Below are 144179 nucleotides of genomic sequence, written 5' to 3'. Positions count from 1 at the left end.
ACCCGGCGTTGCCCGGGTTTTAAAAATATTTCAAAACTACTCTTAATAATGTAACTGCAGTGCGTACTGACTGTGGTGGTACCTGCTTTCACTGCAGCAGTGCATACTGTGGTGGTACCTGCTATGATTACAGCAGTACATGCTGACTCTATAGCAGTATTTATGGACTGTATAGCACAAAGTACTCACCTGTCAGAGTGGCGTGGTGAGGCCTAGTCCCGTGCAGAGCCTCCGGCCTCACCTAGATTGCCCACCCGGCTGAGGCTGGGTACTGGGGCCGTTACCCCCCCCCCCCCCGCGCTACAATAATACTGTCTAATCGCTATAATGTTATTATCTACAGACCCTATAATAGTAAGTGCACACATTGGGGTGGGGGGGGAGTGAAGAGGACGTGAAACTTTGATGAATTTACCTCAGAGTCGCGTGTTAATGCGTGCGCATATTTTTAACGGGAATTAAAAATGGCGTCCATCCGGCAGCGAATACGTCGCTACCCGTTGCCAGGGGCAACCGCCGTGGTCCGCGATGAACGGGCCAATCGCAGCGCTAGGAAAACCAAACGGACCAATCGTGTCTCGCAAATCCCTCACATTTCGTCCAATGAAACTGCGTATGGTCCGGCGACACACAGACAGACAGACACACACACAGACAGACAGACAGATTTGCGATTTTATATATATAGACTAGCAGAAGTACCCGGCATTGCCCGGGTGAAAAATACATTTCTTAATAACCTTACATATATACACAGATGGGCTGCTACCCCTGCCCCCCCCCCCCCCCAGCCACGATCTCCTCGGCCGCTGTGCAGTAATATGTACGGCCTATAGTGTGGTGGGGTGTCGAGGCCTAGTACCGTGCAGAGCCTCCGGCCTCGCCTAAATTGCCCACCCGGCTGAGGCTGGGTACTGGGGCCATTACCCCCCCCTCCCCGCGCTACAATAATACTGTCTAATCGCTATAATTGTATTATCTACCGACCCTATAATAGTAATTGCACACATTGGGGTGGGGGGGGAGTGAAGAGGACGTGAAACTTTGATGAATTTACCTCAGAGTCGCGTGTTAATGCGTGCGCATATTTTTAACGGGAATTAAAAATGGCGTCCACCCCGCAGCGAATGCGTCGCTACCCGTTGCCAGGGGCAACCGCCGTGGAAAACCAAACGGACCAATCGTGTCTCGCAAATCCCTCACATTTCGTCCAATGAAACTGCGTATGGTCCGGCGACACACAGACAGACAGACACACACACAGACAGACAGACAGATTTGCGATTTTATATATATAGATATAGATACCGCCTTCAAATTTTTTAACGACTGGGTGTTTAAGGATAGCGTTTTGTCGTATTATCCGGATGTATAGCAAATAAAAAAAATACAATTACATTACTGTGCAAGTAATAAATGTGTGTTTTAATATGTATGTGTTTTTGTTTATTTTATTCAGGGCCCCTTTATAACATATGCTACAGGTCCCGCACGAGCTTAAACCGGCACTGGTGACGATCATCTCAAAATCGGTACCGTGCCACCCCTGGGTCGACTCAGCCTCAACCGAGTACCTGCTGCGGGCGATGTGTAAAAACAAAACAAAAAACAGCACGGGGGGGGGGTATGGGGAGACAAAGGCGGCCGGGCGTGGTGTGGTCCCCCCACCACATCGTGTGCCGTGCCGGCCTTCATAGCTGCTCGCTCACAGCACTTGCCTCAACAGTCTGTGAAGGCTACACACGGGGGGGGGGGGATCTTTGTCTTTGGGAGGGGGGTGCCAGGGTTCGCCAGGTCGCTTTTGCCACGGAAGCACCACCACCACCACCCCGCCTCCTCCCACAAAGGGCTGCCCACGACAGGGCCAGGTTAGCGGCAGCAGCGGGGGCAGCGAGCGGGGGGTGGTGGCTTTAGTGCCCGTCTGTAAACACGACGAAGGATAGACGTGTTGTTGTTGTTATTGTTTCAACATTGCTGGAGCAACATAGCATTGTAATAGGTTTTTACCCTTTCAACTGGTACAAAAAAAACTGACACCTTTATACAAGGCATCATGTTTGCAATAACCACAACACAAGCAGTCAAAATGCAAACAAAAAGAAACAACTCTGATGATGATAATGATATGCACTGTCCTTGAAGTTGATTGGTCCACACCCGAGACAGCTTTTCTTAGAGCCTAGTCTCCATTGGTGTTGGACCAGATGACGCCAAAAGGCGTACCAACGTAGCATCATTAATTTTTTTTGTCGTACGCTCGAGCAATGGGCACAGTTGCGTGGCAAAAGGAATAAGAAAGACGAACGGCCAAATGCAACGCAATTCAGAGAAGAGAGACTTCTCGTTGTGAGAGTCTCTTCTGAGCGAGGCCTCGGTCGGAACCTTGGCTCAAACTCGGTGAATGACAGGGTGGACGGGAACTTCATTAAAACAAAATTCGAGCGTGATAACGCGGCCACAGAGGACACGTGCAGAACAACAAAAAAAGGACTCATTTTAAGAACATTTCAGCTCCATAGAGCCATGGGCTGCCTCAAACACCTTTGTGTCATGCCTGATGACCTCATCACTGTGGAACAGGGGTCAGGGGTCAAGCTCCGCATCAAGACTGACGGCTTTATTGCTGCAAACCTCTTGAGCCCTGCCATTGGCGCTGAATGACAGTTTAGCTTTCCATGGGTAGATGCCCGTGCTTTGTCAGCGTTACGACCATGATGGCTCTTGTCAAATCGGCTAATTGTGGTTACAGCGTTGTCGTTCACTCCCAATTTGCTGGCATAAAGCCGATGGGGCATAAGCCGGGTAGCATTAACGCGACACCCTTAACTTACACGAAACTAAAATCACAACCCCCATTAAAAAATGGGTCGCTACATCGCATTAGACTAGTTATTTGCATTTAGTTAAGAGTGAAAAAAAAACAAATTCCACTGGTGAAATGTTTCAGCTCGGTGTCGTCCGCGGTCCACATATTCAGCGCTCAGATGGGAATAAGGGAGAGGAGAAAGGTTCAAGTGTGGAGAGTTTCGAGTTGACAACCTCCATTGGCGGTTTGCAGCCAAGTGGTTTGAACCCTGGGAGCAGGGGTCAGTGACAGCACGAACAGACGTGCAGAATTAGATGTGAAATGTGATACATTTGGACGTGCAATTTATTCAAATGCAAAGCGGTGTGAACCGTTCGCTTTAGCAGACCTTTGCTTTAAATTTATACTCAGCTGTATGCGCAGAGGTATTGGGCTGTTAACATGCATCACACTGCTATGGCATTTCACAAATTTTAAGCATATTTTTTCAATCAACAATAATGTTTAACGTTTCCTAAATTCTACATCCTTGTGGGCTTTTAAAAAAAGAGTTTCCCCATAAATATTTTGTCTTTGCCTTAACCCATATCATTTGTTCTGATAAATCAACACCACCCCTTAAAAAGGAAAGGCATCAACAAAAACTAGAGGAAAAATGTAGCGTGTTTATTTAACTGCGTTAACGTTCGTGATTGTATTAGTACGCTAAGGAAGAACGAAGGGACGTGTCATTTATCCATAATATAGGTTTTTGGGGTTAGATCGTGTAAATATATAAATGTGTCGTTAAACCCACCACCACCTGACACAGGCAATTAGTAAGTGTTGTCACGTAAACAAAACATGCCATGGTGTGTTGGAGAGCCAAGCCACACACCGGCATGCTGTGCTAGTGACTGATTGGCACGTTCTGTTTACGTGACAAACCTTACTAAGTGGCTGTGCCGGGTGGTGGCGGGTTTAACAACACATTTATATTTACGCGATCTAACCCAAAAAAACTGTATTGTGGATGATAGTGGTCGCAAAAGCCTACTAAGTGCTAAACTGACGTGTCATTTATTCCGTAAGTGAACGTGTTAGGGAGACAAGTTAGCATACCAATGAGGTGGTTAGTAGTTTATGATGGCTCCAGTCGTGAGTTGATGCATGAGTTACTAATGAACGTACGTGCATGTTCACTTTTCTGTGACTCAAGGTGCACATTTGTTTGTGTAGGTAGCTATCGAGTTACTGATTGCTTGAAATAAACAACGTACGCTGGAGACGGAATAAGTGCATTGTTGAGTGTCTGGGTGAGTGAGCGAATGAGTAAGTGATTTGAGTGCGTGCACAAGCGAGGGATATCGTGAGACGGTGAGCGAGTGTACGAAAGAGTAACATGGTGAGTGAGAGAGTGAGCGAGGGATTTTGTTTGTGAGTGAGCGCACGAGCGAGTGAGTTATTTGATGATTGAGTGCATGAGTAAGTGATTTGGTAAGTGAAAGAGTGAGCGAGTGAGGGATTTGGTGGGTGGGTGAGTGAGTGCAAGCATGGGTGAGGTCAGAGTGCCAGACAGGGAGGCTGGCTGATGGTTGATTTTGGAGCCAGCCAGGCGAACAGACTATCCTCCTTCGCGAGGGGAGGGGCTTGTGGGCACAATAAAGGAACAGAGTGGACAGGCAAAGGGATTTGTAGATAGTGCTTTTATTAATGATGTGTGATTGGCCAAACGGAGGGAGTGAGAATTACAGCGATTGAACGTTGTATTAAATGCGTATCCCATTGATGGCGCACATTCTCACAAACAGTCAAGGCTTCTAAGGGGATGTCCATACGACAGAAACAAGTTTCATTGACTATAACAGGAAGCCAGCATTATCGTTAGCACTATAACATTCAACATCGTAGCAAAATTGTTTGAGATATACAGAGACCTTCACCTCGCAATGGATTGACAACAGGCTGTACATTAATATTATTGTTAAAATATTTAAACATAGATGCTGTATCAAATTGTTGCACTGACCTCATGGTAACATTTAAAAGTTTCATTTTACATCTTAAAATTGTATTATTTTACAGCGTACACTATTGAGATACGGCATTTGAGGCTTGCAAAATAAATGATCCCATTATAAAAATATGTTTTACCACCTAAAATGTTTCTGTTTATACCATATAAATGTAATTTAGGCCTTATTTACAACTTCATTATCCAGTTTGAAAATGCATTTAAGTGTACTGCAAATAAAAGAGGGGGCAGTATTTAAGGCATAAATGCAAATCATATTTATGTTACAACGGTGGTGCAAAAGAAAAATGTTCTGGTTTAGCACATAGCAGCAACTCAAGAAGTTACAAATCATCGATTTGAGAAAGTCGCACAATGGCTTCATTGTTTAATCTGAAGAAGGAACCCCCACCCCCCCAGAGGTCACCTCTCCGTGAATACAAATTATAAATTTCGTGCTCAGTCTCTCTCGTCAACTCACCATGGACCGAGCGGCTTTTTTTGTTTACATTAGTCCCAGACAAATTGCTCTTCTGTGGGCAGCACGTGCTGCAGCGTTTCGAGATGAGATGCTGTGCACTGCTGGTCCATGTGCAGGCTCAGCTATTCCCTCGAGGCAAATGGCACCGCTAGTTCTCCGATGGCGTTTTCGCGTTGGACCACGTGTTGTTAGGCTTTGGAACAAAAAAAACGTCAGTTCCTGAGGAAGCTCCCAGCATATGGGCTTGAAACGTCAGACAACATGTTGCAAAAGCGGTGGCGAAATGTTAACTCCCTCACCTGGTATGCAAGAGGTCATGGAATCAATCTCAATCCTGGCGCCTGTATTTTTGGAGTTTGCATGCTCTCCCTGTGGTCGCTTAGATTTGTCTCCGGGTCCTCCGGGTTTTCCCTCCACGTTTAGAGTATTTGGCTGCTATAAATTTTCACACGATAAGCCACTTCGTTGAGCTATCATTTGTGGCCATGTCGCTTCTGCAAAAAGAGCTACATAGCTGTGGGTCTTACCTGGTAAATTAAAATATAAAGATAGTCAACAGTTAGTCAAAACACACGCAGCGCGACCCGAAAACTCCTTGGGAGAACTATGCAGCACAACTGCCAAACCCTACGCAGCAGATGGCACATCTTCCAAACTCGCCTCTCTCTTAACACCCCGCACCCCACTTGGCCATCACCATATCTCAAGTTGCCTTCGTGTTTAAAATAAAAAATTTGCGGCCCCTAAATCTCGCCGCCCACCCCTCGCTGCCGCAGACCAAGCTGTCCAGGAGCCAAGTTGGCGGGGAGAAATTAAATGCGTTTCTGGGAATGTCGCCATTCTGATATTATCGGAACCCCCTCCAGACCGCCCCCCTGATGTGTCTGCGTATTGTTCCGAGGAAAGCGAATTCCCACGGTGAAGGTGGGTCGCGGTGCAATAACATTTCAAGCTATGGCAAAAAAAAAATAACATTGTAGGTAGCGTAATGTGGTTAATGCACTGTACCCCATTGTGAGGTGGGAGGTTACAAACAAAAACGGCACGATCTCTCCTCCGTGAATGACCAGGTCACATTACACATTAACACATTACACATTAACACATTACACATTAACACATTAACACATTAACACATTAAAACATTACACATTAACACGTTAACACATTAACACATTGACGCATTACACATTAACACATTAACACATTACACATTAACACATTAACACATTAACACATTAACACATTAACACATTAACACATTAACACATTAACACATTAACACAAAATATTTAAAGGTTCAGCTCTGCAATTAATTGATCGCGCCACTGACTGGTGAAAGGGCCTCCGGAGACCCCTCCACAGGGAATTTTGACCTTTTCTTCCACACTGGACAGATGTCTTGGAAGGGGTGGAAGTACGCATGTTTGTTGAACTTCTTTCACACCGTACGTAGCTACCTGCTAATCGATGAACTTGCGGTGTACGCATTGACGCTGCTGGTTGGACAGAGGCGGGTGAATTTCATCGGCTTCACCATTGTTTCAATTGCCACACCAGGGGATGGAGTCGGACTGGCGACTTTTCGATAGCAAGTCCATTGTGCCAACTATTAAACCACGGCAGCTTCCCTAATACAGATACACACGTGAAATATGAGCACACAAGGTTAATAATAATGACGTACAGCCCATTGTCAATCCAACTGGATAAAGGCCTCCCCATGCCGAATCAGTCATGGGGTTTGTTTGACCATACTTCACTAGACTGATGTGTGCGGGTTGGCGAATAGTAGGCCAAAGACTGCTTCAGACATCACGAGTCACTGACGTTCACCATGACTCGGATTCGAATTCAATTTGCCAGCTTTATGGTGCAGTGCCCTGACTACTGCACCGCCAATTTCAGCACTGCCCATTCGGTATTCTTCTACTTTTATGTCAATAGTTATACATATACAACATTTTAAACAGATCTTCCTTTTTAGGCGAATTTTGGCATAAACAAGTTCCCTGGCCGTATGCCCAGTCGACAAGGCTTGTTAGTACAGTCCCGCCAACAACCACTCCAGCTGAAAAGAAAGCGCTCAAACTCTCCCGAGACACTGGTCAACCGGCGATAGGCCTTTTTTTTACGCATTAACACGGATCAGAGGTCAGCAGTAACTCCCCAAGCCAGGTTCATTGTTACACGGCACACCAGATAACCTTTGCCCACCGGCTTTGTCCCCCTCCAAGATCTGCCGTCAAGGGACGCTGTTCCCAGAATCTCAAGCCTGCTCGTTTCCCAAGCTATTAAAACACACACACACACCAAGCACCTTCTTGCAAGAACCCACATGTAAAACGCGGCACGAACACGAGCACAAATGAGTACACACACACACAGAAACTCAAGCACCTATTAATGCCGGCACACCGATCAAGGAGATGCTGTGGCCAGTATCAATCCTGGCCACCTTTGTCTCCACAATTATGACGTTTACAGATTGCACCAGGTAATCGATTAAGGCTGAGTCGATGTAGGGGAGGCCCATGACCGGTTCAGATAATCGTCACTGTTGATGACCACGAGCAGGGAATCTAACTCGTGACACCGTGCTCAATAGCGCAGCGCGTTAACCGCTACACCACCGCTCCCCCAGACACACACGCGTGCGCACGCACACGCGGACACTGCACGCATGCAAATGTCGCTCTCGCGAGTAGGCGTGCAGGCAAATGCACGCAAAATGTGCAAATGTGTGTGCATGCAGCCAATTACTGTGTGCAGGAAACGCGACAGGGAAGAACGACTCCTATGGGAAATCTTCGCCATTGGCCAGATGGTGCAAAAAAATCTTTTGTGTGGCTGGGACAAGAGGAAGCGGATAAGTGGGGAGGAGGAGGGGGGGAGATGGAGTTGTGTTAGCTGAAGAACATTCACAAGGTTTTGTGGAAACTAAGCAAGACCCCTGAATTCTAGATTTGAAGCTTTCGTGACTGCAAGGAATCATATTCTTAGGTTTTTTCGGTAAAGTCACGTAGGTAAAACATCAAAATTAATAAAAATAAAATAAAAAATCACGACGTTTCGGAGGCAACACAAGTCTCCGTCATCAGGTGACTTTACCGAAAAAACCTAAGAATAAGACCCCTGAACATTAAGACATATTCCTATAGGGGAAATAATGAAAATGCATTTGTGTCTTGTGAAAAAAAATATGAAGCCGTATATGTTAGAGAGCCTTCCCAAAGGCAAATGTACGTATAAAATTGGATAATTGCTTTTTGAATGTCTGTAAAGGTGTCGTAGCTGGTGCAATTTCTTCCACATCTCACTTCTGGATGGGCCTCCACGAGCAGGAGCTTCAGACAGCTCCTCTACAGCATATTTCAGCCTCCCCTTGCACACTGACCAGACGTCTGGGAATGTGTCGGAGCACCCACACTTGACTCCACCACACACAAATCTGGCTGTCGCCTGATGAAGCTAGTTGTAATTACTGACGAAACGTCGTGCTCATATTGTAAATGTTGTGGCTTTGCTCTCCAACACACCGGCGTGCTGTACTAGTAACGAATTGGCATGTTCTGTTTACGTGACAAACCTGACTAATTGGCTGTGTCGTAGGGTGGCGTGATTAAGGGCACATTGATATATTTACGCGATCTCACCCAAACAAAGCCTGTATTATGAACATTCGTACTGCTGGGATGGACAAGAGACGGAGTGGGGGATTTAGAAAATGTTTCTAACATGACACAACTGCCGTGCAAGGAGATCGAATCCAAATACCTTTCGGATTGCAAGTCCCTTGTGATCAATATTATTCCGTGGCAGCATCTTCGGTGTGTAGTGTGGCTTAATGAGGCTGAACACAGCTTGTTTACGAAGATCCCCACATTTGTTTTTATTATAGACATCACATGATCTACACAGCTTGTGATTTAATTTGGCCGCAGTGCACGACGGTGTCATTCTCTTTCATGGGGAATGCTGTGGAATATTTAATATCCACAAACAAACAGCACAGCAGTCATTAGGCACAACACAGTGATTGAAACTGTTTCATGGTAAGTGAACTTTGGACGACTAAGAAAGCAAACATTGTATCTGACATTTATGAATGCTTTATCAGTTTCTGGAGATAATGAAATAATTTATATTTGTCTTACAATTTAAAAGAGGCATTTAATGTCTATACACAATAATTCTCAGCTATATATTTCACATTTCCTTATAAGCATGTCTACAATAATGCAGCATGTCCAGTGGTGTCTTGCATAAGAATTGTTTTTACAATTAACAGTTTCCTGGAATAAGAATGCGCAATACTCTGGGTACTTTGGGTCATACTGCGAACTTGCAACATGAGACTTTCGAAACTTGCAGAGCAGTGGCAAATATTGTACTGTCCTGTGTTCACAGGTTTTATTTTAAAATTACTCAACATTAATAGTGAGCTTAATTTTTTGGTAGTGTTTTTTTTTCATCTAATCTGTTATATTTGGCATTCTAATGAATATAACCCGGGCAGAACAATATTTATTTTTATACCGAGTGTAAAAGGGCACAGTGGTATAACATGTGACACTCTCAATTAGTTAAATCTGTTATCTATGCTTGTGCACCACTGCCAATGCAGTGTCACCACGTAATTTGTTAAATCTAGAGACTATTTAGAATGTTAGAGTAGTTTAACACGTAGGCTTTCGCGACCAATATTATTCATAATCAACGTTTTTAGGTTAGATCGCGTTATTTATAAACGTGTCGTAACCCTCCACAACCCGACACGGCCAATCAGTAAAAAAGTGTCACATTGACAAAAGACAAATAGTTCACTACTTTAGCCCACCAATTGCCCCATGATGCTGGATGTAATTACCAGCGGAACGCCGAACTACTCAAAAATTGTAAATGTTGTGGTTTCACGCTTCAACACACCGGTGGGCTAAAGCAGTGAACTATTTGTCTTTTGTCAACGTGACACTTTTTTACTGATTGGCCGTGTCGGGTGGTGGAGGGTTACGACACATTTATAAATAACGCGATCTAACCCAAAAACCTTTATTATGAATGGTAGAGTAGGCCAAAATACAGTGTAGAGGGGCTCTCTAGAGCTCACTGTTGTGGAGGCTCTTCCACCAGCAGTGGCCTCAGCAGGCTGCACATTTATCGCATTTTCCACAAACGTTTGGTCATCTTTACACATTAAATATCAATGGTGTTTTTTTTGTTCAATAAAAATGATCACCAGTAATTTTCCACACGTCCTACCAAACAAAGTAGCGATCACCCATGTGGCACAACTCTGCGGTAGAGAAGACGCAACTTCCAATGTAACATCGATAATAATTATTTTTAGAGAAGTGAATATCAGAAAAGGGGTGAGAGGGGGATGGGGATATTTGCAGATGGGCTGGATATCCCGTGCATGGGAATCGGGGCCGCATGTCCAGAGGGTGTGTGGGTGGGTTCCCACGGCAGGCGGCAGATTGGAGACAGCCTCGCTGGCCACCTGTCTCGTAACCTTTAAATCACGTGCCCATTACCAGGGCCCTTAGAAACGCTCGGCGGCACACTCCTCGTTAACCAACGGTTGTATGAACGAAGTAATTGTGGAGCAAATCACTTCTAGATTTGAAGCTTTCGTGGCTGCAAGGATTCATATTCTTAGGTTTTTTTGGTAAAGTCACGTAGGTAAAAAATAATAATTAATAAGTCTATTATCTTGTAAAGGTACTGTTTTCTTGGAATTTCTCTCACTTGATACAGCTATCTTGCTGTGACGGTTCCACCTGAAGACGGAAGCTTGTGTTGCCTCCGAAACGTCGTGATTTTTATTTTATTTTTATTTTACCTCTATTAATTTAAATTTGAAGTTTTTTTACCTACGTGACTTTACCGAGCAAATCACTCTTGGGACGTGGTGAAATGTACATTGTTGAATTAAAAACTGACACCGATTTTCACGTTGATATATACTTCTGTATATACACACACATATATATACCGTATTAATAATTGTATTCACACTGCACCATTGAAACCGGCCACGGTTAAAATAGGTGTAGGGTGATTTCTCAACTCATTCCAGGCTCCCCCTCTTCACCAACCCACACTGACCAGCAGTATGATGGTGAAGTATGGTTATGGCGAGGGGAGGCCTTCTTCTAGCAGTGGATTTAGGTGTTGCAAATAATTATATACTACTTCGATTATTTAGCTTCAGGTTGTACTTGTAACTTTTAAACATGTATTCAATAACTCGCATTAAAGTGGCCAGGAAAGCCTCCGTGAATGTCAAATCTCTTTTTTCGGGAGGGTACTTCCTTAGATGTTTTGTCATTAATAAAGTTTAATTGAAAAAAAACAACTCTTCTGCAAAAATATAATCACACATCTTAAAAACATATACATTTGCTGCCCATATCATAAAAAATTGAATAATTACAAGAGTAATGTTTTGCACCAAACAAATGTGCTAAATGCTTAATAACATGCGACTTTGCGGAAGTGATAAATAATGTGGGCAGCTACTTTAACATTGTGCAGCAAGCTGCTTGTAAATAAAAAATAAAACATATTTTAGTCCCAATTAGATGTCTTTTTAAATCCTTTATATTTTGTTCACTTGCTTGCTTGCTTGCGCGCTTACGACCGTGCAAATCATTAGGTCGTTTTTTAACCCACTTCCCGTGATCCAATCGAGCTGGTGGCAGGCAATCATCTGACCCATAGGTGGCAGCCATCTCAAGCCAGAGGACGAGAGGACTGTAGCCGCCACGCATATAAAGGATTTATAGTGAAAAACTTTGTTTTTACGGGTTAATTTTTTTACAGACTATTCAAATGGGCTGTTAACTCTGCCCTTTGTTTTTAAATCATTAAATAGCTCTTTACATGCAGATCTGTTAGGAGGCATGCAGAGATCGTTTACAAGGAGGGGCTCTGCTTTGTTTCAGGAAGCATACATTACAACGGGTAGTTAATTTCGGCTCGTATGCATACCAGAACACAATGAACTGAACTTGGTGGAGCCAATCTGGATCATTAATCGGACAAAAAAAAATGCCACCGGCTAATGTCACGAGCACAGGACATTTTGTACATCTATGCCCATCGCATTGTTCCAGGGTCATGCTATTGCTAATTTTTTTCTTAAACAAAAAATAAACAAGTTGGAAATTCTGACACAGCAAGTGCACGTTAGTACTCTGAACTAGTAACACGGGTTCTAGTGTTATAAGGCGCTCTTCAGTACGTCTCTCTTTGGCACTCTTCACACTGGTAACGTGACACTCTTTGATTTGCCAATACACTCCACAAGATTTATTTCTATACATTTTCAATTTTTCATGTTAGTGACACTCCATAAATCTGAGGGAGACTTAGTTTCACATATTGCTTTTGCATGCCAAAAAACAGCCACATAGGAGGCATTTGTATAATCATTTAATGGCTGGCTTGCATGATACAAACGAGTCGGGCCAAACATAATATTTTACAAAACATTTGTTGGACTTGCTAATAGCATGTGTTCAAGGTATATTAAAAGTCATCCATTGTGAGCAAGACAGCTTTCTTTAAGTAAATGCATCTGGCCCCAGGAATTAAGTTGATGTCTTTTTTTAGATTTGTTGAACTGAGTAGTATTTAAATCACGTTGTGAATTTCAAAGGGTGAACCAGCTTAGTTACCAAGATCACAAAACAATACTTAAACGAGGAGTGTGCAAGTTTGAAATGAGGTTGTAAAATCTGCAACAATAGCAAAAATATTCAATTATTCAATGCCACTTTCCAAAAATTAAAGTATGATCTGATATTATGTTTCCTTTACATTGCTAGAATAAGATTACTATTATTAGAGTCAATATTTAATTTTTATTATGTGCAGGGCAAACAGCATGCTAATCATTGTGACACAAAATATACCAGAAATGGGAGATGTTTTTATTTACTTATCTACATAATTTTTGGGAATGTAAATGTAATTATATCCATTAGTTATAACTGATTTACCTTCAGCTTCATAAAGAAAAAGAGTCATATGAACATTTAACTAGTGCAATCTTAGGAAACCATTTTCTCACTTTCACGCATCTGGGAGAGATCATTCCTTCACCAGAGATTTGTTAAACCACTTTGCTACCTTCACAAATGATTTATGAGCTAGCACATGCACTGGACTTGAACAAAAAAAGGTCCAGTAAAACATTTAGTGGCGCAGAATATTATTACATTCATGGTAATTCATGTGAAGTAGGATTTATTGAAAGCACGAAGCAAATTCTTCATTATAAACACAACAGCCAGACACCATTATTGCCACCGCAGCCCGCGGGGCCGCCTGAAACGCGACCCCCGCGTGAGAATGAACGCATCTGCGGCAGGGGGAACAGTGGCGCTTTTTGGGTTATCGGCCGTCGCGGGGAAATGGACACCTCGCTGGTCGAGGGCCCAGCTGACTCGGCTCATTGTGCCGGGGAACTGTGGCCGAGTGTGCCGCATGTGAAAGTTCATTGCCGCCCGCTCCCTTTTGTCCCGCCCACAAAGAACTACCGCCCTCGCCGGCCCCACCCGGCGCACCCAACGCCGTCTCCCCCCCCCCCTCCTTCACGCAGCCACCACCACCGCCACCAACCCCGGCGGCGGTTGTGTTTGCGGTCGTGGCGATGGTGGCTGTGGTAGGGAAGGATCCCCCCCACGTCCCATCTGTCGAGCAAGGAGCTGGCTCTCCAGCTCTCGGCCGCGCACAAAGGCTCACGCTCAGTTTTAGCCGTGTAAACTAAATCCAGTTTAAGCCGTGTAAACTTGATCCAGTTTTATCCACGTTCACTAGATCCAGTTTTAGTTGGGTAAACTAAATTCAGTTTTAGCCGCGTAAACTAGATCCAGTTTTATCCACGTTCGCTAGATCCAGTTTTAGTTGGGTAAAGTAAATCCAGTTTAGGCCGTGTAAACTAGATCCAGTTTTATCCACGTTCACTCGATCCAGTTTTAGTTGCGTAAACTGAATCCAGTTTTAGTTGGGTAAACTAAATTAAGTTTTAGCTGCGTAAACTAGATCCGGTTTTAGTCGCATAAACTAGATCCAGTTTTATCTGTGTAAACTATGTCCAGTTTTATCTTGCGTAAACTACATCAAATTCTAGTCACGCAATCTAGATGCAGTTTTATCTGCGAAAGCTAGATCCAGTTTTAGCCGTGTAAACTAGATCTAGGGTATGGTCACGTGAGGTCACTAAGCAATTGGTTAGTTAAATTGTAAATGCTTTGTTCATTATTACGAGGTGGTAATTACATCTCCGGACATGTTAATTATGTGTACATATTTTATTTCTACCTACATGACTTTACTGAAAGAACCAAAGAGTATGTAATCAAAATGCAAATAGTCAATCGTTTAAGTATTTGATGTAAAATCTGGTCAGGGTATGCAGACAAGTTGATAGATCTGGTAGCAGGTATACAACAAGCACAAGATTTAGAAGCACTAAACTGGACCCTCTGATGTGTTTTTCGTCGTACTGTGCATTGTTCCGCACCATCAAACATCCAAAATGCATGACCAGAAAATATCAGAGTGCTATACAGAATTGCCAAAACATACATAGGAGTACACAAAAGCTGGTTTGTAAAATGTCACGGTTCAGTCCTCCACGATACTCAACTTGCCCCTCTCATTTGCCTGATCAGCCCCTAACAAAACGAACAAGCCATCGTTATCATCAGTGTCATAAATTAATATATATCTTGCTCTTTAGTTTGACAAAATCCCACACCCTCTCAACTGCTTAAAACTAAATCCATTCACATATAAACGTCATCAATAATTATTCAGCCAGCAATGGAGCTGACTGATGGGCATATTGGCAGAGAGATAGATGAACAACGTACAATTCTACACACTGTATCGAGAGTAGATACAAATCTCCAATCATGTGCAACATGCAAAGCTCCAGTTCTGTGCCATCTTGCAAGAAGATACAATGGTAAAACATAATGAGACTCATTATTTACACAAGACTGTTTTAGTACGGTCCTTGCATTGGGATGTTTGGCCAATTCCATGGATGAATGTTTGACTCGTGGGAGGAAACAAGTATTCGAAGAAGCCCACACATACGGGGATGAGGATAATACTCAGCACTGCCATCTCTTGGCCACACACCAACAACACCTGGCAAGCCCTGGTGGTCACCCATCCATGAAATAACCAGGCACAACTCTGATTATCTTCTAAGATTGGACAAGATTAGAAGAAACGTTTATGGTGATTGGCTCTGGTAAGTTTACATGGAGGGAATAAAGGCCACAATGCACCATTAAACATTTCTTGACATACCATATCCTAAAGCTCTTGCATTATTTAATTAATAAGCTACGTAAACTATGTATAATGTTAGTATGTTTATTCTCATACATATAACATGGGAAAACCAGAGTGAATTACATCATTCTAGTAAAAACGTAAAACATTGCACTGCATGTCTGTGCACATTAAAAAAAAAGTGTGGTGGCGTGGGGGAGTTTTATGAACAAAAAGAATACGTTTGAGAAGACCTGGGAGTAGAAATATAAATATCACCTGGTGAGCTCTGTGGGAATAGGATAGGAAACTGGAGAGACGTTATGGGGAGAGGTGGCTGTTGTATTGGGGTGCTGTCAAGTGGGGTGAAAACACTGAGAAAATGTGGTCGGATAGAACTAGATGGGGGCAGTGATGGCAGTCTGGCCAACAGTGCTCTCACGTCAAAACGTTTAACAACATTGTCAGTCGTTAATATGATACGTGTAGCGTCTCAAGTGGTGTGGGCATTGTTTGAAGGGATCCGCTGAGACGAGCAATCCCACTTAAAAAGCACGCTTCCAATATTTTCCCCTTGCGCCTCCGTCGTCCGTGTCATTTGCCTCCTCCTTTGGCTTGAGTGGAGCGCGTCGGAATGGAGATTTAACACGTTTGGCTTTCGCGACCAATATTACCCATAAAAAAGGTTTTTTGGTCTCCAACACACCGGTGTGCTGAACTAGCAACGAATTGGCACGTTTTGTTTACGTAACAAACCTCACCAATTGGCTGTGGCGGGTGTTGGCGGGTTTAACGACACGTTTATATTTACACGAATCTAATCCAAAAACCTCTATTATGGAATGGAGATTCTCAGGTAAAAAAATATAAAACACGTGCAGATGTGGGAACACAAGTGCTCTTTAAATAAAAAAAAACCCCCATCTTAATAGAGAACAGTTTAATTTCCCTTTACCTGTTCGGCTCCACAATCGCAGTTAAGCAGTTGTCACACACGCAAAAAAATGACACCTTTTGTCAGCATGACATAGTTAAGCCGAGCACAATGCAATTGCGTAACATTTAAACAGCGAGCAGCGCGGCTAGAATCATTGGAGCCCCCCACCCACATCACTCCCGAGTCCCTTCCAAGTTCATGGTGGAGAATGTGGAGCCAGCAACATCTGGTTCTTGACACGACCTGGCGTTTCGGTTGAACTCTCACAGAACGCTGGCCGACCAGATGCTGTCCTGTCAAAGTGCATGTGTTCACAGCAACAGCTGAAGCAAGATACTAGCTAAATAGATAAACAGACAATTTGGCTCCATCATATATCCGTCTCTCCACATTAAATGCAAAGTATTTTTCACACAACCCGCTCGGCCGAAATGCCTTCTGAGAGTGCATAATTTCACCGGCATTGATTAAATACAAGCAAACTCTGAACCGTTTTCGGCATAGTATTCATGTTAGGTGTTATCTGTAGGCACGTACCCTCCCTTTGATGAACTGCAATGATTCAGGAGTCACAATTCAAGGCCGTGATTCAGGATCACGGTTCGAATTGAAAATCTGTTTTGCCTTGTCTCTACTGTTTCGTTAATATAATTTATATATTTTTTCTGTTTCATTTGACGTCTTTTTATTTATTTTAGCTCCAATAGCCGAACATAATTATTGTATAATTTCATACTTACATAAATTGAAAAACGATATATTCTCACGAGCATGATTAGATGTACGCATCGTAAAAGTGATAAGGGATATTAATCCATGGATCGTTGCACGTATAACTAATTTTCTTACAGCAGACCTGTACCATGCGCTCATATCAGTTTAAAGCAAATTCACATGGATATTAAAAAGGAAAGGCAGGTCAACATAATGACTCTGCCACGTTCGTTGAAACACACTTAGCAGAGCCTATAATGCAACGTTGTTTACTTTTGGAGTCTCGTTTAAGTTATTGAATTAAATGATCATATTTTAGCTAACATGAACGGTGTTATCAGAACCAGTTCTGGGCCGCCCTTTCTCCCAACCACAACTGACCAACTATCGTGATGTAAGGTTCAACAACCCCCATGATGTGAGAAGACCTTCAAACAGCAGTAGATCGACAAAAGGGCTGTGGTGTAAATGTTTTCTTGTAATTTTCCAGGGTGGCCCAGTGGTCAAGGCTAACTAGCGGAGTGACAAACAAATGAGGGGACATGCCCGAGAGGATGTCTACTGCAGGGATGAAGTGACTGTGCAGGTTCTAGCTGCGATAATGTATCACAAAACGATGGCGATGATGGCTTGGGGAGGATTTGATCCAGCAGTTGATTGACCATGGCTGATGACGATCATCAGTATATTCCATAATAGAGGTTTTTGGGTTAGAGCGCGTGGATATAAATGCGTCGTTAAAGCCACCACCACCCGACACAGCCAATTAGTAAGGTTGGTCATGTAAACAAAACATTCCAATTACTAGTACAGCACACCAGTGTGTAGGAGAGTAAGCCCACAAGATTTACAATTCGAGTATGACGTTTCACCCGTAATTACAACCAGCATCATCAGGCGACAGCCAGAATTATGGAGAGATCTGCATGTTTCGGTCTTAAATAGAGGCAAGTTCTGTTTACAAAGCTTACTAACTGGCTGTGTTGGGTGGTGTCGGGTTCAACGACACATTTATATTTAGCGATCTAACCCCTAAAACCATCTCTTGTGGAAAACATTGGTCGCGAAAGCCTCCATGTTAAACTGACGATAATCAGCCATGAACCCCTTTAAAATATGTATCTTCTAGTCTTGATGGCTTCATACCTGTCTGAATGATAAACTACGTTCAATCAATCAGTTATGACAAGTTTTGTTTGAAGATCAAATTATATTAGAAATTGTACGAGACACTGAATGCGGAAGGACTTGCGACTACTGGACACGCGTTGTGCACATCAGCAGCACGTGAACACACATGCAGTCGCGTAAGAAAGCACTATTATTCAGGAATTTCTCACGGGGCACTGAACAAACAAGTAGGGTCAAAAATTAGGACACGGTTCTACTGCACCAGGAAAAAAATAATGGTTTGATTAGACTGCATAGAGAAAATGAAACGTTAAGCACACATTTCAGGTAAAACAAAAATAACGTTTTACATACCATGCACGCGTAATTGTGCACAGCAATACTCCAGGAGCTTAGTTTATGAATAAAACTCTCCACTAATTCCCATGGGCACACATTACCATGGAATGAAAGTTCATGGAAAGTGCACGTCAACCAAGCATTGTTTAATCCTTCCCACTTTATGAAACAACAAAATCTAATTTATACGGCCTTTGCAATAATATATACGTTTGCTATAAAATATCTAATACACAGTTCTAAAAAAACCTAATAATGATTATGAACATACTTGCTTATAAAATACAAAGCAAGTGCTATTACCGTGTGTTGTATAGGCTGATTGCTGAGTTTTTTTTCCAATCGCAAACGGTCTCATTAGCGAGCTTTATTTAACCCTGCACACCCAGGTGCGATTTAACCGAATACTGAGAAGTCAGAACCCAAAGAATCCTGGGAATAGTGTTCACATTTGAAAATATTTGTCTTCCCCTACCTCTATTTCAATTCTAAATGGATCTATTGTGTTCCTTGTTACTATTCAAGCCAACGACGGTGCCATTAAGCACACAACTGCCACTAACATACAATCAGTGGCCAATTTTCAGATGCATTGACAAACAGCGCATTTAACCAGCACAATGAGGCCACCTGCCAGGAGCGAATGGCCTGACCTTTGCATTGTCCGCTAGCCATGTTGCAATGAATCATGTTTTCCTCTGCCAACGTGTTTGCGCATTCCTAGAATTACTTTAGGGATATACCAATGTAGGCAGTTCATTTGACTTGTCACTTTGGACTAAAGGCTATTGTCAACACGTTTCTGAGACAGACAGGATATCCTGTTTTTAAAAAAAGCAATACCGAAACGAATAGAACATGTTTTTGATGCACTAAACATGTCAACACACTGCTTATTACAACCATTATATATATGTACATACGCACATATGTAGATGTTTAATTTCAGTGCCAAGCTCTGACGAGTTTCCCTCTGAGTGCTGTCGCAAGCATTAAAACCACGGGTCCCTGTGGTTCTCACAAGACCTAAGCGTTCCAAGAAAGAGCTTCCCATTTCCCACTCTTGCAGCCAGCTCTATCGTGTTACCGGAAACCGAGGAGGGGCTTCAACTTCTGCCGTTTTACGGTAATCATCACACCCCCTCCCCCCTCCCGAACCCCGCCCCTCCCTCCTGCAATCCGTTGCCCCCTACCCTCCACCCACACCACGTGCCAACCTTACCGCCCCGTCTGTGCCACACCTAAGACGACGTCAGTGACACCTGCACGTCACACTCAACAATTCACCCGTGGTGTGCTCTTTCGATTTTTTCCTTTCTGCCCCACGTTTGTCATCACAACACCAGGGCTAAGCAAATAGAACATCGGTGCAGTTGAAGAGACCGAACCCAAAAAAAACCGCATTAATGGAAACTAAAGGTGCATAGCCAAGGAAGTGAGAATCCATCCCGTGGAGTATTTCAGTGCTCCACTTCAGCATGAGCCAACCCACTTCTCTAACGTAAACTTGAACGTGAATAATTATATTAATAATGATAATAATACATCGAGGGAATGTGACAGGCTCATGGAGGCCAACGCTGGAAACACAACAACATTTGTTTCGTTCATTGCCATTATTGTTTTTTGACGCAGTCTTTGGAAGATTTGATAATGAACGGCCTGTTGTTTTAGTGTTTTATTTGTATGCTAATGTCTCCAGAGGGACCCCTCACTCTACAGTGTTTTGGACAAGACTCGATGTTGTCATTCTAATATTTCTGATGAATGACCCCATCATTCTGCTGCTGTGTTGTATTGGTTGGTACACTGGACATACTAACCAGAGGTCGATCTCCCCGGTATGGCAGTGGGCACGCTTCTTAAATGTCCCCCGCCTCTGTCTACGAAGTTAGTAACATAATAAATGGGGTGACAGGTTTCCTGTGGCGGGGTAAAATGTGGGTACATCCACCTTTTCCAAGAAATCTGGCGAGCGTGGAACAGCAAGGCAAAAATAACTTCCAGAGCTCCCTCTCACGGAGGGCCTTCTGCCAGCGGTGGCATGGGTAATACATTGCAGGGCTCCACCTTTACCTGAAACCTTTTTTTCTGCGATGATGATAATAATAACAACCGTGTGATATTAACAATAACCGAATTAGGGTTAATTGAGATTGCTTTATCAATGGACTGATTTGTATAGATGTTCAAGAATTTAATGTAAACCTCTTTATAATCATTCCCCCTATCCAGAGGAACCCCACTGAGTCACACAACTCTTTCAGGAGTGTCCTGTTTTGGGATGTTTGAGCATTCCCCTTAATTAGTGTTTGGCATGAGGGAGTAAAAATTAGCACCCGGAGAAAACCCAGGCATGTGACGGGTAGCTCCACACATATAGATTCGACAATCCATTTTAGTACTGCAATCTCCTGGGGTCAGGATACCAATAAAGGGATTTAAATCATACACATAAGGTCAAAGAAAATTAGAAGCGAATAAATGCATCTGTAAATGAGTCTGTGTTCGTACATCACTCTTGAGCAACATCCATTGCAAAGGTCATGGGTAGTTTAACACTTCTGCAGCTGTGTATTATTTTAGTGTCACACTTCAATACTGCGTCAGGGCAAAGTTCTTATCAGCAGGAGCAGACGTGGTAAACAAACAAAACTTCTACTTGGCAAGCACAGAGAAGCACCATGTCAGCCACTATCAAGTAGGAAACAGAAGCCACAACCTTGCTGCACAATAGAGGGCATAGCTCTGGGTATCAGGTGAGAGATGGAGTCAGACACTGGGACAAATTCACAAATATTCTTGAGGGCACTACAAAGGCATCACTATATCCCACAGGAAAAATACATTTTACTACTCTAGTTTCCTGAGTTGATATACACGTCCAGTACAGGTCTTCTACGCAATACGAATCTTCTGAATACATATTCAATGGCAATCATTACCTTTATATTGACCCACAGCGACACATCACCAGTCTGGAATTGAGACATTACGGTTATTGCACACAAAACAAGTATGAATACTGCATCGGGACAGATATATCATCAATGTACAATTTCATTAATGCTTTCATTCTTTATTTATAATGGGGGAAGTAACAGCGGCGAGTGCACTGAGATTGGGGATTTAATCCCGACTACAGCTAACATCAGTGATGAGAGATATCTGAAACGGTCCTTCACCAACCCGCACTGACCAGCATGGTGAAGTATGGTTAAACAGCCCCCCAAGACCGAAAGAAAGGAGTGTGGAGGGAGACCCTCATCCATAAGTAAAATGACAAAGTGCTTGTAGAGTTTTTTTTGTTATCATTCTTACCCAGGAGCAACAGTAGGCGAGTGGATACAAGTGTAGCCGTTGTTTGGAGCAGCTCACAGTGCTCCAATTATATTTTATCCGGCCGCTGACGGTGCAGTGGGGCCGATAGCATGTACCTCTGGAAGCACTGCTGCAGCTCACTTTGTTTCAAATGCTGCAAAGAGGCGACGCACGTGTTGCAGCAGGCGCTCGATGCTGGACATATCTGCTCAGGTTCAGTTTGGCTCATCCAGTAGAAAAAAAGCACGAAAAAATACATAAAAATGTAAACTTCAGCTCGCTTTCGCTTTGCATCACAAGACGCAGCCTTCAATTCGATCTCCTGTCATGGCAGATGAAACAACGGGCCCATTACCTTAAATCTCCCCCTTCTTCCACCCAGCGTTATAAATGGATATACTAGAGTTAGTTCATTGGCAGGTCACGTAGAGTTGAGCGTGGAAGAATAGGCCAAAAATTATCCAGTGGAGGCACCTTCTACCAGCAGTGGCATCAGCAAGCAATTGCAGAGCTGTACCTTTATATTAAAAACATTTTATACAGCGTCGGCTCGTGATATTTCACGGCAATCTTACTGCAGCTCTAAGCCGTCACCCGCCTTCCTCTACTTTGCTCTCCATTGCGACGGACGAGGTTGTGCTCTGGCAGGCGATGTCATCGGCAATGGAGATGATTACGGAAAAAAAATAAACAAATCGACGTGCAATATTTTGTTGTTGTTGTTGTTGGAAACGCCTCTCCCTGCCGCCCCCCCCACCACCAACACCGCCACGCAGATGTCTTGAAATTGGTCTCACCACGCAGTGCTCGTGTTGCCAAACTTGGAAATTCTTCGCCGGCAGCGCACGCCAACAAAACGGAACAGCGCCAAGAGCTGTGGGGATTAATTAACGATAAACCAAGTTCGAGACGTCAGCAAAAAAGCGTGTGTTGCTTTCACCCACAGAATTGGTTGCACGCCACTTGGGAACAATTAGCCCATGCTGCTGGCGTTTTAATGATCTGTAAGTTACAGTAATTATTATCCATGTTGGCAGTTTTGGGATTTGTTAGTGATATTTTTTTTTGGTTTTGCCCTGCAACTGGGCACAATGAGCATAAATGTCTATTTATATGAGATATCAAATGTAAGAAATACACAGACTATAAAAATAACCCGGTAAAGTGTATATTTTAAAAGGGAGTGCCATTTCAGATGATTTATTTTACAATAACAGCACAACATACTAAGCGCGATAAAATTTTGTGTTTTTTTTATTTTGTTAAAAGTGGATTTTTGTTCAATTTTTTTTGGGACTTTAACAACCAGAACAGAAAAGTGTCAGTTTGTGTATTATTTTTTAAGGTGCTTTACCATATCTACCATCTTACAGTAGAGCACACTGACACCTTTTTCATCCATAAAAGTTGCTTATGTTCAGGAAATAATCTAGCCATGACTCAGAGTTGGCTACAATCTATGAGCTTGCCAAGAAACGTATTTTTCAACGATGACCACCAGCTCAGGGAAAAATGTATAAAATTAAAGAGATGCCACATCCTGCCAACCATCAGCAATGCCGTTTTACAGATGCGTGAACACGTATACATTGTCTGCATAAAAAAAACAATACGTTCACCTGGCATTTAAAACATTTCTCGAATAGAATCTGACCTGTTGAACACGACTTTGTTGTTTATTTTAATTTACACGTAGATGCAGCTTCTCAAGATTGCCTCAACATTGAGTTAAGGCAAAGGTGCAGCCCTGAACTGTTTTGCTCAACCCACTGCTGCTGGCAGAAGGGCCTCCGCTCGAAGGAGCGCAAATGCCCCTCTAGAGGGTATTTTAGCCTACTCTTCCACATTAGCCAGACATCTTAGACAAATGAGGGAGTACCCGCACTTTACCCAAGCACACGGAACTTGTGGATCGGCTGTGATGTACCTGTTCCTATTGCTGGGTGGACAGGGCTGAGGGGGATTTAAGAATCGTGTCCATTATTTCAACCCTAGATTTGAAGCTTTCGTGACTGCAAGGATTCATACTCTTAGGTTGTTTCGGTAAAGTCACGTAGGTAAAAAATGAAATTAAAATTAATAAAAGTAATAATAGTAATTAGTAATTATTACTTTTATTAATTATAATTTCATGTTTTACCTACGTGACTTTACCGAAAAAACCTAAGAGTACATTATTTCAACGTCCGCGCCGGGAGATCGAGTCAATTCGGCGACCTCTGAATCCCCAGTGCGTGAACTGACCATTACACCGCGGCTCTTCTTGTTTGTATCGCCGCCGCCGCTGCTGCTGCTAAAAGATGATGATGCCATCCACGTCTTGGGCAGTAAAATGTGCCCGAGATTGTGTACGGCGCAAACATCAGCAGCGTGCCACCCACGCGGGCACTGCCATCAACAACGATGCCACTTGCCGCCGCCCTTTGACAGACCGCGACAATGTTGGGCGTGAATCGCTTCGTCCTACCACTTACTTGCCAAACCCATCGAGGGCACAACCGTGCACGAATTCACGAAAACTGCAGTTGTGCCATGGGAAGGCGGTGGACTCATCGCTGTCCAGCTCAACGGAGTGGCCGTCACGCGTGAGATAGGTTGCTGTGGACGTGCGTGCTTTTATGTTTTGTTTTGCCAAGGCAGCTTGAGCGCCGCTACAACGTTGCTGGCAGCACAAGAACTCCGCTCGGTCAAAACCACCCCCCTCCCCACCACACACACACACCCCGCCATCACAGAGTGGGTGTCTTGGCGGACTGCTCTCTGTCTCGTCTGCACATTGGTACCGTGACAGCCCTCCCACGTGCCTCGTTTAAAAGCCACTGCGCGCGACGGGGACGGTTTGACAAAGAGAGCACTGATTTGCCCACGACGCCGCGTGTGCCACCGCCCAACGAATGCTGTTGCCCGGTTCTGTGGGCACAGGGGTACGAGGAAATTGACTTTGCAGCGTTCACTCGAAGGCGCACGTCCGAACGTGAAATGGAGCGCTTTTGCGGAGTGATCTTTAAACGGTGGCTCACAGCCAAGGTGCTCGCATATGTAGCGTACCATGAAATGTTTTATTTCTCAGCACTGCTTTGCTTCCTCCGAGTTTGTCACGCGTACAAATAACGTGTTATACACTTGAGCAGCGCCAATGGAATTATTGGTGAATAATCAGTACAACAACATTGGCCCGGTGCCTCAAGGTTAAAGTGGTGGTGCAGCAGCCAAATGCTGATGTATATCCTTTCGCTGACGATGGCTTGGTGCGCTTTCGGGGTGACGACCCGCGTGATGACTTTGCACGTTCTAGCACGTGTCGCTCAATTGACCGTCCTGTGACCACGTCCCAACAGTCTCGCAGGCGCCGTTTCCGTCTGCGCTCCGTTTTTAAAATCGCCTTTGTGAAGCGAAGCGGTCCCCCAGATGTGCAGCCGCCACCGTGTGCCGACCGCGTGTTGACCGTCGAAATGGACGCCACCGTGACAGTCACCACGAGATCATTGGTGAGCTGCCTCGATGTAACCCGCGCGCCTGGCCACCGAGGCGCGTGTGCTAATTATCGCGGTTGGCTACGCACAGTGCGAACGAATTTCAACATACATACACACGGACTGATAACTGCATGCTCTGACTACACGTCTGCAGCAAAAAAAAGGGGATGCTCTCACATTTAAGTTACCTCACTTGTTCAAATCACACACGAAAGCAGAAAATGTGCCACAATAATTTTTTTGAGAACCGCAAACTCCAAATTATAGGATGCTGCTGAAAGTCAGACGCACCCCAGACTTTGCCTGGTGCCAATAAATGTTTACAAGTTTGGCCAGAGACAAACACACCTACCGGATGACAGGATGCGCCCCCAACATATTTCTTAAAATACAGGGGATAAAGGTGCACCTTATAATCTGGAGAATATCGAATTGTAAAACGTTATTTAATTATTATTTTCGTAACGCATAAGCATCTTGCCAGTAGTCACAATCTTTGCTGAGGTGATGTTGAGTTCACATGGAATTACAGTATGCAGTAGCATCATTGTCCTGGGTGGTGAAATAAAGTATCAGTAAAACAACTATTTGTATTTACAATGGTACCATTCTATACATACCGTAATACACGAGTGTCAAAAAGTACACTGACAACAGGAAGATTTTAATCCGTAGTTGGAATGACACAAAGGTCAAAATTACAGTTCAGTACAATAATATAGTACTGTATAATGGTACATTGTGCAATATTAGTTTGAGACTTGTTTCACAAACGAAGTTGACAAGACACAACAAGTTTTCAGTTGACTAGAAAACAATGATGTACTTATTTGAAGTTGAATTAAACAATAATATCTGGGATATATGTTTTTCATAGCAAACAGGCAAAGGACTTCATTGCCAATTAAGTGTGGATACCCTAAACTGCTATCCATCCCCGTTCTGTAGACACAAAAAACACAGCAAACCCAAGGGTCTTTTTTCCATTATGAAAATGTATAACCTCACTCCAGAAAGAATCCACCAGTGAATTTAATCAAGATCCATTTACCCTGCACGCTGAAAAATTAATGGGGTGTTTTGAAATGCCATTTAGCCACAATTGCTCATGTGCCAGTGTTAATGCCCTCTGTGCTCTGAAACGAGGGTGCAATCCACTCCTTGCAACCTGACAGGCCGAGGTCGCATACATCACCTCGGCTCACTCACTCACGCAGCCCGCTTTCTTAAGCTTTTCACTGATTAAGGCATATTCCAATGACAACTTTTTGGAATGTAGTGCCTCATAAACAAATTTTTACTTAAAAGTTGGTACGCGAAAAGTGTGCACAACTTTTTAAAATTTTGACCCAATTATGGGTCCCAATGTTCCGCCCTTCTGAGCTCGATGTTCTGAATGATTCCAATTGCCATAAATGTGAGTTTATATACTGGTTGTATTCGACTACAGAGCAGCACTCGTAAACGCAAAACACTAAACTACGATTTGCCTCATCGCAATTGAACATTTTAGCGGTTGCCAGTGCTCGAGCTAAAACACGCACTCAAAAAACTCTTCATAACACTGGCACAGCAACACATGCAAATGTGAAGTACAAATTCTCATACACAAATCATGAACAGGAACTTTAGCAATAAACAAAAAAAGGAAACTCGCATCTGCTTGCAAGCCTCATTACAAAACTTCACAAACATGGAAATAAACCTTGCACGCCACGTAAGGAAAGCACGAGAACGTTTCGAACTTGAGCGTTAAAAACCGGGAGGGAAACGGTGTGTAGAAATGGTATGAAATAGACGCAACCGAAGTGAAGAGAATAGTAGAGAGTACAATGCATGCATTTCCAAAAGCACTCACTAAACCTCACCAAGAGATGTTTTCTAAAGTCAAACATGCTTTAATGCCAAAATGAAACACACACCGGTCCTCGTATTAGCTTCTGCATTAAAATATGCCTCGTTCTTGGCAACTTACACAGCCAGCAACATGTTAAATGTTGTGGTCAAGTATTGCATTTCGTTCTGAATAAAAAGAAGGAATGAAATACTCTCGGGATAAAAAAAAACTCGGCACATTACAGTATGTTAGAGTGAAAAACACAGTCCTTGGTCAATCCACTGCTGGCTGAAGGCTTCCCCACATCGTGTTGTTTGATCACAATTCGCCATGTTCATCAGTGCTGGTTGATTAAAGGTGGTGGGTTTGGGAACGATACAGGAATTACTCGCCACTGATGTTGACCATGGCCGGAAATCGAACTGAAGCCAGTGGATTCAAAGCGCAGTGCGCTAGCGACTGCAGTCAAATCAAATTACAGGAGGCGAATCGTTGCACTCATCATATGCCTTTGGTATTGCCTGAAACTTAAATTAAAACTCGGGTTGCTGCGATATCATGTATTCACAATAAAATATGATTATTTCACGACACGACTATTATCATAATGTGAGTTTCCTATTACTTTGCTTTTGTACTTCACTATTTTATTGTATTATTTTTGCTCTTTTCCGTACTCCCACTACAAATAAAGATCGCTTATTAGTTATTCGACCGCAGTTCACTCACGCTAAGCCTGCCGTAAATATGTATGACCATTGCAATCTGCAATGCTTAGATCGCACATGCTGTGTTATTACTGACCACAACGCATGCCGTGAAGTCACGGTGCACATTTTAAGTTGTGACGTTACATACCACAAAGTACTCTGTGACGTTACAAGGCAGTCTTTGATCTCACAAAGTACAGGGCATGCTGTGATGTCACCGAGCACCGAGCACATATGTGTGATGTCATATAACCCAGAATTGGCTGTGATGTCACATAACCTGACGGTTGCCGCAATATATTTTTACCGACACAATTCATGACATAAAGTTAAACCATTCTTTATATGACGATTATCGTGATATGAGTTTCCCAAAAGTTTTTAGTTATACATCAAACTTCAATGTATTGGTTCCACGCGATGCTGTAGTTCCTGTTTCTAATCATTGCAATATATGACACTTATGGCGCAGTTATCCTAAAATAATTAAACAATACAGCTGACTTCTAAAAAATGATGACATATCATCGTCATTCCAACAAATTTTTACGGGTACATTTTACAAAACATTCACACAGTAGCTATCTTTTTTTTAGACTTCGTAAATATTTTTTCCGGAATTTTAAATGTTAAAAATAACACATAATCATGGACACAGCGATTCTTTGCAAAACGGACGATAAGATTATCGTAGATCTGATGTTATACAACACATCAGGGTGTTGTCAAGTCACGGCAACCCTGTTCAAAACGCAACTAGCACACAACACAAATGGTCACGTGTAGCCACTTCAAATAATTGTCTTCAGACAACGGTTTCGAGTTACAGCCATTGGACAATAACAATCATAACATTCTCAATCCACTGCTGGGTAACAGTGTCTCCATGGTGATAGCATAGGGCAGGGGCCGGCAACCAAAACAACAATAAGTCATTTTTTCGAATTCTGAAAAAAAAACCCAATGTGAGTACGAAACGGTGGGTCCGAAAAAAATAACGTTAAGAAGCAGTCCTTTCCGGAGATTGCAGGGACTGCAGAGTGTTGAGCAGTCAATGATCTCACAGACACCTGTGCACCATCCACGATCAGAATCAGAATCTGTATTTATGCCGGAGAAATCCGATGAGCTATGAAGCTCTTTTTCACAAGAAGACCCTTCACACATCCATTGTTCTCCGCGAGCCACCACCACACGTGACTGCATAAAGCAAATCACACTAAAGTGTATATTTGTTGTAGGCGAACAGTGGTTAGTGGACTGCGCATTAAACCTGGCGATCTGCGTTCAAAACCCGGTCACGGCTCAAGTCCGTGTTGAGTGATATCTGAATCTGGCCTCGGCATCCCATTTACCAATCTGCACTGACACAATGGGGGAGGGCTTCATCCAGCAGTAGGTTGATCAGGGACTGTAAATTATTATTAATTATTATTATTTGTAGCGAGTACACAAGCCTTCCAGACTCAGAATCTGTAATTATCCTGAAGGAGGAATCCGATGGGATAAGATGTCCAATAGGGGCGGGCCAGGAAATTACATCAAACAAACAATACAGAAAGACATCGGAGTGCTCAATAATGCATTGATGCACGGACTTTAAAAACATTTATGAAGGTGATGCAAAACTGGATGCCTCTGAATTACCAATTGTCAACGACTTTGCCGAATTCATCAAGGTCAACAGGTCATCCATCACAGTCACCACACCTCGCCATTACTTCCTGATGCCTCCAATGTCTGCTCTTACAGTTTCATCACTACAACCATCGAGGTTTCGGGTTTTCTCTCGGTCACCAACCTGAGTGACACTCCAATGCATGTATTGGCAACTGACCCTCCTCCATGGCGCACACATAAGCCATCCATTGCAATCTCTCTCTTTTTTTTATCCTGATTATACCCGAAGCGCTTTTTTTTGGTCATATTCTCACCGGCTTTTTATCGGCCCTCGTGTCACACTCCAAAAATATACGTTCCCCACGTATATTGAGGGCTTCATACGTTTAAGTGTTAGCACGAGACGTCAAACAACTTGGAACTTTATCATGGCTCTACCCTTCGAATTAAACCAATACAATTCTAAAATGTTTTTTTTTTGGATTTTCAAATATATAACAAAATTTAAGCTTTCTTGCCCCTCAAGGAAATCATTAGAAATTAGATGAGTCATCTACACGTCCATTCTAGGGTTACATATGCAATACATACCTTCAATGGAAATGTGCGCGTATGATACACACATCAGACGTGTTTATAAATAATTAAATAGAGAATGAATAGTGTCTCGCTGTGATATCTCGGCAACTTCGTTTGCCGGGTCATTCTCATTTCTTACACGAATGTACTTGTGTTACTAAGAAACAGTTTCTGGCTGAGAGAAACCTATTCACTTCATCAAAGACAACATCAAGTTTGTTAGAAAGAATCACGTGTTATCTACAGCAAGTACGCCCCGGTTCCTTGTCTGGTTATCCTGTTGTTGGAATCAAAATACGAAATGTCGCGCCAATCAACAAGCGCATCCAACCAGCATTTCCAGTTAGGGCAATTGAAAAAAAGTATTTTGAAAAACCGACCCCAACAGGTTTTAGCAACCGAGATGAAAGCCACCCAAAGGGGATACGCGTTCCCGAGTGAACACAACGTAAAGGAAACGTGTTCACGAGCACTGTGCACATACAAAGACAAAGCCCCAACCCCGTATAACCTTAACAGACTGTAGGGGCAAGTGCTGTTAGCGAGCACCTATAAAGGCCGGCACGGCACACGAGGGGGTGGGTGGCCAACACCACGCCCGGCTGCCTTTGTCTCCCCAGTGGCGATGTTTACACATCCGCACCAGGTACTCATTTGAGGCTGAGTCGACCTAGGGGAGGCCCATAATCGTCACTGTTGGTGGCCTTGAACGAGAATCGAACTCGGGTGACCGGGTTCGTTGCGCAGCGCGCTAACCCCGACGCCACCGCTCCCCACCGGTGCGTGTGCATACAAAAAGGCAAAGATCCCCCGTGTAGCCTGTAACAGACTGTCGGGGCAAGTGCTGTTAGCGAGCACCTATAAAGGCCGGCACGGCACACCAGGGGGCGGGTGGATAACCCCATTGCATGGCCGCCTTTGTCTCCCCAGTGGCGACGTTTACACATCCGAACCAGGTACTCATTTGAGGCCGAGTCGACCTAGGGGAGGCCATTGACCGGTTCAGATTATGGTCACCGGTGTTGGCCGTGAGTGGGAATCGAACCCAGGTGGCCAGGTTCATCGCACACTACACGCGCGCTCACACTTGCTCTATCATTTCGGGAAGACTGCGCGCAGTGAAAAGAAGCGAACGGGGAGGGTCCTCATGGAAATGCCAAGTTCTGCTCGAATAAATCGCGTCAGCTTGTTTTTGGTCTGCCGTGAACGCGCGCACCTTTTAAAGAACCCCAGAGCGCTTTATTCACACACATACACACGTCCCCGCACGTTCACATCCAGCTTTGTGAAGAAGAACAAGGAGAGAGAGAGAAACAAAAGCACCATGTTGTGGTTGCATGCAGGTTGTTGTTTGCTCGTTTCAATGCTGAAGAGGAGAGGCAGATAAGACACACGTCCTCGTGTTCCCAAACAGACGGGAATGCGGCGGAAACTGCCGAGTATAACAATTGATAAGTAAATATTGCAGCCAAGCGATAGGACGCAGACCAGCAGCTTACTGAAAACGCCACTGCTAGCGGAAATACCTCCTCCTCCACGCAAGGGAGCTCCAAAGAGCTCCTCTAGATGACACTGGCCTACTCTTCCACGCTGGCCAGGTATTTTGCAAGTGGGAGTTACCCACACACTTTACCCCACGATACACTCCGACTGTGCTGGTTACCTATTTGTACTATTGGAGAGGCGTGGTGGGGTAGGCGGGGTGCACAGGAGGTGTATGTGGCATGCACGCACCATCGCCCCAGCTGGTGCACTGGGAGATGAAACCGGTGACCTCTGTATTGCAAGTCCAGTGTGCCAAGTGTTACAACACGGGAGCATCCGTACTATTACCACAGAATTATTATGGTATTTCTACACCGGGGAATTACGCTTCCTCGCGTAGCCGGGATCTTGCGCAAAGATGACTCTTGTTATGGGAATTGCAGTCCTGTATGGCCAGGCCTCTTACAACCCTTTAATGAACCCTGATTAGCAAGCACGGTTGGCTACGTACGGAAAGAAATAAGTCCAACAACATACAAAACCCCTACCCGCCACCTCCACCTGCCACCCCTCAAGTCATACTCCTATCTCAGTACCGCGTAGAATAAATACATGACTGCAACATAATTATCTTACTACAACAAAACATCTCTTTGGTTTTATACTGGTATTTTGTACAGATTTGCATTCTCCATAATCATGTAGCTGTATACTTCTTTGCAGCCTCGAACAGCCTACATCGTGCTCATCCATCTCAGCTTCGTTTCTGAGATCAGTTGCATTCCAAGTGATTTGGTTTAGACACAAAATAAACTACAGTGATTTCGTTCAATTTAAACGCAACGATTCCGTGTTTTGTGTGATTCAATTTTGCAGTTTCTGAATCGATTTGGCCTGGTGGCTCATTTTTTGGTTGGTTCGGGGTTGACAGAGCCCATCATCCTTCAGTGGTCGATAAAGGTAGGTCACCACTTTGCGGGGAAACGCGAGACTCTCGATGGAGAGACTCGCCTGCGCCATAAGAGCGTGACATGTTCACAACTGGCTCAGGCCTGTAAACGAGAGATAAGCACTGCCATTAACGCTCGTTTGAGCAGGAAGTCACTTTGACTTTAAATTTCTGAACTTACTCCATAAAATCAATCATGTTATTGCTTTATGGAGTAGAGTCTACGTTCGTACAATTGAAAGCTAGGCATCGGGGCATTTCCGCAGATTTCTAGCGTCTGTGCAGATAGCCTGAGATAAAGCCTTCCCTGTTAAATCCTGGCTGACTGGATGAATGCTGCCTATTGTGTACGAGACCAGCTCCCCTGTTAGGCTGAAAAGACACACTTGCGATTGTGTTCCCTTTTGCACTGTCCTTTGTCATCCAAAGGGGCTACTCAACCATTATTCTTTGTTGAAACATGATATTTTTTTAAATTTGCTGCTATAAAAAGGGCATTTAAATGATGCTGAAAAAGAAAAAAAACAAGTTAAGTAATATGTTGGCTGATGGAGCCGTGTTAAGAAACAAACTGTTCGGCATTTTTTTTGGAAGCAACAATTTAATTCCAACTACATTCTGTATTGTAAATGCTTATTTCTCAAATCGGCAATTATGGTCCATTTAATAAATACATTAAATAATAGACAGATCATATTCTTGGGTCTTTCGGTAAAGTCACGTAGATAGGTTCAAAGAAAATAACAAAAAATAAAAAAAAACTACGTTTCGATCGCGACACAAGCAATCGTCATCAAGAGCTATTTTTTTTTCTCCTGATGACGATTGCTTGTGTTGCGATCGAAACATCGTAGTTTTTTGTTATTTTATTTGAACTTATCTACGTGACTTTACCGAAAGACCCAAGACTATGAAGTCCTGCAGTCACGAAAGCTTTAAGTCCAGGAATTAACAGATCAATTATCTTGAAAATACACGTTAGCCATCTGTAAAGCCGGCAGGTTGGATGTGGCCTATTAAACCCTGGTGCAGCATAATTATCAATGGGCATTAGACCATTGAATGTGTCCAGACAACAATGTGAAATTCGTACAGCTTATTCCCCATACGTTTTTATGATGAATGCACTTTCTTTTCTCAGGAAAATGTCACTGATTCTCAATACTTTTTCAGGAAAATCCTCCCTGCATTGAGATATTTAACTCATCATTGCGCTGCAATTTAAACGATATATGTGATAATTACATCAACTCCAAAAATACAACAATAACAAACATTACAATGGTGCAATACGTTTCAATAACTTTAATAATTTAACAGCAGTCAAGATGATGGATCAGAGGCAAAGGTACTGTATTTAAAAATGTATCGGTCTGTTATTCCATTAGTCATGTATTGTGAAGAACGTCAGCATGCAATACTAGAATGGTTCAAATATAAACACATTTTCTCAAAAACTACCCTATACTTACAAACGTCTGCTCCAAACTACCCTATACTTACAAACACAAAACATTAGGACACTTGTTAACGTTAGCATTGGTGCGTACGTTTTCAGTTGTGCTGCACAGATATACGATGTGTTTTCGAGTTGTACCACACTATTGGCATGCTTCCTGACGTTTCACTCCACCACGTGCTGGCAGCTTTTTCAAGAACTGAATATTCAGTGTCGCTCCACATCGGACAAACATGCTGAACAACATGCCGTACAACCGGGAAACACATCTTTGGAGTTAAGCGATAACATCGGGTGATTTTTTTGGTTGTTGATTTGATTCTGCGTTGAGGACACTGATTGTGGACACAATGATCCAAAACAATATGTATATTTGAATGCATATATCTCCAACTGTGAAATGATGTGATCCATATAATAACCCAACAATCATATTGCAAGTTTTTGCTGACAGATAATGCCACAACGCTGCTTAGGTGCACATGACATAACAAAACAACTTCGTTTTTTACCGATCATATAAGGCACTTTTAACACTTAATCGTAAATGACATTAAACAAAAACTAAAATAAGCCCTTTAAACCACTGACATTTAAAATCAACTTTTGCATTTGTTATATCGTTGGATAATTAATTACGAGTAAAATTATATATTTCTATCAACAATGCAATGGGCAATCACCATATTCTCCAACTTATAAGATGCTCCGGAAAGTAAGACACAAAACAAATTTGTAGAAAATTTTAAATTAAGTAAAAAAAATCGTCACACAAACTCCTACCAGATAATAAAACGCACGACCCCCGCCACCTTATAATCCAGAGAATACAATAACAGTTATAATATCTTGCATTCAGGGTCGATAGAATTCAGTTTGTTCTTTAAATGAACACTATCATTACTATATAGTGTCTACGTGCTGTATAAGTATGATGGTAATATTTTAATGTTGGTTGTTAAACCTTGTATCCAACAAATGCCCCGCCTTCGCTTTATGTCACTGCCATTCAGTACCTTAACTTACGCGAATAGTAAATAGTGTTTTGCATTGAACTTCGTATTAACCGTCAAGAAATACAAGCTCATTCCAAAGCAGAATTCACTGATTACACTGGTCAACACTTTTTCGGGCATAAGGTATTCCAACGGGTTTTAGGTAATTTTCGGGTGCTGATTCCAAATCTGGCATCAGTTTTTGTCTACCACATCAGATTTTTGAGATATCAAATATTGCATTTTCAATAAAAACTGCAGAAGAAAAATATTAAATAAATGTGGATATCTATATAAAACGATATTATAAACACACTATCCTAAAAATACAGCACAATATTTTAGCACTAAAGCAGTCACTGACTCGCAACAACTTGCAATCATAAGTGACAGAGTTAATTTCGGGTAAAATCAATGAAAATGGGGTATGCCGATAGCATAAAAATGATGTGATTGAGTAAATCTGAGATCAGATTTGGAATCAGCACCCTGAAATTAGTCTAAAACAGCTGCAAAAGTCCAGGCCAGAAAAAAATGTTTTTTTTGTTGACCAGTGTTATTTACAAGGCACTCATTTTTACAAGGCAGTTCAGAGTTACATAAAGCTCTTAAAAATAAGTCAATTAAGCCAGTGCACTCTTTAAAAATGTAGCATTGATTTGTACAAATCCTAGCCACCTGCTCATAACAAGTAATTCATCATCTCGCCATTCAGTCTTTATGACCAGAAACATTTAGAAAAAGTGTTAGCGTTCCTGTTAACAGTCATTGACAAATAAATAGTGGTGAGGATGCAAAATACTGTAGTGCATTTAGTCAACAGCATGGAATCATTTCTGCATGCAAATTGGGGGCCATGCACTGTACTCTGGCAAAAAAAACCAAGAATTATTATGTCTGCCAGGATATTTTATTTTACATCATATTTAAGGCACAGTGCTAATCGCTATATCAATGACTACGTTTGGCAGGTGGGCAAGGTCATATAGAAGCACGCATTTTGGCCTAGGGTAATAATAATCATGCAAATTGTATTTTAATGACTGTGACTATGAAGTACAATTTACTGCGTAACCAAGACAACCAGATTTCAACGCTATTCATAGTTGCATACCTACTTGTGACATTCATTCATGAAATAGCAAAACGTGTTTTTTTTTCCCCACGCAGAATGCTTTGTACAATATTGCTCACGCTCGTCTATGCAGAGTCACGCTCGTAGAACATTCACACACATGAACAGACTCGTAGACATTCATACATATGAACAGACTCGTAGACATTCATACATGTGAACATTCACACACATGAACAGACTCGTAGACATTCATACATATGAACATTCACACACACATGTGCATACTCGGAGCTACTCTTACCACGCGTAACACGACAAGGATGGGGGGACAATCACGAGTGGAATCATTGATGTTTTCGTCACTGTCTAATGTCATGACCTTGCGCCGCGACTCGAACTCCTCCTACGTTGCTGCGCCACAACACAGCGTGTAAATTCGTTTAGGAAACAAAGACGAAGAGAGGATCAATTCTAGATTTGAAGCTTTCGTGACTGCAAGGATTCATACTCTTAGGTTTTTTCGGTAAAGTCACGTAGGTAAAAAATACAAATATTAATTAAAATTTATAAAAGTAAAATAAAAATAACGACGTTTCGGAGGCAACACAAGCTTCCATGCTGTGACGGTTCCACCTGAAGACGGAAGCTTGTGTTGCCTCTGAAACGTCATGATTTTCATTTTACTTTTATTAATTTTAATTAAATTTTTTTTTTACCTACGTGACTTTACCGAAAAAACCTTAGAGTATGAAGAGAGGATCACACAACAGGAGGAAAAAATGTGGCCCAGTTGGTCCCTGTGGTAGGAAAGGAACTTTGAGGGTGGTGGGGTGGGGTGGCTTCTTAACAGCTGTGCTGTTGGCTGAATGGTATGTGGGTGCTTGAGGGGGACGGCGCAAGTGCCAGTGGCTCGGGCGACACTTGCACGTGGACCGGCCGCAGCTGTGGGCCTCCCTCGTCGCTCAGCCCTCTCAGCAATGCCAGGATGGTGTCCAGCTTCTGATCCATGCGTACGACCTGCAGCGAGAGGGGGGGGCGGCAACCGCGGACAAAGTAAGCTCAAGCGGGTAAAGCCACCGGCGGAGCTCGCGAGCCGGGCCACTCTTTTTTCATCTCCTCTCCATCCCGTAAAACTGAAGCTTTTATCAGTTGGCTGGGAGCTGGAGCAGATGCCAGCGATGAAAGGGAGCACTCCCTTTGCATTAAGCCTTTTCTTGCTTTGCTAGCCCATTTCTAGGAGACCCCTGCTCAATGCTTCGTTGAAAGTCAAGATTAAAATGTGTATTTCTTTTTTTTTTTAAACTCCATATAAATATTTTGAGATCACTTTGAATTTACATGAATATGCAACATTGTTATTTGCTCGCTGGTCGTTTCATCGCTACATGTGTACATTTAAAAAACACGCTTTAATAAAATGTACCCTACTGGTAATGGAAGAACTCCACGACTCCAAGAAGTGGCCCTGAAGCTTACCATAACGTAAGGGACCGTGGTCATTTACAGCCAACGTGAGCTTACTGTGGACAATTAGACCCAAGCCGAAACATAACATATAAAAAAGATTGTTTAAAAATATTTTTTATGATAGAATATAGTATTGTCATCAGTATGACATAAGTATACCAAGTTTGCAGTCGATATCACATTGGGAAGTGGGTTAAAATTGAGTTACAAGATTTGAGGATACAACGACAACAATAACAGACAGATCGAGTTAATAGAAAGCGTGTAATAAAAAGGAGCAAATGCCACAACATGAATAACACTGAGGTGTGCACATATACTCATATATTTCATACGAAAACAATTATGCATAGAGGCAATACTGTATTTAACATGACGTGCATGTTTTCCAACTTCTGTGAAAATAACGGAATGAGTAGACCTTGGCAGGAATTGAACTCAAATCTCTATTACCAAGTTTTCCTGCTTTAGAAATTGAGGCTGCATCACAGTTTGTATTGTTACAGTCCGAGTACATTTGTATTATTAATTACCCAATACAAAACAATACTCTCTAAAAAAAGAAGATAGGGTATTTTTGGTTTTTAACCTCATGTCTTTTATCACGTTCTTTAATTAAATATTTAATCACATGCAAGGAATTCTCAGATGTCCTGGCATGAAGGGCACTCTACCAAAAACGAATCATTATTAATCGTAAAAAGAAATGGAATGGTAAATATTTCACTATATGTTATACTTAAAGTCATGTATAAACAGCCAGCAAACTAAATATAGTTATCTCAATTTGGTTAACAGAGTATGATTAAACTAACATAATTCAAATGTGTTTTTGTTACATATCAAAAAGAGCTTTGAGGGAATTGATTTTGTTTGCATCCCACGTGTATTTGTGGAAATGTATGTACTCCACTGTGCAAAGTGTGAAATCTGATGAAGTATTAATCCAACTCGGGAACATTTCCATCATAAGGAGAAGTGGTGCACGCGATTTTCCTTTTCAATCTTCGGCAGAGTGATGATGGCATAGACTCAAAACAAAGAAACTGTTTTTTTTTAGGTTACTTACTCAACATCCACTTTAGCGGGAATTCAGTGCCATGGTCCACATTAACGAATCGGAGTTTGAACGATTACGTGAGCACTGTTTCAACGGCAGGATTTGGTTTTCATGCTATTGTGCCAAAGTAAAACTTTGGCTCAAAATTCATGCCTCTTCAATCAAAATTATACATTTATTTATTTTCCATCCATCCACACGTGCCCGCCCCCCCCCCCCCATTCAACGCTAACAGCCAACTCCTTGACACGAAAACCGCCAACTCCGCTAACCACCGAAACAAATGCATGGTGAAATGGGATAACAGAAACAGTATACGTGATATGTGAATGACCAATATTGTTATGCAAATGTGATCATATTTTGTGCATTGGTACAATAGGACCGAATTCACGGATTTAAAAATCGCAGTGCCGAAATCACAAAGTTTGAGGTAAGGCTGCAGAGGAGCGATGTCTGTAGCCAAGGAGCGTATTTCTACAGAGCCTGGTGTGGAATTTCACTCCTGTAGGAGCCGGTGCCAGCAAACCCATCCGTCATCCATCCACATGGCCAGGCAAGGCGGCCTTCCAAAAAAAAATAAGTAAAGATTTGCCTTTGCCAATTCTTTATTCATTCTTTTTTTTTACTTTTTCCAGTTTAATCCCAAATGTGCCATCGTTGACATATCATGAGGCGAAGTATCTGTTTGGAAACCTCACAGGAAAGTGCATCATCCCGTGTGTTAAATAATGGCATGCCGCAAGAGCTGTCACGAAAAAAATATTACTGAGATCCCTTCAAGTGACTTTTTACATTCACAAAGTAGTGGATTCACTTTCACATACCTTACCACAGAGAAATGTTTGTCACATGATAGGAAAGTGATATTTATTTAATTATCAGAACTGGAATTTCTCCAGTTTTAGCAGGAAATTATTTAATTTATTGTTTTTTTTTACACGGTCATTTCTGACCATCCTGAGACCATCAACTCACGAAACTGTAAACGTCGTTTAATCAAGGGAGACTATTCAGATTCCAACCCAGCATCTCATTGCCTTGACGCCCGAGGCACCTAGCCACATTTGTATCAACAATTCTAGTGGGCGATAGTGATTGCGGAGTGAGAAAGAAAATTTGACGTTCTGAGCCTGGCTGCCAGTTTGATGGAGAAGACACACCCTGCCCATAATAATCATCACCATCATCATGCCCACCAAAATAATTTGCCCTTTTCAGTTTACCTCTGCATGTGCCAACACAACTGCGCGTGGTTCCATACAAGCGCAATGCAGCCAAGGCCTACATTTATAATCTGATCAAATAAACTATATCATGATAAGATAGTGTCATTGACTATCTCATCATGATGTTCCCTAAATTACGTATTAAAATGGTGCAATGTTCGCCAAATTTAACCAGTGTTCAAATATGTTGAGGTGGTTATGCCATTTAAAAATATATATTTTTCATGCCATTTTTATATTGTTGATCTTTCAAGCACAACACATTGCATCATGAAGACTTTGTCATTAAATATATGAACATTATAATCTTCACAGCCATGTCAGTTTCATTAAAATGCGGCAATTGCTAAAGATAAACATTGGTAAGACCTGGTTCAACAGTGACTGCCTACATTAGCTTCACTGAGATTGGACTCATCTCGTTACAAGAATTTAGAGCTTGCTATGCATGAAGCAGCGACACATGGACAGCTGCTTGTTTCAATTACACGTGCCACGACCAACACACCCAAATAACAGCTGCAAATTCCGAAAATGCCCACAACTGGTGAAAGTATGCCACCTGCAAGGCCTTCAAAAACAACCCATAAGGCTGACAAAGACGTGCATGGAAGAACACAAAAACCTAGGGAGGTGCAGCGTACAATCTCAATCGTGTCTCTGTCCGTTTTTATTCTTAGGTTTTTTCCGACAACCCCACCTAAAGACGGAAGCTTGTGTTGCCTCCGAAACGTCGTGATTTTTTTTATTTTACTTTTATTAATTTTAATTTTTTACCTACGTGACTTTACCGAAAAAACATAAGAATATGAATCCTTGCAGTCACGAAAGCTTCAAGTCTCTGTCCTTTGTCACAGGACAAGGTCCGCTAGTGGCTGCTGTCGTCTCTTTAAGGGAGGCCCCGTTTGCTTTGCAGCTTCTCACTCCCGTGCCGGTTTATCCCTCAACACACGAACGGTTGTACTATGACACAAGCCAACGCATGGCACGTGGCCGTGGTGGGCTTGTTCAAGTGGTTCTACTGCAGAGCACGCTGCATGCCCTCTTCACTCGTGATACGATGTGCTGCCAAGAATAAAAACTAATTTACAAAAAACACAGTAGTGTGTAAAAACTGAATGGGGGTTTCAGAAGAGTGAATATTTAGACTTTTTTTTATCAACCTCCCTGTGTAAAATGAAATATAAAGAGAATGTATGTGAACATTATAATTTTTAAGTTGCTTTGTCAATCCACTGCTGGATGAAGGCGTCCCCACTTTGTTAGACGTAAGGGTTGTTTGACCATGCTCCATCACATTAATCATTGTGGGTTGGTGAAGGGGGGGGGGGTGCTTAGGACTCCTTCAGATATCACTTGCCATTGATGTAAGCCATGGCTGGGAATCGAACTTAAGTCACTGGGTTCATAGCTTGCAGTTGCACATAACCACTGCTCCGCTGCTCCCTGCCAAACAAATACAGCCAATCTGCAAAGTTGGTGTGAGCAGTGTTTCCACATATTTAAGTGTTTGACCGTCATTTTTTTTTATTTTATTTGCCCTAAAAATAAAACAAGGGAAATTTGGCAAGGAACATATGTTTTCAGAAGAAAAAAATGTAAAGGTCTGCCTGTACAGCACTGATTGGATTAGAATAGTTAAATGTGGGAAGGGAAAGACATGTTGACGGAGCTGTGCGAGAAGGCCTCTACAGATGACTTTTATTTTGAATGTCCCTTGATTTGGCACGAAATAAAAACATTATTAAGCATTACTGTTTTTTAACTGGCAACATTGGCCAATTTCTCACGACCTACTCCCATTATATTATCACGAACGTGAAGCAAAATATTCCTCAGAACAAAGCGGGTTGGATGATATACACTAAAAAAAAGAAGCAAAATGTATCGTCAGCTGCTTACCGCAAGGTGAATATGAATTTGAATTATGATCGTGCAATTATTACAGGCATACGTGTTGTGGCAGCACCGCTTGTGTTTGGATGTGGTCAGCTGCTGTAGCACACGCTGCCTTGTGGCGGCGGTGGCCCTTAAGGGGGCAACCGGGGGAATTAAAGGGCGCGTGCACTCGCAAGGAGACTCGCATGCAGAACCACGGTGTCTGATTTCAACTCTTCAGCACTCGCCTTTTGAGACTCCACATTTGTCACGACCGGCTGTTTGCCTGCCGCACAATGCCAACTGAGGCCGGCCTGACTGACAGATACTGCACCCCCAGTCCCTCACCCCCTCGCTCCCGCCACCCCTTCACACTATCAGCACGTTCGTTCTACTTGTTCAATCTTGCTTACAAATAAAATAAATAACACCTCTCCAGGGCTGGCAGAGTTAATGGCGCAAGCCGACCTCTCCACAGAGACCACGTTTTCCTGGCCGCGAACACTTTTTCACAAAATGCTGAAAAGGCAAATCATCTCCACTGGCGACTTTTTTCATTTCACACTTTTAATAGGAAAGCGTTTGCTGATATTTCGAAGCAAAATATACAAGGGGAAGCTCTTTCCAAATGTCATGTTCGACCGTGTAAGAGGATACACGAGGTTTTATATAAAACATACATTTCCATGTTTTGTTTTTAATTAATCTCTTGTCGTTATTCTGCAAGCATAAAGATTTGTCTTTAAACATGTCTATCAGACTGTTTTGCACAATTTTATCCTCACTGTGTCATAAGCGTCATGCCGTGAGATAAAGGTCCATTGGAAACTCTTGCAGAGCAGTGCATCCGCCGCCTTGGTAGAGAACGGCCTTTGGAAGGAGATATCAGAGAACTTCTTCTGAGAGCCGTTAAAGCAGGCCTCTTTAACCCACACTTTTTCATAAAACCTGCTATAGCGAAATGTTTGTTGCATAGTGATGAAATATATATTTTCTTTAATTCTCAGAGCTGGAATTTAGCCAAATCGATTTAAAAACCAAGTTTAACAAGATGTTTTTTGTATGCTGTCAATCATGATTGAGACGATAACATCAACTCACTACGCTTGAGATTGTACCGTGTGTTTACCCAGGAAAAGTTCACCGAGTCTCAAGACTGTTTCAGAAGCATCCTTCCAAGTTTTCAGACAAAGCGGTGATGGTGGCTGTGTGCAATTCCAATTGAGTAATTTTCAAGCACTATTTTAGTATTCAGATGTTTAGGCCAATACCAGTTCCACTGTATTTTTTTAACTATGGGAAGAAACCAGAGAACCTGAAAGAAAATCACGCAGAACAAGGGAAGAGCATATAAACTCCACACAGTACTCATGTTGGGAACCTGACCCAGGCTATTCTTTCGGTCTAACTTCTGCACCACACAGCCGTCCCCAGAGATACTTGCTCAATCACAGATAGTTGCCTGGATTAGAACCCAGGTCTTAGCATTACCGGCTGACTGCTTTGACCTCTGGGCCATATCACAAACGCTTCAAAGTCACGTGTTAATTAATTTAACACCTCAGCAGGTGCCCTGGTGATATTAGATATCAAGTGATGCTTACTGGTTGGTATTATAGGTTAAACTTACCCGCTTATTTAAATACACATCTGTTTGCCACACGTACCCTTTAATACATTAAATATGAGGTGTAAATATCGCGATAACACATCAGACCATTAGTTTCATTTGTGTGCAAAACACACATTCCACAGGTGCATCGTTGTATGTATGCTAAACTTCTTTCACACCGTACATAGGCAACCGTGCTAATCGTTGATGAAAGTTCACTTTCAATGTCTACATGGAAGCCGTCACTTTTACAGTATGTGGGCAAGTCTGTGACCATTTTGTACCTGCATATGTAGGTATATACTTCCATGTATGTGTCCTTGTGTATTATTGCGACTGGGCACGCTATGGCCACACCACCCTTATATTCGCTGCGCTGGTCTTTATATAAATTATGTAGTGATACTGCGTTTGAAGTGGCGCACAAACACTAATAACAAAAATAACAAACACTAATAACAAAAAACTCAACACAGCCATCGATAACCGTGCCGTCTGTGCGTTATGGTTCGTGACCAAATTGGTCAAAACGTCACCTATTATTTACTTTTAATTTGAAGGCCATACACAGGGTTGTTGACAAATGTGTTGAGTATTTTACGGTTACTCACTAAGAACATACATACTGTACTGTTGTCCATGAGGTCAAACAGGTCACTTTTTTCATACGTAGTACTCACAGCAGTGTATTTAACCACGTACGTTTCTAAGTACGTTTTCAAAACATTTCAACATCCATCTCAATTAAATTTTTTTCTCTCTCGAAAAGTCCACTGCACAACACGCAGCATTTCTAAATAGGCGCATGCATTTTAAAAACATCTTTTTGAAAAACATGTGTGCGCGTCTTCTTAAATGTCAACGATTTTTGAAGAGATCATTCCATGAAGGAACAATTGTAAAAAAATATACCTTCTCTTCCACTCTGTCCAGCCTTGCTCCAATGGTGTATTTGCTTCGATCTTTCCCCTTCTCTGTTTATAAACATATAAAACAAAAAAATCCCGTCACTTGGCCAAGAGGCCTTTTTAAGCATGCATCGTTAACCAAGTCCTTTTTGGCATTGGAATTATGCAGTTGTAAAAAAACATTTTTCTTTAAAAAAAAGCAACGTTATACCAAAACTGTCTGTATATTCACACGTCTGTTTTGTTAATAGCCTTTGTCGGTAATAAAATATTGACTTGCCTGACAGAAACATGTTGGGTTTACCCAGTGAGTGATCCAGCCTGTGGGGGAAGGCCGGAAGGGTGGTTTAGCAAAAAATAAAAAAAACATTTACATTATACATATTATCACATACTAACACAGACAAAGTGGAAGATTTAATTGAAAATATACAACACGTTTGTTGAATTTTAGTTAACAATGCTGTTTTCCTTTTAGCATTCACCTCAGTTTGGTTAGGACTTTTTAGTGTGATACCACAAAGGCACGAATATGTCACTGCATGGACGAAAAGCAGCGATGGAATAGAATGCAATTAAATTAGACAAAAAACATGGCCATTTGTTTGTGCAAGGCCCCATGCAACATAATTACTCGGCCTGAATCGATTCACCTCACCTGCACCCTCGTGATGCAATGCGTTTTCACAATTCGGGATTGGGAATCTATTAATAAATGACTTTTTTATGTTTTATTTGTTACAATTTGTGGTTATTGTAATGCCTCTAGTGGCTGCAGGGGTCACATAACCTGATTACATACGAAATACACCAATCTAAAATAACAAATTTGCACACGCACAGTTAGATCCGTGTATTAATTTAAATCCATTAATTGATTGGTTATTAAAGGCCGAATAATAATGAATTAATGTTGGCTACTTGTGCAAGCAGTTCAATGTTAACTCAAACCAAAACCTTTTAGGTTACGATAAATAATTATTTGCCGTAAACTTTTTTATTGCCAATTTATTTCATACACAGGAATGGACGTGTAAAATAGTACGAGTTAAAAGCAAAAAAAAAAGTTAAATAGGATTATTTTATGCCGAATGTGACTGCTCAGATGAAGGATTTGATTAAAGGGCTGGCACCCAACATAAGTCATCGCTGTGACAAGCGAGAGGCACAAGGAAGTCACACGAGAAGTATCACTGGGAAAAAACCATGGAAAACGAAAAGCTTGTTACAATTGTAAATGGTGCGTACAAATAATTGAACTGAAATTGTGTATAAGTAGCTTAAACAAAATAAAGAAGAAAACAAGGCCTTTAATCAAAGCTCAAATGGCAATAAAAGAGAAAAAAAACTGAGACATTGAAAAAAAATACTATTTGGAGGCTGGGTCATCGAAAAGTTAATGGGAACTGAAACTCAGCGATCCAAATCAAAGCTTAGTTAAACCTGAAAGTGAACAGGTACTTGAACGTTTAATAAACAGGGGGGGCGGGGAGGGGAGTGAGGAGTGTGTGTGTGGGGGGAGTTGAGCTTGACCTGCGCTGCAGCTCTTTGATTCGCACCATCATATTGACATGTCCTTGCGAGTACTGTTCTATCACGTCCCTCACGTCGTAGGGCTTCTTGGCTTGCTGCAATATCAGAATCGGTATCTCTGTTTAACACTGGAGGAGGAATCTGATGAGCTATGAAGCTCTGTGTCACAGATGTCCAGTGGGGGTGGGTCAGCAAGTTACAACAACAAACAACGATAGGAGTGCATAATAGAGAAAAGGTAGGCAAGTCACGAAAAATAAGTAAATGAATAAACATAAAATATACAAGGCCAAATTGCAAAAGTACATAAATGCATGCCGATTTTTCGACACTAACTGCAAGCTGGGGAAAGGCAGAAAAACAAAACGGTCCCAGACCACACCAAGTGAACACAGTCCCTCAATAAAATTGCACATTCGATACACGGGTATAGCCACAGGCACAATCGAAAGAACAGTATCAACAGCCCCAACACACAACACTCCCCCCCAATCACCACGACAAAACACACAAGCCCTGCTCAACGAGAAACACTGGTAAAGGTGCAACCCTGAAAGTGCTTGTCCATGCCGCTGATAGTACATTTCCCCACTGGAGGGATCTCTAAGAGACAGAGCGAGAGAGAGTGAACCTTGGCCTACTGTTCCACGTTGGCCAAACGTCTTGGAAGGTGCGAGTACCCTCACTTTACCCCACCACACGTGATCCGTCTATCGACTAATGGTAATGCACTTATTTATACTGCTGCCATAAGCAGAGTGAGATAGGTGGGTTCAATAAAACCATACTCTTTGGTTCTTTCGGTAAAGTCACGTAGGTAAAAAATATAATAAAATAAAAATAAGAGATAAAAATAGAAATAAAATTTGCAACACAAGCAATCATCAGATGATTGCTTGTGTTGCAATCGAAACGTCGTGATTTAATAGGCTTTTATTTATTTATTTTCTTTTTCTTTTCTTTTTTACCTATGTGACTTTACTGAAAGCAACAAAGAGTATGGATCCTTGCAGTTACGAAAACTTAAAATCTAGAATTCAAGAAACCCGCCCATTGTTTTAACTGCCGTGCCGGGAGATCAGACCTGTGAACCTCTGGTATGCGAGTCAAGTGTGCAAACCTTTACACGGTGGCAGCATTCCAATGATAAACACATTAGCCAGTCATGTTTTAGTACTCCATACTGAGATATTCTGCATTATAGTCGCTTGGTTGCTGGAGGGTATAGCCCATATGCAAAGTGAAGGTGAATTTAAAGGCCTGAAACCAGAATTTGTCACTAGTTTATTGGCTTGATTCACTTTTCTATGAGCATTACAGATTTTGCTCATTGGGTACCATTGAGAATATCACCAATACATGTTCCTGATCACAGCACATCTCAGAACCTAAGCAGATTTGAGTCTGTATAGTACTTGGATGTGTGACCATTATGCACAACAACTTTAAATAGGCTGCAAAGACTATATGGTGGGCAGCAGAGGAGTGCACAAACATATTGTTTTTTCTGTACTTAAAGCTTTCGTGACTGCAGGAATTAATATTTTTGGGTCTTTCGGTAAAGTCACGTAGATAGGTTCAAAGAAAATAATAAAAAAATAACAGAAAATTACGACGTTTCGATCGCAACGCAAGTGGTCGTCTTCAGGAAAATAAAACGTCGTCGTTTTCTGTTATTTTCTATTATTTTCTTTGAACCTATCTACGTGACTTTACCGAAAGACCCAATAATATGTTGTACTGTACTTCTGTGCTTCTAGTATTCAACAACCCACACCGATCAGCGCGGTGAAGCATGGAAAAATGTCTCCCAAGAGGTACGTGGTGTGCAGGCCGTCATCCAGCAGTGGATTTACAAAAATGCAAACGTTTATAATACGTAACACATGCACTCCGAGCAGTGAGACAATGCATTTCCTATGCATTACATGGATGCATTTTAATATGCCCAGCACAGTGGGAATACAAGCACTTGTGTACGTTCCCAGAATTGACCCCACAGAGTTATTTCCATTACATGCTCTTACAGAATTCATGTTTTATCTTATTTATACAGCCACAATGCTCATGACCCTGATGTGTGTGCACACGCTAACACACACGTGCGCAAACAGTTTTTTTTCAGTTTTAAATAAAAAAAAGAATGCTTTCCTATCAAATTTTTAATAAAAATGTGAGCGTTATGCACATTAATCATACGTTGTTTTAAGTATGTAAATATTATTAATACAAGCTATACATTTTTCGTGGAAGAATTCACCCCTTTCTTGATAACTGTCATAATTTGGGATCTCGATTTGATTTGAGATATAAAAAAATATTTTATTGGGCGAATATTAGCACCTCTAGTGGCTGCAGAGATGATGTGAAACCATAAAAAACATGTACAAATACAATCTTATAACTCATCATTCAATGCACGTAATCTATATTCGGTGTATATGCGAGCATAGCGACTCTTTAGTGAGATGCTGGCGATGAGTAGAGCGGTGATGGTGTGGATGATATGTGTAGGTTTGTAGCGAGACGCAGGGGTGGAGACTCTTTACACAACAAGGGAGAAATCGCAATCGGACCATCTGGATTTTTGTGGGATCATATGTGTGTTTGTTTGTTTAAGGTTTACATGGTTAAAACCCATCCAAGTCCGTATACAAAGCCAGAAGTTTTACACTATCTAATTATTTAATGTTCTAAATGTGTAGTCCTATTCTCCAGATTACGACACCCCGCCCCCCTGTATTTGATTGCAAAAGTTGGGAGAAGAGTCTTATAATCCGGTAGCTGTGTTTGTGTGTGACCAGATTTGTACGAATGTTGGGTTGCATCTTACTTTCCAGAGCATCTTATAATCCAGAGAATGCAGCATAACGTTTATTTCATCATTGGCAATTGGGAATCACAGATACACATTGGATTTGTTTTAAAATGTGTATGTGTTTTTGTGCTTAACTCACCTGAAATTTACTCCTTGCTACAAAATACTGCATTCTTCGAATAACCCTTATGGCAATCTTGTGGGATTCTGTCAACCTACAAAAAAACAATGCGTATTGTTAGAAAACAATAACCCAAAGAAAAATAAACGGAGTTTTAAACGCTCACGAATAAACAAAGGACTGCCACCTGAAGTCCTTCACGTAAACCTGGAAACCAATAAGACAATGTGGAATATAAATAGAAAGCATAAGGTTTCTATTCCTTACATTGTCTACAGACACCATCAGCTGTACGAATGTTAAAACTCACTCAACGAAAGGGAAACGTAATCAGGGTAGACAAAAGTTGTACTGTGTATACCAACTTACCGCACAGCAGACGGCTACAGCAGTGGGACCCAGGGAGTACCCATTTGCACCTATCAAACGATACCAAGAGTCTTCTTGGTTCTTTCGGTAAAGTCACGTAGAAGGGAAATAATAAAATAATAAAAATAAAACATGATAAAAATAATTCTCACGACGTTTCGGCCACAACGCAAGCAGCCGTCCTCAGGTGAAGAACAGGTCTGTCGGGAAGACAGCGTCTGAATGAAAAACCATTCAGACGCTGTCTTCCCGACAGACCTGTTCTTTTCATTCAGACGCTGTCTTCCCGACAGACCTGTTCTTCACCTGAGGACGGCTGCTTGCGTTGTGGCCAAAACGTCGTGAGAATTATTTTAATGTTTTATTTTTATTATTTTATTATTTCCCTTCTACGTGACTTTACCAAAAGAACCAAGAAGATGAATCCCTGCAGTCACGAAAGCTTTAAATCGAAAGATACCAAGAGTGTTTGACTAACCAGAAAACATCCAAACACACTCAACTCTAAATGCACTAATGTTCCCTCTCACCAAAACGCATCGAATGTGCCCACTCTCATCAAATTTCAGGTGACTATGCCCGGTTAGTGCTTGGATGGGCGACCGCCATGCATAACAGGTATTATAGGCTAAGTTATGTGGTGCGCATCAGAAGGCAGTGCTGCAGCAAAATCTTTTGTTGTGCTGTACTTTTATGCAACCAAGTCTATGCTTCCCGCCGTCGCTGACTGCCACTGACCAGGGCGTTCAAATAATCTCCACGACCGCACAGCGTGGGGAGGCCATCACCCAGCAGTGTATTGAAAACTGCTATACATGTACACGTGCCAGCAAACTAATGGTGCAAAACAAAAACACACTGCATTTTATAAAAAAAAAATTTTGTTCTATGCCGTATAGTAAAAAAAACAATCCAAATAATTACAGTTCTTTGTCAATCCCAGGTTGGATCAACGCCTCCCCAAGCTTTAACGGTTATGGCGGCTATTTCGACCACACTTCAACTATGCTGGTCTCCACAGGCTTGTGTAGGATATCACTCGCTACTGATGTTAGTCATGGACGGGAATCACATTCAGGATTCCTGGGTTTGTAACAGTGTGTTATCTTCTTAGGTTTTTTTCGGTAAAGTCACGTAGGTAAAAAATTCAATATAGGTGAAATTCCTCCCCGTAGAGGGTAGTAATTCTAGATTTGAAGCTTTCGTGACTGCAAGGCATATTCTTAGGTTTTTTCGGTAAAGTCACGTAGGTGTTATCTACTGCACCACCGCTTCATCCAATGGTGTTGTCGTCAGGCTGTAACCAAAAAAAGCAATGACCTTTATCTTCAATGTTTTATGCAGGGATTTGTTGTTACTATACACCTCTGGTCCGCATACTGTATAGTAATTGCACGTCTCAAGATGCAGCAATAAAAGAGCTTCAGTGCATAGAAAGGTTATTTTTGCTGTCCAAAATCGGACGGCAACAAAGGAGAGCAATACGTTTTGCCCAACCTCTGTCGACATTTCCAATTACTTTGTCGCCACCAGGTCTATTCACTCAGCAATTTCACTTACAGCTTATCAGTCTGCCGCCTGATACCCATCTCTGGCTATGTATCTCTTCGTAACTCATACCCAGCCACAGCTTAAACCCTGAGGGGGTGGGGGCGGGGGTGCATTGGAGGCTGATGTTGGGAGTGGAATGGTTTGCTCTGCAACTTTGGAGGATTTATTATACTTTTTTTATCGCGACCACTCTACCCTCAAAGAGTTGAAAAGTTTTTAAAAAGCTAAAAGATGACAGTAAATAACAATAATATGTCTACGATGCATATTGCCTTTCATAAAGCGAACGGTGTTCTTTATTTAAAACATATTTGAATGCATTCCTGTGTCTTACAGTGAATGTGGTAATGGATAAAAATGAAGTTATAGATTAAAACCGCGCAATGAATCACAAGCATCGCTGAATCTCGTCCCAGACGAGCGCAGGATGCTCGCGAGCACGAGAAGAGTCCGCGTCAACGCGACGAGATGAGCTCACGGAGAGAGAGAGAAAGGGAGAGATTCCCAGCGGTCGTTGTCTTTCAAGCGAAACACCTCTGCTCGCAACCCGTCGCAAAACCAGACGCACGCTGCGGCACAAGCAGCCCGAGCAGCACACACGGCTCTGTCTCGTGTCCCGCGCTATGGCACGGGAAGGATCAGACGCAAAACGGTGGGTTCTGGCGGCTGAGAGCAACGGCTTGGATTCCAGACAAAGCACATCAGGGTCCCCCCCCTTTGAAAAGAGCTCCTGTCTTAAGCGATGCTGTAATCAAAGGCAAAAGCGGCTCGCTGACATATACCCAACGTTTTTAGCTTTCTTTCTTCTGACATAGGGTCTAATCTTAATCTGCATCAGGCGTCCCTTTAACACGGGGTGACTCGCTTGCTATGAGACGCTCAGGCGGAAAGAGTACATGTTTACTGCATTGCTTTCCTGTTTCAACACGAAGACACACTTTTAAGGAATATGTTATTCGCTTATCATATAAAATATTTGTTAAATATCCAAATTACGCAACTGTACGAATTACACATAAACTGGGTAGAATGGTGGTACAGGAGTTTGCACACTGCGCTATGAACCTAGCAATGCGAGTTTGATCCCTGGCCAAAGTCAACATCAGTTATTGATATCTGAACTGGTTCTGTCTCCATCTTCACACCGATTTGCACTGATCACTGTGGACTGACACAGAGCTGTACAATAATTATAATTATTGTGATACAAACATACAATAAATGTAAACTGAGACCCGGGCCTTCAGAAATATCCATTGGGCCAAATGGGATGTGGTGCTCATTGCTGGTTGCTGATATGAAACGGAGGAGGTTAACACATCTTATGTGATAAGGGATTATCTGGACAACTTAGTTACACCACAGTGCAGTTCATATCGCTAATACAAAGACACCGATTGTATATTTGCTCACCACCGAAATATAAAGATGTAGTCATTTATTTTACTTCAGTAACGCAAGTGTATAAACGATGAAGACGACTTAATAAAGTGTTAAATTACATAATTCTATGTAGGTGTTAATTACACCTTCAGTGTGTGCAGTGCACATTACAACAAACGTAGAGCAGCTGTCATTCTGTGCAATGAAAGTTCTTCATAAAAGTATTAACACTTACTACGCAATGCAACTCAGGTTTTTCGTGGGCATTTTCTCAGAAAGCTTATCACAAGTCAAAATCACGTGCAGAAATTTCCTTATTTTCTCAGAAAATAAAATGTATATGAAGAGATCGACATCGAATAAAAAGTAATCTCGCATAAACCCACATACAGTTGTATGTTGTAAACACCACATTCCTGTGGTACAGCCCTGCTATGGAATAAAGTAAAAAAGTATATTCACAAACAATGTATTGAAGGTCACATTGTAGACGGGTTTGCACGGAGTGCAGCAGCCTCTCCTGTCCACCGAATCCATGTCTGATATAAGAATTTCCTTTTGTCTTGAGGCACGTCAAAGCATAACCAGCCAAATCGTCCCGAGTGAATGGCTTTCTCTGCCAAGTTACCCACAGTAGGACAAAATCTCCTCAATGCCAAGTCACCCACACAGTCAGCTGTTCCACTTCACTTACCCTTTTCTTGCCCACAGTGGTCTGACAATTGCAAAATGTAGCAGGGATAATTAGTTTATTTTAACATGGGTACAATAAATGCAGCGCTATATTTCGTCAACGGACTACTACAATGTCACAAAAAGGTGTAGCGTATTAGCAAAGACAAAAAAAACAAGTTTAACACATAGGCTTTCGCGAACAATATCCATAATAGCGTTTTTTAGGTTAGATCGCGTAAATATAAATGTCACTTTTGCCTGATAATGCTAATTGTAATTACTGGCGAAACGTCGTACTTGAATTGTAAATTCTGTGGGTATACTCTCTAAACCACCAGTGTGCTGTACTAGTCACGAATTGGCATATTTTGTTAACGTGACAAACCGTACGAATTGGCTGTGTCGTGTAGTGGTGGGTTTAACGACGCTTTTATATTTACGCGATCTAACCCAAAAAACCTCATATTGTGGACACAAAAAAATACTTTTCCAAGTCTTCCTAGAAGGGCATCTATTATATAGACCAGCACAAGCACACAGGGAGGTGGTATGGTCATAACCACCATGCCCCAGCTCAGCCAACTTTGTCTCCCCAGTGTTGGTGTCCACACACCATAAAAGTTATGTATTTTATGCTGATTTGACCTGGCGGAGGCCCAGGCCAGTTTTAGATTCCAAATACCATTGGCAGGAAATTAACTTGCGCAATCACGACAGCAGCGCATTATCTGATCACTGTGGCACCGCTCCACGACAAAACCCCGAATGCACACGTCCCGTATAGTCACTGTAAATGTCTGATGTCAACAAAACATTTCTTTGTGTATTAACTTTTAAAATGAACAATAAAGTTGAAAATTGGAAAATTCAAGCAAATTTTTAAATGCCACAAGGCTCCCCCCCCCACCTGCCCCCCGTCGGTTGAACTCTTTACCAAATAACGGTTGTTTTGTAAGTGAAAAATGCTACCAAACAAGCGTGTTATTCTGCTTTTCTTTCCAGCACACACCTGGGTAACTTAAGGCCACCCCACACACCCGCCCAAGCTACACAAACAAACCATCGTCTGATACACCCAAACAGCAGTTTATAAAAGGCAACTGATCCAGACTGACCACACCTAAGGGTATTTTTTTTAATGACCCATGCCCGACTTGCTCTCTCCAGTTCAGCCTCGATTGGTCACGACGACGTCGTAAACCCCAAAAAACACTCACTAAATGCCATTGTGTGGCACCACAGAGGCAGCGTTTAACCCTAAAGGAGACTGTTTTCATTGTATGGTCTTTAGCAGTAGGAGTACAAGCTTAACTTAAGGCAGTTAAAAAAAAAATTTACTTGGAAATAAATTCCAAAACAAAGGCATTTTTTTTGCTTGGACTGCTTCTGCAGAAAATTACAACACAAATATAAAAATGTAGACATCGGCCAATAAAGAGAGATTAGGCTTGAGATACATTTTCAGATTTTTTTGTATTCTTTATTTTCATTTTGCTCATAATTGTTTATGATTGCACTGAACTATACAAGGGCCATTTTCTTCACCTAATTGCCTGCAGTGTTGTTTGTCTTTAGAGATATCAGATTGTGGGATGCTGACATTGAATTTGGCCAATGGCCTGGGATGGTCTTATCTGTCTGCATTCATCACGATAAGCCTGATGTTTTTTACGTCCAAAAGAAAAAAAACAAGTCAGGTTCACTGCTGGGACACTAACTTAAAAAGTACACCCTATAAATTCAGTTCCACATAACATAAACATGCATCGATTTTACCAAGAAGCCACTGTTATATCGTAGCAATTACAAATCTAAGTAACAATAGATCTCATATGAAACAATAAACATCATCTCGGTGAAACATGGGATTTTTAAAGAAAAAAAACACGTAAAATAGATCTGCTGCAAATATGTAATAATCACCGTCATTGCTGGATGGTGGCCTTCCAAATCCACCACGTATGTAATGAGAATATTATAAATCTAGTTACAGTACACGATTAGGTTTTTCTGGTTTATATTTGTTGTGTTACTACCAAAAATGTTTGACAAACAAGTACAACAAACGTTTATGTAAACTAATAATTATAAACCAGAATTTTTGAAAAGTCCAAACATTTTAATGAGGGATTTTTTTAAAAAGTGGAATTGTAACTTTCAACACGAATTGTCTGATTAATTGTATGAATAATAATGCACAAATTTTTTGTGCATAATAAATCCAAGAAAAGTCCATTAAAGATAGACATGAACATGTTGACTAGACTGTAAAAAAAAACAATGTGAGCATCGGAGCACTTCATTTGTGGCGTTCTCACAAAATTTTAATAAACCCTTCCATCATTACCATGCAATTAATCCTGGTCGATGGGCCAAAGTAATGTTTAAGCCTTCAACTACTTTAATCATCAGCTTAATAAATAATGCTTACATGTTGCCTCAGCAAGGCATAATTTCGTTTACAAGCCTAACCCAACAAGTGCACGTGGTTATATGTCCCGAACAAATCATTAAATAGATCTCACAACTCCTACTCATAATTTGTACAGAATTTTTTTTTAATAAGGGGCTACTTGCTGAATATTACGGTACTTTGAACAGTCCGGAGAAGCCAGAGTTTACAAACACAATAAACAATGCTGTAATTAGGATATGGCACACAGTACTATGAGTTTAATTGTCATGATTTTTTTTGTTAAAGAAAACAATAGAAACAAGATTTACGAGCAATTATAATACCTATCAACATTTATCAGAGATTGTAATTGTTCAGCTAGCAATCACTTTGCTGAAAATGAAAAGCTTTGTTTGTAATGTTACACGTGTCATCACGTGCAGAATAACAAGGAATCATACAGGTATCATTTTCCATTTCCATTTAAATGGGGTATGGGGTTTCAATATTGCGTGTTCAGTTTCAATATACAATACACGGTGTGAATACATTTTTACATTTCAGCTTTTTTAGTCCACCAAATATCTTACGTACGTACAGACATATTCCAAGAAATTACTGCTGATGTTTATCGTAAACAATTTCTGGTTACGAAAACCCCCAAAAAAACTATTCAATGAGTTACAGGAATTAGTATTTCACAAAAGTCAGGGGGTTATATTTTTAAGAATAATGAATTCCACCATCACAGTGACAATGCAAGTCTATATGTTTGTGTAACTTGTGATTTTCACACTGGTTAATTCATTACTTCATAGATCAGATCTATTAAAAACGTAGCTAGTATAAAAAAAGAAGTCATTAGGAGGGTGAAATGGTGCATGTAGGTGTAAATTTCATAATTACCATACAATTAGTGAGATTAAAACCACCCACCTAAACAAATGTTTATTGCCTATAAAACAGGTTTTTAAATGTCAGTATTATAATGTTAATACAAAGTATAGTATTTTAGTATTACAGTTAGCTAAGTTAATGGGAATACATTTTCAATCATGTGCAAACACCTACCGAAAGTGGAAATTAAATATACGTATAAAGCTCCCGACAGTGTTTGTCGAACGAAAGCAATAAGAGTAGTGTAAGACTGTGGTTGAGTACTGAAATGACTGGATCCAAAAAAATCATCATAATAAACGTATTTGCCATACAGCCAAAGACTCATCCAGAGGCAACCTTCACCGTGTCTCCGTCTCACACTGATATCTCTGGGTGAGCCTGCCAAAAAAATATTAACTTTTTTTTTCGTTTCCCCTCATGCTACGGTTTTGTTATTCATGCGCTACACTTTAGGAAAAAAAAGCGTAATCTGCCTCTCGAGTTTTGTTTTCGAGCTCCTAAGCGCAAAAGTACAAGGTGAGGAGGGTGACTTATTTCAGAGTGGCGTGCAGCTACAATTAGCCCATTCATTCTCCCGACTAGTTGTAGCCTATTCCTTGGAAGCAATTACAGGCGCCCCAAACCATGCCCTGCCAACGAATGCCACACCGTGCACGCTGAGCTTTCAGCACCCAAGAAGGATGTGTAGCCCCGCAGAACACGCAAAAAAACCTGGATCGGGCATATTTATGGTGCAGCATTTTTTGTATGGTGTTTGAGCACAATGTATGGCATTACTTTGCTTATGCGTATTCTTGGGTCTTTCGGTAAAGTCACGTAGATAGGTTCAAAGAAAATAATTTAACAAAAATAACTGCGACATTTCGATCGCAACGCAAGCGATCGTCTTCAGGAAGAAAAAAAAAGACGACAGCTTGCGTTGCGGTCGAAACGTCGTAGTTTTTTGTTATTTTCTTTGAACCTATCGACGTGACTTTACCGAAAGACCCAAGAATATGAATTTCTGCAGTCACGAAAGCTTTAAGTCAAGATTTGCTTATGCACTCAAGTCGATGGCGTGTTTATAAGTTCGCGTCTTCAGAAACACAGTTACGTGGTGGCATTAAAACGGTGATGTACTTCGCGTCAATAAATCAGAGTATATGGTGTACATTGTATTTGTTCATATTTTCTTTAGAGGAGGTGCATTTTGTAATCTGTTGTATGGGTGCCATTGTTTAGTTGTGTTTTTCTTTTACACAAGAACGGGTGCCACACGTGCGCTGAATGAGGTCGATGAAACGGTGAAACGCAGCTCCATTCTGACACCTTCTGATGTAACGAAGGCACTGCACTTCGAGCGGTGCGTATCGCCGTTGCGTTTGCACCATGGGGTCGGCAAGCCTTGCGGCTCCGGAGCCTTACGCTGCTCTTTAAGGACTGCTTTGGGACGTTATCTATTGAGGACCCGTCTCGTATTCACCGCATGCATTGTGGCTCTTGAAATATTGAGTTGTTTTTCATACCGAATTCGAAAAAAAAAGGATTTTCTTATTATTTTCGTTGGCGACTCCTGCCGTAGATCTAGCCAGGCACGACTACGGCATGGAGCACCCACACCTGTGGATCCAGTACTTTGGAGACAAAGGATTGGTGGCTTGCACCCTAAAGAGGCAGGAGATGGCAGTATAATAAGTGGTTTTGTGAACCCATCTGTACAGACCTTTGAGGGTAAATAATACTTTATATAGCGTCATTCATGCCAACAGCATCCCACAACGCTGTACGTAAATGTTATATATGAGGACCAAATCCAATATACGCAGTTGACTACGTACGGCATGAACGAAGCCCAAGACACACACGCATACATACCAAGAAAATGAAAACCCTACTACCAATCTAAATTAAAAATGAATCAGCAAGTTAAGAAATGGCGTGGGTTTGTTCGAGGCACAAATTTGTATTTAAACGGATTGGCTGAAAAAAACAACACTATCCATGGCCTTCCTGAAAAAGTCTTCAAACTCGGTGAGGTTTTCCTGAATAAATAAATGAAATGTCATTATTACCATTATTCTTCTCAAGGTAAAGGTGCAGCCCTGCAATTGCTTGCTTATGCCAATGCTGGCTGAAGGGCCTCCAGTCGAAGGAGCTCTAGAGAACCCCTCTGGAGAGCACTTCAACACTGACCAGATGTCTTGGAAGAGGTGGGAATACCCACGTTTAACCCCGCCACCAGCGACCGTCGATCAACTGTGGTGCACCTAGTTATCCTGTTGGGTGGACAGAGGCAGGGAAATATAAGAAACTTGCCCATTGCTTCAACTGCAGCACTGGGCAAAAGAACCAATCAATGACCATTGTAGTGCAGATGGGGTACCAAGGTAGATAAATGTTATCCCCCTCGCCTGGTATGCAGGAGTTCGTGGGCTCGATCCTGACCCTGACGCCTGTATATTGAGTATGCATGTTATTTCCGTGCTTGCCTGGATTTTTCTCCGGGTTCTCCAGTTTTCCCTCCCACATTGAGAATCAACATGCGCTTAGAATATTTGGCTGCTATAAATCTACACGTGATAAGTCACTTCCTTGGGCTGTAATTTTTGGGCAGGTTGCTTCTGAAAAACAGCGGAATAGTTCAGTCGGCCTTACCTGGTAAAATAAAAATATTAAAGTTTTCATAGTAATTTTTTTTAATCAATAAAACAATGCGGTAAAAGGAAAGTATATAATAGATCACGTTTAAGGCAATGGCTCTTCTTCACCAGCTGTAAGGAAAGGCCATCAGCCAAACCATCGCTTATGATATATTTTTTTGCCTTTTAAGGCAGTTTTATTCGAATGTGGCAGTTTAATATTTATACATGTTAAATGGTATTAAGGATAGGATTACATTTTTTGAGGATTACTTGTTCTCAGATGTATTCTTTATATTAAAGTGGCGTGTATGGCATTTCAAGGGAGAGACAACTTTACAACCATTTCATCTTGTACGTGAATATCTATTTACAATTGTCTTGACATTTTACATTGTTATAAAAATATAGAATCGCTAATTTTTGAATTCATCTGATTCTCGGAAAATGCGTTTGGTAGCGGTACAATGAATGTTCCAAATTGCACAAACTATAAGAGTGAACACGAACTGTGAATAAGTAAACAAGAACATTATACACTTTTTTACATAGTTTTTAAATGAAAACATATGTAAAATTAAAAGGCAGACTACTTGTGGTTTGGCAAAGTAATGCGTCACATGTTGTCATTGTCCCATCAATCGAGCATGGTCAATGTGTGTGTGTGGTCGTGGCTGCGACTTGGAACAACAAACTTTAGGATTCATCATCTCAAGGAATGCAACAACCATCTTTAGGAATGCAAAAAAAAGAGCGTAGGTTTTAAAGACAGTTTCTCTGAAGAAAAAAAATAAATGGATTGTCATTGGGATTATTTTCTAAGATAATGCTCTTGTTGAAAATAGCCATTTATACAAAGAGGCATGGGCTTGTGCTTCCATGCAGGACCCACATATTTTCCGAATTTTTCCTCCTAGCCTGCTACTCAATTACCCATCTCCCGCGCACTGAATGAACGCGTGAGCTGTAGTGTTGCAATACTCAGTCAGGTTAATTGCATCGACCATCGCAATTTTAATAATCGTACAAACCCCTACGCAGGGCTTCATTTCAGCAGGATCTGTCAAGGCCTGAGCTCCGGAAAATAATTTCCGCTTGCCCCCTACCTCTCATCGTTAAGGGGGGTTGTTTCTCAGAGAGGGAAGGGATACAATGGAAAATATCCCATGACAAAAACTATGAGGCCCTGCACTGACATATCCTCCCCAAATCACATTTTGTATGTATGTAGTATGTATGCATGGTGAACTTATTTCACACCGTACATAGCCAACCGTGCTAATCGGAGGTGTGGGGAACGACAAGAAACCAAACACAAAAAGCAGCTTTAAAATAAATTTTCAATCTAGATTTAAAAGTGCATAGCTCTAGTGGCTTCCTAATATCGGAAGGAGAAGAGCGTTCCAGACGGCCGCAGAAGCGCACCTAAAAGCGCGCGATGCGATAACTGTCGTTCAATCGGTAGCCATGCTAGAATCACGGAATCGAGAAAACGACCGAGTGACTCTTATTTCTTGTCGACAGCTGCCGCCCTCTGCTCCCCACTGCACGAGCGAGAGAGGGAGAGAGCCGTTGCTCACACCGCGTCCAGCACCATCGAGCGGAGGGCCTTACTGTGAGATGTGCATCACGGCCGGCAGAGAGATGTCCTCCGAGGCCTCGCCGTCGTCAAAGCTCGCCGTGCTATTGAGGGTGGGGCGTCCACTCAGAGCTTCCACGCCTCGATCTGTCCCTGCATCACAGTGCGGGGCACGCCATGGTCAGGACCACATTTACCTTCCATGGGAGCCTGGAGCTGTCATAATTTTGGGGCCCCTCCCTTGATTCAGTTAATCACCAGCCATGTCAAATGCCAAACACATAATTGTAGCTCACTTTAATTGTATATATATTGAATTTCTTTCGCACTGTACGTTGCCAACCGTGCTAATCAGAGCTATTTCAGTCATATATTTTAATTGTGATTCGCAAATTGTATTACTAGAAAAATGTTAGAACAAACTCAATTTCGCTCATTCTTGTTAGTAATACATAGCGTTTTTATGGCTTTAATTGCCAAGCTACCTATGGGGTTTATCACATTGCTACAGTTTTGCGATTTAACCATTATGAAGCAGTATCTATTTTTGGGGTCCGCAAAATCCGAGGTATGGGGCTTCAGCTTCTAAAGCCCCTGTGTTAATCCGTCCTTGGTCATGGTAAGTGAAGAAGAGAGGAGGCCAATGTTTGTTCCACTTTGATGCACGTGACGTGGGCAGGGACTCCCATCACTCAAAAGAAGCTGCCAAGGACATAATAACCATAGCAATACAGTGTTCCCTCGTTAGTCATGAACTTGCTGTACACGATTTTGGCTATCCGCGAATCTCATCTGAAACTCTACACGACTGCATCGAGAAAAAGTGAGAACGAACGGAAGTGATGAGAGACAGAATGTGATGCGAAACAGTGATGAGATAATGTAATGAGATACATTTATAAACGATTATTTAATACTTGAAAATGTTTTTACTTTATAATAACGAATTACATTTTGTTGTGTTATGATACATTGTCATGTATTTAATGGCTTATTTGTGTATTTATTTAAGATGATTCATTAAAAAGATAGGTTTCCGTAGGTCAATAACATTATCCACGAAATTGCTATTCACAAGCTTATCTGGAACGTATCCCTCACGGATAACGAGGGAATCCTGTACTTGGTGCCGCCTGCTACACAGTGGACGTTAAAGATCCCCCCTGACGTCATCCACAAGAGTAGGCCAGTGTGTTTCCGTGTCAGGGTCCACATTTTTTTTCCTTATTCGAAAATGACCCACTAATTACTCAATTGGGATTATACAAAGAAATCATTGCCCCCCCCTACTGGCAGACTAATGCCCCAGGTCACTTGTACAAGTGGTCTCTTGAGTTCTCACCTGGTTAAACAAAATAAACAAAAAAGGATGAAAATAAGTGGGGCGGACATTCATCTGCGTTAAACGTTTTGCCAAGGCGTCACTTTTATTGAGACAATAAGCAGAGTCATAAAACTCGAGCAATATTTGCTATAATTTTACCTCAGTTACAGTAGCCATTGGCGAAATGCAAAGTTGTATTTATTTTCACGTATTTAATAACTAACATATTATTAAGACTGATCGAGATTTGACCCCATGTGAACCACATTACATACACAATGTCAATTTTGGCAATTTTTTTATTTGTTCTCAAATATTCATAAATACACGTATAGTCAGGCACAACAACAGTTGCAGAGCATAAGTGGAAATATTGTTAGAGCGTGCACATGAAGACAATCGACTGTACACAACTTTGGAACACAGAGTTGCGTTGTAAAACAAAAGCTCAGCTGGGCAATTCATCTCGATGGTAATCAAGAAAATGATAAATGGCTTTTTCAAGCGAGGGCCTGGCCACGTCGTGAAGGGGGGGGGGTCACGAGCAGTTGGGTCTAATGAAGCTCTCCGAGAGGGAAACCCGTAACATAATCTGGCAGTGAGATTATTTAAAGAGAGCCCGACACGGGACCACCCAGGCAGAGGGCTTGCGACCCCCCCCTGCCACAAACACGATTCAGTGGACAAAGGAGCAGGAGGACGAGGAGGAGGGCAGGCGGCTAGCGTAACATAACGGAAATGGTTTTCCAGTCTGAGCGAGATACCGCAAAATACCGAGGTGACCGTTACAAATGCTCGAGCCAAGTTCATTCTTGAACGTTTGAATTTAGTGAAAATAAATGAGCCCCTATTTAAAGCACAGTTTTGTATACACTGTATTTTGTTTTAATAAATTAATGAGGAACAATATAATAGCTTTATAAAATATTTAAAAAAACATAAAATAAGAAATTTTGCTGTGCTATTTAGAGGAATAATACCACATTCCTCTGCCTAGTATGGATCCAATAAGGTTAGGAATGTTTTGCAAGGACAAATGAAGAGGAGTGGCAGTAGACCCACATGTGGGAGGTTTGATTTTATACAAACGACCTGCATGAAACAGGAATTAGCTTTGAGAAAGCGCTCTGGACTTTAGCTCTGAATGGGAAAATATGTAAGAATTCGGTGGTCAGTAAAATAATGAAGTCCTGCTCAACTAAAGGCGAACAATGAGACTGGAGTGGTGCAAGAGGCTCTCCGCTGGTTTACCATAAATTCCACCCTGCCTTTGAATGGTTTTAGTCAACTGAAGAAAATCATCCAGTCAGGTGAAGCAGTGGCAAGTCCCAGCTGAACGTTGAATCAACTCATCATCCTTACAGGGTCAATATAATGAGTACCACTTTGTTTACATCTCTAATGGAAAGGCTGACCCCATCATAAGAATGTGGAGTGTCTACCAATGGTAGAAGGCCAACAATGATGACGATGTGTTCTGCCCTCTGTAAACACTGAATGTGTAAACAATACTGAATGAACGTATAAAACGTAAATATATACCAAAACAAATAAAACTTATTTTGCCTTTGTGTTTCACCCACACTAAAGGGGGTCTCTGGTAGTAACAATGAAGGTGGAGATCGGGAGGGGTCGGCGGCGTCGGCGGCGTCGGCCGGTCGCACAATAGCGGTGGGCTGTGTGGTGTCGAGGTATGGATAGAGGGAGCGTGGTGTCTGGCTGCCAACCTGTGGCCGAGTTGGTGCCGTTGTCAGGAGTGTTGGCGTGGTTGCCTTCGGACGTGCTGGACCTCTGCCGTGCCCCCGGGCTCACGAGCCCATCGCCCTTCGCCTGCTTGATCAGCTGCTTTTTCCTCTTCTTGTCCTCTTTTTCCTTCGCCAGTGGAAAGGGGGACATCGACACGTCAGGCTGTGCTCAACACGGGGCTTAGAGAGGCCCCCCATCCCACCCTGGTCTACGGTGGTGTGAGCACCGTTGTACGGGAGGATGTCGGCTCGTTTATACTGCGGTGTTACCGTCACGGAAAAGCGAGGTGGATAGATGCAGTGGGTCTAAAATAGATCGGGCTGGGATTGAACGGAGTGGTAATACCATGCAAAGAGAACAGTGGCGGAGATTTGTTCAGCACCATCATCGTTCATAAGCTGGCACAGCAGGGACAGACGATCGGATTTTCATGGTGCCAAATCTTCCCGTTCTTTCCCATTTTGGCAGAAATGTGCCAATGTCTCAATTACAAACAGTGAGTCAAATCACCATGATAATGTGATTTGACCGTTTCATCAATATGTCACTTCTTAGCACGATAAATCAAACCTCACCATACTAATCTAAACTCACATGCATGTTTACTGTACCCTGGCGACCATTGTTATGTGTACACAAATGGACCCCGAGAATGATCGATTATCATGCGATACTACAGTAGTATGATTGAACAGACTCATGCTCATTGTGTTATTCTCTTAATGTCACCGAAACTCACGTACTTATTTTATTCTATGACTTGAACATAAATATGGTGGTTTCTAAGTCACTCTGACATTCGTCCGTACAATACTACTTTGTTTCACACATTTTTCCAAAATAATTACAATGGCCCCTTTTTTTTGGACAGTACAGTAAGAACATTTTATTGTTTTATTTATTCGTTTCGTACAAGCAATGAAATCCCAACAATAAACAAACAGCTTCGAGGCAAATTTTGACTTAAAACTTTCGTGACTGCAGGAATTCATATTCACGTAGATACATGACTTTACCGAAAGAACCAAGAATATAAAAGCTGCGAGGCACAAAGACTTTTGAGAAAATGCCTCGAGAGTGCCCAGAGGCACAAGGCCGCCATGACGCTGCAACAGCGCGTGGGCTTCAAGCAGTTGCCTTATTTTTGCGTTCGAGGCCACACAAACTACAACGAACAACAAAGCCACGCGCTCTCCTCAAACACGCGCTGCAGTTATACACCGATAAGATTGTTTATGTACGTGTAACAAAAAGATACGAACAATACCTTTGAAAATGGAATGATCTATTGAAGCAACCGCAACAGGTATACCTTCCCCTCTTGTTCTTTAGAGAAGTAGAATAGCACGGGCTATGATATTCATTTGTTACTGTTTAAACTCACGTGCCCACATACAAAGATGCATGCATTGTGTAATTTTAGATGACTATTTAATTTAGAATCATAGAACTGGTGACGTCAGCATGGGCAGCCTTTCGTCAAGCTTGGACGATGCCCTCCGGTGTGTGTCGCCTTGTCCTGCGTGTTGTCTCGCAGGATGTCTCATGTTTTCCATCCACGTGCTTCCGTAAAGCTTCTTCGGGAGTTAAATTGCGTTAAAAATGCCATTTTAAATGGCATATGTGAGGTCCTCCCCCCAGTGTCATGCATACTGTAATGTTGGACTGCCTACTAGATTTGCGTTGAACTTAGTTCAGGTTGTTAATTATTATTGATTAGACATGTTGACAACAATTCCCTGTTCTTTGGGTCCTTCGGTAAAGTCACGTAAGACCCAAAGAGTATGAATTCCTGCAGTCATGAAAGCTTTAAGTCAAGATTCAACAATTCCATGCTTTTGTTCTATGTATCACCTGTGAATCCCATGTAACATGCTCAGCCGTTTTGGCCGAGATGCCATTAAAAAAGTGTTTCTTAGCTCAATGGGCCTTACCCAAAATAACAGGACCAACTGAGTAGCTCACTTTCTCCCTGGATTCTTCCGAGATGCTGGTGTGACTGGTTCTCAGTGTCGCTATATAATCGACTAGCTTTACTACCTGGCTTCGCCCGGGACTTGGATTCACGACGCCCGGCCGCCTTTGTCTCCCCAGTGGCGATGTTCACACACCACACCACTTACTCGTTTGAGGCTGAGTCGACCTAGGGGAGGCCCAGGACCAGTTAAAATAATCGTCACTGGTGGTGGCCGTGAGCGGGAATCGAACTGGGGTTGCCGGGTTCGTAGTGTGCTAACCACTACACTACAATGCGTTACGCTTCCACGTCCGCGGGTCACGTGACAGATTTGACGTCACAGCTCACTTGTATTTTTATAATTTTTGCATGGTGTACAGTCTGGAACGTACCCACATGGCAAATTTCCAGTTTGTTGCATGTCGGGAAGTACACTAAACATTTTGAACAGACACACATATTCAAAACTTTGCCTTTTATATATGTGGAGATTGACAAAATGAGCATCTCAATTCAGTACCTGAAGAAGCTCCCTGCATGTGGGGTGAAATGTCAGACATTGTGACGAAAAACACATGGTACAACCTAAAAACCCATCTGAGAGCTACACAGCACAAACGGACAGGCCTACAACAGCGATGATAATGGCGATGACAACATTCATATTGTTGATGATGATGAAGTTGTGGATTAGCACGCTCTTGCCTGCGAGTCTTACCCATACCTGCTTTCTAATCCATGTGCTGTCTCGGAAAGGGCCGCCCGGCTGTGCATGCGCGTTCACGTACATCATCCACGTGGCTGTGGAGTGGTGGTCACTCTCGGCCAAGTGACATCTCCACAGGCTCTATGGGAATGTTCACATGTGCAGAACACTTGCGTGGAATGCCAACACACGCATATCATATGATATTGCTCATGACACTGCTGGTGGAAGGGCCTCCACTAGAGGGAGTTCTAGAGAGCTCACGTATCCAGTCGCCAGACATCTTGGAAGAGGTGACAGTGCCCACACTTTACCCCACCACACCCCGACTGCCGAACAACTAACTGTGGTGAATTAATTTATACTTCTGGGTGGACGGCAACACCAGGAGGCCAGACTGTAACCTCTGGATTGCAAGTTTAGTGTGTATGGTATGAATCCAATGCAATGGTTCAAGTCATAAATACCGTGTTCGGTTCTGCTGGGGTCTGACCTGCCTTGCACAACTCAAGTTGGAATGGACCAGAGGTATTTTGCAGTGCTATATTTTCATCATGAATAGACTTGGAAGCAGGGCTGTCAGCAGTTATGAATAGGATGTAAAAAAACACAGGTGTGGCAAACCAACCACTAGATTTTGGTGGTGGGGGGGGGGAGAATTGCCTTGTATGTAGCACTCTGAAAATATTCTGGTACAGTTATAAGTTGTATCTGTAGTCAAGACAGATGAGTTTAAATGAAATTTAAATTAAGACAACTAGATTAAAATCCTCCAAGGCGTCAACAAACCACAATTCAATGCATATTATTTGGCGATGCGGCATTGGCAGTGGCGCAAATAGGTCCAGAAAAACTTCACAGATTCGTCAATAGCCACTGCCTTAAAAAACAAAACACATAATCGTCAACATTTTGAGCAATGGCCCTTGTTCATAGCACAAACTCAATGAAGACTTCTCTTGCGTGCGATCACACAGTTAAAGCGGGCACCTGGATCAGGGTTGCTGCTGCTGGGATTTGCCGGTTGAAGTGCTTCTGCCTCTGCTTTTGTTGTACTTTTAGGGCAAATCCCGAGCCAAGTATACCCTGCGAGAGGAGACAACCGCGATGGAACGGTCGGAAAATGTGAACATGTTGGAAGTAGCTTAATTGGCGGCGCAGGGGACCTGTCAACTGTACCCACTGAACGACAGCCCCCCCCCTGGGGCGTTGTGTTTATGCACGCCAAGGGTCATTTGTTGGAAGAAAAAAAAGTGTACTCTCACGTTATCGTCATGCAGCGATCGAGGCAAGCTCGTGATCACGTAGCTGGGGTTTTTGGTGTGTGTTTGTGCCGAATACTTGACAAGACCTTCCATGAAGGCCTCACGGAAAGGCCGCTAAAAGCCCACATGCTTAAATAGAACATCGTGGGGCTGCTTTTCCCAAAATAAATTAAATAATACAATAAAAATCCATACTGGTCGTATGAACACGGCTCGTGTGATATCACTTGTATTGTGAATAAAGTGCTATGTTTAAGCATTTGTTTGACTCAGCTATATGAATAAGGGGTGGGGAGGGTATAGACAGAGAGAGAAAATCACTGACATTTACTCTAAACAAAACTTCGAATCGCGCTTTTGAAAACTCTCAAATATCTCCACACTGCCCATCACACGAGTAACCCAATTCGTGGTGTGAAGCTCGGGCAACAAAAGGCAGGTGTCCTCCTCAACACTGGAAAGTGTCACTTGCGCGGTGGAATTATCGCGAGAGAGTCCTCACCGCAGGCAGGGCGAAAAACGAGATGGCAAACACTGAGAAGCAAGACGCGATGGTTTTGCCGATCCAGGTCTGTGGCACCTTGTCGCCATATCCTATCGTCGTCACTGTCACCTGAGTGTGGGGATGGGGGCCCAGAGGCAAAAAGGGGGCTTGACTTGCAAACGGGCATCAACACATTGAATAAAGGTCCATACTGTACACCACAAAACCCACCAGGGCTTAAAAGAAACTGCTGGCTAAGCAAGTGAGGTTTGCGGTCGAGGGTTTTGGAAGGCGGCTCTCGCCACTGTCCTGATAACAAAGAGCCCGAGTCTGCCAGACGGGTGCTGTAGCGAATGTATTTACTTCGGTACATTTTGTAATGTCCACAGCGATGGTACACACACGTCTAGGGAAATGTCTGTGCTTTCAGCGTAACTCAAATTAAGCAAAACATGTAGTAGGAAAAAACGTAACTAAAGCAAAACATTGTCTTTTTATGATATGTCAAAAAGTTTCTTTTTGCGTAAATCTAACTTATATTTTTGGTCAAATCACTGATTTTTTTTCAGTGAATAAAAAGAAAAGTTTCTAAAGGCGAGCGAGCTAATACGTGCAGTCTCCTGCAGGTCGCTACACAAAACAATTTCCTGGTAAATCGCGGCACGAACAATGTCGGGTAAATATAACTAAGCTTTATAACGTGGAAAATGTAAGTCTCAAAGGGATGAATCCTTCATTTTTTTATTATTCGTATTTTTTAAGCCAAACTACAAACGGGCAAAGAGTTCAAAGCTTTTAATGAAGCGCCATTTCATTCGACTTCCCACAGAGTCCGGCTGCCCTGTGGAGACTCTGACTGCCTGCCTGCTGCCTGCTTCACGCTGAGAAATGGACTTTTACAGTGTCCTGTTTTACGTTCAACCCTGCTGGCAGTTATATTACTCCTACCGCTACGGCCACAATGGAGCCCTTTGTTGCGTCAGCGACCTGGCTTGGAGATTGACACGGCTCAACCGGAAGGCCACGGGGATCAGCCCAAAGGCCAGACATGTCTGCGTGTCGTGGCCCGTGAAAATAAACGTAATATTCAATGTAATTCAACGTGCTCCTCTCTCTCTCTCACTCGGCCTGTCTGTGCGTGGAGTGAAATCTTTCACATTTATTTATTTATCAGAACTGGAGTAATACTTTCAAAGAGTCAGCATTGGCGGCACTGTTATTCTTGCCGAGGCTGCAGTATTTGGAGACCATAAACACCTGCCGATCCGTGTCTCTGAGGGTAAGTCGCACGTATGCCATGTTTTACTGCCGCAAACGTGATTATGGATTGTACATACAAACTTTGGGCGGACTAGTACTGTGGGGGAAAACAAAACATGAAAAATTTTCCACAACAAAAATGCACCATTTTTGGTTTTATAAGGTAACTAATACAATACATATTTTGCTACTAAATTATTCTTCCACATCTATTTCATTCATCGACGTGACATATATTCAATCAGTTATAATCAGTAGTACAAACATTTTTTGCTCAGAAAAACAAAACAAAACCTTGCCGCGTGTAAGGCAAAACCGAACTTCCCATTACAAAAATAAGCACCCTAATAGAAATGTCCACAACGTGTTTAAACTCTGTGTAAAACACTGTTGTCAAGACCGACAAACTGCCACCTAATGTTTACATCCTATTATTACCCGATGGCATCTGGTGAAAGAAACGTGCATGGATCAGGTGTGCTGAATTAGGCAGGATGATACTAGACTCTGGAAGAGGGTAGAGATCCCACAACTATTTCCAGCTGCCACCCCACCGTTACTATCCCCAGGGCTATTATTTCCTTGGACAGCTATGTAGGGGCGCCACAGTGGCGAGATGTTAACTATCTCGCCAAATACATAGGAGGTCATGGATTCGATCCCAACCCCGATGCCTATATATTTGGAGTTTGCATGTTTTCCCTGTGGTCACGTGGATTTTTCTCCAGGTCCTCGGGTTTTTTTCCAATCACATTTAGAAACATGCGTTTCGAGTATTTGGCTGCTATAAATTTCCACATAAGCCACTTCGTTGAGCCATCATTTGTGGCCAGGTCGCTTCTGTAAAAGAGATATATATAGCTCAGTGGGCCTTACCTGGTACAATAAAAAATAGTTTAGTTCATAGTTTTAGGTTTTGGCAAGGACATGCCTAGGTTTGCAGGGTGCCAAAAATACTATTAGGCTTTATTGCTCAGTCTAATTAACACTAGGAAATTAACACACTCGCCACACGTTATGAGCAAGTCATATAAATTCTTCTTCTTTTGAATTGACTGACAAGGAGTGAAAAAAACAAATTTCTGTTGTGTTTAAAGAAGACTGATATTTAGGCGGAGTGGACTTCAGGGAAAAACAAACTCAGTCAGCTAAACAAAGACAGATGGACAAACAAAGACACACAGACAGACAAATTGACAGATTAATAGACAGAAAGAAAGACACAGACACATAAACAGAGAAAGCCTTACACAGACAGACATACATGGACAGACAATGTTCGTGTAATGATCTCTCAGATTTTAAATAAGGGCACTCTTTCATTAATGCAGAATTGTGACTCACCACCCCCCACCAAAGTGCGTCAGCATAGCTGGCAAATTCATTCTTCTCCCTGGCTTCATCCTTCTCGGCCAGGTACACAAAGTACGATGAGAATATGAGACCCAGGAAGCCAATGTACAGAGTCGTTATCAGCTCCTGGGTGAAAGAAGAAAATAGAGAAAAAACATAAGCAAACCTCACTTAGCCACATTTGTGTGCAATGAAACCCGGTACCATCATGCATATTCTAATTCCCATAGCTTCATGACATTAAACCCACAACACATGTAATAATGACATCAGATCATAATTATTCTCTTGCAGCTGCTAAATATAAATGTGCAAACTTTTTGCATTATAAAATAACGTAAACTCCCTTCACCCAAAGTTGAATTAGCCTACATATATTAAATTAGATATATCATCTACATCATTAGACCTCCATGCACACATGATTCCTTGTAAAAAGGTTTCAGTTTTGTTGCCAAAAAAAGGGGGGAAAACCCTATTATTATATTTTGGTACTGGCAAAGGAGGTCTAATGATGTAAATGCTTACCCTGAGCCCTCATTACTTTGATAGTGCATTGTCTTTGAGTTGTACGCCTTTTGGCGTCATCTGGTCGAGCACCAATTGAGACGAGGCTCAAAAGAAAGCCGTCTGGTGTGGACCAATCAGTTTCAAGGACAATGCATATATTATCAGTGTGTTTTTTGTTTGCATTTTGACCACAAGTATTGTGGTAAATGCACACATGATTCATTGTAAAAAGGTTCCAGTTTTGTTGCCAGAAAAAAAAAGGGAATAACCCTATTATTAGATATATATTTCACAGCCCTTTGTCAATACACTGTTGGATTAAGGCCTCCGCATGCTGTGTCAATCACGGGGGCTGTTTATTTTCTACGTTCCCCGCCTTCACCAATCCTCACTGACCAATTTGGTGAAGTTTGGTCAATTAACCCCGCCCCCAAAGACTCGCAAGCCACGGTGAGGCCTTCATCCAGTAGCGCATTGACTGAAGGGATTACGTATGCACACGTACAGATTATGTCACAGAGAACACACGCTTCGAGAGAGGAATGCCGGCTCTTCCACCGATGACAAAAAAACCAAGCCGTGAAGGGGGCGGGCAGCGAGTTCTCAGTCCCTAGGTGCCCTCACCTGCCGGTGGATAAAGACGACGGAGCCCAGGAGCCTCCAGGTACCTCCTTGCCGGTCGACGTGCAACATGCGCAGGATCTGGAGGAAGCGAATGCCCCTGCAAGGCCATGCGAAGACAGACGTCCTTTTAGTTGCCTTCGCCGCAAAATCAACTTTGTCCTGCCCCTGAGTGGGCTCCTCAACCCGGCTCAAGGCGAGCTGAAATCCACGATCGCTTCGGGAAATAACATTGTGGTCGCCTGGGAAATCTAAACTTTCAATGTGGTTGTGAAACACTGTCGAGAGGAGTAGGTTTTTGTACCAGTACAGTAGTGTGACGCAGGGTGATGTATTTAAAGATGTCCCACTCATTCCTAATGACCCTCTCACTTTTCTTCTCGACGGGTGAATGAACATATTAAAGCACGAAGAACGAATAAGTGCGTTGACTTAATACGTGTATTGACATTGGTTGGACACATCTATACATGGATCGCCCAATACCGTACAATGTTAACAACACATGCCCTTTTTGCTCACTGTTTCATCAAGGCTGTAATGCATGAGAGTAATGTAAGTAATACATGTTCATGAGACACAATAATTCGTTCATTCAAATCGATTCTTACATTCAGGATACATGTGCTGAATTGTGCTTCAGAGAATGGGTAATTCACGTGAAAAATATATTTATTTTGGGCCAGTGAAATGATCATGCGAGACGGCAAATACAAATAAGACAGTGCAAAGGAGACAAATACTAATTTGACAGAATTGTGAACTTTAATTATGTACACATCATACAGGAAGTGAATCTATGGATACATAGCAACAATTTAGTTTCTTTTTCAATCTTCAGATATCTGTACCGTAATCTTACAGCAATTCAATCTTAATTGTAAAACCAAACAAAATAAAGGGGTTGTGATCACCTTATGGCAGAGGTTGCAAATACCTGCCCGTTGGAGCCCACACACAAGACAATGATGGAAGCCACCACTACCACGAGATCTGTAAGAAACAAATGATTCACATTCCTCTTGCAATTAAGAGAGAGAGAGAGACTCAATAAGAATCTAGCCCTTTTGTCAATCCACCGTTGAATAAAGGCCTCCTCATGCTCTGTCGGTCATGGAAGCTGTTTAACAATACGAATATAAGTTCAGATATCACTCGCCACCAATATAGCCATGACCATGAATCACACTCAGGTTGTAAGGTTCGGAGTGCAGCACTCAAATTACTGCATCATTGCTCAGTCAAAAAGAAAATATACAATTCTGTTGACAAGGTTTGTTTTTCCACTATGCTTGTACTCTGCCAACACTGCTGAAATTATGCACTCCCAGGATGCTTTGTATTGACAGGAAGTGTAAAAAAATTGTTTATTTTTCATGTGGAGGGACAGATAAATGAAGGAGATATGTTTTTGTCAGATGATTTGATCTCAGCTTATCAGTGAATTATTTCGACCAAAGAGATAACAATTATTTTCAATAATACTGTGGACTTCACACTTCTTGAAAACATGACCTCTGCGAATACACACAAGGATTCATGAAACACTGCCAGAAAGTGACGGAGTGTTTGGGCAGGTCGCACGGCAGAGAGAGCCAGGGCAGTGCTGACACTCACCGATGATGGAGATGGGCTTGTGAGCAAAGCGGACGCGTCCCATCACACCCACGTACTTGCTCCTGCAGCCGGCTGACCACAGACGCACCAGGTACTCCACCCCAAAGAAGACCACCAGTGCTATTTCCTGAAAGGTGAACACCATGCTCAAGAGTCAATGGAATTTATCCATGTGAAGGTCATGATCGTTTGGCAACGACTGCCATTGTAATAGCCACATTTGTTGTCTTATTCTGACAATCAACCACTTCAGTGCTCTTTACTCATTTTCAGAGGGGTGGGGCGGGGGGGGGGCACTTTCGCGGATAAAACATCAGTGTGAGTGCTGCCAAACCGCATGCAAGGGGTGTTTTCATGTTTGTGTATTGTTGGGGTCCGCACTAAAGGCCATCAGGGGCCACCAGTGGCCCCCGGGCATTGCAATGAAGAACACTGCTCGATGTTATCAACAATTATCATTGCAGTTTTTCAACTACATTTTTGATCGACCACTGGCACTGGAACAACCTTCAAACTTAATCGTCATCATTTGCCATGATCTAGCCTCTTGATTCACGCATGTCAAAGTTATTCAACAATAAACGGAGAAGAGTCCATAGCTCCGCCATTGTCTTTTTTATAGTCCATCAGCCTGTGGGTATAATACATCGGTTTTCCATCAGCGTTTGTTTAAGAAGGCAAATCCTCAACTGGTTTCAGTCAGGCCCTGCTAAATTGTCAGATGTTAGAAACAAAAACCAAGCAACGAAACAGGACAAATGCGTACAAAAACGCATGTGCAGCCATGGGGCATCGTGGGTAATAAGAGTGCTGGGGAAACTAAACAAGTTTAAACTAGTACAGAAAAATTATTCTAAATAAATATATAAGCATAGGCTGTAGAAGACTAGCTTTTTTTGTTAGAGAGATAGATTCTTGTCGACTGCTTTATCAGCCATTTCTCTCCATGACTGACCACAATTTCCTTCAAGGGTTTGTACGACGACAACTTCTATCTAGGTGTTCGTAGTTGCGCTGTACAGCTCTTCGTGGTTTTTGGTTGCGCCACGCGTTATTCACCATGATGTCCAAAGTTTCACTCCACGTGCCAGGCGTTCAGTTTCCCAAGAATTCAGGTCCTGAAGATGCTCCCAGCATACGGGGCGGAATGTGGGACATCATGCCGAACAGCCCAAAAATGCAACGGAGAGCTATGTTGAGTTTTGATTCAAAAGTAAGCATTCACATTTGGGAAAATAAACAAACAAAAAATGCTGGAAATTTACCTGGAAATTACTTAATTGGGATTACACACAGCAGTAAAATCACTCCCTACTGCAAAAACGTGGCAGGACCCTCCTGAAAAAGAGTCTTTAGACTCAGTGAGGCTTCCTGGGGTAAACAACATAATAACGATAATTAACGAATGGAACTAAAACTTAAAAAAGAGCAACAAATTGTTCAATCGTGTTCAATGTAAGAGTTAATAAGTGTAATAAGTGGTTATCACACTGCGACATGAAGTTGGTGACCTAGTTTGATTCCTAGCAGCAGCTCACACCTGTGGGCGAGTGATTCCCGAACTGGTCCTTAGCCTCCCACTCGTTCACCAACTCGCACAGACCATTATGGTCATATATCGTCAAGCAAACCACAAACTGACGTGGCATTAAAAATACCTTCTTCGAGCAGAAGACTGTAAATTAATATTTTTCATTATTATTATTAGATGTATACCCCATTATAAGAATGATTATGAAGTATGACAACTTTACGAGAAAAAACAACTGCATTAACAACAGCAGCAGCAGAAAGCAAAATCAAAAGTGACAGTAACAATTCAAACTTAAAACTTTAACTAAGTTTGTTTTTCCCCTCTCTCTCCCGGCTGACTAAATGTGCAAGTCCCGATAGGCAATTTTCAAGTTCTGGCTGTGCTGGACCACGGGATATGAAATACATTCAAAGCTGGCCGGCATTTCGCCAATTCGGTTTGGTCAAGCTGCGAGCTCATGCCAGAGGGATTGGAACCTGGTACTAACTGATTGCAGAGGGGGGAGTCTAAATGCCATGCCATGGCATGGCTTATAGGAGGGGGAAATTACAGTCGTCAAAATGAAAAACATTGCCCAGAGGGAAGACAAACGGACAAGACGATACACTTTGCAATGGAAAAATCCAGATATATTTTCCAAAAAAAATACACATTCCATTTAGTTACCGATGCATTAAAAGTTTAGTCGGAAAACATTTTAACCTTATTTTTCCATTCTGTGGTGTGTATATATATAATGAGTTACAACATTCCAAATAGGATATTAAAAGTGTTCTCTAAGTCTCATATGAAACATATATTGCACAAACCGCTATATGTTTAAATGCAAAAAAGTAAAGGTTACTATACACCAGCTCCACGATTACTGACTATGAAGATTCGTACTTTAAACAAACCTCAGTCAATGCGGCACCTAAGTGTGTGTGTGTGTGCACTGCATTCTACACAGCCTCTTTAGTCGTGCTACCACAAAGAACAAATGCTACGTCTCCACATTTGACACGACGTTGCTGTCAAAGTAAAGTAACTCTTGACAGTTTGGCAATGGAAGGATTCTGGAAGCACGCAAGCCAGGCACGTGTAAAACATGAGATTTGTTGGAACTGCCATCATAACAAACGGCATCACCGAGCAGTCGGCCAAATATATTATCACTCATCCGAATTGCCAGACACACAAGACTGCGTGCAACCGTGCCCAGAGAATGTTTTGACTTTTAAAGGTCAAGGGGAAGAACCTTAGACGTTGTAAATCTTACAGCGTTTCTTCCATTTGGAATGGTGATTGTATAACAAGACGTAGAGCGTGGTATCTTCCCTGGCAGAGAACAAAAACAATCTGAGCATATTGGTTCCAGTCACGCAAAGAACATGCACCATTATGTACTGCGCCCACATTTCATTATAACAGACAGGAAGGGTGATGTAGTTTTGTATGTAATTACTACGCCTGCAAGGAGATATATAATGTATTGTAGCTACACACATATATATTGGTAATACACATCGACATTTTATATCTTCACCGTGCAATGTATAGTCATGGTGGTAAAGGTGCAGCACTGCAATGTCTTGCACACGCCAGTTGCCAGCAGCAGAGCCTCCACTAGATGGGAACTCTTCCACACTCGCCAAACATATTGGAAGAGGTGGGAGCACCCACACTTTACCTCGCCACACTCGTGGTGTACCGTTTACACTTCTAGATGAACCGATCCTGGAGCGGGGGAGGGAAGACTTTAAGAAACTTGCACAATTCAATCTTAAATCCTTCCATTATATTCGCATTATATATGCGAACAGAAATTTTCATACGCATGAACATATGGTTGCATGATTCAGCTTACAATTTAATGAGAAAAGTTTATCTATTTGTAAGCAAGGAATCCTGAAAAAAATGTGCAGGGGCAAAGAGCACAATTAAAACTGGGAAACAATTTTTTTTTACGGGAAAAAACAAGTAAATTTCAAGCAATTGAGAGGATTCATTATGGAACATGATTTATTTGTGCTGGAAAGTTGTTTAATTGCGCCAATGTATTTTCAACAAGTGAAGCGTATGCCTCGTACATGGGCTTCGTCGCCAACAATTGGCATGACTCATTGATATCGAATTCCCAGCTCCGTTTCACATTCAGAGTTACACACAGGAACAGCAATTCTTCCATAATCCCTGGAGTATCATTTGGTGGTTTCACTTCATTTGATCCCTTCATACAGTCCAAACTGCATTCAAGTTGTTTGTTGCATCACATTGTATATCCTAAAGTTTGTCCCTGATTCAACTTTACAATATACAGTTAACCATATCTGCAAATTCAGCAAATGTCTAAAATAATTGTAATGACAATATGTTGTTATTAATATATTGTTTTAAAGTTGCCTATGACCAAATAATTCCGGTTACACCGATCTAGTTGGATCTCGAAAGCTAAGCAGATGTTGTGTCTGCTTCCTACTTGGATGGGTGGCCACAAGTGCACAACAGCAACATGGGCCCAGCAGATGGCAGTACAGAGATTGCTGCAATCCACAGAGAGATTTTCTCCACTAATTGGAATCAGCATTTCTGTGTACTTACTTACTATATCTGTGCAGAGTTTTGAGTGTTATCCCCCTCATATGTGTGGGAGGTTTTCTCCAATTTCCCTCCCACGACAAACAGCACACCCCTTTATTGGAATTGGCCAAGCATTCCAATGCAGGACCCTCCTGATAAAAAAAGTCTCAAGACAGCACATATTTTCTCAACAATTAAGTGGCATTCTTATTCACTATAGATGCCAACACCGTGTCTGTTACAAAACCCAATTCCTTGGACTATCAGGTCTATGTATAAAATTAAACTGCCCTATGACTCTCGAAATGGCAAAACTTCCTTTGAACACACTTTCACATACACATATTTCTACCATAATAAACCCACATTACACTGAACCACATACAAGTAAAATATTGCATTATTCATTCTTCCACACTTCCTTATGCAATCAGCACAAATAACACAATAACTCAAATATTCGTGATAAATACTGTATAACTCCATATGAATGGTATGCTTTACAAAATGGCTCACTGGTGGATTCTGCTTTTTAAAAAGAACAACTACTTTACTTCCAGTTTAGAGAACCTTCCCCCCCCTCCCCAACCCCCAGTAAAATGAGGCTGCTCAGAGAGTCAGGCACAGCAGAAGACTGTCCCTCTGGAGTTAAGACCTGGAAAGCCTAAAAAAAAGCCCAAACAACAGTGTTTGGAGCCAAGAGTCTGGCACCGCACGCTCATGGGCCCTTATCCCTACCCCCCTTGTCCTCCGCCCATCCTGTGGGCTCATTTCACTCGATGTGTTTGGGTTTTTCGTGCACGGTAGAAGGGAGAAGGAGAGTTGTCTGGCCTGATTATGGTAAGCGCAGAGCTCAGCGAATTTCGAGCCAAGGTTCTGAGGTTGGCACATCCAGCCGCAGTCTCTCCTATCCGTCACAATCAGCACGCACTTTTAAAAGCCCTTTATAAAAACACCCAGCTCTGTTTTGAGAATGGTCAATTCGTCTGCAATGCTTCAAATTGATGCCCTATTTTTTCAACATTGTTAAATTTGACACAGGCCCAAGTAAAAAAAAATAGACATAATGTTTTCCACATATGGTTATAATCAAATCAGTTCTTAGAAAAGAGAAAAAATCAGTGGGAATATTGTAAAAAAATATATATATCTGCATACATAAACGTATATGCTGCATGTGTATATGAATAGTGCATAAGAAGGATTGGTCAAATCTTTGAGAATGATATCACGAATAAGGCGATGGAACATGTTTGGCTCGCGTTAAACCACAATTTTCCATACGAAATATACGGTATGATAGTAACCAGAGGTGTGGACTCGAGTCATGTGACTTGGACTCGAGTCAGACTCGAGTCATGAATTTGATGACTTGCGACTCGACTTGGACTTGCATAACAATGACTTTGTCCCACCTATGAGATGTGGACTCGAGTCATGTGACTTGGACTCGAGTCAGACTCGAGTCATGAATTTGATGACTTGCGACTCGACTTGGACTTGCATAACAATGACTTTGTCCCACCTCTGATAGTAACACTGACGTTGAGAGTTACTACATTAAACTTAGTAATATAAGTACAAGACCGAGTGAACAACAATGCATCAGTCACTTGTTTCATAAGTTTTCACGATACACAATTTATCCCACATACTCTGAAAATATGAACATTGTCTTTATATTTTAACATTATTAGAGTATTATATATAACGTTAATGTTTGCTTTGATTAGAGTGCGTTAAGAAAGAATGTTGCATTTTCGACATTTGGGATTAATTCACAATTCCGAGTCACATTTCAATTCAGCAAGGATTGATTCCATCTTGTCTCACATTCACCGTATTGTTTATATTGTTTTGTTGTTCATGGCTTTGTGAACTTCATTAGTATAAATGTAGCATTTGCAAAAAATTGTATAAATAGATTTTCATATGTACATATTGATGCACATTTCATCAGCATACAAATCGAGTTTAACTGACATTGTATGTTTGTTAAACTTCTTCCGCACAGTACGTAGCCAACCATGCTAACCGGTAGTGCAGGGGAAAGGACAACAAACTAAACACAAAAAGCAGTCGTAAAGAAAATGAGATTTCGATCTACATTTGAAATTGCATAGCTTCAGTGGCTTGTTAATATCGCAAGGAAGAGCATTTTGGACGGCCGCAGAAGCGCATCTGAAAACGTGCGATGCAGTGACCGTCTTTGTTCAATGGTTAGTCATCGTTAGACGACTAGTACAGATGCCTAATGCAGATACCGTGTATTTCATACCTTTATAAACCGCACACCAATTGTGATGTTGACACATGTAAGAGATGAGCATTTAAGGCTATGAGGAAGCACGTGAGGCCAAAGCCAAGTGTCCATATCGAGTGTTACGTACCACAGCTGTGTCTAGCGAGGAATCTCACCCAGCTCACCGAGTGCACTTACACCTGTGCTATCACTCACCATTATTTCTCATTGCAGTATCTGAACAGCATTTAGTGCGATGCTTTAAGTGTCATATTCCCAACTGACTTCATCCCATAGTTAAAAACACAAAGACGAGGTACTCAACCCCACCACCAAACCCCACCAACGTTTTCAAATATACACGATAGGATGCAATGTCTCTAAAAACTAAATGTCAGCCCTTTGTCAATGCACTCGTGGAGGCTTGTCAGTGTGGGTGGTTCAGATATGACTCACCACTGATGTTAGACTTGGCCTGAAATCAAACTCCGATAACTGGATTTAGATTGCACTGCACTAACCACTGCACCTCCACTCCTCTCATAAGCTTTACAATGTATCAAATTCCAGCCTCAAATTGTGTTTCCTTCAGTAGTACAGATGTACGATATTCAGTTGTAACTGAATGTGGGCCCCTTTAGGAGCTCTTCAATGCAAGCAGCAATTTAGCAGCTTCACAAAATGTGCCTGCATAGCCGCAGTAAACAACGTACACACCACAACTAGAATTTCGATTGCGACAATTCCCACTGAGAACTTCTGGGAGGGAAAAAAACACTAGAAAAATACAATAATCCACATATTATGTGAAGTTTTTTTTTGTTCCAACACTGAAATTCTAAAAGCCATGAGCAGTGAGCGCAGCTGCAAGGGTGAAGAGGGCAACTGTGGCACTCACTCTTGCCCCTGTTCAAGTCCAAGCTCATGACCTTCCTCGTCACATCTGCCTATGAATGACACTCTTTCTCTTAATTACAATAAAATAACGATTGTAAATACGACTCCTTTTCAACCATGATGCCCATATGCCACTGTTGTGCAGTATGTCTTGAAATGCGGTTACTTTAGAGCATCTATAGACAGTGCGCATTGTATCGATGTGTGTGTGTGGTTCAAGTGCTCGTACATGTAGCAGCCATTAGCATTCGCACACAACCTTGATCAATACAGAAGACAAGGGAAATGTTTTAAGGGTTTTTTTGTGATTTGTGCACCACTGCAGTTTCCACCAAATAATGTATTTTATTTTCTAATATAGTTCTGCTGAACACACCAGGTCTCTAATGGCCGAAGCATTAATTGCTCATCAAACATTACGTATTGAACATACAAAGCAGTTTTATTTGATTAGGAAGAAAAAAAATCGTTAAATAAGGAAACATTTGTCTCGCAGTATTGCATTTCAAAATGTCAACCCAGACAATGGAGTTATTTATAATAACCTCGTATAGTTTTGCTAAACCATACTTTGTACAGTGCTTAGATTTATCCACAACGATGCTTTTTTAATATCCGAAACTGTCAAGGCATGAAACACATGATCATTCTTCATGCGGCTGAAGTATAAGCTTGAGGAAGTTATCAAAGCTTTCAAAAGAATACATATATAGTGCAGGATTATCTCCAGTCAGAAAAAAACGACAACCTTGGCCTTTCTGTCCTAATGACCTCGGCAACCCATTGTACGGGTTGCCGAGGTTACGCATCTAAAATAACTTCCGCCCCATGCAGACGTGCCTATTCTGTCTGTCGCCCACGTCCTAACCGTGATGCGTCCCGAGAGGGCCGGTGGGTGCAATGAGGGGTTAGGGGTGGGTAGCAGCATGAATGTAACTCAGCATGGGACAGATTAAGGCAGTTAATAACAGTGGAGCTTTAACATCCTGTGTTTATTTTGAGCCACAATGGAGGCAGGCCTGCTCACAACCCTATCCCACTCAGTGATGCATTTTTTAGGGGTTTTTTCCCCCCCTCTCTATACCCTGCCCCCCCCCCCCACAACTGCCCCTCCCCAAATCCACCGAATTAATGAGCTGTTTGGCAGTGTTTCCAGCATATATTATTTTAAAATATCCAATTCATTTGGTTTCCAGCCCGAATCATCAAAAACAAAACGACCCACAAAAAATCGGTCAACAAGAGGCACAAACATGAATCGACTAGTACCGAAGTAATGGATATCCTACATAGAGCAGTGTAAAAGGGTATCACCATGGTTTTATCAGCAGGTCACATGTGTAAAATGTAGGTACTCCCATCTGTTTCCAAGGTATATGCCCACAGTGAAAGAGTAGAGGAGCTCTGTCGGCTTACACGGCTAATATTATCCATAAGTGAGGTTTTTTTCGGTTGGATCGTATAAATACGAGACCGAAACAGAAGGATTTCTCCACAACTCTGGCTGTCGCCTGATGAGGCTGGTTGTAACTACCGGCGCAACGTCGTACTCGAATTCTAAATGCTGTGGGTTTACTCTCCAACACACCGGTGTGCTGTATTAGAACATAATTGCCATGTTTTGTTTACGTGACAAACCTTACTAATTGGCTATGTCAGGTGGTGGTGGGTTTAACGACACATTTACACATTTACGCGTTGTAACCCAAAAAACCCTATATTATAGAGGAGCTATGGGACCTCTTTGCCAGTTTTAAAATGATGAAAAATAAGCATAAGTTTGTACCCTTTCTGGCAATAAAACAGGTGTTAAGATTATTAAAAGAACAAAATAGATACCTTTGACACAAGTACGTGTGGTTAATACAGACCTGATGCTTTGCTAAAGGTACCAAAACACTAGTAAGGGTTGTCACGTAAACAGAACATGCCAATTCGTCATTAGTACAGCACACTGGTCTGTTGGAGAGCCAAGCCACAACATTTACAAACCGAGTACAACGTTTCGCCAGTAGCTACAACTAGCTTTATCAGGCGACAGACAGATTTGTGGAGAAATCTTTTTGTTTCGTTCCTTATATAGAGGCGTAGATGTGTTGACCACCCTTCTGCACTACACATTGAAAAAAATCAGCAACTAACTTTGAAATACAACTTGATTATCAGCATCATTATCACTGTTATGTTTATAAGTCATTATGAAGGCAGGATCAGCACCATAAAGTATTTGTAAGTATCAGGATTACTCGTCGAGGATAGTATTCTGCATGGCACGATATTTTGTTTTGTTTGATTCTTTAACATACCTGTCAACCCCCTATCAGTGCCTACTTAATTACAGACCAATTCAGACCCTATTGGTCACACCGTGCCCCTTATTAATCTCAACCTTAATCCTACAAAGTCCCATCACAAGTGAGAAACACAAATTTACAAAAAATGTGCTCGTATTCAAACGGCTGTACACCGTATGGACCTGAAAACTCAATTTCCCTGTACAAGAATACGGGTAAACCATATGGGTTGACAGGTATGCTTTTTACATGTTCAAAATTCAACAACATATTTAATAACGTATTTAATATATCCTCAATTGTGGACAATATACCAAATAAATAAAAGCAACAAATATCATGCCATAATTCTGGACTTATAAACACATTGATTATTGGGTATGTGTATTGGTTGGGTAAAACGTGGGTACACTATTGCTTATAACCTGACTGGAGTGCAATAGAATGGATCTTGAAATAAGAAAACCGTTCCCTCACCGCTGTGTGAGTGTTCAGGGCCGTTTATAATGGACGTCCACTGAAATGTAATTACTATATGTAGTGCAGCAATTAATTTTTTTTAAACATATGTAGTGACTGACTCAGAGACACTAAGAGTAGGAGGCACTCTGTTTATAAACACGGCCTAACAGTTCACACTTGGTAACTACGGCTACCAGTCAGGACAGCTGGTAGACTGCCTGACTGGCGACGCCAAGATGGTGAAGACGGAGACGACGGCAAAGACTCCAGCAGCACGACGGGATCCCACTCCAAACGACAGCCTCGAGGTCCCCTACAGGGGCCCCTCTTATATTGCCAGCGTGGCCTGGCTCCGCCCCCGGCCACGCCCCCTTCTGGAACCTACTAGCGGGTTCTCCATGTGCCCCTTCCGTAACCTTTCCCCTAGATCCCTCGCTGGTCTATCACGTGGCCTGCTGTCAGTCAGGGCTGCTTTAATCTGTAGATCCCCTTCCCTGCCAGCAGCCAGCGCTATGCTGCTACGTGACCGATTCTATGTCACTACACATATGCAGGATTTTCAAGAATTTATCATGCCTATGGCTAAAAAACAAAATGGTATATAACTGGTGCATAATGCACCATTCAACTCTTTCAAATATTCATAACAAATATCATTTGTAAATTACACGAAAAAAACTGCACAGAATAATTATGCAGGCAGGAAACCCATAGATTTTCAAACAGAATTGTTGTTATTATGAATTGGTTTTGAATTCAAATGAACTGATGAGACCAAGAAGGTTGACAACAGTCCGTGTTTTTCCTGCTTAAACAAAGACGGTTAAGAAATATCATTGCTGTAGCTTCATAGGTCGTAGCTGATTGTCTGCTTAATGCATAGCAACGTTCTGAGTATTGGTTAGCATTAAAAGCAAGTCGGCTCTGACCCCTAGTGGGGTACCAGAACTTTACACCTAAACCTCAATCCAGCAGGGACGGAGCTTTTGCCAACTACGGCGCATCAGCAGATCCAAAAAATTTAATTGTTCACAAATTCATAAAGTCGCACAGCAATGCATGCGACTGTATGTATATTGAACTTCTTTCACACCATACGTAGCCAACCATGCTAATCGGAGGTGCGTTGACCTCTGAACCCGAATGCACCCTTCCACTGCAAACTTAACCAACATTTGACCACACATAAGTATCCACCGCCCTGTATATACTGTGCCACATGACTTCTCTCACCAAGATGTGCCTCTTCATGAATCTACTTCCACTCAATTAACCTTGAAAATGCAAAGCCCTCATCAGCCATTAATAGGCAGCAAGTGAATGTACCCATCTGACAGGAATCCACCGATGAGATGGAACGACGAATTCAACGTTATGTGCAAGGTGCCAGATGGTTCATCATATCACAAGATCGTGAGAGATGGCAATGGTTTGGGGGGTCTTTTATCTAGCAGTGGATTGGTCATCGCTGATGATGATTACGGAGCATTGTCTTGGGATCCAGCACAACTATAATCATCCATGGCATGACATATCAATAATCAATTAATGCATTCTTCTTCTTGGTTACTATTTGAGGAAAAATGAGTATATAAAGTCGCTAAATACAAGTGCACCTCGGAAGATTACACAAGGAAACCATATAAACATATACACTGCTCACACGCAAAACCAAGAATATAAAACAAATATTACAATATACGGTAATTAATAGAATGAAACAACAACAAAAAACACACTGGACAGATTGCGAATTGACATGGCACACCACGCACAACCCATCTCAAAACATCGCAACACCCGAATGATGAATATGTATTCAGCGTGTAGATTTGTATGCATACTTTGAAGCGGGGAAACTAGGGCAAGAGGGGAGGGGGTGACGATAATAATGGACTGGCAGAGCAGAGAGATGGAGAAGTTGGAGACGGAGCTCTTAGGGAAGTAATTATTTAACGGGCGAGGAGTGAAGGAATTAAGTCTGGACTTGAAGAGGGGAAGGGGATCAAGAATGAGGAAAATCAGAGGGGAAAGAATTCCAAACAGATTTAAAAAAGTGCAGAGGCAGCAAAATTTTGTCCGGATTAAAAAAAAACATCCATTCAAGTAACGTATTCTGTAGAATTTTATTTTAAGTAACCGTTATGTCTCATGATCTTGTTTTTTTATCTATTTGTTTTTCTTCTAGGTAGCTACAGTTCCAGGTACACATCTTTGCATGTGTTATGCAATTAAAATGTTTGGACCATTTACACTACAAGCCAGTGACACTTTTTTTAATCTACACATCACTGCTAGCATAACACAAACTAGATATTACGCAATGTATTTAATCGGCACCATCACAACTTGCACATAACGTTTCAAGCATGCATGGCACGCTACTTTGTCATTGCAGGAAAAGAGGTGCTGGTGAAAGCGCCTCTGATAGAGAGACCCCCTCTAGAGCATCGGTCTCCAACATTTTTGGCACCAGGGACCGGTTTCGTTGAAGACAATTTTATTTTTTCACGGATCGGCAGGGGGGGGGGGTCATCATTGGATCTTTCCCCCTTTCCAAAGAAGTTCTCCAGCGACGTTTGTTTTTTACTCATTTTGGCTAGGGGTTAGCAGCTCGTGGGCTCACCAAAACTGTGACTGAGACAAGTGCGCAGTGCGGGAAAGAGGCGTGGACGAAAGTGGTGAATAAAATAATGGGCGGGTCACGCGCGGACTCACCGCTCACCTCCTGCTGTGCGGCCCGGTTCCTAACAGGTTGGGGACCCCCTGCTCTGGAGGATATGTGGCCAATCTTCCACGTTGATCAAAACGTATTTGAAGAGGTAGGCGTACCCACATTCTATCCCATCAACGCGCGACCTGCCGATCGACTAAGCACGGTGCACCCATGTATCGTGTTCGGTGGACATGGGCGGTGTGAGTGGGGGATTCAACAAACTTGCCCCATTGTTTCAAAGGCCGAGACGGGAGATTGACCCGGTGACCTTTGGCTTGCAAATTCAGTGTGCTGACCATTACACCGCGGCAGCTATTGTGTGAAGTCGACTGCCAATTCTTAATAACGCAATGAGATTATTCCCCGTGACACAATGCGTGGCCGAGTGAGAAATTAACTAAAAACTCAACACATTTTTCAAGAACACTGTTGCATGAAAAAGAAAAGCATAACAAAGGTTAAGTTTTGGGCAATGACCCTCCTGCATAGCACGTTGACGAATATTTTGAGTTCTTTGTTATTCGCGCTTGTGTATCACTGCCAACGAAGCATTACGAAATTATTTGCGATACAATCGGTGGTACCTACCATCCAATAGAGGGTGCTGTTGGCAAAGTCTGTGTACAGCTCGATGGTGGACAGCACGCTGAATATAAGGCAGATGAGCACCATCATGAACCTACGGGATGCAATCAACGACAATACACAAACAGTTGAGCACAATGAATATGAGCGAATTCGAGGCGTGTGTCATTCATTATTGGGGAGTAACAACATTTCAGAGAACAATGTGTCTAAAGAGAAGAACGTTTTGACAGTAGATCGTAAACGCGGACGACGGCGGTAAAGAAAATATAACAAAAGCTGAGAAGTGTACAAAGCATGGAGTGGTACATAGAGTGGTAACATGTTTGAATTGACACCAAGATACAGAAAGAGGAACATGTTAACCAGAGAACAAACATACGGTACAGTGTGAAATAAGTTCAATATACATGCATGCAAAAATTAGAGACATTAACTGAGGAAAAGTTACTTAAAATATTAATAATCATTCGCGTTGTTGTTAAGATTATATATAACAAAAATAAAGACGTAGATAATGTCTCCTTCACAAATCCATTTATCCACGTAAAAAATAGAAAAATATTCCTTACACGACCCATCAGCTACACGGTTGTGTAAGAAATGCGTGTGGTTTTTTTTCCACGGAGAGATTAATATGTGACTAAGGCATTAATGTCTGCTCATTTACTTTAAGAAAAGCAAAGTGGGCTTGTGCCTAACACATCGCTGGAAAGGATGGTGGGCAATGGTTGAGGCTGACTATGAAGTGGCAGCCAAGGGGGGAGGAGAGTTTATCCCCCCCCCCCCAATCTGACAGGGTGACCACTGCGGAGATTGAACGAAGAGATCGATCAGTTCATTGCAGGAGCTAGACTGGATTTCTGCATCATGAGGGATGGCGATGGCTTGGGGAGGGCCTTGGCCCAGCAGTGGAGAGAACATGGCTGATGCTGATATTGAAATGCATTTCACAAATGTGATTTGTTATTAATACAATTAGTGACATTTCAGCATAAGATAATGAACAGCGAACATTTCTACTTTTCAATAAGTAGCACCTTGTGTATATGTATATTAATTATAATTATCGACGCCCAACTTTATCTGTGATGAATATGATGAACGCTGCACTTCCCGTCGTTTTCATGCAGGGAGCGCTGCAAACACCTACATGCCCCGTGCATGAACGACGGAGGAGCAGGGACAGACGTTCCATTACGTTGGAATCGATCTATAGACGGCGGTCTTCTCGCATGGCCAGCAGCTCTGTGTTGCCTTATCTCGATCCCGCAAACCCAAACAGGTGAAAATCCGCATCGAACCGAACCCCCAGCAAGGACATCTACTTAACGAGAGAAATTTCACACGAAATGTCGTTTTCAGTTAAGTCTTCCAGATGTAAAATGATATTTATATTATAAAAAAAACTTTCTCTATCTGTCTATGATGAACGCTTGAGAGAGAAAGAGAGAACGAGGCGATTCGGTGTTGATTCCCAGAATAGACTTGGTCCCCACCGACACGACTTTGCCATTTGTTTTGCGACGACGACAATTTCCCATTCTCCCCGCATACGCTATCACAATCAACAAGTCGCAGGGACAGACGTTCCATTGCGTTGGTAAGCGCACAACTTTATCTTTCAGTGATGAATACGAGGTTGTTGGGAGGCGACGCAGGCGCCCCCAAACAACCAAGTTTATATATTTGGGTGTTTAAAGTGTGCTGTTTTTCTTGATTAAAAAAGAGGCCTACCATTATATTAGTCCTCCACTCTACACCCTGCAACCAAGCTCTCTGACATTTTGACCCGTAACAATGTCAAGCATTTTCAGTGTCACTTCCAACATAAAGCCATTTTATATTCATGTTACTTCTGTGTAACAGTGGCATACCCATGTCTCTCACAGCAACATTCACTTGCCATAAGTAACACACTCCAATTGCAATAAATGCAGAACTGAGCCTCGCTGTACTGCTACGTCATTGCAGTATTATCTGCTCGTCTGCATTGAACAAAAACAAATATGACACAATGAGAAAAACTAATCTACGCAAAAATTAACGTGCATGAATAATAATCCGTGCGAAATGTGCAATTCATTCATTCTTGTCCGATTCGTGGATGGAATTGTCAATGCAGTGGTGGGCTTGCAGCTGTAGCAGGGAGGGGAGCTAATAAATAATGTAGCTGGAAAAACGGTGGCTTTGGCCAATTGTGAGGAGCTAATGCATGAGTGAGTGAATACATACGGCTCAATGGGCAGACCACAACAGTTAAAGGCCTTACACCCTGTTCCCCAATTGGCTACCCCTACCATGCAATGTGCAGAGGTCTCAAAAAAAGGCGCCCCACATATAATGGAGTGTTTTTTTTTTGGGAAAAATGGAAATTGCACTTCTTAAGCTCAAAATTGTAATAGTGTACTCAGCAATGCTGACGTGCTGTTAGATGCTGCATCCCCATGCTACACAGAAATATTGCATGCCAGGCAGTCCTTGTTGAGTGTTGTACCACGAGATTATGCATGCCAGAATTGGCCTGATATTTTTACAGGCCAAGTAAGTTCGAATAATATTTTACGTTATCTTTTTTAACCTTCATATTATGCTAACTGTATTTTTATACAGTCATATGAATTGTTGAGCACTCTAAAATAACGTTAACCAACATGAACTAGGCTAAATTTGCACTTCGTGAAATTAATGTGGTTTTAATAAATACACGGATATCATGCTGGGGGTCTCCTGCCTCACCACTGAATGAGCTCGGTATCTAGGGGACACACTGTGTCCAAACCTCAGTCTTGAACAGATACAAGACAAGGACAATTCCTACAGAGAATATAGCTCCGTACAGTAAGGGAGGCTCGCGTTGTACAATTGTATCTACTGCAGTGTTGAACATTTGCAATTGATTACTCTGCTGTGATTAAAGACAATACTTTTCAATTTAAAGTTATATCATAAATACAATTAATCATCATTTACAACAATTTGTTAATCTACTGCTAGATTGAAGGCCTTCCCATGTCAGTGATGGGGGTTGGCTTACCATACTTCACCACACTTGTCAGTGAGCATCAGTGAAGACGAACCAATACGGTTTCTACAGCATTGAGCAATTCGTGAAAATTCGACATTCTCATCGCGAGCGCCAGGAAGCACCCAGTAAACATGTCAACACTCGGCTAACAGCATGTGGTTTGAATTATCGGACAAACATTGATCCAATGTCACACGTTTACTGGGCCAGTACATGTGTTACTTTTCCTTGTTAAGTGGACCATTTGTTCATGATACAGTATTTATATAAATTTATTTAAACAAAGGACACTTATGAAAGGTTACCATCTGAAAGAAATTTGGGCCGTGTCATTCTTCAAAGTTAAACAAAGTGCACTATTTTCCATTTGAATGCAGCAGATAAAAAAAATACATCACCAATGTCACCATTGACCAAAATAACAATTGGAGATGCGATATCAAAAAACATCACAATTGAGGAAAAGGAAGAAATCAGAAATCACTAGGGGACTCTTTATATTTAGATGTCTTTTCCACAAAGAATTATTATTATTTAATATTTTAAAAAATATTTCCAGTTTTCCCTTGCCAGTGACAATTTTTTGGTTCGTTAAATAACCGGACACGCCATGACGTGAAGCGGCAACTGTTGGGTGCCCTTTATTGTCGAGCTCGGCGAGAAAAGGGTGGCCTGGGAGGTCTGTTCTGATGTCCTTGCCCTGGCAGGTGAGGCGTTTGTGGATGTCTGACAAAGGAAGCCCGCTTAAACACAAACAGCGAAACGAACAACTTGTCAAAGGTTGCATCAGTACCCAAGGCTAAAAAACAACGCAAAGTGCTATATTTATCCAATAAGACTTTTGCAGCCCATGCCATTATGGAAATAAATTAAATACAAAGTATTCACTTTTATTTTAAACAAAATGAAGTAGAAAAGGTTACAAGGTTGCAAATCAATTGTGATGCTACGAAATAAATGAAGATACTCCACTCTAAGGATGCTGCTATGGTGCAATGGTTAGCACAACAGACTTACAAATCTAGAGGTTTCCGTCTGTCTCCTCGACAGACCTGTTCTCCACCTGAGGACGGCTACTTGCATTGTGGCCGAAACGTCGTGAGAATTATTTTATTATGTTTTATTTTTATTATTTCATTATTTCCATTCTACGTGACTTTACCGAAAGAACCAAGAAGATGAATCCCTGCAGTCACGAAAGCTTTAAATCGAAATTTAGGTTTCCGGTTCGTTAAAGAAGTGGGCAAGTTACTTAAATCCCAGAATCTGTCCACCCAGCATTAGTATTAACAACTGGGCGCACCACAGTTCGTCTGTAGGCAGGAAGCGTGCGGTGGTTTAACACGTGGGCACCTTCACCTTCAACCCAGTGTGACTCGCTGTGGGAGTGTAGGCCAGATTTTCTCGAGTGGGGCTCTCTAGAGATCTCTCTAGTGGAGACCCTACTACCAACAGTGGTGTAAGCAAGCTATTGCGGGGCTGCACCTTGACTACACTTAATGTTTTGGCTTTCATTTGTATGTAAAACCTAAACCAAACACAGTCTTGAGCGTGGACTACTGTATTTTTTATTTTAATCCAAGGCCAACATTTGAATTACATTACTTGTTAGGTTGGCTTATTAGTTCAAGTCCTTCACGATAATCCGTATAGTAATACTGCACTGGCTACTTGTAGCAGCTGCTTTTCTCGTTAATCATAGCAAACAAAGTGACGAGTTACCTCGTTTGTGCATTGTGCACCTGCAAAGCGTATGTCTGCATAAAGTAAACACCATGAAGCAAATTAATCATACCTTCCCATGTTTCACGTAAGAATACGAGTTACATTTACACCGACATGCTGCACTGTCGGAGCTAAGGCAATATTAGCCTACACTGTTACGGGCATTTAAAAATATTCATCTTACAAAGCAAGAGCAAAATAGCCCAGCTATGATTTAAATTGTATTCTCTCTTTTAGGTCAACCTTCGGCATTTTTTAAACGTGTTGTAAAATCATCGTTATCATCAGTCGTTGGCAATCCATTCCCCTTCGATGTTATAATCCACCTAGTACCTCATCTCAACTGCCTTCCAGAGAGGATGTTCACCAAAAGCTAATGGAGTGAAGAAATGTATGGTTGTAGCTTCCGATTGCCGAACGAATACATTACAAGGTCGTACTCATTACACACAAAGTGCCTGCCACAAATGAACCACAATACTTTGCTGATCTCGTAAAGGAGTATAAACCATCACGCGAACTCTGGTCATCCTCGCAGCGGCTTTTGGCTTAGCCATCAAACAAAGACGGTCACTGCATCGCGCGCTTTCAGATGCGCTTCTGCGTCCACCTGGAACGCTCTTCCTTGCGATATTATGGAGCCACTGAAACTATACCTTTTTAAATATAGATTGAAAACTCATTTCTTTATAACTGATTTTTGTGTTTAGTTTGTTGTCCTTCCTCAGGACCTCTGATTAGCACGGTTGCGAAACAAGTTCAACATACATACATAATCCTAGTTTGACAGTGGCTCAAATCAAGACAACTTTTTTACTGCTGCAAAATGTCAAACGCTTGTGGCATTAAAGGAGCTTATTCCAAGGGTGCATGCACCTTCCCACACCCTTGAATATTGGCAACCTGTCAACAAATAATCCAGAGAGTCGACAGAGTGTGAAATGTGCTGGACGACACAGTGCGTACTGGAAATGTTAATGATGGCAATGTTTAGCACGACCACCGTGTGCCTTCGCGTAACGGGAGCAGCGGCGAGGACATCGAGGTGCCTCAAGTGTTGTTTGTTTTCCAGAGCGGAGCAAAAGTTAGGTGCACCAGTGAAGAAGGGGGAGCAACAAAAAAACCTCCGTCCTTACATACGCAGAAGCAAAGGCTCAAATAGATGTATGGCCGACATCGTCATGGTTTTCAACAAAGCCATAACAGCTGGCTAAGCAATGAGAGCAAGTCATCTTGCATGCACAATGATCCGACGTACAGGCTTGTCAAATTGTAAGATTATATGACCACCATTCATCAGGATCTCAAAAACGTCCCTCGTAATCACTTCAAGTCACGCAAGCCCTTTTGGACCCAAGAACTTAACCTTAAACAATGCGAAATCAATCTTGATGAAGCTTGGAGAGCTGAATGGAGTTCAAAATAACTCACAAACACCTTGTGAAAGACCCAATGCAAAAGACCCCTCGATTTCATCTTCCGCAAAACTAATGGTCCACCCTAAATCGCATCCACACAAATAATGGCAGATGCGGATACCCGATGCACAAACGGAAAATTAAAAACTCTCCCATGTGCGACTGTGGTCATCCAGAACGGACCACACAATATTCCAAATTCACAAAAACGAAGGAGACATCACAGCGATACACACACTCTGCTGCTCATGGCGCCGTTGTCTGGGTTTGATCACCTGAATGTGAAATTGTCATTGTTGCTCTGCAACTACATCAGCAGCCGTACGAAAGAAGAAGACCACCATCTGAGTTGCAAGTGCCTTGAAGCTCACGGTTCAATGTTCGGCATAAATAGAAGGGTGGAAAGATGTTCTGCGTACTCCTGAAAGTTTTCATGAGGACATTTTTACTGCATAATTTTCTAAGTATAGTGGGACTGTAAATGTGCTCTCTAGTGCTGGTCATTCCACCAACAATGGTGTGAGCAGGTAGTTGCAGGGCTGCACTTGTATCCATACATACGTTTCACCTGGTGGAGGTGCCGTGTTTTTATAGCATGCAAAAATGCTTCAAGTTCCATCCCAATTCAATGTAAGCTCAACATTTCACCCCCTTGGGATTGATGAAATGAGTATCAAATTGTGGTAAGTCAACAATAGTAGTGGCCCTGTATTTCCAAGTTGACTACCTGATGAAGCTCAAATAAGCTTGAATTGAACGTTGAAGGTTGATGTTAAATTCAGTCATGAATAAGTCTTAACCCGCCGACCGAGGAGCTTTATTGCTCAGAATTTGATCAGTACGTTGGCACTTATATAAACAACACCTTTGTAAATGGGACAATCTTGTCAGGTGGTGGAGGGCTATGGCTATCATTTGGGCACAAAACTACGACAGTGAGTTTTGTACAAGGCAAATGAGGGGTGAATGATTTTGAGTCGGAAGTTGAATGAAAGGGGCAGGGAGTTGGACACAATGTACGGCCATGGTGTGTTTTGGATGCTCTCGGGGCAACAGCAGAGGAGTTACCCTCCCATTGAGAAGAGGTTGACTTAATCACAATGTAGAATTGTATTGCACATCTCCATTTCGTTTTGTTCCGAGTCTTAGTTCATAACCTAAACCAAAAACTAAAACATGTACGGCATGCAAAATTCCATTTTTATACACAAGGAACCCAAAACATTATAACACAAGTTAACATGTTTAAATCATGCAAACATGACCAAATCAAACATTGTAAGTTATTGCTTGTTGTTAGAAACCAGGCATGGGAAACAGCGTTTATTGATCTTGTATTACATTTCACCAATAAGTAATTCAATCCATATCCCCAATGTGGTTTAGCACTACAGTACTATATACACATTACGTGACTGGATTAAAAATAAATAACTACAAATACATACTTTCAAGTTATAACTGCTGCATATCTCTAATTGGTTTATTTCAATTTGTGAAATAAGAAATACAAATATAATAATATGCAAAATACGGGCTGCCGGGTGGCGCAGAGGTAACACGTGTGCCCCACGCATGAGGACCTGGGTTCGACTCCCGACTCCTTTGTGCATGGATTTTGTATGTTCTCCGACCATTCTGCGGGAGTTTCCTTTGGATTTTCCAGTTTCGTCCCACACCTCAAGAACACACACTGCAACTGCTATCGGTCAAACATCCCAATGCTAAAAGATTACCTGCAAATTACCCAATTTGGCTTACACGCAGCGGCAACACCGCTCCCCTACTTCAAAAACTTGGCCGGACCCTTCTGAAAATAAGAGTCTTGAAACTCAGCGAGGCATTGCTGGGTAAACAAGTGCAAACAAATAATGTTATGCAACCATTTTTAAAATATATAAAACATAGCATGCTCTGACCCATTCGACATTTATTGTATTCATGATAAATGCTTGCATTAATGTTGTATTGGTTTCTATATTAATGCTCTATTGTTGCGTTTTGGAGAAAAACATAGTTTTTATTCGGTGACACGAGGGGGATGGAGGTCAGTGTTGGCACAATGTTTATAACTCACTGTGTTATGAACCCACTTTTCTCTGTGTCCCATTACCAGCCACAGCTATTATCAGTGACCAGTGAGTTCTGGCTTTCCATCATCTGCAATGACTCATGTGGTGGAATATGGTCAAACAATCGCCAAGAATTTATGGTGGCATATTGTGGCCTTCCTTCAGCAGCAGATTTTAAAATGGCTGAACATTAAATAGTCGTCAATATTAAATGAATTAATTTTGCAAGTTAACCAACACCCGGATAGAAAGCTGCATTTCTCCCAAAATCAAACATCTAATTCCACAAAAACCCATGCAATGCACTATTTTTAATGTTATAAGCAATCTATGTCTACCATATGCATGTAGGGAAAACGTACATGATGTAAACTAAAATCGTTGGCCTTTCATTGCAAAGCAAGACTTACACGTTCTTTTAGACCTAACTTTGCATTTAATTGCTATGTCACTATGTAATCACAAAATGTTTCCAAAACCCAATTGCTGTACTCCTGATGCGTTAATTATTTAAAGTTATAAATGCACAATAAACAAGAGCTAAAATAACAGGGTTTATTGCAGTTTGTAAGCTTCATGTATAATTCAGAGCTGCATCTTCATGGATTATCTCACTGCTTTGTCCGAGGCAGCCGACCAGATGTCACACCATACTTAACATAACATAAAATAAAAATTCAAGGGTATGTGCCAAAGTCTATTTGATGGTTACTTGTTGGCCCAACGCATTCGTTTTGCTTACGAAAACGCATCATGGTGAGCGAAACAATCTTCAACATTCTAAACCGTTACAGACATTTGTCTCCTATTTGTTTTCGGGTTGCACCGCTTGCCATTCCGAATGATGACTGATCTTTTGGCTCAATGTGCTTGGGAGCTTCTGGAACTGGGAAGAAGCTTCCAATGTGTCCGGCAAAACATCAAAAGTGGACGACAACACGGTATAACCCGAAAACACATCGCAGAGCTAACCGAAACAACCACAATAACCTACACAATCATAATGTACAACATGCATTATTATATTATTTGTGAGAGTGCACTCACGCATAATAATATTTTCTGTCATGATTAAAATGCAGATGTACAAGAGGCATATAAATAAAGCTATGAGCTGTCTAGAATAGCTTTTCATGTTTTCTTTTCAGCCTGTTGGTAATGTATGTTGAATCTCTTTTGCACCGTACGTAACCAACCGTGCTAATAAGCAAAACGCACAGCCTGTTTTTTTTTTATATATTTAAAAAGGTTATCTATCAATTCCTGAACTCCACATCAAACATTTAGTGTCAAGAGTAACTGCTTGCAAAGTGTCAATCTTCTGGCAACAAAAAATGTCCGCATCATCCAAAGCCATAGTTTGTTCCGATATGTTGTACTCTGACGCCAGCTAATACTTATTGAGCTCAATATGTTCAGAACGACAAAGCTGGTGTGGCAAGAGACTGTGTGCCCAACGTCCTAGGAATTCCGTGCTGTACTCCAATTCAGTTCGACGATGAGCTTGGCCACAATCCCCCACCACTGTACTTCTGCAGATCTTCACACTGCCCCTGTCACAACGATTACTGGGCTGTTGACAACACTGCCAAATAACTCGCAATATTTCTGTTTATCCCTCATCTCCCCCCCTTGTCTATATGAATCATATATGGCACATTATATAGCACAGGGTACTTGATGTACTGCGAGTACAACAACGAGAAGGGGGAAAATGAATAGAATTTAGAAGCAGATATGAATATGCTTCATTATCTACCTTTTGGGTTTTCACAAGATGATATTGCAGTTTGTTTTAAATGTCCTGGCGTCCTGAGATATATGCTGACCAGCACAGCCAATGCCACGGAACCCTATCAAGCCAAGCATTGATAAGTCAGGGAAACAAAGTAAAGGGAACAAAGTGCCCTATCTGAGAGAGGGTTGAGTAGCGGGACAGAGCATTACACAGTATATACGGAACGTGTTTATCTGTAGAACGATTCATTTATAGAGTGCACAGAATTATCCATTAGATAGATTTCAGCCATGGTAAATGTCCATGGATTATGAATTTTTGTATTTGCTTATAATACTGTAAGTGTTTGCACAGTACAGTATTGCATATTTCACAACATCCACCATGTGTTTTGCGCATGGGTTGCTATTTAACGAGCACATTTTACACCAACAGAGTTACTGATATCAAATTGTCCTCTGCTCGCTCTCGTGTGTGTAACAAAAACAACACGTGGCTATCTGTGAGGCAATTCTTTCCAAGTTAAAATATTTAAACGTTTTGTTCCAAACTGCATCACTATCATTTCCACGAATGTAAAAAAAAAGATGCACAACCATATCTGGCATTGCAATGTCGGCCAAATTTATTGGGGGTGTGGGGGATTGCTATAGTTATGTGGGGGAGTGTGTCTTATCAGGCAAAGGCAGCAATTATCTTAAACATCCGCATGCCTAAACATATACAAGGTCTTGCTTATAGAAACAAAGCACCATGTATGCTATTCACATTTCGATTTAAAGCTTTCGTGACTGCAGGGATTCATCATCTTGGTTCTTTCGGTAAAGTCACGTAGAAGGGAAATAATAAAATAATTAAAATAAAACATAATAAAATAATTCTCACGACGTTTCGGCCACAACGCAAGCAGCCGTGCTCAGGTGAAGAACAAGTCTGTCGGGAAGACTTGTTCTTCACCTGACTTGTTCTTCACCTGAGCACGGCTGCTTGCGTTGTGGCCGAAACGTCGTGAGAATTATTTTATTATGTTTTATTTTTATTATTTTATTATTTCCCTTCTACGTGACTTTACCGAAAGAACCAAGATGACTATTCACATTTGCAAACGCGTTTCAATATGATCATTAGCCATGATCCATCTACTGCTGTATGAAAGTCTAACAATGTCGTTGCCATCCCTCGTGTTCTCGCGAGGCAATGGTCCATGCAATTCCTTGCACATGAGCTGATCTCATTTCTCAATCTCTGTAGCAGTCACCTTCTTGGGTGTGTTCTCTGCTTTCCCATTCTGTTGTGAGTTGATCATCGGCCACCATCTATTCTAGGAATGTGTCGTTTCCCAAGTCCATTTGCTTAACAATAAATATGGTGTCACTAATTTGCATGTGTTCTCTGATCCATGTTTTCCTGTCTCTCAACATAGTTGCAAGAATACCCCCCCCCCCCCCTCCAGACTTCTCTTGCACGCATTTAAACTTCGTTTCATTTCATTTGTAAGTGTCCACGCAAGTAATCAAAGTCATAGCACGTAGTATGTAGTGATTCAATTATTATCTGCTCCGAGGTACTGTTCCTCTCAAAGCATACTGATATGCTGCTTTCCATGATCAATTCAGTTTTCCATAAAAGTAAATAAAACTACTCTCGCTTGCGTTCATCATTTTGATCCTGGTCTGCCTTCAATAATTGTCGTAGGCAATCATACTCTGATGTGTTTTCCAATATATTTCCTTCAGTATATATTCATTTGTATAGCAAACCTGTTGTACATGACCTGTTCTGCTCCTATTTATCTTGAACTCATCTTGGCACAGCCCTCTTTATTACATTATTAAAACATTTCCCGTAATGAATTTCCATTCTTTGTAAATGACCATGTCATCAGCAAATATGAGGACAATAATTTCTCCATTCATGTTCATCTCTTTAAATTCTCCAAATTTTGGTGATACCCTATCTCCTTGCCTGACTACCCTCGTAGTCCTCCAATTTCAGTGTAGCTGGTTCATACTTAGCATTTCTAAACGTCTTTCGTACGGTATGAAAGACGTTCAACATACACACATTGTTAGTGTGATGACTGGAAGACAAAGTTGCACGAAGTAAAACAATTCATAGTCTATAAAAAGTATTATCAGCTTTTTTTACCGTATCACAATGCGATTGTAGTTTATGGTAGCAAGGTCTTTCCAAAATGTGGCTTTCCAATATGGTTGGTCAGCCTCTAAATTGTAAAAAAAAAAATCACAATTTTTCTGCACTCACTTTTTGCTAAGTGTTTATTTGCTTCAGGATGACTTTAAACTCTTCCAGAGGCAGTATGCAATTCTTTATGGTCACAATACCTTTTCAGGCTTGAATTCAATCTCAGCAACGTGAGGTCGCACTACCATATTAGCCAGTTCACAGCAACACCACTTGGAGCCCGACTGGTTGCACACATAAGTCAAGGGTCTGCTTTGTTAAGAGCACTCAGACTATGACATGTATATGCTTCGTTTCATGTACGTCTTTCACACCTGTTTGGTTGAATAGGTCTTAAAGGAGAACATATTGCAAATCACTCTGCCCTTTTATAGTATTAAAGTATGATTTAGTCATTTATCTTTAGAAAATAAGATTCAATAATTCACAGCCTTGTATGAATCTACTGGTGTACGAAGACCTCTTAATGAGGTGTCTGTCATGGCAGTTGTTTGTCCATACTTCTCACTGGTAAATGTGGGTTTGTATAGGGGGTGGCCAACCCAGGTCTGGTTTCGTTATCACTTGCCACCAATGTTAGCCACGGTTGGAAATCACTCAGGTTGCTCGGTTCATGGCGTGGTGCCCTAACCATGGCACAACTGTTTTAACACCGCTTTATTTTAAAGATGAGATGGCGCAGATTTAAGGTATCACCACCCTGTGAATGTGACCGAGTACAAAAACAAATGCAATCACTAATCTACAAAATATATGATAATATATACTGCGCTGGCAGTGGTGCAAAAGCACAAATAACCTCGAGTTTTGGACAATGGAGATAAAAAGATCCAAAGCACTTCACAATCTGGAGACCTCCCTCTTGGAATTGCACTTCACTGTAACATTGGCTTACTCACAACAGCAACGTGCTCATGGGGAGCACGTTCATTATTTATCCTCAGGCCTTATTTGTATTAATTGTGGGGTTTTTTGCAGGACCCTCGTGAACAGTGCTGAGACTCAGTGTGGCTGTTATGGTCAAATAAAGGGCATTATTATTAGTGTTGTTGCTAATGACAACCTTCATTCATTCGCGCCACTGTATTACGTCATCGTTAATTGTGATGCTGAAATCACTGCACTGACTCAATTCTAGTCCACTCAGTTCACGTTCACATTACAACCACACGCACACATTGATATTATCTTGGTCTACACGGACTGACATTTGGTTACATTCACAAAAATAGCCTAGGCTCAAATCTGATTTCTCCTCTCGAAATGAGACAGTCCCACTACATTTTTCCTCTGAGTTAAACAGCTTTCCCGAACACCACTCAATAATTATAGTCACCTTATTACTTGCCCTTTACGATTACCACCAACACAATCGGACGTTGAAGGTTTCAAGATATTCCCATTCGTTACAAAATAATTACACAAGCTATGCATTATTTGACATAGCTAGTTTAATACCGATTTAAGCACCTACCCAGCAAATTAGTTACCGCGTATACAAGCTGGCCTCGGAGAGAAACCTGAGGTATCAGTCCTCACTTGAAATCCGCATCTACATTAGCTGATCAAGTGAAACACATTTCATGAGCAAGTGTAGCACATTTATGCAGGTATTTGAAAATGAGACTTAAAATAAGTCAATGTTGCGCTTAAAATTTCTGCATTTTTGAAGATGCCTTATCATGGTATTCTGGCAAACATCAGCTTATAAATTTACACCCACGTGCCATCTCCTATCAACATTATTTTGTGAAAGTTCAGTATGGAAATGTCGCTCACATGGCACAGTTGCCTTCCCATTAAAGAACTGCACCATGTATAGATACAAGGACAAAATAAAGTTAATATTTCCATTAACTAATACTTACAATGCATTTGCGTGGCACTGCTATGTGTAACATTTCAGTATGAACATGACCTATCTACCATTTTACAGAATCATGTTTTTAAGGTGTCAGAGTTTGTTTATTTAAAACATGTGTGGCGCTGAAGTGTTCCTCAGTATAGTTAATAAGCTAAAAAATGTTTCCCCGATGACCAAATAATTCGGAATGCGTCCAACTTAATCAGATCTCAAAAGCTGAACAAGGTTCAGCCCTGAATAGTGCTTGGATAGTTGATCACCATGCACGGTGGGTTGTTTAGGTTGCTGTGGGGCTACATTATGGGCAGCAAAAGGCAGTACTGTACAACAAAATACAGTCGTGTTAAGACCCATGACTATGCTCTCAGCCTTCACTAACCTGCTATTGACCAGCATGGTGAAGTATGGTCAAATGTCCAGCCCTTCATCCAGCAGTGGGTGTGCGAAAATTGGCTGAACTAGCACGTCATTTACTTCATAATCATTACATTACACTCAATATCATGAAAGCACAGGAATATGTTAATGGATAGGAGGTGGGCCATGCATTGCCCCTGCACACCCCCCACATGTAAACAGGCATTCAACAGGACGGCTTTTGTTGAAAAAGGTTACAAATGATAAAACTATCGTAATTCTTGCAAAACGATATGTAAGCATAAATAAAAAAACACATTTTGGCACAATAGACGGCTTTGAACATTGTCTAAGTCCACGTGTTTATTTTATAATTTACTTTTAAATAATAAAAAATAGCACTTCTCATTCCCCAGTCATTATGCCACCCCGCAACCAGCACAATGTCTCACATTGTTAACCACTCAACGCATAAAAAGTTAATTTAATGCAATAACCTCTTCATGGATGGACACAGATTTGCAACAATGGGAAGCCGGATGGCTTGCGGGCTAGGTTCAGAAGGTTGATTGCCACAAGCACCGGACATGAGAAACCACTTGGCGCAATGGAAAATGTACGAGTTTTAATGCACACAACAACACATCCCCTTCCGTGACCCTGGGTGCCCATGCATGTATCTCTCAGTACTCACACAGAGAAGTGGTAGAGGAAGCATTTCCAGCCGGTGGGCCGCTCCAGGAAGTTATACACACGGGACTGGATGGTGGAGGTTCGTCCGCACATCAGCAGATGACTGTACGTGGACACGCGGCGACCTCTGCGGGGGTCATGGGGCAGGCCATGTAGAGCCACTTGCGGCGTCGTCTCGACGACATGCTGGCCCTGGCCCGGGCCCAGCATGTCGTCCCAAGATGCCTCGCCGACTCGCGTCTTGGCGGTCTCGGACATCTCCAGGCGCACAGGTGACACTGGCACCTGCAGTCTCTCCACGGAGGTGGCCTCCTGAATGGCCCGGGCTGGCCCTCTGTGAGAAGAACTTCGCTTTCCGTGTGACATTTTTACACGAACGGTGGTGGCTCTTGTTGGTTTTTAGTCCAGGTAATATATAATTTGATTTTTTAAAAAGTATTAGTAAAACGGTGGAATTGCAATGGTCCTATTTGGGAATATGGTTGCTTGTCGTTGGATGATTTTTCAAGTTACAGTAGTTGAAGATGTTTTACATAAACTTGCTTTGCAATCGTGGTTTTGCTGTACGTGTGTTGTGCTTCTTTCGCACCATACATACACATCGGAGCGGCAGAGATGGCTGGGTGTGAAGTCCTGGTGTGGAGTAGTCTCGCATGGAAAAACAACACAAAGGAAAGAAAGGCCATCAACGGAAGAATTTTTTAAACATTTACCAGTACTGAATTAATTAGAAGTGTCAATTAAAGTACAGATACGGTGTTTGGTTTGGGGTAGGTTTCAATGCACCAGCTGAACAGGCATATCCCGTTTCATTTTTATGTAACCGACTACGTTACAATCAAAATGAAAACGCATAAGTGGTGTGCATTAGTTTCCATATGCCATGATGAAAATACAAACGAATCGTAACATGTTTTTATTATTGATCACTTCTTACACATGTAAAACAATTTATGCTTCTCATAAATTGCCTTTATGTTGCAAAGCATGAAATGAACCACAACAAGCTGGATTTTTACTCTATAAAATAGCCTTCAAATCATGATCTGAGTGTTGTCTCAACGTGCTCTTGATATATACAAGCTGCCCAACATTACAACAAGATGTTTTCAATGTTTCTGCCATGAATCTGTAAACGTAACAAGTGCCAGAATTTAACGCCCTTTTGGTGTCCCAAACCCCACCAACATGTCCACATGAATCAGTTTCATTATAACTACACGTTGCAAATCTATTTTAATACACCGCAATTAGTGCGTTACAATTCGTGTACTTTTAATACAATTAACACTTAACGCATGCTCAAGTACTCTGTAACAATAACTTTCTATACGCCTTGTTGTTCGATGTGTTTGCAGGAAAGATACAAATCAAAAAGCCAATGCGGTTTCCCATTCAAACAAGAATGGGGGTCATGCCAATTTCCTGTTTACAACTCTCGCAGTTATCGGTGGACATTCTAGACATTCCTATGCTCGGTTTGTGCTTACCCACAAAGGATAACCGATATAGACTTCCCAAAAAAAGTAGTACTTAAATTATAAACCCCCAGATCCATACTGATTAAGTCAATGTCCGACCGGGATTTAAATATACAACCATCTTAACTGTAAGCACATGCTCTCATCTCGGACCGGAAATATCAAAACACAGTTGCACAAAAGCACTCGTGTAAAAATAAAGTGTACAACAACACTTGTATATGTAAATAACCACAACCATCACAATACATACAACACCGTGTATTTCATGTACAGCAAAACATTACAGAACATATGAACAAGTTTTTACAAAGCTTACCTTTGGCAGTGCTGAATTGATTAAGCCTCCTTTCATTAACTGCAGATAGGCAGGAAGCGGTGATCACGAGGGCCTCCACGGCACATGATCCATGTGCAATGTTTTATTAATGCATGCTGTTTAAATACCACTGTCCAGAATGGAAAGGGGGAAAAAAAACGTGCAGCTCTTTTTTTTGTTTAAACCGGGGTGGGAGGGCTTTTAGATAAATCCGTAAGTGTCGTTGGTTTCTCAAACCAGCAACAACTGGGCACCACGAGAACGGATTGAGAGGTGTGGCAGCAGTGTCGCTGCTGTGTGTGCCAGTTGCAACACACGGGGGTTGGTACGGCAAGTGAATGGGGAAGGCAGCATGGATAATCACACGTGTGAGGTTACCACAAACCAGACCGCCCGTTGCCACTCCTTCTTTATGAACTCCTCCCCGCCAGTAGTCCATGGGCCAGAACAGAAATTGGTACCACCTAAAGTAGCTAAACTTCATACGTACTGTACCAAACTATGTCTATGGCTAATAGTGAATTATTATTAGCACTGTTGGCCACGAAATAAATTCAACATTTTTACATGAATTTGATAACCCACTCATTTCAAATGGTTTTAACATAATTCATTGTTGTTGGCCACATTAAGAAATTATAACTGCTCATGGTATGCCACCTCAGGTGGTACCGAGAAGTGAAATATCTGGTCTGGGCTCATGGACTAATAAGTAATATTTAAATATACTTTTTTTTAAACACGCTTTAATGAAATGTACCCGACTCGTAATGGCAGAACTCCACGACTCCAGGAAGTGGCCCCGAGGCTTGCCACAACGTAAGGGACCGTGGTGATTTACAGCCAACGTCAGTTGAGCGTGGACAATTAGACCCAAACCAAAACATATATAAAAATGAATGTTTAAAAATACTTTTTTTATATATAGAATATAGTATAGTATTGTCATCAGTATGATATAAGTATATCAAGTTTGCAGTCGATACCAGATTGGGAAGTGGGTTAAAATTGAGTTACAATATTTGAAGATACAACAACAACAACGACAACAACAGACAGAGTGAGTTAAATAAAAGCGTGTAATAATAAAAAGGAGCTGACATTGCAAAAGGCCATGCCTATTATGTCTATGAACGATACATGCTTGAGCCTGCATGTTGCTTCGATAGGTGACCACCATGCATAAAACAGGTGTCAGGCTGCTGTGGGGCAATGGGTTATGCTTAGATTGTTTTTGGTTAATAGGATCATCTGCCAATAAATAATTAGGTACAACACAACTGCTCTAACACTTTGAAACTATGGTACATTTGCAGAAATGTCACAGTACTGTACTAGATTAATTTTTGATTTGTAACAATCGTGAAGCACTGACTGCTGTGTTTTTCATCAAATCATACAGAATGTAATATTGTAATTGTTGAGATGTATAGGATGGGCTACGTGATGGGCAGAAGACGGTCGTACAGTAAAACCAGTTGTCCTGTATTGTGCTCCAACATCTATGCTCCCCGCTTTCACCAACCAATACTGATCCACGTGGTGAAGTAAAGTCAAATAATCTCCATGAATCACATCGTGTGGAGAGGCCCACATCTAGGTAGGATTGACAAAAGGGCTATACGGGTACACGTTCAAAATATTCCCAAGGTGTTTTATGCAACTGGTTAGCAAATCAAAGCCGCTTTTTGTGTTTAGTTTGTTGTTCTTTCTCCGCACCTCCGATTAGCACGGTTGGCTACGTACGGTGGGAAAGAAGTTCAACAAAATAATGCCAAAGTAAAGTGAAGACTGCGGACTGTCTCAGCTAGGCCGTCTTCCCCCAGTGAGGTCTATGCACACTCGACGTGAACCTCTTTGTGAGTTATATAAACGTGTATTTAAAGCCAAGACTACACGAGTTACAAGCAATCCTAATCGCCGATGAAGTTGTGTAAACTTTCTGAATTTCACAGGATAGTATTTTTTTCCCATTTGTGAACATTTAAGAGCTTGATGATTAGGTTGTACAAATAAAATAAAATTTACTGGACCAATAGATGTTTGAGCGTCTGGTGAACCTGAAGTTGCATGAAGAATGTATGTAAAAGATGGACAAGGCAACACCACTCAAGGCTGATTCATAAAAAAAATTTCAACTTCATAAACATTCCATAGATTTACTCAAGGTCACATCGCCCTTGTGTTTTTTTTACAAAACCACCTGTTTCAATATAGAGAATTTAGCTAGAATTTGTAACACTGTTGTTTTATTTATGTCAATATGCCTATCTTGCAATTGTAACCCAAGTGAACGATAAATCGTGTTTGTTAAGATATGCTGAAGGTCAGAAGCTTACAATGCGTTTCTGTTTGCATTGAGGTCACTGTAATTAAGCAGAACCATGCTGAAAGGTGCCTTCATGTTCACGATAGCTAATATTGCTTTGGTACAATAGTCAAACTGTTCATTGCCATAGGTACCACTTATCCTCCCAACAATGCCCCATACAAATCGTAAAATTGCATTTATTTACCTTTTTAATGGAAAATTAAAAACTCCCCAGTGTGCAACTGTGGCCATCCAGAACAGACCATACAACATATGCCTGATTCACAAATACGAAGGAGTCATCACAGCGATACACTTTGCTACTCCTGACGCGGTTATCTGGCTTGACCACCTGATTTTAAATTGTTATTGTTGCTCTGCATCGACATCAGCCACACGAAAGAATAAGAGATTTAAATTTTTTGAACATTAAACTGTTATTTATACATATGTAGTGACATTGGGGATGTCACTGTATCGTGCCGGACCAGAAGGGCCGTGCCGTTCGATGTTCCTACATCGTGGACAGCACCGTGTGGGTGGCTGTGTGTAACACCAGCCCTAGCGGGGCTTGGTGAGCACTGGGATAGTGCGGGCACCATGCACAGCGTGTGGTGGGCAGAGGTCGCAACCGGGTACCCGATACCCGTACCCTACCCGATACCCGGCTACCCGTACCCGGGTACCCGTTTGCGACCCTGGTGCGGCCGGGTACGGGTAGACCGTGAGTCACTGGTGAGTCACCGTTTGTCACTAATTTCGGGTAGGGTACGGGTAGGGAACGGGTACCCGTACCCGGCCGGGTACAGGTACCCATTTGCGACCCTGGTGCGGCCGGGTACGGGTAAGGAATCAAAACCCGTTTGCGACCTCTGGTGGTGCGGGTTCCCACGAGGGGCAGTGGGTGAGTGTCAGCCCAGGGGCAGGGTTGCCCCGGGCCATGGCACTCTGCTCGACCCTGTAGACACGTGATCCGGAGTGTCTACACAGGGGGCCCCAGGTGGGGGGCCTAGTGGGTGATCACATGTCCAGGGAGAGCTCTTGAGAAGGATCGAGAGGGAACGAAAATGCTCGAGAAGGCGGGCGGGGCAGAGGGCGGAGCGGCCCCGACCGTAGGGGGATATAAGGTGGGTCCCTGAGAGGGACCGGGGTCGCTGCATTCTACAAGCTGAAAGCTCAACACCTACAAGCGGGAAGCTCTACTGGAAGCTCTTCGTCTTACGAGGCAACCACGTGGTCGGAGACCCAAGTGAGCGTCCGACCCTTCATAGCAGTAACCCCTCTATAGCGTAGTTAGCTGGGTGGTCACCACCAGTGGCGGCTCCTGCAAAATCTCTCAGGGGGGGCAAATGTCTGGATGATTGATAAGGATAAGGTCCACCCATGCAATGGATAAATTAACAGCTTAAGCATGTAAAGGCAACTTCACTTCTTTAATATTAATGAAAAATAAAGTGACTCTTACAATACATCTTGTTTGTTTCTATACTCACTATTAAAACAAACCACTCAAGTTTATTTTATTAAAGATTCCACTAGGTGGCGACAAATTATATTGTTGGATGAAACGTGCTTACGTATGATGACGTAAGCACGTATGATGACGTAATCACGTTAGGGCGAGCCCTCCCGGAAGCCAGAGAATGCATTGCAGCGCCCCCGTTTGGAAAAAAAAACTTCTTTGAATCTAAGTCTATGGGACCACTCGGGGCGATTCTCAGCTGGAGGGAAATTGCCCAAAAAGAGGCGGTACTCCACAGAACGTAGCATGACGCCGATTGGACTATATCCAGAGGCACAGTGACGGCTAGCGTGACTCTGTGGTTGAATGACATTGGTGGTGCGTCGCCCAATCGCCCTAATGAAGAAACCGCCCCTGGTCACCACCCGAGGTGGTTCGAGAAGGTGTGGGCGGGGCGGAGCGAGCCACGGCTCTGTATAACAGCCGGACCCTCTGGACGGTCCCGGCAGTCGTCGTCCAGCTGAAGACTGAAGGGGCCGTCCATCAATGACGTCACGCGATTTGGGACGATTTGACCCCCCCCCCCCGTCACAAAGAGTCAGACCCCCCTCAAATATGACGTCACAAAGCTCTGCCCCCCCTCCCCCGCAAAAAATGCTTCAAATCGCTTTAAACTATTGTCATTGTAGTGCGTATTTAATGTGGCGCTGCACTCTGATGTTGGAGAAAACATTTATTAAAAAGTCTATTTAAATCAAGTAGATCGTGTTGTCTATTTATTTAAAGTTGCACATTTTGATGTGACGTCACATTTATGGACGTCCCCAAAGAACCAAGGGCAGAGCCGTACCCCTGGCAAGGGTCGGCTCCAGCTTATATACCAGTGAAGAGTCAAGCTTCACACAGAGGACTCGTAGATTAGCCAGTGAGAGGCATAGTAGCCTGGAGAGTAACCTCCATAGCATATCAGGTGCGAGGGGCCGTTACCTCCGTGTTAAGTGCAAATTGTAAAAAGAAAACGGTTGCCTCAAACCTTCTGGTTATTCAACCCACAAAATGTTAGTAACAGCAGATATCCGTAGTGTCGTGGTCAGTAACAGTCAAACCCCCTGGAAGCCTACCCCCAATGCAATTCAGCTTTGCAACCTTTCCAACTCTGCAACCTGTGTGAGCCCAGGAGATCTGTACAACCTTACTGATTGTGCCGAGACCTGCAAGTCTTGAGACCTCTGCAGTCCTGCTAAACCTGTCTGCAACCTGTGTGGGTGTTTTGTTGTTGCAACCTACGCACATTGCCAGAGGTGGGACAAAGTCATTGTTATGCAAGTCCAAGTCGAGTCGCAAGTCATCAAATTCATGACTCGAGTCTGACTCGAGTCCAAGTCACATGACTCGAGTCCACACCTCTGCACATTGCTCTGCTTGTCACAAGACCTGCAAGTCTGACCTACGAGCTTGCAACGTTGGCAGCCGTCATGGCCAGTGTCCGAGACTTGAGCTTAGGCCGACTACTTTCATGGAGCAGAAGTATGGAGCGTAATCACTAGACATTAACGAGTCAGGTTAGAATAAGATTAACACCAAGCGAGTTCTACCTTTCGCGATCTCATATTCTTATGGTCGGTAAAGGTCACGTAGACCGGTTGAGAAAAAAACCGAATGTTTCCATCACAAGCAAACGTCATCAGAATAAACGATTGCTTGTGTTGTGATTAAAATGTCGTAGTTTGTTACTTTTGTTTTCTTTGAACCCATCTACGTGACTACCGAAACACCCAAGAATATTAATTCCTGCAGTCACGAAAGCTTTAAGTCAAGTTTGAACGATCTTGTTTGTTATATGCATTGTGCAATTGCCCAGAAACCCTCGGGAATAATATGGTACCTCATGTTACCCGTATTCATCTTCACGTTGAATCTGGTTACCTTGATTAGGACTGCGATGCGAAGGACAAAGGTAAGCAAGGTATTGGTCGTTTAACTTGTGCTCTGGTTTATTTTACACTGCGCTTACAACACCCCCTTTTTAGAAAGGTTTGAGCCTTTAGGTCGGAGGCAATAACCAAACACTACCCCCTCAGGATTAGTAAGCATGGAGCACCTCCCTCTCTCCAATTCTCAAAATCTTAGTGATAATATGCAACCACGTTCAAATCACCTGCATCATTGTTCTATTACCTTGGTCTAGCTGGTAGTCAGGGCAGGTGTACATCCTTTTGTAACCGAAGTTGCACACTTGTTAAAGGATCCATAAATTGTTTGACCGTGTACAAGTTAAGATCTCTCCATGTGTAATGACAGCACCGACTGCTGTAGAGCAGTCGGTGGACACACATGCCGTTGAGCAATATGCACGGGTGTGCCGGCAGAACTTGGGCAAGGGTCACGGAAGACATCGTGGAGAGGTCCCAGCAACCCTCTGGTGGGTTCGAGAAGAGAGGCACGGCTAGGGCAGAGCAAAGCCGTGCGAGGGTAATACAAGCAGTGGAGGGAGAGCCCCAGGCTTCCGGGTTCTAGGAGTTGCTATTAGTCCGTACAGCATTTAGGAAGCCATTTCCAGCATTTATTGAATGTATAGCGTCAAATACACAGGCAAGGGTTATTTGCAGTATACAACCTTTATTGCCACATTTCAAAACAGTCCATGCATTGACAAGCAATGATGTTGACGTACGTGTAAATTTTGGATTCTGTAATGCAATTCAAAACCAATTTCACATGTTCGGTGATCAATGGACGGCAGCAGCTGCAGGAGGCCTGCAGTTCTCCAGATGGAATGTCAACTCTGTTAAGATTTAAAAAAAAATGAAATTCGTTATTTACAAGTTTAAATAGTTTGACATGAGAAACTATTGCACTTGTTGAAATAAGATTGCGTTGTTTATTGGATCGTGTACAATGTTGGCGATTGGGCCCTCGCAACTTTAACATGATTCTACCGGTGTTTCCAGTATAAAAGCATCAGGAATTGCTTAGTTTGTAAACTTTTTTTTTTGATTAATCAAAGTTTGAGCAAGTTGCCCAGGGGTCAATGAGCATGTTTGACAAGTCGGCAGTAATCCTAAAAATGCCTGCACCACTATAGGAATGCAGAATTTACCGCTGGTTGTGGAAAAAGGAGCCGATTGCATAAATAGGGGAAGCTGTAGCTTGCCATGTTTAGTTGGGCCCCAAAAGAAAAATTTACTGGAACAAATTTTAGGGCTGTGGAGAATGGGTTCACACTTTTTTGTAAAGGTCAGATTGGTAATAGTCTCGTATTCCATAAAGATCTGATTTTGCGTTTAAAAAATGGCATGTTTATTTTTAGCACGACACTTATCATTAAGAATTTTAAAAAGTGCCCCCCACCCCCCAAAAATGGTGTTTACCTCTTCCACCCTCTAAATTATAAGTACCCCCCCCCATCGATTTGGGTATCAGCATTTGATTCTACCTACGTATGGTTCTGAAGCACTGAAAGGTCCCCCCTACTGAAACAGATGCATTGTGCTAGTCCCAAAGCATTCTTTTTTGTCTGTTGTACCAAAATTAGGACCATTTTTGTGATGGAGTGTTGTTGCCCACATTTTTGAAAGTCAGTGATACACCTGACAAGATGCCCAAAAGCGTTTGCTTACTTAAAAATTGTATAGCATTTGTCCAGAAGCCGCGTGCTAAAATGAACCAAGAAATGTAAACCAACCAATCCTTTGATCACTCACATAGTTGTTGTTTGACAGGTTCCCTCACAGGAAGATCTAGTGAAGTTTTTTGGTTGACAATCAGGCACATATTTCACAGTGGTTTCTTCAAACGGCAAACAAGACGAATTTTGGAGAGCTGAACAAAAGTCAGAAAGATAAATTAAGTACATTTTGTAAAATGTTTTGCATACTGTGCAAGTGAAAAGCAAAAAAGGAGAATCTTACAACAACTTGAACAGCAGCCATATTCATCCGTTGTCACGGTTCCCTGAAAAACATGAACCAGTTTAAAGTGCATCAAGTTAGTTGCTGCCAGGAGCCATCATTTAAGGATTAACAAGCCTACGTCTCAGGCATGACCTGCATATCTACCTGTGCTTGAAAGGGTAATTGCCCAACATGGTCAGTTACACATATTCTAGACGGTATTGATAAGAGACGTGCTTGTGTATCACTGCTAATGTAACAACGTTACCCTTCACCAAGCCAGTGCATTTTATAAAACACTGCCTTCCAGTGCAAGATTAAAAAGGTCTAACGCCATTAGGATGCGTGACTAAGAAAAGTTTTAGAAACATTGTAAATATGGACGATTAAAAAAACCCAATGTAACATTCCATGCTTCGTGAGCATACGAATAAAAACTTAAGAATGCATTGCTGAAAAAAAGGCAGTGTCCATATGAATAAAATATACTTACAGGTTGACACGAGTTGATATTAAAGGCTGCACTACAACTGATCCTCGTCTCGACAACAGAAGCTTGCCCCAAAGCACTCTTGCACGTAAAGAGTGTGCAGTTATCACCTGGCTTAGTCCAATTGGCACCAATCTAAAAAGAGCACCGTAAAAGTGTGTTGACACCAATTTATAGCTTCTAGAATATAACATCCTGTAGCTGGAAGATCAGTCTATTAGCTTGGATCCAGGGAGGCATCATTCTAGGTTTTACATTTACAACATGCAGTCTTTGTGAATGCACTACTGGAGGAGCCTCCCTCACACCATGTGGTTTGAGGGAGTTATGCAACTTCACAATGCTGGTTCGTGGGTTTTGAAATGTGGGGAGCAAAGATATTGTAACATTGAAGTAAATGGATAAGTAGGATGCGAGACCGTCTTCCTGCCCACAATTGCACACACTTCTTAGGACATGCATCTTGGAAAATCATTTTTGAAAGTGTACTGGATGGAAACAAATTTAAAGGGTTAAAATAAAAAATTGCAGTACATAAGCACACCAAATTTCTAATACAAATGTCTTTGTTAGCATTAGTGTCCACACCAGGTGGCCCTGGCCAGGATGCTATGGATCTTTGGTGCCGTTTGAACTTCAAGTTTTGGGTAAAGTCAATGGCTTTTGTAAAGGGCACGTTCAAAAACAACTTTTGAAAAGCTAAAGCTTTTGAGATTGGTTCAGCTTTTACCAGAACTAGGTTTTCACCACGCCCATATGTACAAAAGCGTTACAAATAGGTTGGACGGAGGAGTTAAATAGGAATGTCATAATTACCGCATAGGCCCGTTCTCCAGCCACACAGATATCCAAACGTGGAACTGAAAAAAAGACGGCAGCCACCTTTTAGTAACAAGGTTAGGAGTAAACGAGCTAATATTGCCAAAGTTTTATGCACAGGATAGAACTTAAAATACAGAATTTCCTACCACCCATTCACTTTAGTTCTCCTCTGCTTCCCTTTCTCCATATAAAGCCTACATTTCTGGCTCAGTCCTTATGCGAGTGGGGCAGAGTCCAATCTGCTTCTTCCAGAAACCAACGGGAGAGTTTGGGCTTTGGTGTGGAAACTGTCTGTATCCCCCTTCAAGACGGGTTGTGCCTTTCACTAGGCTCTTGGTTAAGTAAAAAAAAAAAAAAAAACACATTTAGTACTTAAAGTTGCCATCTTACATTTCACTATTCAACTAGCTGAAAAACAAAGTCAAGGGAATATATTAAAACATTTCATAAAGTATTATTCCAGGCGAATAAATTATGCATGTAGTAACCAAGCCAAGGGGGTGATCAATTAAAATTAATCAGCACAGCATTGTAAGGGGTTCCCTCCACCCCTTTCAGAAACTTTGCGGCAGAAGGCTAATGTCGTAAGGAGATTCAAGCACAATTGATAAAAGGAGAACCTGGCAAAGCATTAGTGTTCGTTTATGGGAGTGGCCATAGGTGGCGGCATTGCCATGGTAGACGTGCCTGTGGACGTAGGTGGCGAGGTCTGCGTAGACGTAGGCGGTGGGGTCACAGTGGACGTGGCAGCGGTTGTAGGCAGTGGAGTCATAGTAGACGTGGCAGTGGATGTAGGTGGTGGGGTCACGGTGGACGTGGCAGTGGTTGTAGGCGGTGGGGTCGTAGACGTGGCAGTGGATGTAGGTTGTGGGGTCACGGTGGACGTGGATGTAGGCGGTGGGGTCATAGTAGACGTGGCAGTGGATGTAGGTGGTGGGATCACGGTGGACGTGGCAGTGGATGTAGGCGGTGGGGTCATAGTAGACGTGGCAGTGGATGTAGGTGGTGGGATCACGGTGGACGTGGCAGCGGTTGTAGGCGGTGGGGTCATAGTAGACGTGGCAGTGGATGTAGGTGGTGGGGTCACGGTGGATGTGGCAGCGGATGTAGGTGGTGGGGTCACGGTAGACGTGGCAGTGGTTGTAGGCGGTGGGGTTATAGTAGACGTGGCAGTGGATGTAGGTGGTGGGGTCACTGTGGACGTGGCAGCGGTTGTAGGCGGTGGGGTCATAGTAGACGTGGATGTAGGTGGTGGGGTCACAGTAGACGTGGCAGCGGTTGTAGGCGGTGGGGTCACAGTTGACGTGGCAGTGGATGTAGGCGGTGGGGTCACGGTGGACGTGGCAGCAGATGTAGGCGGTGGGGTCACGGTGGACGTGGCAGCGGATGTAGGCGGTGGGGTCACGGTGGATGTGGCAGTGGATGTAGGTGGTGGGGTCACGGAAGACGTGGTAGCGGTTGTAGGCAGTGGGGTCACGGTAGACGTGGCAGTGGATGTAGGTGGTGGGGTCATGGTAGACGTGGCAGCGGATGTAGGCGGTGGGGTCATAGTAGACGTGGATGTAGGTGGTGGGGTCACAGTAGACGTGGCAGCGGTTGTAGGCGGTGGGGTCATAGTAGACGTGGATGTAGGTGGTGGGGTCACAGTAGACGTGGCAGCGGTTGTAGCCGGTGGGGTCACGGTGGACGTGGCAGCAGATGTAGGCGGTGGGGTCACGGTGGACGTGGCAGTGGATGTAGGCGGTGGGGTCACGGTGGATGTGGCAGTGGATGTAGGTGGTGGGGTCACGGTAGACGTGGCAGTGGATGTAGGTGGTGGGGTCATGGTAGACGTGGCAGCGGATGTAGGTGGTGGGGTCACTGTGGACGTGGCAGCGGTTGTAGGCGGTGGGGTCATAGTAGACGTGGATGTAGGTGGTGGGGTCACGGTAGACGTGGCAGTGGATGTAGGCGGTGGGGTCACAGTTGACGTGGCAGTGGATGTAGGCGGTGGGGTCACGGTGGACGTGGCAGCGGATGTAGGCGGTGGGGTCACGGTGGACGTGGCAGTGGATGTAGGCGGTGGGGTCACGGTGGACGTGGCAGCGGATGTAGGCGGTGGGGTCACTGTGGACGTGGCAGCGGTTGTAGGCAGTGGGGTCATAGTAGACGTGGATGTAGGTGGTGGGGTCACGGTAGACGTGGCAGCGGTTGTAGGCGGTGGGGTCACGGTAGACGTAGGTGGTGACGTCTCTGTAGATGAGGCAGTGGATGCCAATGAAGTTGAAGGCATTGTGGTTGTACCTATGGTTGACAGAGGCACAATACATCATGTTTCCCCAACGTCACCACAATACTTCCAGGTGCAAAGGCAGTTTTGTTGCGTTCATCACGGCAAAACTCCGACCATAGCATGTACATTATTTTATAGCCCACCCACCCCCTGAAAACAAGTTTGATAAGGAAGAGGTTTGTTTACAAAGTTCATAACCAACAAGACCTTGAAGAACACAAATCAACCCTTGGGTGATATAAATGCGCAGCATAAGGTTCTGCTATGAAAAGGATGCACTTACCGATTTCAGGAATGCACGAACCATTGCAACTTATGTTTCCTTCAGGACAATAGCAGCCTTCTTCATGTTGTATGGTAGAAATGACACTGCTGCAGAATCAGAAAACAGAAAATGTAATGAGGACAGGTATTTGAAAGGTTTGTGTTCCAAAGTTTGGGGGAGGGGGGATAAATTACCCGTTGGAGCACGACTTCACAATTTTCGGACCTTGTGGCATATACTGTCCGTTAGTGCAGTTGTAGCCTAAAAACCAAGAGGATCACAAATGTGAAGCAAAAAGGTTGTATTAAAAAGGTGTTCTAATATTCAATTAATAATGCTTTTGCAAAACAAATATTAAAACATTGCTGGGCCAGAGGTAGATGGCATTAGCATTATATTAAAAACAGAGCCAACAATATTTTGAATTCAAGATTAATGATCAGTTACTACTCATGATCGAAATAATGAATATTACCACAAGTTCCATTGGTGGCATTGCGCCAGTCAACGTTGTAGCCCAGTTGGGCACACTTTTCTGCTGCTGCTTGAATGCTGGCACAACCAGCCCGTGAGGAATTCACTAGGCACAGATCATACTCGCACGTGAACAGGAACTCTTGCAGGCTCACCACCTTCGAACAGTTTAAAAACATGCTGTAGAGTAAAAGGGGTGGTGGAAGAAACAGCCTTGAAAATCCATTTCCTGAAAAGCAATTCCCATGCAAGCTTGTACAAGGGATAGCGCGCAGAGGTTTGGGAAGACCTAATTAGGAGTCACGTGAACAATGGCTTGAATAATGAATGGCCCCTCATTAGAAGTTCCACTGGTAACAATTGATTTTTGAGCACATGCTGTGTGAAGAAAACAAGTGTACATGCATCATTACAACTAATCTGAATATTATGCAGCTGAATTGTAGGAGGGCTGCAAGCGTCGTGTTACCCACGATTTGGTTCTGGAGAAGACTTCAAAATGGACGTAGTGGAAAATAAGCAAGTTTGGGAAAAGGTACAGTCATGGATAAATTGGGGGGGGGGGGGGGGCACGGAGATATGCATAAGTCATTGAAAAGCATAACTATATAGGACATGCAGTGCATTTCAAATGACTTGGATCCATTACGTGCTGTTGATGGCGCCGCACACCGACATGTTCATTTTGCACGGAGGCGGCGTAGTCGAGGGTGTGCAGCTCTGGTTCTTGCTGGAGTTGAACATCGAGGGGCAGTGAGGCTTGGTAACATCAGGTATGACCCAGCTCGAAGCAGTGCTAGGGCAGCACGACGTAGGCTCTGCGGTGCCATTCCGCCAGGCACAATCATCGTTGGGGATGTTGTTGCAAATGCCTGGATGTAAAAGGCATAAACATTGTGCATGCATAATGCTATTCTCCTCCTTAATTTGCAGCTGACAACAGGACACGCATTGTTAATGTCTGTAGTGACTAAATGGTTATGTACTTAAATTACTAGTATTAGTTGAATTGATTAAAAGGAGGCCAAGGCATCAGTCAGAGCTTTAAGGCACCCATATAAAGCATTATTTTACGTATACTTTCTGTAAATGTAAATAACTGGTTGTAGAAATTTAATGACGCATGCTATTTAACCTGTTCAAGTTTGGCATTCTATTATCTAAAACCAAGTTGAGGATGGGCGCAAGTTTACATTGTCATCTACTTTGGATGCAGATTAAAAACCAATCGATACCTTCCATTTGGCACGTAGTGGCAAAATGCACCTAGAGAAGAGGTAGCAAGTGTATAACAGATTTAGGAGATCCATGGCTTGGCATGACAACTTACCACATTGCCCTTGGGTGTTGTTTTTGAATAAATCATACGGCAAGTAGATGGAGAACATATCTCCAGTGAATGAGATGGTTGCATCTATGGCAGGGATGGTCACCTTCACCAGAATTCCACTGGAGGTAATGTCAATTCCATTCGAAGACAAGGGTGGCGTCACTAGTACGTTGTTGTAGTATACCTTCAGAGCAATTGCGTAATCATTATAGCAAACAGCTATTAGCAGCGTCAACTACATACAATTAAACAAGGATACATATGGACCTCGTACAAGCTTTAGAGTCAGGTGGGTATTAGTGATGCCAAACGGAGTTGTTTGCAAGCAATTCAAACACGTCAGACATGTGTTACAATTCATGCTCCCACACTTGGTTGTCAAAGTAAATGCAAGTGTCAATTGGTAAGCAGAAGAAACCGTACCGTGATGATGTTCTGCCTTCTCCCCAGAGTGGCTGGGATGCTCATGTTGACAGAGTTCCCATTGTAGTTGACAACGAGGCCCCTGACAAAAGAGGCTGGGTTTCCACGGTTGAATTGATAGTTGTCGAGAAGGATTGTAAGGTTATGTTGCTGAACTCTCTCCTCTACCAGGATGTAAGTGCAGTCCTCCAGGAAGGTGTACCGAACACCATCAAATGTGATGTAATGGGGGTCTCCCCATCCCTGGCATTTGCCTTTTTGCAATTCCAGACAGAAAAAAAAGCCCATTAAAAAGAAACGTCATGGTCAAATACACTACATGTCAGCATGGTTCTTTACCATTTGGAATGGATCCACGAGCACAAATGCTCATTGGAGGACTATCATGCGTGGTGAAAAGACTGCCTCACTTGGTGGTGGAAAAGAGATGTACTTTGGACAAAGGCAGCTATGGAACAACATTGGGCATGTTAGATTATAGCGCATATAAACAGGTGCAACGCTGGAGCAATGTTAGCACACTTTTCCTCAACCTTCAGTGTAAATAAGGTAGAGGTTAAATTAGCAGGGTATGTGGTGGTGTCATCGCATGCATGTTTGGCAAATGTATAAGAAGGCCAAAAACTAAAGCAATTTTTGGTGGGGGGGTTCTAGAAATGTAACTGCATCTAAAAAAAGATGCAACAGGATGCAGTTTAAAACGCCGTGCCAGATTGAACAAAAACAGGAGACCTAGCTAACAGGTTGCTGGTGGTGTTTAATCTAATAGAGCAGTGTGCATAAAGCAGCATATACTCACATTGGCATTGCCATGTGCAGCAACCATCGCTGTCAGAAACACTGCGTACAAAGACACAGTTGGGCTTTGTGGACTCGCTGCAAGTCTTCATAGTGTAGGTGACGTTGTTGTCGATACAAGTGGCATTCTTACAGTTGTTCACTTTCCAAGTCTCCATATGCTGGTGAAAGGATGCGATGTATAAATTAGGAGCAGCATTAAATAAAGGGTTCTGTAATGAAAGGTTATGTTGTGGGGAGGGGGAATCATTCCAAAAATATGCATTATAAAGTATGCAGTTGTACAAGTTGAATATTAGAAGCATGGTGCATTTTGAATGCCAGGCTCAGAAAACCCACTGTAACAGACTAAGGTATGTGAATGGATGAAAGTTAGTGTTTTTTTCAATACCATATTATCTCATCGGGAAATATTGTAGAAATGGGTCCCACATGCCACGTACCTAGTAGCATGTCTATTTTGTATGGCAGAGCTACAATCATTTTAAGGCAGCTTAAATTTGCATGCAAATAATAAAAATGGCAGTACAGAGGTGCAAGACTGATAATCGAGACCAATTGGCTTTTAAAAGGAGTCGGGAAATAAACTGGGTGGGGCAATTAAGTGTTCATCCATTAAAGTAAGCATCTACCCTATAAAGTGCGCCTACCATTAAAGTGTCCTAATACAGGTAGGAACAAATATGTGCCACACTGCCCACCACGGATTTTTTTGTCTGTCCAACTGTCGTGCATAAATATATATATATAATATAAACAGCTTTGATTGGTGGAGACCTACTGCCGAGTACGGAGAGGGGAGGTGCCGAAGGGAGGAGGAGCCCAAGGAAAGGGGGGGGGGTCAGCGGAGGGCCCTAAGAGAGGGGGGGGGGTTAAGGGGAGGGGCCTAAGCTAGGGGCCGATAGTCAAGGGAGCTGGCTACCTGAAGTAAAGTTATCTTTTATACAGGTGAAGTATTGGAAATGACGGCAGGAAACTCCTTGACGGGTAACACACTTCTTTTATTAAATCTTCGCTTATCTCGATACAACGTGTAGTCTCTATTCTTCCGCGTACGGTCACCAGACACCGGTACAACTCGTAACCTCTATTCTTCTTATAACACACCGTACTGAACTCGTGTAGACCCTCTGCCTCTGGCTACACACACACACACACACCACTCGTCTCGTGTAGCCTCTTCTTGTGTAGACTCGTCTCGTGTAGACCTTACGCCTCTGGCTACACCCACATCACTCGTCTCGTGTAGACTCTAGGCCCCGGCTACACACTCGGCATGCTGACACTGCATGCTCACCCTACACTCCGCCTCTGGGTTACACAGAGTCGCGGTCCTCGCAGGACAGCGGGACTAGGTACCGCAGGGCCCTGGCTCTTCCTCCCGTCTTCAGTCTTCGCTGGTTACACTCTCCCCGTGCGCCTGTGCGCATCCCCTTATATAGTCGTTCCTCCCGGGAGACGGAGCGGATGCGGACCTCGATGCGAGCATCGCTTGTTGGTGAACCAATCACAACGCGTTATCTGTACGATCCTCTTTCCCCAACGCGTGTTTCCACTCACCAACCAATCACGCCGCGCTGCCACTCGATCACTCCCACACCAGCACGTCACCCAGCCAATCAACACCACACAACTCACGATCCCGCGCTGACCCCTGATCCCTCACCGTCAGCGCGCGTCACCCACACATCCAATCACAACGCGCTGGCACCTGATCGCTACCCCAGCGCGTATCACCACTACACAGGTAGGAACAGGTTCCACACTGCCCACCAGGGATTATTTGTCTCTCGTGCACGAATGTGCTGTCCAACCAAGTTCCTACCTGCCCACTCCGAAGGAACGTGTTTAATGCAACTGCAGAGATAAGCATGGTTTTATAAAAAGGAATCCCATTAATTTAAGCCATCCCAGTTAGATCATACAGAACCCGGTTACCTGCCGTGGAGGGACAAGGGAATAGCACCCACTCCCTGTGGTGAACGCAGTCGATGATGGGGACGTTGCTGTCGTTGAACATAGGACAGGAGGAAAGCCAGGTTAAGTGCCAGCTTGGGTTATTTTATAAAATTTGCATCAACTGGCCAGATATGTTTGGCCCTTTGCAGTGCATTAAGGCTAATTTTATACAAAGCATAATTTGAAACCCAAAAAGGCAATACCCAGCCACGCGCATATGAAAGAACCATATGCTTGAAGGGGAACTTTTAGGATACGAAATGTGCCTGGATAAAAACCAGAACCGCTGAAAATAACTGCCATTTAATTTTACATGTATTATGGCATTAAAATGTATTCCACACAACTATTGTACAAAGAACATCTCGCAATGTACATAGCCAAGCGTGCCAAGTGTGGTGTTGCACTTGTTCAAATGGAGCAAAGCACCGATTAATGTGGGCCAGTCCACACGTTCTGCATGTGTTCATAGCTACCTTGCACATGGGACAAGTATTTTGGACCTCCACTTGAATAGGCAATGCATGCATTTTCATTGTCAAGTCCACGAATTTTCCATGTTATACGTTACGTAAAAGCACCACTCATAAAACCTCAAATTAGTCCATTGCATATTCCTGTTCAAGGCAGCTGTGATCAAGGATCTTTTCATTGGGCTGGTTTTAGAGCAATGAACGGCCCTGTCAGTTAAATTGTTACCTGTGATGGTGGGAGTCGTGGACGGACACCTGGTGTAACTGCCAATCACGCCAGCATCGGTACATATGCCCGTGACGTTGCACAGCGAATCGAGATCGGTGTTGGTATAGACGATGTCACCTGGCTTGTATTGGTGCCCATTGTAGACACAGCAGACTACATGCAGGAGGACAAGCCATGGTATTATAACTTAAAAATCTAATTGATCAAGTAACGTTAGTGTGTTGTAATTAAGAGTTGCTTTTAACGATATGTGCATTTGTAACCACGTGATCATTTGTCGTACAAATGTATTGTCATCACCACATCGTGCAGTTTAATGATTGTATACCCTGGAAACCACATTGTTAATAAAACGTTATCACTAATAAATACTCACCATCGGCTGTAGCACAGTGAAGCTGTCCCATGGTACAGGTGCTGAAATAAATTAAATTGTTAAAGTTATTGTAAATAAATGAGCAAAGCAGTTGCAAGATAAGTTTGGGAGGCACTGGTAAGTAAAGGAAATGCATCTTTGGGAGGACATCGCTAGTAGTGCTGAAAGTAGATGGACAAGACTGGCAGTTGCAATGGAAGCGAGGGAATGAGGTCAAGACAGGTGGAGCAAAGGAATAAACGTGTGGCACGAGAGCTTTGGAGGTCATTGTTGGGAAGTAATGCAGCAGTATATAGATCATAGATGTAAATGACAAGCGGTCAGGCTTATCTTCAGGTCGAGTTGCACTGTACACAGCATGGTAAAAAGGGATGCTTACCATATCTGGCACGTGTCCCTGCTCACGAAAGTATCACCAGGAAGGACTATCGTGTCATTTAGCTCACAGCTGCAGTTCTCCTTCGACACGCAGTGCAAGGTGCGTTCATCCAAGTATGTAGCATTTGAACATTTAGGGTAGCAGCCTGTAATGCAAGACAACGTCATTTGATCAAGGTTGTATACGCTGGCGAAATGTACCATATTACCAGATGCCAAATAAGCTCTGCATTAGCACTATTTGTAATTAAAATCTACTAGCCCATCAACTGCAGAGACCAGCCGAGAGTATCAAGTTGCAATATCATGGCCATAACCGAATTTTACATAATAGTTCTCACTGCACGCAGCCGTCCATTAAAAACGAGGGTGGGGGGGGTAGGACCAAAAAGCATTTTCCCTGCCTACTATCTATATTTAAGTGTAGAGCGCTAACAGCTTCCTAATAAAATCGCAATCAAGAAATCCTAGACGGCTGTTGAAGTGTCTGAAAACTCACGATACGCGGTTAGCCAAAAGTCGCTGTTTAAAAGCAGTAACTGATGACCGAGGTGGCGTGATTGTTTATGCTCGAGATCAGCAAGGTATTGTGGCAAGCACTCGCGTAAACGAGTGCTACTCCATGTATTTATTTTAGCATTGGTAGTCGTGTGAAAATTACAGGACAGTTTTGAACGAGGCAATCACATCTGTAGTAAGCGGCTTAAAAACATTTCCTTTCCCATGGAAACATATTGGAGGCAACCGATTTTTACCCAAGGTTGTACGCCAACTTGCTATTCTGGCCCAGGGACTAGTCCGGGCCTGAAGCTAATAAGTGGGTGGTAAAGTCAAGACCATGCACAATTAAATCAACAATGTTCAAGTCGAATCTATTTCATATAATGGAGGTGTAATGTCTAGAACTGGATGAGGTACCAAACAAAATTGGTTCGGTCAATTGAAAAGCCTGTGCATGTACCTTCAAGCCTTGGGAAGTCACCCAGGTTGATGCCTTCTGGATCACCACAAGTTTTGGTGTTGACAGTGCCACATGGATGGTAGTGCCAGGTGCATGTGTTGGGGTCATTATAGAAGTCACAGAAAATAGCTGGCAAAAAACCGAAGGGAAGAAATTCGGGGTGTCATGTTGGAGCTGAAGTAATAGACTTTAAGTTGGGTAAACCATTTCTAAAAAGTTTGGAATGCCCCATATGAATCTTTTAACGCGAAATGCGTTTCAAAATAGCATTGTTAGGTCAGAAGTTACTTCACTTTCCCAGAAGTGCATGAGGCAAGGGTGTTGGGGAGCATACACCAAGACCGTGCACAGTTTCAGGTATTCCAGTAAACCCTCATGAAGTTACTGGAGGCCAACCCCTTGAATATCCATGGGAGGTTCGCCATTAGAATACAGGGTCAACCCAAATATTTATGAAAGATCAGTCTATGGACTTTGGCTTGTTGTCTAGCAACTTTGTCCAAGCAGGAAAAACGCACCACATGGAGGCACATTTGAGTGACAAAATGGAGATTCTAGGTCGTGCATGTATTTTTCAGGCGTCACTCACGGCATAAGTCCGGGGTCCTCCAATGGATGCACAGGCCAACCTCATTGCATGCCTCTGCATAGGCAGCCACTACAGTGCAGAAGAGGTCACACTCCAAGCCAGTGTTACATGCACACGAGTCACGTACACAGGCCTCGTAGTATGGCATGTAGTCCACCTTCCGCACCCCCACAAGGGTGGCATGAAAGGCAGACATTAACGAGGTAAACATTTCACTTTGCAAGGTGCTTGTGTAAAAGGTCATCTAGTTTATATTAGCAAAAATTCAAGTCAACTTTAGGCGTACACAATTGCATTTATGGGGACAAAGGCTGCAGAGGAATACAACCAATGTTTCAAAGAATAAATTGGTATTAGGTATAATTCACTTCACCCTCCAAACTCAGAAATTGCACAAGTCAAGCAACCACGCCGCAATCAGCGAGTGGCAAATAAAGCGTACCTCTCCGTGGCATGATGCAAATACCCCACTGCTGAGGAGGCTGCACTGCTGTTCGGCAGACGCCTTACGATTAAAGTTTAGCACACAAGGAGGGACTTCCTCGACCATATTCGAGCACGTCTCGTCGGCCTTCCAGCTATTCCCAAACTGAAGCGCATTAGCCGACACAGAGTGGTCCCGCATGGTGAAGTCGTCAGACACATCTCCGTTGTACTTTCCACAAAGGCCACACAGCTCATCCTAGGAAGAGATCAATTTCGTCACATTAGACTACAGTGACAAAATCCCAGCAGACCCATGACAAGAATTTGTCAGTGTATGTGTTAGCAGCACATTCTTGGACAACGTGCACAGCAACTAAGCTTCTTGTACGGACGTATAATAAGCCGGAGGTGCATGTGTAACTACTGTATTTGTATGCTCAAGTTACAAATGAGTGCATGTCTCAATTGCAAGAGAAAGGGTATCGTGAAGACCATCTTCCTAAAATGGAGGCATATACAGAAATGGAGAAAAGAGTTGGTAATTAAATAAATATTTATGGCTCACCTTCCTGTCTGGAGTGACCTTGATGAACAGGGTTGTCTTGCGGTCCCATACTAGTTTTATTCCATTTGAAGCATCGACAATTAGGTATAGCCCAACAGAATACACCCTAAATCTGTGTGTGCTGCTAATACTCCTGGTACTGGACCTGGGAGAGAATGAATAGGTCCCATCTGCCAATTTTATTTCTTGGTCCTGGGAATAGAAAACCACATTATAAATTTCAGAAGCAAGAATTAGGCAACTTTAATGCGATTTGAATTAAGAGTGCACAGGTCTTGCCTGCAGGAAGAATCTTATGGATTTGGAGCAAGTGGACAAGGTACTGCGGCATAGTACGTTCTTCATGGTGATTTGGAACGTTCCATTTTGTGGACTGGTGCTACAGTAGTCCTAAGAAACAAAAATTGATGTAAACATGTTAAATAAATATAAAAGATTTGTGGGTCTCATCATAAAGGAAGACTAAAGTTACATACCTGCGCCACTACGTATTCACAGGAGTATCCATTAAACAAGAAACTCTTTCCATCAAATGTGGTGTAATGGCCATTTCCAAATGTCTTGCAGACAGCTGCACAGTAGTTCTTGGTGCAGTTCCAGAAACCATTGGAACAGTTGCTGAAATGCAAATGGAACAAAGCATTATGTAGTATGAACAATCATTACTCACAAATGCCCACCCAAGTCAAAAGGGAGAAGCCTGCATTGTTCATTGGAGGTTTAGCATTTGGGAACTGGAGAATTCTACAGGATAGTTGCCATTATCTACCTCGGCCAAAGTTAATAACCTGGGCGAATTCATCCATTAGATTACCAAACAGGCTTGGCATGTACACAATAGCCAGGTGCCCATTTTTAGGCAGGCATTTTCCAAGATGCATTGTGGTTTTATGAGTAAAGGTTAAAAGGGTTGGAATTTCCAAGTGCACCAAGGAAAAACTGGTGCATTTAAATAAGGCTTGCACCATTACAAATATTCCAAACCTAAAGAATTATCTTGTTGTAGACTAGGCAACCAAACTTGGTCACTATTGGGTGAGGTATCCACAAAACTTATAAGGCAAAATGCTCATTCAACAACTTTAAAACCCGAGGTGAATTTGTCCTTAATACAGCTCATTTTGCCAAGAATGTCAAGCATGCAAACCATCTCGTGGCTTTTAGTCCCATTGTCAAACCCATGAATAATCTTACCATTGGTTGCAATCAACTTGGATCGAATCCCCAGGTGCATACGTAATGCCATTGTGCTGGCACGGGCAAAAACGAGGTAGGACACAGGTGCCATTGCGATTCCTCACAAGGTCCTTTGGACAAACGCAGCCTGGATAGCACCGTACGCCGAGCTGGACATGGGCATGCAAACAACAAAAATCGGGTTTGATATTCAGCACTTCAACTATACTAGCTTTTATACGAAAGTGAATTCTTGTTCAAGATATCGGTGGTCTTTCCATACCAGTCAAATGACACCACTACTAAGGTAGGTCCAAAATGGCCATGATTAAGAAAGTCCAGAAGGTTAGGTCACTACTGAATTTAATATTTGGGCACAAAAATGGCAGAGCTTATGCATTGCAAAATTCTGCAACCCAGTTGCTGGGCTATAATCTGCAGGGGAATGGTCACCTAATATATATGCCTCGAGATTGAAGGCTTAAAATGAATACCTGGGAACAAAGTGCCGACAACAGCACTGGGTAACTTGTGGCCAGGGGCCCCTCATGGCAACAACCCTTGGTGACAGCCTTTAAAATGTAGATTTGCGTGCCTCCCACAAAAGACTGCACCTTCTGTTCAGGTCTTCAGAATCAAGTCTTTGCAGGAGAGATGTTGCAGTGCCATACTAGCCAAAAAGCTGGCAAAGGTCTGAAGGTAGGTTTTTGCGCATGTGTAAAAAGGCTATTTAAATGGCCACTTAAAGATGAGGCACCTATTTGTATGGTTAAAAACACCTGTAGTAGTAACAAGGGCAGCCAAATTAAACCAACTGTTCTAATAAGCAGACTACGTCTAGGCCACAAATGAATAATTTGGGCACAGACTTACACATGGGGGTTGCTGCAACTCGCAGGTTCTCTCACAAGCCTTCCCATAAACACCATTCTGGCCGTTGATGCAGTCGGTATAAACCATTGGGGGATTACATTCTGTTGAGAAAAAGGAGAATTAAAACGCCATGCATTTGATCATGAAAAAGCAAATGGCAGCAAATCATGAGCCCATATTATTGTATTCTCACTCCATGAAAAAGGGGAGCAAAAACCAATTAACATGAAAGCGTTCGTATTTATAAAAAACGCAAGGTAATACAAAAGTATATTTCAACAGCCAACAATTAACACTGGGGTTGTGGGAAACGCCCCCTCAGGTTGAAAGCCTCAAAATGGCTTGAAGAGCCTTTGTTAATCTACAAATTATTGAAGGGCTGCAAAATGCTGCACACTTCTGGTAAGATTTACGATAGCCCATACCTGGGTAATCTTGGCAGCGCAGTACTCCATTCTTACAATAACTGAAATGGAGGAACGTTTAGGTTAAAGAATATAAATTAACATTTGCATCAACGTCAAATTATAGCCTATATGAAAATGGCAGAGACACATTCTCCAGTGTATTGCCTGTGCCAATTCACATTGACGTATTGCAGGCCATAGCTAGGTTTGCTTGCAGGATGTTATGGCAATCTTAATGTACGCCCATGACAATTTGTAGACGATTCAGATTAATAATGTTCTTGGCATATGTATCTTAGGAATTAAATCCAGCCACCCAAAATCGGAGTTATGAACCCTGGAGGGCAAAGCTTAAAATGGCGTTTCCCCTTGAAGTGATGCCCAATAGTCACTAAAGGGGTGTGACAATAGAAAATGGAATATTCCACGGCACATCCAGAATATAAACAAATAGACTGCATTACAAGCAGGGCTGTTCGAGTAAAGGATAGTTACGTGGTACCGACACCAGTGCACCTCACACAGGAAGCATTTTAGACCTTAATTGTTTGCTAAATTTCTGAAATGTACAAATTGAACACCGCCTATTACGTACACAAGCTAATTTTCATGAAGGACATGGACGCAAGGTGAAAGCAACGTTACAAGCAATTGTATCAATTTAAAGATGTGTACCGAGAACATTTTTAAAGCCACAATGTACAGTACAAAAAGGTCAAGCTCTTTGACGATGGTAAATGTATGCGTTTTTGCATACATTTACATAAATGCATGGAGTTTTTGCCCAACTACATGAGCTGCGTCGTAGAGCAGCAAGGATAAAGAATCCAGAATTATAGAGTAGCGGTGTAACTTTCTCCAAATTGTACCAGCATGGGACTACAGGCAGTTGATAGTGCAAATATGATTCAGTACAGCAATTACTCTTAACGTGGAAGAAAACCACGTTAAACTAGGCATTACTGACCATTTACAGGACATTGCAGAGTCGCTGACGAAAGGCCATTATACTTATGATGCATTTAGCTGCTATAACCATGTGACATCTTGGGAGAAGTCTGTACAAGTGCCTCAAGCCAAACCATTAAAAAACGCCTAATTGTGACGGTAGAAAAATGCTAATCTCTGGCAGCAGAATACTTGGGTCGTATACCATTGAAAAATACACTTTAAACTTGAGGCCCATTTTGAAAAGGTCTTGCTGGGATTCAACCAACCATTACGGGTCTGCCTTCCCATAAGATGCCACTCATTCCCATGCCATAGGCACTGCAGTCCTTCCAAATATTGGTTCAGATCTTTAAATCATTAAAATCAAACTGAAAGTGCATGCTTCATTTGGTGCAGGGCAAGAACATTATGGCCGTCGACAGTGGGACAATGGTTAAGCTTTGTACGTACCAAGAAAGACCATTTATGTAGACAAATGCACCTGGTTGAATCTTCTCGCCATTCAGGAAACAGGGACAGCTAGCCACAGAAATACATTTCCCTTGGTCGTCCGCATACAGCCCCCTAGGGCACTGGCAACCTTCCACAGGCACATCAGTCACGGTGCATGGCACATCTTGGTTGCTCAGAGAGCGGCATGTTCGTTTACAGCCATCACCGGCATAACTAAACAACTGGTTCTGTAGACATCCCACCAGTGAATCTGAAAGAAAAAAAAGTCAGTCATTCTATTAGCCGTTTAAACGTCAAATAAAAGCAGGCAAGTCATGATATTTTTTTTTAATGTAAATTGGAGGAATTGCCAAATTCATAGCAGACTTGCCAATAAAAATATGGAATACAACTGGCCTGCCGATCGTTACCGACCTTAACAGGGAAGTGTAAAAACGCTATTGTTGGAACCCTTAGAATTGCCAGGATAACGCCAATTCAAAATGTGAATATATGCATTGCATTAGAATGGAGACTAAAGATTCAGGAACTGCATGGACTGGCTCAGAATGCGGCATCTCAAAATCAATGCAAAATCCTGGGTCTTACCAAAGTGTGCTCGTGGCAATATTAAGGCCTGATTGTTAGTGTATGTTCTGCTAGTCACCATAAAGTCAATTCAAGCATTTTCAAATAATTGGAGGTTACACCAAGCAGAATACTATTCATTTCAAATGAAATAGAAAATGGTGGGCAACTGCCCATGCAATTAGGTTGAGAGCTCGTCTATTGTAGAACCCTTCATCTACCCCCAACATTCCAGACTTTTTTAATTGGAAGCAATATTCTTTGACCCCCCAAATGGTAGTTTTGAGTACAGCATTACCAGTGGCTTCCCTCCATCCACGCAGCACACGGCCTTTGGATGCACAGGCACGGGCGTAGGCAAACTGAGTCTCAGTCACACAATCGTGGCCTGCTGGGCAGCTGCACGCATCTGATATGCACCTCTGACCACACGGTAAAGGACATAAAGCTGCAATCATGCAATTACTGTACTTGCCCATGCTATTGCAGAGAGAAGGGGGCCTTCCAGAAGCAGTAGAGCCCCTTTCTCAGGCAGTGAGTCAGTCCAATTTCTCCAATGGCCAGACATGCAAGGCGAGACTATTCCTCAATGAATTGAACCCATCGTACTAATTTATGAAATAGGTGGACAAGAGGATTTGAAAAATTTACCCATTACAAATCGCCAACGTATGGAGATGAAATTATGGATCTTTAGAGCCAGGACCACTATGTGTATTTTGAGACATTAACCTGAAGATGAAGCTTGCCAGAAACTTCTGGATTGCCACCATTTAAAGCAAAGGTATGTATTAGTTTCAAATAATAAGCGCATGCAATTTTTTTAAAATGAAGGTCATTTAAAAAAAAGTATTACCTTGTAGTATCTGTAGGGGTCTAGCAGGTCATGGCACTCGGCAAAGATTCCAGGTGCTCGTAAAAAGGAGCAGTCGCGCTCGGCGCTTTCCGCTGGTGAAATAGAACGTGCAAAGACTTGATTTTCTTACAATTAAGGATGGTTATTATAGGTGGTACACAAAGCAAACACCGAAACAATTTGTGTATATATATATATGCATAAAGGTTTAGAAAAATTAAGGCAGATTCTGGAACTGCAATTAACCATTTGAGAAACCGATTGACATCAGGGTAAAAAATGGTGCATCATGCAAATTACTTTTTGCCCTGGGTTTGTATCCAAGCTTGGCCAGTTCATTAAAAGCCAGAAAACGCCCAATTCCAAGGCATCTTTATTATACCAAGGTTATGCACATTAAATCTTCAACAACGTGGTCCTCCTTTTATGGAACGCTAGACGTGCAAATGCATTTCTTTCACACATGCTTACAAAACAGGAAGGAATTGAAAAGCGTGAACTACCTATGGCCATGTTGAGTAGGCATGGATCTTGAACCATTGTATCAATGTCCTCACAATCGGAGCTTGCCTTCCAGGAATTGGCAAACACAACAGCTGTGCCTTCCACCAGCCCCTGGCTGGACATGAAGTCATCCGTAGCAACTCCATTGAAGTTTCCACACAGCCCTGTTACACATTTGGTGCAGATGGTAGGTCAGATAATTAAAACATGGTAAGTTTTATCCAGGTGTAATTTATGTTAATATTGTTTCAAGAAGCATTCTTACATTTGTGAAAGACATGCACAAGATTACCTTTTGTCTGGCCCCTAAATGCTTCAGGCAGTGTGATATACACTTGCATGCTGGGAGAGATCTGCACCTGCATTTTCAGGCCAAATGACGTGAACACTTGTAGGAACATTGAAGAAGTCTTATAAATGGTGATTTTGCCTGCAACATTGGAATAAACATTAGCACAACATTACAAATTTCCAAAGAGCCAAAAAGATGCAAAGAACCATAGTTCACTGGTATAGCCTTTTCATTTACCGGACTCGTGAGGCAGCGGGACAATCATTTTAGAGGACAGGATGTCACCATTGCTTTTGAATTCATAAGATATCTGGTAATGAAAAAACAACATTAGTTTCATAGTCATAGGAGGTGAAAATGCAGTTGCCGTCTGGTTGATAGTCCATGCCGTATTAAGGGCATGCAACCAAAACGTGAAAGCACGTAGACGACCATTTAAAAAAAAAAAGCTATCGATTGTTTGAATTCGCCATTATGGAGAACCATGAGAAGATTTAAACCATAAACAGTTCAAATTTGATTTTAAATAGTAGGTGCCATTAGCAAGCCTTTGTTGAAGTCTTTCAACCAGACCAGCAGGTGGCCACTGCAAGCTATTGGCATTCCTGCATGCCTTAAACGTCCTGTTATTTAGGCAACACGAATACTTTTAAACGGTGTAGCATGTTGTACATACCGATTGAGACGTCAGAGTTATGCTCTTTAAGCAAGCTCTTTCAACTGGAAATGATGAACATGGTCGGAGTAGAACTTCAATTACCCAATCAGCGCTCTGGCAAGGCAAATGTGCAAGTGCTTGCATCACTGCAAATGGTCACTATGGACAGGCATGTCATTAAGAATTAGCAGCATATTTTGGCCTATGGCAAGAACACAATTCAAAGCTCATATTACAAAGGATTTAGGAAGCTGCTGGAAATTTCACAAGCTGAATTAGGTCGGCTTGTTATAACAATATTCTTGATCACCAAGGTGAGGGAGGCGTGTGAGCATACGAAGGAAGATTTAGGCGAAAGAACCGTTGTGAGAAGTCTTAGCTATACTATTTATAAGCAAAAGGGGCACATAACAGACCATTTAACGAATTTAAAAGTTCCCATGTGCAAGATGGAGGACTTGGCATGCTCGTTACTGGAGGAAGTCAATTATTTTCCCACAACTCAATGTTGGATATATGTTTTTATCCAACACTAAACTTGCACAAATGTATTATTTTAGTAGACACTGCAGTCGCATAAAATATCTAGGACCTTAACAAATGCCAAACAATTCAAGTTTTACTTGGTGGAAACTTTACAATTTCAGATTAGATAAGCAACAACTTTTCCACAGCAACTGCCTAGGAAGTCAATTTAGGCTGGTGCAAACTGAAGGCGTTTATTTTGAATGAGCACGTGGAATTGTTATTTTAGAAAAGGATTGTTCTTGCCAACCCTTGTGCAAATGCTCGACAGCAAGAATTCGTGCAACAAACAACAGTACCATGGAAAGGTAGTAATAGCAGTTTCCATTGAAGCTGAAAGACTTGTGGTCAAACGTGATGAAGTTGGAGCCACCCTCCAGGGAGCAACCATCAGCACATGGCACGGCATTGCAGCTCCATTGACCAGCCTTGCACACACTGCAATAAGAATTGACATGAGTTTTGTTTAAACAAAGTGTTGGCATAGTGTATTCCATCTCATTAGGTTTACAAAACGCTAGACTAATTAAGATACTGAACGTTTTCCCTGTCAGCAAGTGCTTGGTTTAAAAACTAGGTGTAGTATACCACACAAAAGGCACGAAAAAGGATGTTAAAAACGCACCAGCTTCGACAACCCTGTTGAGAAATGGCACCAGGGCTGTACGCGTTTCCATTCAGAGTGCAGTTGCACTCGCTCAGCAACACGCAGGTAGTCCCATTGCTCACGTTTAGCACAGAGCCTGCAAAATAAGGAGAGGTTTAAAGCGTTTGTAACATGTCACCATTAGGACACCAAACAGTGAATTAAGAAGCTAAAAGAATAAGCAGTCCATGGAGACATGGGAAGATTTTAGGTTGCAGTTGAGCAGCTAAGAATTAACCCGTAAAAACAAAGTTTTTTCAGTATAAATCCTATATGTGTGGCGGCTAGAGTCCTCTCGTCCTCTGGCTTGAGATGTCTGCCACTTATGGGTCAGATGATTGCCTGCCACCATTAAGCAATTGGTAATTAAATATGAAATAAATTTCCTAAAAAGTGTAAAGTTACGGAAACATTTTTTCACGAAAATAAATTGTGACGCACAACGAGTCTGTGCAAAATGTCAGCTCGATTGGATCACGGGAAGTTGGTTAAAAAACGACTGAAAGATTTGCACGGTCGTAAGCGCGCAAGCAAAATTAATAAAGGATTTAAAAAGGATCCATATCCGACCAGGGAAGGCGCTCACCGTCTTGTTGCAAACCAGGTGGCAAGGGAATTTAATAAAAGGGTGTGGTTAAAGATCAGACTTTTGATTTTACATGGTTGAACAGAAAAGTGTTGACATTTGGAAAAACTAAAAGTTAAGCCATTTGTATGCAACCAAAAACAAACCACTATTCATGGATACATCCTTATAAATAAAGTTAAACAGCAATTAAAGTATAACACCATACAGAAAGGAGATGTTCGTTTTATCAGCTCTTTAACATAAAACGAATATTAGAAAAGTTTTGCTACCAGCAAGCATTTGAAACAGTATAGCAAATGGAGAAAGATGCCAATGTCTACCATAACCCAACCACATGCGGTTCACTGTAAAAAAAATATCGAATCATAATTTTAATATTGCAGGCTCATGGCTCACCAGGTGGACAAAAACAGCCAGGTACACAACCCTGGCACATGGGCTGGAAGGGGTTGGCACAGGTCTGTGGGCAGGTGGAGCCACACTCCTCGTATACAAGGTCACCAGGACAATCCTGGGGAGCTTTGGGCACAAAAGACAAGGCAGTGTGCATTAGTCATAAGCAGCAGATGGCATGTCAAAACCAGAATGCTATACAGGTTTTACAGGATTCATGTCAAGGTTCGCACTTGCAGCATTACATTTGAATAGGCCAAAGTTGAGACATGATACATATAACATGACGTATTTGTATTCAAAAGGAGGTTAAATATGCTCATGACTTAGCGTGGGGGGTGAATAATACTAATACATCATTTGCATTTCTCACTGGTTATTTATCTGAAGGCACTATAGACTCCCCCCACCCCCCCCCCCCCCCAGGAACGTTTACGTACCACAGAGGTTCGACGTGCGCCAGGAGGCCAAAGTGGCACCTCCGATGATACACTCGAGTGAGAAGGCGGTGAGCGAGGGGCAGCCACACATGGTTTGGTTTTCGCAATGACACTGCTCGTGCATGCACATAGCCACGAAGCCAGATGCAGGCACATCACATGGACCCATGCGCTGTATTGCCAAACTGCAGGTGCGCCCCATCTTTGGGAGGCAAAGGGAAGATCAAAGGGAGTACTCTAAATAATCTTCCATTCAAAACGGTCCATAGGACAAAAAGTTAAAGCAAAACCTTGTTTGAAAAGATTGTTGCATTACAAAGTACAATAGGTTCACCCAATTTCCATGCTGTATGATTAAAAGCCACCAATATGTAATTTCTCCCAATTTGGGGGGGGTCAGGGTAAGCTTGCCGACTTACCCAAGGTTCGGAACACACTGGGCCACTCTTCATCTCACACTCCTGATTCAGTCTCTGTGGGTACGTGTATGCCAGCAAGTCCATATTCTCTGCACACAGAAGCATTGCATTTGCACTGTAAACCTTCAGTATACATTAGCCATGCAGTGGATTAACCACAGCCGACAGCTACTTCCAGGTGCAAGTTCAGTGTTCAAACATGAAAGGGCCATTATGTGCAGTAGATATGAAATTGGATATTTGAATATTACCATAATTAGCACTCAGCTCTTTTTGACCATCAAAGTTTCCGCAAAGTCCACACATGCCATCACGAGCACCTCTGCCAACCACCACCTAAGGCACATGGTCGGTCAGTTCACAACAGAAATGGAGCAAAAGATCGTGAAAACGAATGCCAGGGGTGCCACTTAAAAAAGGCGTTTCAGAACAGTCACAAAACCACCACATACCAACAAGACGTCTTGGGCCCAGATAATCTTTATACCAGGATTGCGTAGGGTGATCTTGAGTCCCATCCCAAACCGAGTGATGTGTAGCCGAGTGTTGCTGTATGGCACCACCACACTGGCAAAGTATAACACCGATATGGAAAAATTTTAAAACTCAAGTACATGTGTATGGCGCTGCATGGTTCGAATTCCTCTAATCAGGAAAATATACATGCAAGCACAAACATTACAAAAATGGAGTTAAAAGGAACAAAGTTACAGGATAGTTACAAGACTAAAAGATCGCACGATGTTTTATGCAGGACAATTACACCAAAATGCATACTTTGCTGTTGGCAGCCTGAGCCCAGCAACCTTAAGTCTGTATCATGCAAGGTTTCAACTTCCCCTCCTCACCTTTGTTGTCCAAGCGATAAGATTCCATCAGATATCTTTACCACATCAGATTCGGTTTGGATCAAAATGCTAAGGTAGGCCCCATTGACGCGCGTTACCACGACGTTGAACTCCTGGAATGGTGACCGGCAATCCCGGGCAAACGTATAAGAGCAGTTGGACTTCAGTTGAAAGAAGGAGCCATCAAAGGTCTTCACAAAGCCATCACCCCACGTGCTGCACACACCCACTGAAACCAGACATGCGTGGTATGGTACAGCAAATCTGAAAGTTTTTTAAAATTCCAATCAGATCCCAATTTAGCCATAGCTTTCCCTTCACTTTTGTAGCGAAAATTACCGAATTGGGCAAAATTGTCATTGGTTGAGACTGCCCTGCACGAGTCAATCCTGTCAATAAATTATTCATTTTCTGAAACGATCACTTATTCGTTAGTCGGGATAGGGATGAAAAGGCAAGACCGATTAAGAGATGGCCACCCTTAACCTTGTCACCATGTTGTACATCAAACGTTGTTACAGGTTATTCTAGGCCAGGGGTCGGCAACCTACGGCTCCGGAGCCGCATGCGGCTCTTTACGGGCTGCTTCTTGACGATATGTACGTATGTACAGTATATGTACATAGATGCATTGCGGCTCTTGAAATACTGAATTTTGTACCGAATTGGAAAGAAACGACTCTTCTTGTTATTTTGGTTGCCGACCCCTGTTCTAGGCAATGGGCTAGTTCAATGTGGTTATTTCAAATTAATTGTTAAACCTTAAAAAGGATTTGACAAAAAAAATCAGAATATTAAATAAAGCAACGTACGACTAGGTGCATGTCGAGGACATCAATAAAATGAAACAGCAAGTTATAAAAACAATTGTTACATGGCTTTGATGCATTTAGGAAGAGTTGGGATGGTTGTGGCATCTAGGACAGCAGGCAGGGTAGCAATAGGTGCCACCCCAATGAAGAAAAGAGCAGCAAAGAGATAGTAGCCAGCTGAATGGAAAATTTGAGGTTGGTGTCAAGTGCACAACAGGATCTAGTAAATGCAGATAAGGTTTGGCAGCAGCAGCAGCTTTGGCGAGCAGCATCTTGAAACTTGGTCAATTCGTGCAAACAAATCTTGGCATTGCATGTAATGTGCAAGACTCACCACTAGGAAGCATAGGGTCAGGGGGCTTTGAAGTGATCACGAGCGCTACTGGGTTACACAAATAAAAGTACTTTAGAATTACACTATAAAAAATGGAATCCACAAAGAGATAATTTTCAGCCATGTGAAACTAAGACAATTATTCTTTCACTGTAGCAATGCAGTGAGACTTAAAAGTACAAATAAAAAAACGCAGATCCACAAGAGTGTGTTAGAGCACACACACGCGTCAAATCCACCACCACCCGACAGCCAATTAGTAAGGTTTGCCACGTGAACAGAACACGGCAATGTTACTAGTACAGCACTGTTGGAGCGCAAAATGACAACATTCACAGAGTACGACGTGTCGCCAGTAATTACAACTAGCATCAGGCAACAGCCAGATTTGTGGAAACATCTAATGTTGACGGTCACGTGCCAAGAGGTGGGGGGATTAAGGCATGCATATACAGTACAATGGCCATCCATATGGTACAACTCATTGTTCTTGTACCTCCTATCGTTTGCGTGCAACAATAGCAGTACCTGTTATTGTCGGTGTATAGGCAATTCCCATTAAGTTATGGCGACCTGTATTTTAGGCATGCATTTAAACCATTCAGGATTCGCTTCCAAGCAGCACCAATCCTGTAGCTAGCCAAACGGTGAAACAATGTATCTTAATTTAGATATATTCTCTAATTAGTCTTGGCGAGTTAAATAGTTTCAGAACTTTAACATTAGCAAAATCAATTGAGTGTCTTTTTTGGCACGCGTGTTCCACCACTGCCAACAGTTGTATTTGGGAGTATTTAAACATTACTGGTGTTATTTTAGTCGCGTGCCGATCATTCGTCCTGTGTGCCCAACATAGAATTTGCCACAAGTGCAGCAATGCGGTATACACCTTCTGTAATAAATCTTTAGTACCAAATTAGTTTGTATTTTATGTACAGTGCCATATAGGACGCCCAACGTTTTGCTTTTCAAAAAAAAAAAAGGGCTAGTTTCAGTTACTTCCGCAATGTATGGTATCAAGAGTTTATTACTTGGTCAGTTTCAACTCTCGTGTTATTGGATTTTGGCATTCAGTGCATCATTGTAACTGTTCAATTAGTGCCGTTTTAAAAATTGATTGAATTTAAACTTATCAGACCATCACCATCTTTATTAGCCCAGTGTAGGAGCGTCTTGAGGGCATTTCTGTGCGGGGTTATGGCGAGCCTCTCATAGGCATCAATGTGCATTCTTTCAGTAAGCTGTCTATTTTACGATTTCGGCCGCACCAGAGCATTTACGCGATCAAACCAAATAAATAAAACCTATTTCAATGGATAATATTGGTTACAAATGCCTACATATAAAAGAAGACTTGTGAATATGGTAACATATCAATTATGCGCCATGAAACACCCACCAACTATGAGCCCAATGTACAAGTCTACATTAAACACAAATCCGAGTACAACATTAAAAAAAAATGTGCAGAGAACACTGCAATGGCAAGCATTACAAAATGATGTTGGCCATAGATCCAACTCCGTTGCGTGGCTCGTATTACCCAAACGTATGCTTTACATTGTATCATAGGTGCAGCAATCCTTTTCAGCATTCGGCTATTGGAGGAAGTTCTTCCCAAACTCTGCATGTTGCTTGGCAATTTCAAAAACCAAAACACGTGTTGGTCAAGGCAAAGAGCACAGTACAAAAACAGAACTAGGGATTTGGCTGCAATCTATTGCCCACCTACCACGATCTATATAGTACAATAACTATTAGGAATGAATGAGAAGTACGTTATATAAAAAAAAAAACTGCTATAGGTTATGGCTTTTCAAAATACATGAAATAAAACTACTTGCATTAGTTTTAAAATAATAACTTTACCACATTTTAGGTTCCATAGCTGGTAGTCTCTTTTGCAACTCCGTACATAAAAAAACTTAATAAATGTTGAAAAAGCGGCATTGCAACTTAAACACTTATTTACATAAACTACTACACTTTCGCTTACCTGCGCAAAACAGGCCACACAGCCCTGACCAAACAGCCTTCATCGTATCCACAATTCAGGGGACGGGATACGATGTCCACGCTTATGCCATACCTATTTATATTAAAGGCTTGCGTGCTGATTGCCAATTACCAATTAGACCAGTGCCTGGGAGTGAAATTACCTTGCGCCTTATCAATAACATTTATAATACAATTGTCCATTGGCTTGCACGTTTTTCGCATGCCCTACTGTCATGTAAATTAGTCTCGTTTACATTCATTCATGGAGGAGTGGTAGTGGGTACACTATACAGTAAACATGGAACGTTGGGCTAAAGTTCAATCAATATTGGCCCAATGGATCCCACCACTTGCCAATGTTGCATTTTTACTGGGTAATTGTGAGCCGTGTTAACGATGCACCCCATCCTCGGCGATTTTGTTTAGAATTTTAGGACCGCGATTCGAATGACGAATTTACTTTTTGTTTCTCTTTATTTTTGCGTTTCGTTTGTATCGTGTCTCGTTTATGAAGATGTGACGTTTGTAAGGTTTTGGTCATTACATTGGCCCGGGTGCATACATATTATCAAATCAATTGAACTAAATACGTTGCAGACATTGAAAAAGGTCCATTATAATAGACGGTTCTCCCACGTTATCTGGCGATACAAGAATCAATATTAATCAATGAACTGAGATGCATATCTAAACCTGCACTCGTTTTTTTTTCATATCGTTAGCGTAACTGCCCGCAGAAAGACAGTTTCTTTCACCAGGCTGTCAGGAGACTCAACTCCCTCCCTGCTCTACCATCACTCCCCCCCTCTGCCCACCCTCCCCCCTTTGCCCCCTGACCCCAACCCCCACACACACATTCACTCGTACATCCTGATCTCTGGACTGCACATTGCACTACATCGCACTACCACACCGGTTTAAATATCTTATTTCTTTAAATACTTTATTTAAATAATATTTTACATTTTATAATTCTTGACTGTTGTTTATTTTAAGTCTATTACATTTTTGATTATTTATCTTGTGTTGATCGCCGATTGTTTATTGTTTATTTATGTCTGTTAATTGTGATTCATTTTTTAATTGCTTGGTTGCACCGTGGGACCAAGAGAGAGGACTGTAATTTCATCTGTGTTGTATGTTATGCATGTAACACACTTGACAATAAAGTGACTTTTGACTTTGACTTTTTTTTTGAGAATGTCGGCACTTCATTTCAATAATTGGCTCTGCGCAGCTAAACTTAATTCCAAATACATTGTCTGCATTTCTTGCAGCTGACAGGACAGGTATTTAAAAAAAACCCGCATCGGTTACATTTAGCTCGTACCGACGTACGGGTAGAGTACTTATGATGGCACTCAATCATTGTAAAGGTGTCCAATGTGAGTCCATGGTGATAATATCGCATTGTGCTGATGACAATTATTTACAGAATCGCAATACTTGTTTGATGTTTCCCCCACAACGTTTTATTTTTATTTTATATTGGGATGCAAATAGCACGCAGAGCAGTTTAACACCTAGGCTTTCGCGACCGATATCATCCATACATTGACGCGATCTAACCCAAAAAAAACCTTTACGCGATCTAACCCAAAAACAACTTGTGAATAATATTTACGCGAGAAACCTCCCCCCCCCGTAATCCCCCCTCCCCCACCACCTGTATTATGAGCACGCAGAGGCGTTCGCCACGTGCGAAGAGAACAAATCGCGCACGAGGAGGAATTACAACTCAACACTGCCATCCGCTGAGCACCTTGCAGCCCCGAAGCCGACAAATAGATAATTTTCAACAACAACAGTGGTGGGCTCAATCCACCCGGAGCACCATAGTTGGTTCTTACGAAATCAATCGAGTTCAGAAAAAAAACACACATACACATAACCGCGTAAAATCGAAGGAGTGTAAAGGAACAGGTTGCATCGTGCGAATACGTTTTCGGTCGCGTTTCTAGGACATTGGTGCTGGCGATTCCTGCTTGGAGACATCGTCACCACCACCGCCGCCAACAACTTCTTGCAGGTTTTTTTTCCTTCTTCTTCTTTAAAGTTTCCACAAAATAATGGGAAAATTTGAAAATAAAAACCTCAGTTTAACACGTCGGCTTTCGCGACCAATATCATCTATAATGGAGGCTATTTTGGGGTTAGATCGCGTAAATAAATTAATGTGTAGTTAAAACCCGCCACCACCCGACACAGCCAACTAGAAAGGGTTGTCACGTAAACAAAACACGCTGGTGTGTGCTGTACTAGTGACGAAGCCACAACATTTGCAACTCAGATTGTAAACGTTGTGGCTTGGCTAGTGACGAATTGGCACGTTGTGTTTACGTGACAACCATTACTAGTTGGCTGTGTCGGGTGGTGGCGGGTTCTAACGACACATTCATATATAAATACGTGATCTAACCCCCCAGAAAAAAACTCTATTGTGAAACAGGACCCTGCGGGGTGGGCTGGTAGGAACGAATAACCAAATAATATAAACATAATGTATTATTACACTTGTTAAGCCAGGAAAGCCCCACTGAGTCAAAAGGTTTTTGTAGGGTCCTGCCAAGTGTTTGCAGTAGGGGTCGATGTTGATACACGGACGGACGGACGGACGATATAATCTATTGGTGGTCTGGTCCACTTCGTTCCTACCAGTATAAAGACCTCCCTCTCCAGTATGCGGTGTGCGACTGCGGTCATCCAGAACAGGGTGGTAATGAACGTTTTATAACGTTATATGACGTTATAGAACGTTCATTACCGCCCTGTTCTTCGCGGCGTGATGCGATGATCCAACTCCGCTGCTCCTGACGCTGTTAATTTTGGCTCACCCACCAACTCAATGTGAACTCGCAGTTGTCGCTCTGCGTCAATACACCAGCCGACACGAAAGAAAGAAGACCGCAGGCTGAGTGTCAAGTGCCTCGACGCGTGTTGGTCCATTGTTCGGCGTGAATAGAAGGGGCAGGAAGATGCAACTTTGCCTAAACTCCTCAACGTTTTCAAGCTGTGACGGGGAATTTTTTTTGGCACCAATTTTCACGGACGCCACTTTTTTCTTCTGCTGCTGCTGCTTACAGTAGTTTTTTTCGCTCGTCTGTCGAGGAGAAGGGCCAACTTTGCGTCGTTGGGATGAGTTGGACACCCCTCGTCTGCGATGCGGTTCGGTGTGCCACCTCCAGTGAAGCGAGCCCAGCATTCTGACGGCAAAGTCGCACGCAGCCTCGAGGCTTGGCAAGAAGTAAGCGCGCAAAGCAATGCCAACATGGTTATACGCGTCCAGTGCTTATATTGTACAGCTGTGTTTGTTGACGACACAAGGAGAATGCAATGCTGTTAATGTTATCACGGTTTATCATATCGTTAGATTATAATGTCACCCTCGTTGGGAATGTTGATATGGAATTTGAAAATAAAACGTTACCTTTATCAAAGTGTAATGTGAGGATATATCCGGGTGATTGATGGATCACACCTCGTTACGATGATTGGCTCTACCGGTCCTGGCCCATAGCCAATGGGGGAAGTCTAGGGGCGTGGCCCTGACGTAATGGGAAGGTGACATCTGTAAGTAGAGGATTGGATCTGCTGGCGTTAGCCACAGCCAATGGGGGGACGAGTCAGGGGCGCAGTCCTGGGATGTACGATGGAGTCTAGAAGATTCCCTGGAGGTTAACTAGGATTGGTGGAAAGGTACCACGTGACCCTGGTATTAAGAGGGGTGGAGACGGACAACACGTGGTCAGATCTGGAACGAACGGAGGGTGAGGCCACGCTGGAGCGGGGTCCAGGCTGCCGCGTGGCCACGCGTGTCTCTCTCTCTCCCTCTCACGCTGTCTGTTAGCAGCGTGAAGGAGTAAGACAGAAGTGTTGTGAACGAAAGACAAATAAAGACCGGATTCCAGAAGTCGCTTCCACGACCTTTATTACAAAAGCATCCCCCATTCCCTCCCCAGAGTGTACTTTATCATCCTCCTCGGCCTCCCAAGCGAGCAGGATGTGTACGTCAAAACTATTGACGCAATATATTGATAGGATAATAAACGAAACTATATATAGTTTCACCAGTTAAGGCCCACTGGGCAACTTAGCTATTTTTCCGAAGCGACCTGGCCACAAACGTTGCCACAACAAAGTTGCTTATCACCATGTGGGAAAATGTTTATAGCAGCCAAATTACTCTTAAATGCGCGACGTTGATTCTAAATCGTGGAGGGAGACACAATCTACGTGACCACGGGGCAGTTCCAACATCTCGTCATCACCGTGATGGAGGAACGGACAATGTTACTGCAAGTCATTGCGGAAAAACTAAGCGGACTAAAGGTAATCAACGAGGAAGAGACTCCATGGAAATGCTTGCTTGAGATGGGCAAGGCCGCCAACTGACCGAACGGTTCCCCAAGTCGCACATGCCTACTCGGTAGTTTGTTTTATCTCACATTCCGTATTATTCAATGCAGTTGTTCGATATAAGTGTAGTGAGTCCAACTGAGTCGCAGACGTTATCTTGGGAGCAACACTATTTATTCCGCATTAACAGGTAACACAATACAATCTACACTCGGGTCTCGAATGCCCATCTAAACACGCTACGGCAGAACTAGACACGGTTCGCTATCCCGGTCCGGACCACAAACGGGGTCCCAGACCGCGTGGCTAGAGGCTTCTTCTCCCTGACGTGGATCTTCGTAACACCAGCACACGAAGAACCCCGAGCTCCTCACGGAGCCCTCGTTATATGCTCCCAGGCTGGGGCTGGCTCCGCCCTTAGCCCCGCCCACCTTCCAGGCCTCTCGAGCTCCTTCTCGAAGGTTCCCGAGAGCTCTTTTGGACCACGTGACCGCCCCACGGCCCCATCCACCGGTGGCCCCCCCCTCCAATATCGTCCAGTCACGTGACAGAAAGTCAACCAGCGTATCATGTCCCAAGGTAACCCTGGCTGGCTAAAGCTCCCTCTCGATCCCTCACCAGGAGCCCACACCGCACACTTCTCGCGGTGCCTCCTTGATAACGAGCGCTCACCCAAACCCCGCTAGGGTTGGTACTGCATCCCGTAACCCGGGCTGCCCGTAATGACAACACATTACCCTGCCGTGGCTTCGCAAGCCCCGGCACCATACAGTGACAAGTACAGTCACTACATCAGTATAACGTAATTGTGTGTAAGTGAAAATAATATTTGTCGTTAATGGTAACCGTTGTATGGAAAAATAAAAATAGATTTGACCCTTTCTGGCAATAAGACAGGTGTTAAGATGTTCAAACACCAAAAGGAAACTGTTTGCAAGGAATCATGTCTGCATTAACCACACACGATACTTGTGGTGAACATGCAAGCAAAAACATGCTCTCAAAGCACTGGTCTACAATCTTTTAGACGTGGTCTGCTTCAGAGATGAAATCTGCTATTTATTATGAATTTTGGATGTGCTGAATTCAAATATGACAATTAAAACAACTGATTGGCTACTGTGTGATGCCGCTGCCGCGAAGCCGCTCGGCGGGCGCCCCATCTACAACCTCGCCACCACCAAGCGACGGGGCCGACCCGCTTCCCCCTCACCGCCCCCCACATAAACACACCCTCACACATTTTCCCACCTAGAGCTCCGAGGGGAGGTCTCCTGGCCGGCAGGTTTTTACCCGAAAGCCCTCATTGGGATAATCTTCACGGTTTCCTGCGGCCAGGGAATTGAGCGACCTCCCCCGATGCTGGTTCGCACCGCGGCGCTGTGACCCGGGTTGAGATTGTATGGTCACGGCGAGGGCTGTCCAGCCACCACGGTTGAAACGCACCCCCCCACACACACGTATCGACAAGGCAGGCAGGGGTCCGCAATCCACAAACGGACGGCGGGAAAACGGGATCCCGCCCACTGTTCGACTAGACGACGCAATACACAAGCGAACGGCGGGAAAACGGGGCCCCGCCCACTGATCGATGAGACGACGTAATCCGTCGCGCTAACCAGATTTGAACCGCCCGAAGCCAGCGAGAGGACAGGTGAAGCGCTCTGATTGGCCAGAGGAGCGGCACCCCCTGTGAGGTGAGGGGGATAAAGAGAGCGATGAAGGAGGCATAGGGAACTTCTTCTCCAGTCAGCTCCCGTGCTGTCAACTCCGGAATCCAGCGACGCGAACGTCCGTGAGACGTGTCGACGCGCTGCGAGGACAAGCCAACAGGAGCGTCTAACTGTGAGTGAGAGAGAGAGAGTGGTGAGACTTAGTATAAAAACCAATCCTCTTAGAGCCTATCGAATTAGATAAATCGGGTACAGACCCTTGGGCAATAGTGTAGGCCTGCCTTGTCGATCCTCAATGACTCAATAGTGACTCACGGTACGACGGTAATAAATCATTAATAACTAATCGTAGCCTCATGTGGTTTCGACGAGAGTGTGAACGCGCGCGGTGCTGTGTGTACGTACGCTCACAGCGTGTGAGTGCTGCGCGGGGCTGTGTGAGGGGAAGAGTGTGGCGTTTGATTGAGGGAGAGGCAACGCCGTGTTAACAGGCGTACGGGAGCCGGCGACGAGCCATGCCCCTCTCGCGAACCCGAGGTGCGGGGACCCAGGGAGGAGAACCGTCAGACGACAGTC

General features: G+C 42.6%; 2 protein-coding genes and 1 long non-coding RNA gene across 4 annotated transcripts; 1 reads left to right on the top strand and 2 right to left on the bottom strand.

Moving 5' to 3' along the window:
* Positions 1 to 33967: 33967 nt before the first annotated feature.
* Positions 33968 to 103663, bottom strand: LOC144933833 (potassium voltage-gated channel subfamily KQT member 1-like). 2 transcript variants are annotated; one of them, XM_078859032.1, is made up of 17 exons: positions 103338 to 103663; positions 101539 to 102185; positions 86441 to 86531; positions 73149 to 73275; positions 72446 to 72524; positions 71535 to 71631; positions 70392 to 70526; positions 67806 to 67916; positions 67029 to 67124; positions 66057 to 66179; positions 63357 to 63501; positions 60341 to 60458; positions 48854 to 48929; positions 45897 to 45991; positions 44644 to 44684; positions 44368 to 44429; positions 33968 to 37226 (listed from the first exon to the last, which is right to left on the bottom strand). In XM_078859032.1, the coding sequence occupies exons 2-17, from the start codon at positions 101901 to 101903 to the stop codon at positions 37053 to 37055; spliced, it is 1935 nt and encodes a 644-aa protein (XP_078715158.1). In that variant the 5' UTR covers positions 101904 to 102185; positions 103338 to 103663; the 3' UTR covers positions 33968 to 37052. The 2 variants fall into 2 exon arrangements, with proteins under 2 accessions (XP_078715158.1, XP_078715159.1); XM_078859033.1 differs by having other exon boundaries at positions 101539 to 102170.
* LOC144933836 (uncharacterized) lies at positions 37128 to 60383 on the top strand. The gene is made up of 3 exons (XR_013637099.1): positions 37128 to 37262; positions 47657 to 47713; positions 60251 to 60383. It is a non-coding gene; the product is annotated as an uncharacterized LOC144933836 (long non-coding RNA).
* Positions 103664 to 109729: 6066 nt separating the features above from the next.
* On the bottom strand, positions 109730 to 137615 carry LOC144933984 (mucin-5B-like). Its single transcript, XM_078859380.1, has 43 exons — positions 137573 to 137615; positions 135577 to 135624; positions 134431 to 134659; positions 134035 to 134149; positions 133834 to 133918; positions 133583 to 133671; positions 133164 to 133365; positions 132727 to 132849; positions 131721 to 131838; positions 131395 to 131533; positions 130589 to 130684; positions 130150 to 130222; positions 129913 to 130050; positions 129620 to 129784; positions 129117 to 129208; positions 128559 to 128682; positions 127691 to 127943; positions 126308 to 126348; positions 125883 to 125983; positions 125028 to 125179; positions 124310 to 124451; positions 124113 to 124223; positions 123834 to 124025; positions 123285 to 123524; positions 122843 to 122999; positions 122254 to 122382; positions 121294 to 121438; positions 120915 to 120955; positions 120536 to 120691; positions 119816 to 119883; positions 117879 to 118038; positions 117080 to 117333; positions 116657 to 116840; positions 115976 to 116198; positions 115328 to 115506; positions 115047 to 115113; positions 114871 to 114959; positions 113003 to 114598; positions 112310 to 112353; positions 111497 to 111628; positions 111022 to 111064; positions 110815 to 110932; positions 109730 to 109895 (listed from the first exon to the last, which is right to left on the bottom strand). Exons 1-43 carry the CDS (start codon positions 137613 to 137615, stop codon positions 109730 to 109732), a joined length of 7062 nt encoding a protein of 2353 aa, XP_078715506.1.
* Positions 137616 to 144179: the final 6564 nt, after the last annotated feature.

The sequence above is a fragment of the Lampetra fluviatilis genome, chromosome 8, assembly GCF_964198595.1.
Source record: "Lampetra fluviatilis chromosome 8, kcLamFluv1.1, whole genome shotgun sequence".
NCBI lineage: Eukaryota > Metazoa > Chordata > Hyperoartia > Petromyzontiformes > Petromyzontidae > Lampetra > Lampetra fluviatilis.
Note: the sequence above shows the minus strand (reverse complement) of the source record. Positions and strands in the feature narration are given on the sequence as shown.

Coding starts and splice junctions, on each gene's coding strand:
- LOC144933984 (XM_078859380.1), bottom strand. CDS start 137,615: ATGAAGGCTGTTTGGTCAGGGCTGTGTGGCCTGTTTTGCGCAG. Junction 129,209..129,619: donor CCTACTCAACATGGCCATAG/GTAGTTCACGCT, acceptor CTATTTCACCAG/CGGAAAGCGCCGAGCGCGAC. Junction 118,039..119,815: donor CCCTTGTCCCTCCACGGCAG/GTAACCGGGTTC, acceptor TCCTTTCACCAG/CATATGGAGACTTGGAAAGT.
- LOC144933833 (XM_078859032.1), bottom strand. CDS start 101,903: ATGTCACACGGAAAGCGAAGTTCTTCTCACAGAGGGCCAGCCCGGGCC. Junction 71,632..72,445: donor TTTGCAACCTCTGCCATAAG/GTGATCACAACC, acceptor ATGGCCTTGCAG/GGGCATTCGCTTCCTCCAGA. Junction 67,125..67,805: donor CGTTTTTCGCCCTGCCTGCG/GTGAGGACTCTC, acceptor CTCCTCTCGCAG/GGTATACTTGGCTCGGGATT.